Source organism: Plecotus auritus (assembly GCF_963455305.1).
Source record: "Plecotus auritus genome assembly, chromosome: 4".
Taxonomy (NCBI): domain Eukaryota; kingdom Metazoa; phylum Chordata; class Mammalia; order Chiroptera; family Vespertilionidae; genus Plecotus; species Plecotus auritus.
This window is the reverse complement of record NC_137775.1, coordinates 294820-434249: the sequence shown is the minus strand read 5'-3', so window position 1 is coordinate 434249 and position 139430 is coordinate 294820. Positions and strand designations below refer to the sequence as shown.

Genomic DNA, 139430 nt, shown 5'->3' with positions numbered 1-139430 from the left:
GGCCACGGGAGGGAGGGAGTGCTGGCCCGTGGAGAGAGCACACACGGAGGGCCTACCACGTGCTGCGTGGATTTTCTCAGGGACCACCATCACCCCGCCTTCCTCGGTGATGGCACTGACGCTCAGGGGGGCCCGTACCCAGATCCCCACATTGAACGGGGCCAGAGGGTGGCCCCAGCCTGAGCCAGCAGTGAGGTCGCTGAGCGTCACAGCTCAGTCTGCTGATGGTGTGAGGATGTGCTGGTCATGCAGGCGGCGGGTCTTCTCTCTGCCGTTAAAATGCCTCCGGGAGTGGCTGCGAGGCAGACTGCGGTCAAATCGGGCTGGCACACGGCTCGGGCTGGCACGGCTCCGGCTGGCCGCGGCTCCTGGGGCGGCCTCAGAACGGTGGCTGCTCTATTCCAGGCCACAGCGACCCGATGGCCTTCACCTCTCGTGTCCCGACTCAGGGATCCACCTTCACCTCAGTACTTGGCAGCCACGCCCCAGGCACCTGCCCCCGGCGCTGACGGACAGGGCTGCCTGAGCTGCTGCATCTGCCCCTCCCTGTCCCCCCAAACGCCGGTGAGATTGTGCCCACTCCCCACCAGCCTCTGGCAAGTAGAAACCCTAAGGGGTAAATAACATGCTATCGCAGGCCGATAAAAAGTGGAAAGTTTAAGCAAAAAGGAATCCGAAGTAGCAGCCCACACTGGGCAGGAAGCCCGCTTGGAACTGCTGCCTCTGCAGCCGGAGGCGCCGGCAGGACATGCGGGCGACGCTTGGCGGGCACTCCTGTGATCAGGGTGCGAGGCGGGGGGTGGGGGAGTTTAAGGATCTGTCAAAGGGAGAAAGGAAACGGGAAGCCAGTTTGTTTAACTCGTTCTGAAGCTGCTGAGCGTGGCCAGGCAAACACCGGCCCCGACCACGGGACGCCGGCGCGGTTCACTGGGGCTCTGCAGCGTGTGGCTGGATTTACCGGAACCGCTGTGATCCGGGCTCAAGCCGTGGAAGGCTGAGCAAGGCGTTTAAGTGAAAGGCAGTTCCCAGGCGTGGCCCACCCGAGCCGCGTCTGCGTTACATCCTCTGCCACGTCCCGGAGGACCTCTGCCGAGGGCACCGTCAGGCGCCGTCCTTGGAGACAGTGACAGCGAGCCCCCGGCCAGCCGCGCAGAGCACCTGCGGGCCCGCCCCGTGGCCCTGAGCAGGGAGCGTCCTGGGCCCACACCCAGGGAGGGAGGTGTGGGGGGGGGGTCAGGAGGCTCTTTTACCAAACGCCACTCACGTAGGCTTTCCTTTCCCGTGAGAAAAGCAACATGCAGAGTTTTATTTTGAAATTCAAAAGCTGCCTCTCTTCCAGCTTAGCTCGCCGCACACTCGGACGCTCCTGGCTCCGCACGGGAAGGCTGCGTCTGACCGCGAGTCGGCCCTCTGCTCCTGGAGACCCAGTGTGGACGCTGCTGCCCCGAAGGCACCTGCCGGGCCCCCTCTGGGGGCGGCCTCTGAAGGTTCAGAACACAGGGTCAGTGGAGGGTGGACCCCATACCTGAGGGAGCGCTCAGCGCAGCCACAGCAGGAGGCCTGTGCTGCTGTTCTCACCCCGCTTAGGCGGTGTCTTCTTCCTCGGGGTCCACGCGAGCATCTCCCGTTCTCTGCGGGGCCCCTGAGGGCTGCGCTCCAAGGCCCCTTCCTGGGCCTGAGGTGGGAATGGGGCAGGGAACGTGGCAGCCACCCAGGCCAGATGGAAAGAGATGTCGGTTTTATTCCAGAATGAGTTACGAAGAGGCAGGTGCCCAGCAATTTCTGTCCAAGTTATCCCTTTAGACTCAGCTGGGCTTTATACTCTAAAACAGGGGTGGGCAAACTTTTTGACTCGGGGGCCACAATGGGTTCTTAAACTGGACCAGAGGGCCGGAACAAAAGCATGGATGGAGTGTTTGTGTGAACTAATATAAATTCAAAGTAAAGGAGCGGAGGGGAGAGCAAGAGAACCCTCCGCTCTTTCGGCTCCACGGGCCAGATAGAACAGCCGAACGGGCCAGATCCGGCCCACGGGCCGTAGTTTGCCCACGGCTGCTCTAAAAGCTCAAATTAATTTATAACTTTCTGAAAATACATCACATTGCCATCTGCTTTCAATGCCATGTCTGTAACCTCTCGTACTGTGAGCGACGTTTCCCCCTTTGGATAAAAACACGTGAAGAAATAAACACTATTCCGTTAAGAACGATTATGGAGGACTTTCTTTATCTCCTTGGAAAACAGCTTTCCGTGGGATGAGGGTTCCGTGGCAGCGTGGCCGCGGGGAGAGCTGTGGCTGCTGCAGGCCTCACACCATGGACACTGTGTCCGCCGTCCCCCCCGGCCCCCCAGCATGGGAACTGGGCTTCGAGGACCCGCACAGCGAGTCCCCAGAGCGCCCCAGTCTCTCTCTTCTGGGGCCCTGCCCACAGCCGGGGTGACCACGGCTCTGAGGGGCAGCTCCGAGCACATCTGTGATCGGATGGGCAGTGAGCGTTCTCCAGCTGGAGCTGGGTGACCTGGCGGGAGCAGCCCCAGGAGGCACGCGTCCTGTGACCTGAGACCTCTGTGCTGCTCGATGCGGAGAAGCAGGGACTGGCCTGTGGCATCGGTCCCAGGCGGGGCCTGGGGTCGGGGTCCACGGTCAGTGCGTTCCCCTGGGTGCCTGGCCGGGCCCTGGGCTTTGATGAAGGACGGCGCTGCCCACACCCCTCCCTCTGCAAGCGCTGCCGGACGCTGTTGAGTGGGTCTCCTGATGCTGACCTGACGCTCTCTCCCCGTCAGGTACAAACGCCTGCGTAATCATCTCCTGAGCCGTCCCGTCCCTCCCACTCTTTCCAAAGATACAGAGCCCGGTCCGTTCCCCCACCTGACACCGCGGTCCCCCCACCCCCTACGGCCGCCCCTCTGCCCCTCCCCCCAGCCCTCGGCTCTTGCTTCTGCCCGGAATTTCCAGGGTCTCTCCCTGCACATCATCCCGCCTGAGGTCCCAGAGAAGGAAAGACAGCAGCAAAGATGGAAAGAGAACGAAGGCTCTGTGGGAGCAGATTTTTCTCAGATAAAGAATTCACATACAGAGAAAAAGAACAAACAGCGTCATCTCCCCCACACGGAGACACCCTGACGCCTCGTTGTCCCAGGGAAGAAGGACCCTCAGGCCTCCGAGGAGACGGGCAGGCAGCCTCGGCTGTGACGGCAGCTCCCACCTCCGGCAGAGAAACGGCAAGGCTTTGGAGAAGAAGCCGAGCCACTGTTGTCTCCGCCCCATCTCCTCACACGCAGGCTGCGCCGAGCCACGCTGTTTCCTCCTGTCGCTCGGCAGGTGCCAGCACCCCCTGTCTGAGCTGGGAGTCGGGGGCGCCCAGCAAAGCTCCCTCTCCCCTCCCCGCTCCCTGCGCTCCCCGCTGCAGGGACCCGCAGCCCGGTGCTCCCCCCCCTTGTCCGACTTCCCCACAACCACTGTGGGTAGGAACACGGAGGGGCCGAGTTTGCGAAGCTCCTAAGTCAGGACGGAGAGGAAGAGAATTTAAATCAACCGCCAGCTTCTTCAAAAGCACACGCACGTGTGGGACACGGCCCAACATGGGCGAGTGACGGAGGAAGGGATGGAGGCACGCCCGTGCACAGGAATGCTTGAAGGAATAAACACGTGGGAACCACGTGCAGGTGTCAGTAGCGGTGGGCCCCACGGGGCGTGCTCTGCAGCGCTGTCTCTCCTTGTTCTAACCCGCACACAGTTGCTGGGCCTGGTCTTCACGGGCGGCAGCAGGAAGCCTCAGCGTGTGCTGGACACGAAGCTCAGACCTCACCGCCCCTGCAGATCCTGTCCGGGCCGTCCCCGCAGCAGAGGCCTGAGCGCGTGGCGGAGCCTGAGGACCAGGTGCTCGTGTACCCGCATTCGCTTCCTCACCCGCGAGGAGGGCGACCGTAAACAGTTGACAGCGCAGAGCAGCCTGGCGAGTGAGGGTCGTGGGAGTTTCCGGAGACTGGCTCCACTGTTAATGCAATTAGCACAGAAATGACGACGTGAGCATTAGAGAATCTTCAAAAATCCTCTTTTGGCCAAGAGACTTGTCTCGCAGAAGATGCTCTCCGGCCGGCCAAGAGCAACAGACGCTTGCTTATTCTAGAAAGAATGCATCGTGTGGAGCTGGGATCCTCAGTGCGTCTTTAGTGCCCACTCGTCTGAGAACCGCTGGTCCGGCCGCTACAGGGCGTCCGTTCCGCCGGAGCAGCCGGTGTGGGGTGTCGGAAAGCAGGGCTCAGCCCGCAGGGCGGCGAGGCCTCGGGAGCACGGGACGCTCCTGGGGTGCCGTGCGGGATCTGTAAGCAGCTCTCTCACTGTCGTCTGTGATGGGGACACGCACACCGGTGGCATCACGTCCCCGATCCTGCTCCCTCGAGCAGCGACGCAGGCTCTCCCCAGGAGCGCGGGGACCCTCCGCGGAAGGAGCTCTGTCGCTGCGGGGGCCCCAGTGCCCAACAGGAAATGCTCCAGTCGCTGAGCCTCGCACAAGACTTCTCGCTGCGCGCTAGCCTGTGCGGCGACGCGATGGCAGGGCCCAATGAGACGCCAGTGCGGCCAGTCCTGCCACGTCCGGAGGCCGAACAGAACTTGCTCCTGTGAAAATGCCGCCGCTGTCTGCGAGCCTGTTCCCATCTCCGGCGGCCAAGGAGACGCACGTGGCTGAGTCGCTCTCCCGCATCCTCGGGGGCACACGCCTGGCGTGGGATCGCGGCGTCAGGCCGTCCCCACGTGTAGCTGTTAGAGGAAACATCAGACGGTTTCCCACAGCGGCCGCCCCACTCCACGTCCCGTGCGACCCGCTCCGGTCTCTCCAGCCACCGCCTGGCTAACGCGCAGTGTGACCGTCCAGGGGGTGTGAGGTGCTGCCTCGCATCTGTTTCCCTGGTGACTAAGGATGTCGAGATGCTTCCATGGGCTCATTGGTCGGTGGTGTCTCTTCCGTGGAAAAACGTTTGTTTAAATCCGTTGCCCATTTTTTAAAATGGAGTTTTCTGCGTTTTTGTTGGGTCGTCCGAGTTCTTTGTGTATTCTGGACACCAGACCCTTAGCAGGTACATGCTTTGTCGATACGTTTGTAGTTGGTAATTTGTCTTTTTGCTTCCTTCATAATGGATTGTTCTCTCCTTTTGAGAGGACCAGTTTATCTACTGTTCCTTCCGTGGCGCGCGCCTTTGTGTCATTTAAGAACCCGTGGTCCGGCCCAAGGTCATGACGGTTGGCCAGGGTTTTCACCTGCGTTCGGTGGTTTTGCTCTGACGTTCAGGTTGCTGACGCGTTTTAAGCTGCTTCGTGTGTAGTGCGAAGTGTGGGGGGGTGGGGGTCAGCGTTACTGCTTTGCACGTGGAAGGAGAACGAGTGTGTGAGTTTACTTCTGGATGCGCTCTGTCCGGGTCCGCAGGTCTGTCCTGCCGCCAGCTCCACAGTCTTGAACACTAGCGTTGTAGGAAGTTCTGAAATCAGGAAGTGTGAGTCGCCCAATGTGTTTTTACGTTCATTGTTTTGGCTTCTTAGCGCCCTTGTGACCCACGTGAACCTGAGGGCCCTCTCCGTTCCTGCGCGAGGCTGCTGAGATCTGTGGAAGCTGCACGGGAGCTGCGGGTGCCCCGGGGCTGCCGCCTCCCCCCACGGGACTCTCCCGTCCTTCACAGGAGCGCCTCCATCTCCGTTCCTTTCAGCAGAGTTTTACGTTTTTCTTTATAGGGTCTTCCCGCTTTGGTTGGGGTCCTTTCTCGGTATTGGAGTGTACTGGATGCCGCGGTAAATGGATTGTTCCCTTCCTTCCCTTCCCGTCACTCACGGAAGATGCGTGACCCACGGCTCACCTTCCCTGCCGACTCCGTTTTTCCGCTCTGTTGAGATGCAGTGGGCGTGCAGCGTTGTGTGAGTGTACGGGTCACACCATCTGTCAGTCCCAGGAGATACGGCGGAGGAAGGAGCTTGGGGTTAGAAAGAATCACCTGTAAGGGCCGCAGCGATGGACGTGGCATCGTCCGTGTGACATCCCTGTCCAGCAGCACTGATCCCCCCGGAGCGGGTCAGCCCGACGTTGCTGGGGCGCTGCCAGGGCAGAGCCCGGGTCCACACCCCCAGACGGAGCCCCAGAGTCAAACCTCCTTCGGTCACCGTTCACCCGCTTTAGCCTTTCCTACACCCTCCCCTCCGGTGACCCCACGCGGGGCTGGGGCTGCGTTCTCTTTGTTCTCTTGTCCTGTTGGCTCATGGGTGCTTTCAGGTTCAGGTTCCACCTGTGAGTGGCCCAGGCGGGTCTCAACCTCCCTGTGCGACGTATTCCAGTGACGATGCCCCCCAGCCCGCCCCTGCGTCTGCGACGGCAGCGCTCCGCCTCTGATGGCTGAGGGGGACCCCACTGTGCATATGCACCACATATTACAGTGCAGTGTGTTCCTGACACCACATAGAAGAACAAGGATTCCATCTTTTTAAACAGGAAAAAGGGTGTGTTCTGGTCCAACCAAGGACAACTAGACGATTTCACAGGCAGGAAACGAAACACGCTGAACGTCTGTATAATAAACAGCTCGTTGGCGTGTTCACGACACGGGGTGGGGCGGGGGGGAGGGGGCGACGGCAAACCTCCCGTTGGGGTATCCCCTTCCTCCCACCCCACCCCCCCCCGGGTGGAAACTCTTCTTTTTAAAAAAGGGAGAGAGATCCATTTCTGTAAAAACCTTTTCACAGTTTATTTTCTGCCGTTCATCTTTAAAGTATAAAATGAGGCTCTCGCTAAAGGCAGGGTTCCGTGGTGAAGCGTTGACCGTGTGAACGAACAAATAAATAAATATTTACAGTCTTTGGCAAACCAAGCGAAGTCTCATCCATCTGTACGAGAAGATGGTTTAAAAAAAAAAAACATAAATAATTTACAAAAAATATGGTACATTCTAATATTCACATCGCCATCCCACACCGCTGCGGCCTTCGGCAAACAGCGCCCCACGGAGGGCCACCCCCTCCCCCCTCAGTCACGTCCGCCACCCTGTTGTCGTGGGAACAGAAGTCCACAAAAAAGTAAGAAGTGCAGCGGAGTACAGAAAGCCAACCTCAGAGGGAGCAGCAAACCGACTTTATCAGTGAACTGTGTGGTGGGGGCAAACGCTTCGGGGGCTCGAGATCTGGCCTCGAAAGGAAATGGGAACAGAAAGGAAGGAGTCGCCCCGTCGGACAAGACCAGCTTCTCCGCTGAGACAGCCCCTGCGGAGAGCTCACACAGCTTCAGCACCAAGGAACCCGACCCGCGTGGCCGGGTGCCAGTCACGGCAGCTTTGGCCAGACCCGCTGCCAAGCAAGGCCAAGCCCTCACGCTCGGAGAGAGGACGGGAGGAAGGTCGCATCAGAGCCACCGGCAACGCTCAGCATCATTTATTTATTCTACCGCATTTTACAGCACGTTGTTCCGACAACATAAATTATCGAGCCTCGTGTTTCGACAGGAAGGTCCGCCGTAACCGCCTTTGTATCGTTATGTGCTGGTCAGGTGCTTATCCTAGAACTCGCACGCCCTCCGTGGCCCCGACAGAGGTCAGGGAAGTCCTGGGATGACCTGCCTGCTGTCTTCCTTCAGGAAATACGGGCACAGCATGTGTAACGGGAGCCTCAAGGAAACCCATCACCCGATTAGGAGCAGGTGCCTCTGCCATGGTCTCAAAGCCCGGCGGGCACTGCCCATCTCTGCCTGCCTGGCCTCGGGGCAGAGGTGGGAGAGAAGCCAGGAGAACACTCGATCAGACGTGGGCCAGGTGGCGACTGGTGAGCTCTCCCGAGTCCCTGACAGCTTGAGCAGCCATGTGAGGGCCCCCTGGGAGGGCACCGCCAGGCCCCACCTAGCCCGTGTGCCAGCCAGTGGGCAGGATGTCCCCTCCTGGGCAGACCCCCTCTCTGCCGAGGGGGGGCTGTCACTGCAGGAAAGATTAGGGGCGGGGTTTGCCTTGCCCGGCCACGCCCCACTTCAGCCATGCGGGAGCCTCTTCCTGGGGGAGCTAACGTGACGCGAGCGTGGGCAGCCCCACAGGAGCGGCAGCAGCGGGGTGTGAGCCGTGTGGGACGTGCTGCCGCCTGAGTGGCGATAACGTCTCGCGCACAGTATGCCCTTCAGCTCCGCGTGCACATAAACACAGTCGGCAGTCACCCTTTACACGCACACGTCGTCTCTTTAAGCAAACAAGAAGAAACAATGCCACGGCGGTGGCCACGCCACGTAAAGTCTCGTGTGCCATCACTGCTTCCTGGGCGGGCTGGGCGTCCATCTTCGGGGCCCACTGGCATCTGCCCTCTGGAGGCACTTGGGCTTGGGGTTGAAGGAGGTGAAGAGCCGCTCGAAGTTAAGGTCAAGGTCAGAAGACGCTGCCAGCGAGAGAAGCCGGGGGCCAGGACGAGGAGGGGTCTAGTAACAGCACCTACAGTGCGTGCGGGACACGCGTGCGGCCCGTTCACACATCTAGAAAAACAGTCCGCGGTTAGGACGGGCATTGGTCTCATTCTGTGTTCTTTGACCTACAACCTGAAATGCCATTATTTCAATCTCTAAAAAAGACATCCCTGCCCCACCAGGATGGCTCAGGGGTTGAGCATTGACCTATGAACCAGGAGGTCACGGTTCGATTCGGGGCACATGCCCGGGTTGCGGGCTTGATCCCCAGGGTGGGGCGTGCAGGAGGCAGCTGACCCATGATTCTCTCTCATCGTGGATGTTTCTCTCTCTCCCTCTCCCTTCCTCTCTGACATCAGTAACGGTATATTTTTAAAAAAGAATTCCACACGTGCTGGATGATGCGTGGATGCAGACCTGCAGGGAGGGGACGGATGTCCAGAAAGGCCACTGGCACAGGACCAGGACGCTGACCGGAGGCAGGAAGGTCCGTCAGCCCTGAGCCCTCCCTCGGCCTCAGCGTCTGTGTCACGTGTGGTCGGAGCAGCAGCTCTGAGCCTCACTTGCCTCGTGGCCCAAGCGGTGTTTTCTGGCCTCGTGGGAGCCAGGTTCCCTCCAGGTCGGTAATCATTTGAGTCAAATGCACTTGTAGAAAGAGCGCTGAGCCTCCTCCCTGCCTCCCCTCCTCCCTCCTCCTCCCTCTGGCAGTCTCTCCCTCCCTCTCTCTCTCTCTCGCTCTCGCTCTCGCTCTCGCTCTCTCTCTCTTCCTTTCACACGGGCAGTGCTGTCAAGTCCCACTAGGGGCCTGGAGGTTAGAGAGCGCCGGACGTGTGGTGGGCGCCATGGATGGGTGGGGCTGTGAGCATTTGCTAAGTGTGTGGCCTCCCACATTCAACTTAAACCATTACAACAGCTCAAGCTGAGCAAACCAGCATCTGCCAGGGCCGAGCCCTCGCTCACGCCACAGCCGCGTGACCGAGCGCACAGGTGCCCCCGCCTGCCTCCGGCCTGGCCGTCCCGCACCCACCTCTGCATTCGTACTTGAGGTCCGAGAAATAGACCATTTCTTGAGAGAAGACAAACAGGCCCAGCCGCCCGCCCGCGTAGGTTTGGTCGTAGATGGGCCCCGAGTCCGCCATGACCTGCTTCCCTTCGTGCACCAAGACCCTGCGGGCGGGCGGGGGAGAGGGAGGGCGTAAACTCTGGGGAGGGCTCCTGGGAGGAAACTGCTTGCTCCTGGCCATGCCCCAGCTGCGACTCAGGCCTCACCCCTGTCCCTCACCCCCATCCCCATCCCCCTCCCCCTCCCCATCCCCATCCCCATCCCCCTCCCCATCCCCCTCCCCATCCCTCATCCCCCTCCCCATCCCCATCCCCCTCCCCATCCCCATCCCTCATCCCCATCCCCATCCCCATCCCTCATCCCCATCCCCATCCCCCTCCCCCTCCCCCTCCCCATCCCCCTCCCCATCCCCATCCCTCATCCCCATCCCCATCCCCCTCCCCATCCCCATCCCCCTCCCCATCCCCATCCCCATCCCCCTCCCCATCCCCCTCCCCCTCCCCCTCCCCACACCACAATCCCTGACCCAGAGCAGGGGGTTGGCCATGTCTCTGCCTTTCAGAGCCAAAGGCAGTCCGTACAGCGAGCAGCATGTCCTTCCGTCCCTCAGGAGCGGCTCACCTTACGTAGCCCATCCAGGGCCTGGGGTCCGGGGGGCTCACCTTATGTAGCCCGTCTGGGGCCTGAGGTCGGGGGGTTGGGGGGCTCACCTTACGTAGCCCGTCTGGGGCCTGAGGTTGGGGGGGTTGGGGGGCTCACCTTACGTAGCCCATCCGGGGCCTGAGGTTGGGGGGGGTTGGGGGGCTCACCTTACGTAGCCCGTCTGGGGCCTGAGGTTGGGGGTGTTGGGGGGCTCACCTTATGTAGCCCGTCTGGGGCCTGAGGTTGGGGGGCTCACCTTACGTAGCCCGTCCGGGGCCTGAGGTTGGGGGTGTTGGGGGGCTCACCTTACGTAGCCCGTCCGGGGCCTGAGGTTGGGGGTGTTGGGGGGCTCACCTTACGTAGCCCGTCCGGGGCCTGAGGTTGGGGGTGTTGGGGGGCTCACCTTACGTAGCCCGTCCGGGGCCTGAGATTGGGGGGGGGTTGGGGGGCTCACCTTATGTAGCCCGTCCGGGGCCTGTGTGTCAGGTGCCACCGGTAGGCAGTGTAGTCCTTCCAGCCAATGTTTTTGGGGTCGTGCCACAGCGTCCGCACCTGAGAAAACATCGCCCCGAGTCCTGAGTGCAGTCACAACAGCAAATGGGAACGGGGGGTGTTGCTCTGCATACCAACCCCGCGACCCCGTTCATAGAATAAACTCCAGGGTGGGTGGAGAGTTACCGGCAGGGACCAGGACGTTCAGTGCTAAGAGCACAGCCCTGAGCCGGGTCACGGAACCAGGTTCTGGACCCTCCACGCCCTGAGCCGGGACCGTGGGAGAAACACCTACTTTTAAACCGTCTCCCTGTCTAATTGGCCAGAGAATCGCCCGTCATGTTTACAAAAGTTCCAGCTCGGTGCCTGTAATTGGGGGAGACTCAGGGAGGGGGTTAACGTAATTGTCCCCGAGTTAAGGACAGAAGAGAAGGTGGTGTCCTCAGGGTGGGCCGGCTCCCGCCCTCACCTGCCCCGCCGTGTTCCCCGTGTGCCACAGCGCGTTCCTCAGGTGCTCGCCGGTGCCGGTGGTGGAGTTGACCACCTTGAGGGACACGCCCGAGTAGCCGTAGGCGCGGGTGGGCTGGTCCTCCCAGTAGGTCTGGGTCACCTGCTTCCACATCACCACGTAGAAGCGGCTGCTGGACTGGTAGCCGAAGACGAAGCCGGCGTAGTCGTCGTCCCGGTCGGTGTTCACGTAGAAGGTGCCGCTGAAGTCCACGGACCCGAACTCGTCGAAGCCTGTGCGCGAGGGGCAGGGCCGAGGCGGTCAGGGCAGCCTCCCGGCGCCGTGCCCGCCCCACCCGGGCTCTGTCCCTGGGTGCGAGCACACGCACAGGGGTCGTCTCTGCAGACCAGACCCAGGGAGCCACACAGAGCCACACGCGCTGCGCTAGTGACGGCGGTGGCTCAGGGTCACACAACCAAAGGGCAAATGGCCTCCTAAAACCAGCCTTTCAGAGACGAGGGCGAGGCGAGTGCCAGCTCTAAGCAGAGGTGGCTACGGCTGCGGGGACGGGGCCACGGAGGACCCCCGAGCCCCCTGTGGCTGTAAGGAGCCGCGTGGGCACGGCGGCCCCGACCCGGGAGGGCGCGCCGAGGCTCACCCACGGCGATGCCAGGGTCCGAGTTGGCCGTCTGCACCAGCTCCTTGCCCTGGTGGCGGATGACCCAGTTGGGGTCGATCTGCGTGGTGCCCTTGGGGTCCAGGTGCACCATCTGGAAGTTCCTGAAGTCGGTCTCACTGATGGCGCTGTTCTCGGGACACACGTCGTCGATGTCGGGGACGCTGTCGTTGTCGAAGTCGTCCTTGCAGGCGTCGCCCCGCCCGTCACCTGCCACGAGGACGAGACGGCCGTCAGGAGGGGCCGCGCCGGCCTCAGGAGCAGCTCTCGTCCCCGGGAGCCCGTGGCGGGCGGGCACTGGCCGTGCACTGTCACACCCACCGTCCACGTCCTCCTGGCCGGGGTTGAAGACCAGCCGGCAGTTGTCACGGTCGTCGGGCACCCCGTCGTTGTCGTCGTCCGAGTCGCAGGCGTCGCCCCGGCCGTCGCCGTCGTGGTCGGCCTGGTTGGCATTGGCGATGTAGGGGCAGTTGTCCTGGTTGTTCTGGTGGCCGTCCTCATCGATGTCCTCGTTGTCGTCACACTGGTCCCCCACCAGGTCGTTGTCCACGTCGATCTGGGGCACAGAGCACCCGCCGTGAGCGGGGTCTCGGGGACCCTCACCCCCGGGAGCGGCCGGTCTGCGGGCAGGGGCGGCTCCCCGAGATCACTCTGCCGTCTACACACAGCCCGGCGGGACCCGGCTCGCCACCCCTGCTCTCTCCACGGGGCCTCTCCCTTAGGGAGACGGGAAGCTGTCCAGAATGAAGCCCTTTCCGACATCGTCCGCGGTCACACACGGGGCGGGCAGCGGCAGGTTTACAGTTGTTCGTGTGGAAAATAATACGACAATTAATAAATAATAATGCAAGAATAGCCCTGGCCGGTTGCTCAGTGGTTAGCGTGCCGGCCCATGGACCGAAGGGTCGCAGGTTCGATTCCTGATCGAGGGCACGTACCTCAGTTGTGGGTTTACTCCTTGCCCCCAGTCGGGGCCCATGGGGGAGGCAACCAGTAGATGTGTCTCTCTCACATCAATGTTTTTGTCTCTCTCTTCCTTCCACTCTCTCTAAAAATCAATGGAAGAATATCCTTGGGTGAGGATTAAAATAATAACAATAATATTGCAAGAATAACCTCTGTGCCCTAACCGGTGTGGCTCAGTGGATAGAGAGTCGGCCTGCGGACTGAAGGGTCCCGGGTTCGATTCCGGTCAAGGGCATGTACCTTGATTGTGGGCACATCCCCAGTGGGGGGTGTGCAGGAGGCAGCTGATCGATGTTTCTCTCTCATCGATGTTTCTAACTCTCTATCCCTCTCCCTTCCTCTCTGTAAAAAATCAATAAAATATATTTTTTTTTAAAAAAGAATAACCTCTGCTCCATGTGCTCACAGCTGTAAACCCACAGCTGCTGCCGCTCTGCCTCCTATGAACTACATACACATGTTCTCACGTGTCTCCCGAGGCAACTCTGGGAAAGCCAGAGCCGGCTGAGCCGGGAAATAAGTGCAGACAACGCGATGGAGACGCGAGGCCCTCAGACCACACGGCGAAGCCTCAGTCGGTCCAGCCGAGGCCACCGAGGCGCGAGGGCCGAGCTTGGAGGTCAGTTCGGCACATGTCCCCGTGTCGGGCCTTGGCCGGGTTCAGGGACGCTCACAGGGACGTACGTGCATTTATGTCTGAGACTGAAAGGCCCGGGCCCCAGCCCCGCTCCGACACCCCACGGCCACCCACCTGGTCGGGGTTGTGCACCAGGGGGCAGTTGTCGCAGTGGTCGCCCACGCCATCGCCGTCCGTGTCCCTCTGGTCCGTGTTGTAGACGTAGGGACAGTTGTCCCGCTCGTTGAAGACATCTGCGGGGAGAGGGCGTGGCCAGTGGAACAGAAGCACCGAGCTCCCGTCACCGAGTCCCTGACAGCCAGGCTCCCGCCGGACAGAGGGGGTGAGTGAGGAGATACGGCTGCGTGGACGCGCCTGGGTGCCGTTCCCGTTAACTTTCAGGTGGCACCCGGGTGGCCACTGGCTGTGCCCGGTCAGCCGGAGTCCGCGGTGCTATTCTCCGAATAGCCACTTAGGACACGCGCCCTGGGTGCCGGGGCGAGCGAGCAGCTGAGGCTCCGAGGCCCTGGCACCGTGCCCACATGAGCGGGAAAGGAACGGGCACCGATGTGGGCGAAGGTGGCTGAAACAGATTACGAAGAAACCTAAAACAGATTACGAAGTCCATCGAGACAGGAGCTGTGAAGAGACAGAGGCTCCCCGTGGACCACGGCGTCACCCTGTCAGTGACGAGGCAGCGAACACTCCAATCCATGAGCCCCAGGAAAAGCGTGAGACAGGCCTGGGGTGTGGGGGGAGGGTCACCCAGCTGCAGGGCAGCAGGAAAGGAGCAGAAGCTGCGACCCGTCCGTGGCCGCGGGAGCGACGGGCGGACGCGAACAGCTCCGAGAGGCGCCGCCTCGTCTCAGCCGTGGGGCAAGCTGAGCGGGTCCAGCAAACACAGAGCAGAACGCGGCCAGCTTCACTCAGGGTCTTAGACACGCCCGTGCGGGCGCGCGGCACTGACCGTCGCCATCGATGTCCACGGAGCAGGCGTCGCCCTCGCCGTTGTGGTCGGTGTCGATCTGGGCGGGGTTGTGCACGTGCGGGCAGTTGTCGCAGCGGTCCCCCACCTCGTCCTGGTCGTAGTCCAACTGGCGCGGGTTGAAGAGGAGCTGGCAGTTGTCCTGCAGGGAACGCGGGGGAGGAACTAGAGAGACAGCCCAGCAGACACACCGTCCAGCAGAGGTCAGAGGTCGGGGCCAGCGCGTCTGCACGGGCGCGGCCAACCCAGCACACGCCTGACCTCAGACCGCTTCCTACTTATATGTGCACCTGCCTCTCTTGAACATTTTGAGATTTTCTCGCGCAGAGATGACAGCATACACTCCCTGGTGAAGGCAGGTGCGTAACTACGAGTGAGTGAGTGACTGAGTAGATGAATGAATGAATGAATGAATGAATGAATGAATGAGTCAGTGGGTCAGCAGAAGGCAGATGCAGCAAAGCTGTGAGTGAAAGCTGGCACCGTCCACCCTGCAGGTCCCGGTTAGGTGTGGCTGTAACACTGCGCCACCAGTGAGCAGCGCGTTAAACTGTTCGCAACGCTTCCCGCCGGCGCCCGGCAGCTCCAGGCTCGGCCGGTCACTCCTGTGGTGAAGGACCAGCCTTCTCGTTGGTGACGGTGACACAGGCAGGAGCCCCGTCACGACAGTTCACGGCGACTGTTTAGCGTGAGGCTCTCATCCCTGACCCTCTGCTCCTGACCCAGCGCAGGCTCCAAGGACGCGGACCCTCCCACCTTCTCGTCGCTGACGCCATCGTTGTCATCGTCGTCATCGCAGGCGTCGCCGATGCCGTCCTTGTCGAAGTCTTCTTGCCCGGAGTTGGGCAGCAGGGGACAGTTGTCCTGGGACCAGAGGAAGCACACGTTAGGACGCCGGGCCTTCCTGCAGGAGGAGCAGCGACAGCTGGGGGCCGAGATGGGGCCTCACATCTGGGCTGCCCTGGAAACCACGTCACCACCCCTGCAGAGTCAAGACCACCGACGCCGTCCTGAGCCCAGGACCCCGTGACGCCGCTCAACGCCTGAGGAGGGACGGCTGCTCCGAGGAAATACGGCTGCGGACCGAGCCCCACCGTCCCTTCTCCTTCTCGTGAACATCAGCTCGTCCACCAGGAGGCCACAGCTCCAAGACATCACCTCCGGGCCGGGCCAGAGTCTGGGACGGTGCGGCGACTGCTGACGGCTCGCAACCCAGGCCTCAGGCTCCGGATCACTGCCCTGGGTCCGCCCTTCCCAGGGGCAGGGGCGTGCGTGACGCGCCACCGATCAGGCTTTAGAAACATCACAGGTCAGGGCCGAGCTGTGCAGACACCGACAGGACGGGACGAAGCACCCCGAGGGGGTCAGGGGACAGCCCACCCAACGGGTGGCCCGGCCTCCCCCCCTCCCCCCGTTGGAGACCTCGGCGCTGTGTCCCAGGCGCCCTCACCTTGATGCAGTGGTAGGTGGCGTTGGTGGCACAGACCAGGTTCTTGTTGGGCCAGCCGTCCAGGTCCGAGTCCTCCCCGCAGATGAGCCCGTCGCCCGCGTAGCCCGTCTGGCACTCGCACTTGTACATGGGGTCGCTGAAGTGGCCCAAGTAGATGCACTCGGCCTGCCGGTGGCAGCGGTGGGTCTTGTCCCGGCACGGGTTCTCGGGCTCACACACCTGGAGGAGGGCCACACTGGTGGGCACCCCAGGACCCCAGCCCCACTTTCACGGGGCCCAGGCCATGAGCTCGGGGCTGTGCGACCCTCCCAGGAGGGCCTCCCGAGGATGCCTCCGAGTGACAGGCGCTGGGACTCTGCTCCTTCGGGAGCCACCCGGAGGCACTCAGGGTCCCCACCGGGTGCTGCCGACACCTGTCAGAGCCCCGGTGATACGGGAGCTGCTGACTCAGGAAAAACCGAGAGCTGGTCCTCGTGGGTCCTGTGGCCGCAGCTGAGCTCTGCCCCCACGTGGTCGGCTCTCGAGGGCCGTCTCTCCAGAACGCTGCCCTTCCCCCGTCTCTACCCGCCGTCTCCCCAGTTCCTGGCTGGCTGTTGGGAAGGCTGAGTCACAAAAGGGCTGTGCCGCCCTGCCCACCTGCTTTCCCGTCTGCGCGGCCTCCAGGCCGACCCCGAAGGGCTGGGTGCCCTTGTAGCGAGGCGGGCAGGGCAGGCAGTGGAACCCGGGGTCCGTGTTGACGCAGCGCTGGGACTTGCTGCTCGTGGAGAAGCAGACATCGGTGACCAGGGCGCACTGCGGGGACAAGCAGGGGTGAGCCGCCCCGCCTCTGAGGCGCCCCTCCGCCCTGCCCAGGGTGGGCACCCACTTCGTCCAGGTCCTCGCAGTGGGTCCCGTTGCCCAGGAAGCCCACTGGGCAGGAGCCGCAGGACCAGGAGCCGTCGGGGAAGCTGTTGCACTGGGCGCCCGGGAAGCAGGGGTTGGACAGGCAGCCGTCTGCGTGGGGAGCAGAGCGGTCAGGGCCGCTGGTGGGGCAGCCACGGAACCGGCCCAGGAGCGACTCGGACACTCACGGAGCCCCTGGAGGCACCGGGCAGGTCAGCACTAACGTTTGGTTGTAGGGAAACTGAGGGACGTAAGGGGGGTGACGCGCAACCTCGGGGGCCGCACACGGTAGGCGCCGCTCATGGGGCGGGGGGCGGAGGGCGGAGGGCGGAGGGCGGGGCGCCGCGCACGCTGAGCCGTGGAGCTGGGGGATGCGCGTGCGCACCACAGGCTGCAGGACACGGTGTGCCGCCTGCGCGCACGGTTCCGCTCTTCCAGAAACCAGGTGCGGAGGCGCCTGTCGCGGTGTTGGGGGCGGGACCTGTGTGCCTGCGTCGGCTTTCCTGGTTCTCTGTGTCTCTCCTCCCCTTGGTCAGAAGGAAGCCCAGCGGTCACGTCGGAGCCCGTTGTGGCCGCGGGGACGGGCGGCGCCGGGCGCTCACCTGCGGGGCAGCCCCGCTTGTTGCACATCTGCTGCTCCGTGCGGTCGCCCACGCAGGCCTTCCCGCCGTGCTGGGGCTCCGGGCTGTTGCAGACGCGCGTGCGCTCGCGGATGCCGCCGGCGCAGGTGACGGAGCAGGCGGACCACGGGGACCAGGGGCTCCAGCGGCCGTCGACTGCGGGGAGAGCGGGGACGGGACGGCGTCAGCCGGGTGCCCTGCGGGCCGGGCGGGGGAAGCCGTGACGCGGGCCTCCAACGCGGCGGAATTTGGCGAGAAGCCCTTCGGTGACTGAGGTCAGGGCCACGGAGCTGAGGGTCTCGGAAGAGAAGTCACAGCCCCTTTGGGTGTGGAGGTGACGGGGCTGCGGGGACCTCGGTAACGTGCGGGGAGGTGTGACCTTGAGGTTCAGCGTTAACGCCCCTTCCCGTCACCCCACGCCTTCCTCTGCGTGACAGGACACCCAGGAGCTAGGCTCCCGAAGGAGGTCCTGGTGCCGGGACCCACATTCTCTGGCGTCCTGGAGTCACGCCCGGCAGCTGGCCGTGTCCGGCACCTCGTCTGGGCACCGGCTACACCCGTTCTGGTTCTGGTCCACTGTGCAGGTTGGTGGGACTTACCTGCACGGGCGCAGACGAGGGCAGCGCCCAGCCCGGGTGCTGGGCATCGATGCCCAGGGCTGCCTCCAGGCCAGCCAGCAAGGGGACTGGGCACCTTCCTTCCATCTCTCGGGCCTGCCAAGCCCTGGTCCCAGCTGCCCCCACGCGCCCGCCCCACCCGCCTCGTCCCACTCACTCGGGCACGGGGCGCCCTGGCAGCCTTTCGTCTCGCGGCCGCCGCCTTTGCAGCCCCTGCCCCCCATCTGGGGCACCGGCGAGTTGCAGAGACGGATCCTCGTGATGTTGCCGAGCCCACAGGTCGCGGAGCAAGAGGACCACGGGGACCAGTGGCTCCAGCCGCCGTCCTGCCGGACTAGCACACGAGAGGCGCGGGCGTCAGCGGCGGCCATCGGCCTGGAGAGGAGGGACCCGCCGGAGCCTGCGGACCAGCCGGCGCCTCCCAAACCCACCCCCCGGAGCGGCCCCGGGACTCACTGCGGTGGTCGCACTTGCCCAGGCTGCAGGCCCGCGTCTGGATGGAGGGCCCCAGGCAGGTGTTGCTGGTGACATCGCAGGACCTTCCTCTCTGCTGGGTGCCAGGCCCACAGGTGACTGAGCACTGGGTCCACTCCGCCCACGGCGACCAGCCCTCCTCGCCATCGGCCACTGGGAGGGAAACAAGCCGGTCAGGCCTCCCCGGTGATGGCGCAGGAGGGACGGCCGGGACAGAAGCCCTCGGACCTAATTCAAGGCCTTGGAGACGCTGATGGCTGGGCAGCGAGGGTGGACAGCCGGGTGATGTGTCCCTGGGCACGCCGGCCTGAGCCGCACCCCGAGAGGAAAGCGGGGTGCACCCGCACTCACAGGGGAAGCAGGATGGGCAGCAGTCCCCCTCCAGCAGCGACGGGTTGGCGCAGGTCACTGGCGGGCAGGAGATTTGGTGGCAAACGGTTTTAAATTTCTGCGAGGAAAGAACGGCGTTCATGTAGCCTCTCAGAGAAGTCAGCCGCGGGGCTGGCAGGGTGGAAAGGCCCCTCGGATGGGCACAGTGGTCTCCACCCCACAGACCCTCAGTCGCCCATCCCGGCATCCAGAGCTGGCCCCTGCGCCCCCTGCCTGCCTCCCCAGAGCCATGGCCACGGAGACCGTCCCGGTGCAGCCGGCGGGCGGACAGGGCTGCGGGGTGGGCTGGTGCTGCGTAATGTCCGAGGCACCATCTGCGGAGACGAGTGACGGGAAACTCGGAGGATGACCTGAGCGACCCACGGGCCGCCCCGGGTGTCTCGGCTGAGCCTCCTGGCCCTCGTGGAGCTGAGCGGACCTAACACAGCTGGAGGGCCTCCTGGCGGCTCTGTCCACCGCCTGTGGCCACTGGTGACATGGGCCGTCACCTCACCCCCCTGGACTTTGCTTTCTTTATGTGCAGAGCAGGGAGGCTGACGGGTGTCATGCTGTGGCCACCTCTGTTCCCCCACGCCCGCTCTCGCTGCCCCGCGCCCGACGGCCCGCCAAGGCCGGCTGCCCCGCCAGCGCCAGGGGCTGAGGAGCGCGGGCTGAGGGCCTCACCTTGCAGGTGCATCTGGTGCAGCTGTCCACCACCCAGGTCTCATTTTCCGCGAAGAACCGGCCGTCCTGCCAGCACGCGGACATGTTCCTCGTCTTCGGGGGCCCCCCCATGAGCTCCCAGAGGACCTGGTTGTCGTTGGACTGGAAGTCGGGGAGGTTTAAGGACAGACAGGAGCACTCGGTGGCCGTGCTCCCGTGAAAGCACGTCCCTCCCCACAGCTCTGCGGGCCCAGGGGGGCAGGTGTGCAGAGTGACTCGCTGCGACGTGCACCCATGGAGGGAGCAGGTGTGCAAACCGCGACACGCACAGACCGCTCACACCCGTGGCCTGGCCAAGCCGACACCTCGCGGGTGTCACTTCACCTGACACGTGCTCACCACCCCACCCCTCGCTCCTGGTGGAAAATTCCAGAAGGTGTCCTTGGTCTTGCTGTGCCCATTCCCTCGGCCCCCACCCACCCTGGGCAGTCGGGACGGGCTCGCCCTCGGCTGTGTGTGCGGGCGGGGCTGTGACTGGCCTCCCCGGCACCCACCACTTTCCGGAGGCTCTCGTGCAGCTGGTTGACGACGACGCGCAGCCCCGACAGCTCGCTGGCCATGCTGCCCAGCTCCTCGCAGGAGCGCTCGCACACGCCCGGCCTCTGCGCTGCGCTCGGGCCCACGTACGCCGTGGTGACCGCGGGGCTCAGGTGCAGCGTCTCCGTGTTCTCGCTGATGGCGTTGGCCTCCGCTGCGGGGATGTGAGGGAGGCCTGGTCGGAACCCCCTTCAGCGGGAGGCCTGTCCCACTCCTGACCCGCTCGGACTCGGCGCTGAGCCCGCCCAGCAGGGGGTCAGACAGCCCTGGGTACCCGTTCCCCCGGGACGTTCCTGACTCCGTCACACGTCCTGCCCGTGTTCTGACAGCTCCCCTCTTCCTCCACCGAGTTCCCTTCCTCTGTCGCCTGTCCTTGTCCTGCCTCAGGCTTCTCCTGCCTCGCCCACACACGGCGCGGTTCTGTCGAGGTGGCATCTATGCACGTACTGTAAATTCTCCCTAGCCCGCATTCTCACGCACACGCGCACGCGCGCACACACGCGAGCAGAAACCCACCCAGGACGGGGAGTGTTGCTCAGAACACACCTACCTCCCTGGCTTTGCGGACAGCCTTTCCTGCTGAGCACCTCTTCCACCGAGTTGTCAAACACTAAGTAGACGTTCTGCAGCAAACCCTGCGGGTGACAAGGAGGAACACGGGGATGGGCAAACCACAGCAGGGCGGCCACGCGACGTGGGTGAAGTGGAAACACGAGGCCCGTGGACATGGGGGTGTTTCTGAGCCTTCACACTCGGCCCTGGCACCTGGGGGCGGGGCATCCTGTGCAGGTCCCCGTTGGAGCGGCCGGGGCGTGACCCCGCAGTGGGCGTTAGAGAGGAAGGAGGTGGCCTGGGGAGCTGGGAACTCTCCTGAGCTCCACCTGTGGGGTGTCCTGGGCCGTCCTCCTGGCTCGGGCCTCCGATGAGCACAGCAGCCTTAATGCCCTGGAGACGTCTGCGGGTCCGACCACAGACACAGCGAGGAGCCGAGAGCAGTGTCCCCACAGCGTGAGCGTAAGAGCGCGCAGGGCCGGGGCCGCTTGTGCCACGGGAGCTTGCTCACCCCCGCCGTGACCCTGACACTAACCCTGACCCTTGGCCTGGCCACCAGAGATTAACCCGGTAACCTCTGTAGGCCCGTTACTCAAATGACCAAGTGAAGCCCACACTTATTTCCCAAGAGCACGGTGTCTGGGAGAGACGGGCCTGCTCGCCCTCCATCGTGGTCCTGACGCCGGTGGCGTAGAAAGACCCTCTTCCCGAAGGCGTTCAACGAGACGCGCACGGTGTCACCCCCTGCCTTTCTCAGGAAAACAGCTGTTCACCCGTCCACCCGTCATGTCAGTAACGAGGCGGGACTGGGAGGGAACATTCGGGTCAGGTCCCTCGATCTCATCAGCCTTCGTGCCGTTGGTGCAGGTAGGGAAGGGCTCCTGCGACAACTCGTCCTGCTTGTTCCTGGCATCGTGTGTGTGTGTGCATGGTGTCTGTATGAACACCCGTGCGTGTGTGTGTCGTGTTTGTGTACGTACAGGTGTGAACATGTGTGAACGGGTGTGGTGCTTGTGTGTGGTTGTGTGCACAGGTGTTCATGTGGGTGTACATGAGCAAGTGTGTTTGTTGAAGTGTTTGTACATGTCTGTGCATGCCCACACATGTGACTGTGTGACCTGTGTGTGCACATGTGTGTAAGTGTGTGCGTGTGCCTGACCCACTCTGACACAGGCCTTGTACCAGGAGACGCCCACCGTCAGCGCTCCCACAGCTCCGCGGCACCTCGCCGGCTCATACGCACCCTGAAGTGGCTGTCCCGGGCAGAGCCTTTGGCCACGTACATCTTGCTCCTGTCAGTCGCCAGCTGCTCGTAGAAGGGCTCGTCCAGCGCGAAGCTGTCGATCAGGGCGCAGCCCACGTGCAGGCTGAAGGTCTCACCCGCCACCTGCACCGTGACGTTCTTCCACTGGGAGTCGGCCAGGCCCACATCCTCCAGGGACAGCACGTGCTGGGTGCCGTCCACCCAGTAGGTGAGGTCCAGCGTGTCGGCCGGGCCGTTGGAGACCAGCTCGAACTGCCTGTGCGCGCCGGGGCCCTCGAGGGCCAGCAGCGTGCCCCGGGACTTGCGGTCCTGCCGCAGGCTGGCCGTCAGGAAGAAGCCCTCCCTCTGCCGCATGAGCCGGGCGATGCGGCTCAGCTGCTCCGCGCTCACCGGCGGGATGTAGTCAAACCGCACGAAGCGGTAGGCCGGCACGCCGGGGTCGGGCCCCCGGAACTGCTTGGCCCCGATGGTCTTGCGGTTGATGTTGCTGATGCTGAAAAGGTCGAAGGCCGTGTCCTCATCCTGGTCACCGGCTGCCCAAGGGAGCGAGCAGGGTTACGGACGGCGGGGCCGGGGCAGGGGCGTCCTCACTCGGTGCAGATGGGTTTAACGTGCCAGGAACTAACGAGGCCACCGACACCCAGGTCCCCGTGCCTTCTGTAGAGCCTCTCAAAGGGGGGTCCCCAAAACAGCTGGTCCCCTTGATGGGCCAGCATGTCACCAACCACCTCACTTTGTCCAGCCCCCCACCCCTCAGGTGACCCCCCCAGCCCCAGCGCAGGTTCCGGCCCCGCCACCGACTCACCCTGAGCTCCGCAGGAGGCCCAGAGGGCCGGCAGGACCAGCGCCCAGAGCATCCCGCCTCGCAGCTGCTGGCGCCTGCAAACATCAGAGCCGGTCAGTTCCAGGGCAAACCTGGGTGCGGGCTCGCTCCCTGCTCGGATGACCAGTGACGACAAGCCAGCGTGTGGCCAGCTGCTGATGGCACGGGAGGCTCCGTTATAAACCGTCATGACCCGGAGGCAAGCGCTCCTGCTCTGGTCCCGTGTGCGGGCGGCAGAGGAGGCAGGAGGGCGTCCTCACCCCTCGGCTGCTCGGGGGGGGGGGGGGGGGGGGCAGCCAGGACCTGGGGAGGCACGCGGGTCTAGAGAAACGTCAGCGTGTGGCCGTGACCCTGAGGCGTGTGGCAACCGCCAGGACGACCACGTTACGCGTAACCTCCTCGAACACAGTAAACATGAACTGTGCACGCGTGAGGAATGAGCTGAGTGCGGAGCGCCGTAATAACAGAAACCAATCACGCGCCCTGGACACGGCCTCCTCGCTGGCGCCGTTCCGCAGGCAGGCCTGTTTTTCCGTTCCTGGGATTGTCAGTTGGCCGCCTCAGCAGAGGCTGGGCCAGGAGTCAGGAGACCTGGCAGCGGCGGCGGCTGCAGTTAACCCCTGCTGGCCTCCCGGGTCCCGGGTCCGGCTCCCTCGTCCCAGGAGGGGCTGGGCACCCAGGCCCACCCTCCTGCGCTGCCCGGGCCCTGAGCCCAGACCCTGAGCCCGATTTCTCTCTAGGCAGGACTGCCAAGCGAGGTGGGGTCTCGGTGCCTCTCCAGAAATGTTCGCCAATGGGCCCTGTCCCTCCGGGGCGGGGGTGGGGAGGCCCCAGGGGACGGACGGGTCCCCAGAGCCCTGACGCCTGCTTTACACCATCAGCCCCCGAGGAGTCGGGAGCCTGGCCGTGGGCAGGCAGCACCGGGGAAGCCGAGAGCCCAGGGCAGCCGGACCTGAGCGCAGAGCTGCGCCGTGGGGGCGGGTTGGGGTGCCGGCGAGCCGCCCCGTGCGGGTCCCCCGTCTGCAGGATGGGAAGTCGCCCTTTAACGTGCCCGCCTGCCAGCGGGTGTGAGGAGCGTGTGCAGGGGGTCCCCGAGCACAGCACCCACACGTGTTGGGCACCTGGACGCGCGCCCGGTGACAGCCCGGCGCAGTGGCAGTGAGCTGTGTCGGCGGGCTCCTAGGAGGACTGGGGGACGTGAGCGAACGCCGTGTCCACGCCCGCTCAGCACGCTGCCGGTCAGCGGCCCAGGCGGCCGGCCGTGTGGCCTCTCACCCCGAGGTGCCTCCGCCCCACGGTCAGCGGTGAGGCTGGCCCATCCAGACGTGACCTACACTCCTGGTGCCAGCTCCGCGTCCAGGCTTCAACAGAGTGAATGACCTCTGTTCCGACACGGACCCTGTGCTCGCTGAAACAGAGGTGACTGTCTGTCCGTCTGTCTGCCTGCCACACGGGAGTGAGGGTCTCGTCTCACGGGATCGAGACAGCCACCACACCTGCGGGCACGGCCGCCCGCCGCCCGCATCCGAGGAGCTGCTCCGGAGGCCCTTTTAGGTTCTCCCTCTCCCCGCCCTCACAGCAGGAGCGGCGACGGCGATCGGAGCGGCGACATCCCTGCCGGTGCCGAGACCCAGGGCTGCGCTGGGGGCCCCCGTGAACCCCACACAGCTGCCGGCCGTGCCGTGGCTCCTCACCCGCCTCCCGGCCGCCCTGGCACTCGGCCTGACTCGCTCCTCACCTGGCATCCGTGGCGCTCTGGAAGCCGCTCCTCGGCGGCCGGAGTCTATTGCCTCCGATTGTTCTCTCCAGTTCTCAGAACTGTTCCCCTAATGCCTTCCTCGTGGTCCCCCAGAATAACAGACCTTCCCGTGCAGAGTTGTTACTCTGCAGCCGAAAACACTCTCGTGCGCCCAGGCCCCCAGGCAGGTACGTCCCTGAAACCACTCGGGAGGTGAGGCAGGTGCCCAGACCAGGGCTGGACCGGCCGCGCCTCCGTCCCTCCGTAATACGAACAGGCGAGACGGGGCCGGGCCACGTCGCCACCTCCAACTCTAAGCCCACGTTCTCTCCTCCTCCCTCTTACAAGTCAGAAGCGTCTTCTCGGAAAACTAAAGGAAACTGAAGGACAGTGAGACGGTTCGGTAAAGTGAAGAAGTCTTACCGGGGGAGAGAAGAGGCCGCAGGGAGGGCTGATCCGGCTGGGACGGTCGGGCTGGGGTGGGTGGGCGCTGGGCGGGGCGCGGACGGCCGGGCTGACGCGTGGGGGGCGCACTGGCCTCCGGGCAGCGGCTCTGCTTTATATGCTCCTGTCTCCGCTTAATTCATTCCCTCGAAAGAATGACATAATCCCTCCTCCTCCGAGGACCGCAGAGGAGGGGCCAGACGGGGAACGGCTATAAATAAACCGCGGGAGGAAGAATGTGCCTCGCGTGTGTCTCCCTGGCCCGACGCGGGACTGGCCCTTGTCCCTCAGAAGCCGTCGCTGGGAAGCAACGGGGCGCGGGGTGCAGGGTCCACGGCGGGTGACGCCCTCACACCGGTGAACCGATTAGTCACGGGAGCTGTTCAGTCCAGAGGCACTGGGCACTCTCCTGCCTGCCTCCGAGCGACTGAGAGGACGGTTGGGAGAACTTATCTGTGTCCGAATCCGGCCTCTCCGCTGTCCAGACCCGACAGGCCCACTCGCCCCACAAGGTCCCGGGGCGTGAGTGGCGTCACACGCTTCCCCAGGTGCAACAGGCAGCCTGCTGTGTGGTTGTGCAGAGTAAACATGCGAGCGTGGAAATGGTGGCAGCAGCCAGACGGCCTGCCGTTCGCCGGAGCTCATACCCCAGGCCTGGGTGGGCAGGAGAGGGCGTGGGGTCAGTTGCACGGGCTGGGTCTGCGAGGGGGGCTCCGGGTGCCTTGGGGGACACGCACAGCAGATAGGGCCTGGGTCTGTGGGGGGATAGAAGATAGAAGGGGGGGCTCCGGGTGCCTGGGGGGACACGCACAGCAGACAGGGCCTGGGTCTGTGGGGGGAGAGGAGGTAGGAGGGGGGGCTCCGGGTGCCTGGGGGGACACGCACAGCAGACAGGGCCTGGGTCTGTGGGGGGAGAGGAGGTAGGAGGGGGGGCTCCGGGTGCCTGGGGGGACACGCACAGCAGACAGGGCCTGGGTCTGTGGGGGGAGAGGAGGTAGGAGGGGGGGCTCCGGGTGCCTGGGGGGACACGCACAGCAGACAGGGCCTGGGTCTGTGGGGGGATAGAAGATAGAAGGGGGGGCTCCGGGTGCCTGGGGGACACGCACAGCAGGCCGAGTTGCCGGTCAAGGTCGTGTAGAGCCTGTGCGTGGAGTCGGCACTGCGCCAGCCTGGAACGGGGCCGCGGAGCGTCGCCGAGGGACCTGCTTCCCGCACCTGGTCCGTCAGGGCTTCTGCCTGGGGCCCCGGCCAGTGGGCGGGAGGGGGCAACATGGGAGGAGGAGGGTCCTGTTCCCGTTCACGTGCGGAAACCGCCTCCTTGTGGGAGCCCCCCTCCTACCTCCTCTCCCCCCACAGACCCAGGCCCTGCCATCTCGGAGACCACGTTGACCTCTGATCACAGAGAAAGGCACACGCGCTTCCCGTTGGTCGGAGCTGGCGATGAAGCCGCCGCGGGAGTAAGACAGGCGGGACCTCAGGTCACAGTGGACGCTGCTCGGCCCCAGGGGCACGCGTGCACCCAGCTTCCCACCGAGATGGTCGGGGGTGGTTACCAGTCGCCGCCCTTGCTCACGGGTCGGCTGTCCCGTGGCTGAAGGTGGGTTGGGCATCCCGGGCCGGCCAGAGGGGCCTGTGCACGTCCCGCCTGCATCCATGTCACCCGCACACGCCTGGGCCGAGCACGGCGGGAGACGTGGGCACCCCTCCCGCTGAACATTCCGGAGCCCTTGGCCGCGCGGCCGCCACGCTTAGTCCGCAGGAGAAGCGCCTGCCTGGCCTCTCCCAAGGCGGGCGATACAGGCGGACTCGAGGAGGCAGGACTTGGGCCCATTGGGTCATTCCACAGTGGGGGGCGTGGGGGAGGAGAGGCGCCAGGCGGCCGAGGCCGTGCCCGAGAAAAGGACGGGCACCCCGGAGCAGAACCAGACCTGCCTGGAGCCGGCCTGTGTGAGGGAGTCAGACGCGCGGCCGATGAGGCTGGTCCTGGGCCCTGTGCAGAGGGACGGCTGGGGAGACCGGGGGTCCCCCCAGCTTCCTCGGGACAGCAGGGTGTGTGTCCATGAAGCCACACGGCGGAGTCAGAGGCACGAGGGGACAGCCGGGACTCCCGCGAAGTCCACAGACTCATCAGGCATCGGTTTGCAGGGGGCACAGTGTGGGTGTCAGGAGCGGGAGGGGCCACAGGCAGGTCTGTGCTGGGGTGAATCACGCTCCCCCCAATTCTTGTCCACCTGGACCCTGTGGGCACAGCCAGCCCAGCGAGGCTGCAGCCGCCCGAGCGGGAGAGGCAGGGCCTGGCCCAGGCTGTTCTGTTCCCGTCATCGCATTGTGTGCCTCACCCGGCACCCCGGGAAGCTCAGCAGATGCACTGGAGGTTCCGGAAGCTTCCATCCTCATGGGCATCATGTCTGAAGTGGTGGGTGCAGCACCGTGACCCGTCCGGGGAGCCGCTACGCCCGCCCTGGCCCTGCCATCAAGATGAGCTCGGTGGCCCCGGCCGCCCCCACAGGCATCCTTGGCCATGGCCGGCCCTGGGCAGAGGTGTCGGACAATCGCCGTCCGGCCTGAGCGTCTGGCTAGGAGCCACGTGATGTGGGGACCACAGGAGAGGAGCCAGGACAGGAGGGGGCTGGGACAGGACTCAGCACCCAAGCCGGCCCACCAGCGTCAGGACGGCGTGGACAGGGCGGTCGGCCCGGAAACTTCTCCAAGGCCGCAGGTCGGGGTCATGCTCTTGTCTGGGGGGCCGGATGGGGCCCCAGCAGCTCATCGCATGAGGGTAAGGTGAGAAGTCTTCAGCTCAGGCACCACCTCCCGTGGGCGCGCAGCGTCCCACCAGGTGTAGGGGGTCCCACGAGGCACCTCGGGAGCTCCCGCAGCGACAGCAGCACCCGATGCCGGTCACGCTCAGCAGGAAGGAGGGACGCACGGCCCAGGGAGCTCGGGCCCCGGCCCCGCTGCCTCCGGACTGACTGACGGGAAAGGACTTTGTGGGTCCGGGCCCTTTTGGAATGGACACCGGAAGGAGGGGCGAGGGCCCTGCTCCCTCCTGGCGCCCCCAGTGGCAGGGAACGCACGAGTGGGACGCTGTTCGCGGTCGCTCCGACTGTGGGCACAGGGCAGTGCCCAGCAGGTGGACAGGCGCCGTAGTACGGCTGAGTTAGAGAACGAACGAGCTCATTCATAGGCGAATGGCGAAAGGACCACTGAGCCCTCCCCGCAGAGCTCCGAGGGGGCCAGGCGGACGGAATGGAAGGAGAGCGTGGCCGAGAGCCTGCCCCACTGGGAGGTCGGCCGGACGGCCTGGTTCCCTGTGGCAGCCGTGGGGCAGGGAGCCGAGCGGGAGGCGGGGAGCCCTGCGGGAGGCGGGGAGCCCTGTGGGAGGGCCGCTCGGTGTGACGGTGTGACGTCGGGGCGGCATCTGTTTCCTCTTCGTCTCCTGGGGCCGTGAGTAAGCGAAGGGCTTTCCTCCCTCCTCCGGGCGGGGCAGGGGTTCCGGGAACTGGCGTCCTAACTAAAAACAGAGCCAACAGCCGTGTGCGAGTCCTCGCAAGAGCGGGAGGGGAGAGGTCATGACAGCTCGTGAGGACCCGGGCCAGGCGATGAGGTCACGGTCACGGGCACGTCCATCCGTGTGAGCCCAGCTCTCCCAGGAGCTGGGGCGGGGCTGGGGGGTGGGCCAGCCCGTGGGGCGCACGGAGGCAGGCCGCCGGGGGACACCCCTTCCTGGGGGAGGCGGGAACGTGGTGGGTGTGCGAGAGCCTGGGTTCCAGCCCGAGAGGGCGCTGGCGCTGCCCGGTCCCCGCTCCGGCCTTGGTGTCTCTCCTGTGAAATGGCAGCACCACAGCCACCGCTTGGAGCCAGGCCCTCGGGTGCCCTAGACGTCAGGGAGCCCGGCACCCAAGCCCTGGCCCTTTGCCCCGCCCATGACTCCGTGAGCCCCACACAGCACCAGCCTCGCAGGCGTCCCGGAGCCCCGGTGCCCCTGCCGGTGAGGGCGAGGCAGCCCCACCCCAGGCCTAGCCCTCACCCACGCTGGCGGCGGCGGGACAGTCCTCCGAGCGGGCCCAGCCCTCCTGCCCCTCCTGCGTCCCAGACCTGGGGGCGAACGTGGGTGTCGTCCCTCAGGGCAGCTGCCAGCCCCTGCCAGGCAGGCGGAGCTCAGGGCCCGAGCCGGCAAACACCCGGCAGTGCCGGGCGCCCATCGCTGCGGCTCCCCCGCTCCCCCCCGGTGCCGGGAGGTCCCTGCGTGGACCCCACGTGGGTGGCCCTGCTGACAGCCCCCGGGACCCCAGCGCCCCGAGAATGACCCCTCCCTGTGCCCTTGGCCCTGCCTCCCCCCTCCTCCCCGGTCCTGCTCCCTTCACCCCTCAACCCTGAGCCTCCAACGTGACTCGGAGGGACCCTGAAGGTGCGAGTCCCACAGAAGCACTTCCTGTCGGCGCCCGGTGGCTGGTTCTCCGTGCAGTTCCTCAGGCCTCGGCCCCAAGCCCTCCGGGGTCAGCCAAGCGAGGCCCTCCCCAGGGTCCCCGCCCTCCCCAGGGTCCCCACCCTCCCCAGGGTCCCCGCCCTCCCCAGGGTCCCCGCCCTCCCGCCCCGCCCTTCCCAGGGTCCCCGCCCTCCCCAGGGTCCCCGCCCTCCCCAGGGTCCCCGCACTCACCTCGCCTCTGGCTGGACCTGGCCGCCTGGGGCACCGGGCGTGTCCCCCTCACAGGACGTGGAGGCCCAGCCCCGTCGCGGCTTTCCTGCGGGGCCAGGGTGGCCTCCGGCCCCAAGCGGGGAGGATTGGCTTTGGCAGCCCCAGTTCTAGAAGGTTCTTAGAGCGGGCATTAGATGTGAAGACAGGACGGGTCGGGGGGCATTTCCCGTGACGGCGGCAGGACAGCCGGCCAGCATTCCTCAGGGAGCCCACGTGAACAACGCCCGTTTCACACGGACAGCGGCAGGTCCGGGGAGGAAGGCCGGAAGGTGGACCCTGAACACGGGGGGTCCCCAAGCCGGCCTGCAGGTCTCCTGGGCTCCCGACACTCAGCAGGGCTGCGAGAACGGCGTTGCTTCCTGTCCTCCAATCGTTAGAGTCTAATGAGGATGTTATTACACACTTTTTAAAAATTAGTGTCACAGAAGGAGGGAGAGGGAGAAACATCCACGATGAGACAGAATCACTGATGGGCTGCCTCCTGCACGGCCCACATAGGATCGAGCCCCCAACGCGGGCCTGCGCCCTGATGGGGAAGCGAACTGAGACCTGCTGGTTCCTAGGCCGATGCTCAGCCACTGAGGCAGCCAGCCGGGCCGTCACACACTTTTATGTTGTTTACTGTCTGCAAGCTGGGGCCGGCCTGGGTCCAAGCCCTGAGGTCCCCCGCTGGGCTATGGACCGCACAGAAGCCCCACCCTCCCCCCCATAGCCAGCACCCCCTCCTACCCACCCCCAGAGACAGCGCCCCCTCCCCCCACCCCACCCCTATAGCCAGCGCCCCCTCCCCCCACCCCACCCCATAGCCAGCGCCCCCTCCCCCCACCCCACCCCTATAGCCAGCGCCCCCTCCCCCCACCCCACCCCATAGCCAGCGCCCCCTCCCCCCACCCCACCCCTATAGCCAGCGCCCCCTCCCCCCACCCCACCCCATAGCCAGCGCCCTCTCCCCCCACCCCACCCCTATAGCCAGCGCCCCCTCCCCCCACCCCACCCCTATAGCCAGCGCCCCCTCCCCCCACCCCACCCCATAGCCAGCGCCCTCTCCCCCCACCCCACCCCTATAGCCAGCGCCCCCTCCCCCCACCCCACCCCATAGCCAGCGCCCTCTCCCCCCACCCCACCCCTATAGCCAGCGCCCCCTCCCCCCACCCCACCCCCATAGCCAGCGCCCCCTCCCCCCACCCCACCCCATAGCCAGCGCCCCCTCCCCCCACCCCACACCTATAGCCAGCGCCCCCTCCCTCCCACACCACACCTATAGCCAGCACCCCCTCCCTGCCACCCCACCCCATAGCCAGCGCCCCCTCCCCCACCCCACCCCCAGAGACAGTGCCCCCTCCCCCCACCCCACCCCATAGCCAGCGCCCCCTCCCCCCCACCCCACCCCATAGCCAGCACCCCCTCCCCCATCCTCCTGGCTAGCCAGCGGGAGGCGAGGGGCAGGCCTGCGGGTCCGAAGGGGCTCAGTAGCCTCGCAGGGCGGTGCCCACCCAGGAGGGAGGCGGTGCTGAGTCACAGCGTGGAGTCGGGCGAAGGACACACGGCCACGGGGTTCACAGGCCGCCCCACGTGTCTGGCGTTCACACCATCTTGTTGTCATTAGGCAGGAATCTGGGCTCCCCACCCGACGGAGGCGCGGCCAGCCCGGAGGCCTCGCTGCTGTGGGCACGCATGGTCCTGCTCCTGCGAGGGGGTGCTGGCCGTGAGGGGAGTGCTGGCCGCGAGGGGGGTGCTGGCCGTGAGGGGGGTGCTGGCCGCGAGGGGAGTGCTGGCCGCGAGGGGGGTGCTGGCCGTGAGGGAGGGTGCTGGCCGTGAGGGAGGGTGCTGGCCGTGAGGGGGGTGCTGGCCGTGAGGGGGGTGCTGGCCGTGAGGGAGGGTGCTGGCCGTGAGGGGGGTGCTGGCCGTGAGGGGGGTGCTGGCCGTGAGGGGGTGCTGGCCGCGAGGGTGGTGCTGGCCGTGAGGGGGGTGCTGGCCGTGAGGGGGGTGCTGGCCGTGAGGGGGGTGCTGGCCGTGAGGGGGGGTGCTGGCCGTGAGGGGGGTGCTGGCCGTGAGGGGGGGTGCTGGCCGTGAGGGGGGTGCTGGCCGCGAGGGGAGTGCTGGCCGCGATGTGGGGTGCTAGCCGTGAGGGGGTGCTGCCGCGAGGGGCCCTCCAGAGGCCGTGCCCATCAGACAGGTGTGTGCCCTCCGTGGAGCCCGCCGGCCGTCCAGGGCAGCCGCTGTGGGTTGGCAGTCTCCTCCGGGGCCTGGCCGGTCACCAACACGCCACGTGGGCCCGACGCCCAGGCGGCTCCAGCCCGGCTCCTCCTCGCGGTGGTCGCTGTGAAAAGTCCCGGGCAAACCCGAGCTCGGGGGGCTCTGCGGGGAGGGAGACCCCCCGGGACACAGGCAGGCAGTTGGGGAGGCCCGGAGGGGGTGCGGACACTCAGGGTGCCGAGGCTGGGAGGCCCGGGCCACAGCCGGCAAGCAGGACCCCGAGGCTGAGCCGGGTCTCAGATGAGCCCGAAGCAGAGGAGAGCGGGGGTTTGGGGGTTCGGGGTAGGCACCTGTGGGGGGACTGTGGGGGGGGGGCGCCGACGAATGAGGAGCTGAGTGAACGCTGGCAGCTGGGAGGGGTGGGGCGAGGCCGCCGGCCTGATGGGATGGTGGGCGTATAAAAGGAAACGCGTTAACTTAAATAGCTGACCTGAGCGTGTTCCTTACCTTCATTTCATCTTTAGGTTTCTGAAGCCATTAGAAAATAAAACAAGGCTTTCTCCAGTTGAAAGTTTATAAAGTATTTTATTAACTCTGAAAAGCCGTGAGAAGACCAGGTGGGAGGTTCTCAGTCGTCGCCTGTAAAGGTCTCGTCCACGTGAGGAAGCACCAGAACAGGAGTAAGAACCCGGCGGCAACACGCATGTTTCCACCTGAAATTGTCAATTCACACGTGAAGCTGGCGATCTAATGCTCCAGGAACACGTGGTCAATACACTCGCAAATGAATGGGGTTCTGAGCGATCCGAGACCTCCCACCCGCCTGTGAGAGTGCTGTGACTTAACTCTGGCTTCAGGGTTTTCAGTTCTTCCAACATCTGGTGTGGATTTATGGCTATTTTTAGAAATGGCGGGAGGTTGGCCGGCCCGCCCTGATCAGGCTCCCATCAGGGCTGGGCCAGCTGGGGGGAGGGGCTGCTGGCAATTGGCCGGCGGGCCCTGCCCCCAATTAGGGTATGAGGGGCCGATTGGGGGCGGGGTCAGCCATGGGGAGGGGCTGTGGGTGGTGGGCCAGCTGGGAGCCAGCACCAGGGAGAGGGGCCATGGGTGGTTGGCCAGCCGGCCCTGCCCCTGATCAGAGTGGGGGGACCAATCTGGGGTGGGGCCAGATGGGGGGAGGGGCCACAGGAGGTTGGCCAGCTGGCCCTGCCCCTGATCAGGGTGGGGGGACCAATATGGGGTGGGGCCTGCCAGGGGGAGGGGATTCAGGCCGATCGTGGTGGGGGCCCATTGGGGGCAGGGCTGGCTGAGGGGAGGGGCTGCAGGAGGTTGGCTGGCCAGCCCCACCCCCTATTGGGGTAGGAGAGGCCGATCAGGGGTGGGGCTGGCCGGGGGGAGGGGCTGCGGGAGGTTGGCCCCCGGCCCCACGCCCAGTCGCGCTGGGTTCACTGGCCTCAGTGGGCGTCATAGCGACTGGTCATTCCGGTCATTATGGTGTTACAGTCGCTGGCTTTTTATATATATAGATTATTTTCCTTTTTTATTCTATAGGTGTGGACAAAAGTAGGTTTACAGTTGTTCATAAATTATTAATAAGTAAAAATAGGAGACTAACTGTGTTTTGTGTACTCACATCTGTACGTGCACTGTTGCCCACCCTGTATTATAGAGGGGATTTTATTCTTAGCTTCCTTTTCACGTAATCGGCTTCGTGTATAAAAACACCGCGGACTTTATGTTGGTTTATGTCCTGAAACGATGCTGAAGGTCGTAGCTCTGACAGTGACTGGTGGAGCCTTCAGGGTTTGCTGCATGTGAGACCATGGCATCTGCTGAGATGATTTCACTTCTTCCTTTCAGTTTGGACGACTCTCTTTTTCTCGCCAACGTGCTCTGGCTACGACCTCCAGGTACTCAGTGGAATAGCTGTGAGGACAGTGGGCATCCATGCTTTGTTCCAGATCTTAGAGGAAAGGCGTTTGGTTTTCCAGCGTTGTGTAAAATGTTGGCTGCTGGCTTTTTGCACGTAGCCTTGCTGTGCTGAGGGAAGTCTTTGTATTCCTACCTCACGGGGCGTCACAATGAAATGTGCTGAAGTTAGCACATGCTTTTCCTGCATATACATAGATGCTCATGCGGTCTTTATCCTGCATTCTGTTGACGCGCCGGATTGCCTGGGTTTGCACATGCTGAGCCATCCTTGCATGCCAGGGATCAATCCCACCTGGTCCTGGTGAATGACCCTTTTCCTGGCTTGTGAACTTCAGTTTGCTAATGTTTTACTGGGGGGTTTGCATCTGTGTTCGTCTGGGGTCTTGGTTGGTGGTTTTTCTCTCCTGTGGTGTCACTGCCTGGCTTAGGTCTTATGAAAACGCTGGCCTCAGAGTCTGGAAGTGCGTCCGCTTCTGTTTCTGGAAGAGCTTAAGAAGGATTGGCATTAATTCTTCATTAGATGCTTGGTAGCATTAAATGTGATGTCATATGGTCCTGGACTTCTGTGCTTGGTGGAAGGGTTAGATTATTCATTCAGTATCCTTATTAGTTATTTGTCAGTTCAGGAATCTTATGTTTTCACTGGAGACTCAGAGCATGAATTCATGCACAGGTGGGGTCCAGCCAGCCTGGCCCCCATCGGGGTGGTGGGGGCTGGTTGGGGGTGGGGCCGGCCATGGGGAGGGGCTGTGGGCAGTGGGCCGGCCAGCCCCGTCCCCAAATGGGGTCTGGGGCGCTGATTGGGGGCCATTGGCCTGGAGGAGGGGCCACAGGTGGTTGGTCGGCTGGCCCTGCCTCTGATCGGGGTGGGGGGGCCTATCTGAGGTGGGGCCAGCCAGGGGGAGGGGCTGCAGGAGATTGACTGGCCAGCCCCACCCCCTATTGGGGTAGTGGGGGCAATCAGGGGCAGGACTGGCTGGGGGTAGGGACTGTGGGCTGATCGGGATGGTGGGGCCAGCTGGGGGGAGGGGCTGCAGGCCAATTGGGGTGGGGTGGGCCAATCGGGGGCAGGGCCGGCCAGAGGGAAGGGCCGCAGCGGGGCCAGCTAGGAGAGGGGCTGTGGGAGGTTGGCCGGCCAGTTCACTGGCCACAGTGAGTGTCATAGCCATCAGTCGTTCCAGTCATGACGGCGCTCCAGTTGCTGGCTTTTTCTATATATAGTGTAGAGGCCTGGTGCATGGAATTCGTGCACTGGGGAGTGTCCCTCAGCCCAGCCTGCACCCTTTCCAATCTGGGACCCCTCGGGGGATGTCCGACTGCCGGTTTAACTGGCAGTCAGACGTCCCTCCCACAATCCGGGACTGCTGGCTTCTAACCGCTTGCCTGCCTCCCTGCCAGGTTGCCCCTAACCACTTCTGCCTGCTGGCCTGATCACCCCCTAACCACTCCTCTGCCAGCCTGACTAATACCTTAACTGCTCCCCTGCCAACCTGATCACCCCTAACTGCCCTCCCCTGCCAGCCTGATCTCACCCCCAATTGCCCTCCCCTGCCGGCCTAGTCACCCCCAACTGCCCTCTTCTGCCGGCCTGATGGCCCCCAACTGCCCTCCTCTGCTGGCCAATTTGGTTCTGATTGGTCAGTTTCTATGCTAGTCAGCATCAAAAGCTCTGCCTCCTAGGCAGCCATTGGCTCCTCACACATCACCCAGATTTGGTTCTGATTGGTCAGTTTCTATGCCAGTCAGCGTCTCTGGGCCTATCAACAGGGTCTGATCAGAAAGGCAGGGCTGATCAGCAGCCCCGGTGGAAGCCTGGAGAGAAGTGGAGGCACAGCTGCTGGCCCAGCCCGGAGAGAAAGAGAGAGGCAAATGCTGATCAACAGCTGCCACAGAGGCTACAGATCAGCCCCTGCTTCTCTCTTCAGGCCTCTCTCTGGGCCTGATTCGCAGCCCCCTCAGCAGTCAGTGCTGGGTCTCCGAGCCTGCAGCCACAGCAGTCAGTGCTGGGTCACCACGGCAACCCAGCGCTGACTGCAGGACTGACTTCCGGTTGGTCAAGCGTCCGGTCGTGATGGACCCAGGGTTTTTATATATTAGGGTTATTCATTCTGAGTAGGTTCTGTGTTTCAATGACTTATTCCATTTCTTCTAGATTGTCCAATTTGTTGGTGAATAATTGTTCATAATAGTCCCTTATGATCTTTTTATTAACTTTCTGTGCCATGAGTTGTAATATGTCTTCTTCTGTTTCTCCTCCTCCTCCTCCTTCTCCTCCTACTGCTCCTCCTCCTCCTCCTATTCTTTTCTTCTTCCTCCTCCTCCTTTTTTCCCTCCTACTATTATTATTATTATTATTATTATCCTTTGCCTTCACTTTCTTCGCCTTCTCTCTCATTCTCTCTCTCTCTCTCTCTCTCTCTCTCTGTCTTGCTCACTCAGTCTAGCTTAGAGTTTGTCAATTTTGTTTTGTTTTTTCAAAAAATTAACTCTTAGTTTCATTGATTTGTTTCTATTGCTTTTTTATTCTCTATTTTACTTATTTTTGTTCTGATATTATTATTTCCTTCCTTCTGGTAACTTTGAACTTGGTGTTTTTCTTCCTTTTCTAGTTCCTTGAAGTGTAAAGTTAGGTCTCCTTTTGAGATCTTTCTTCTTTCTTAATGTAAGCATTCACCTTCCATCTTAGTGATGTCTCACAGGTCTTGGTATGCTGTGTTTTTATTTTCATTTGTCTTAAGATATTTTCTAATTTTTAAAAATTTACTTCTTTGATCCAATGATTGTTCAAGACTGTGTTGGTTAAATTCCATGTATTTCTGAATTTTTCCATTTTCCTTTGGTTATTGCCTTCTAGTTTCATTCCACTGTGGTTGAAAAACATACTTGAAATGAGTTCAATAATCTTAAAATTGTTAAGCCCCGAATTATGACCGAGCATGTGATCTGTCCTGGAGAAAGTCCCTGGGCCCTGGGAGGAGGTGCCTTCTGCAGCCGTTGGGCGGGGTGGTCTGTCCATGTCCGTCTGGGCCACGTGGTCTGTAGTGAGCTTGGGTCTGCTTTTCCCTTAGGTTTTCTCTCTGGATGATCTGTCCATCACTGCAAATGGGGTACCGAAGTCTTTCTCCTACTATCATTGTACTGCTGTTTATTTCTTCCTTCAGGTCTGTCAACGCTTATATATTTGTACTCGTCATAAATGGTTGAATTGATCCGTTTTTGAATTATGCAGTGACTCCCTTTGTCCTGTGACACTGTTTGACCCAAAGTCCCCTTTGCTGTAAGTGTAGACAGCCTTCTTCTCTCTCGGGTACCGTTTGCATGGAGTATCGTTTTCATCACTTCATTTTAACCTTTATGTTTCCTGAAATCTAAAGCAGATTTCTGATGCATGACATGTAGCTGGATCTTACAGGGTTTTTTGGGGGGTTTTTTTGTTTTTTTTAAATATATTTTATTAATATTTTACAGAGAGGAAGGGAGAGGGATAGAGAGCTAGAAACATCGATGAGAGAGAGACATCGATCAGCTGCCTCCTGCACACCTCCCACTGGGGATGTGCCCACAACCAAGGTACATGCCCTTGACCGGAATCGAACCCAGGACCCTTCTATCCACTGAGCCAAACCGGTTTCGGCAATCTTACAGTTTTTTAAATCCATTCCACCAGTGTATGTCTTTTGATTGGTGAGTTTAATCCATTTATACTTAAATTAGTTATTGATAGACCAGAGGCCCAGTGCACAAAATCGTGCACGTGTAGGGTCCCTAGGCCTAGCCTGTGATCAGGGCCATGTCCACTGCCCCACAATGCTCCTCGCCGCTACCCCAGGACACTCCACGATGCTGCTGCCATCCCACAATGCTCCACAATGCTGCCGCCGCCCCGGGACACTCCGCGACGCCGCTCACCGCCGCCCCGGGACACTCCGCGACGCCGCTCACCGCCATGGGACACTCCGCGACGCCGCTCACCGCCGCCCCGGGACACTCCGCGACGCCGCTCACCGCCATCCCGCAAGTCCAGTCCCCAGTCCCGCTCCGCTGCCTCCCAGCCTGGTTCCCTGGTTCCCGTTGGCCACCCAGCGATGGGAGCCTGTGGGCTGGGGGGAGGGACCGAGAGGTGGTCCATGCACCTCATAGCGACTGGTCAATTGGTCGTTCTGGTCGTGACGCCTGGCCTTTTATTATTATAGATAAGAACTTACTGTTGACATTGTTTTCTTTATTTTATTTTTCCATCACCATTTACCCCCTTACATCTTCTTCCACCTCCACGTCCCATGCAACCACCACACTGTGGACCATGTCCCTGAGATCTTTCTCTCTTCCCAGTCCCTCTGCCCGCCCGATACCCGCCAGCCAGCGCTGTCTGCCTGCTCTCCATCTGCATCTGTGTCTGTTCTGTTTGTTCACTTCGTTCATTAGATTCCACAAATGAGGGCGGTCACGTGGTCCTTGTCTTTCTCTGCCGGGCTTGTTTCGCTTAGCACAACGCTCTCCAGACCCGTCCGTGCTGCCGCAAAGGGCACACTTTTCCGGATTGCTTGTCGTTTCCTGTAGTTCTTTCGTTCCCCTATTCCCCTCTTGTTTCCTCTGTGATTTGATATTTTCGTTAGGAATAGAGTAAACCTTCAGGCATGCAGTTTCTGTATCCGCAGAGTAGGTTTCTTGCTTTGTGGTCACCATGAAGAATGCGTAAAGCCTTGGTTATAAAAGTTATTCTGAGCTGATAATTACAGCGTAAAAACGTCTCCATGTTCAGTCCTCCTCCTCCCACACTGTCTGTCACCAACGTCAGAATTTACCTCTTTTTATAGTGTGTCTCCTTTCCCCAATCTTGTGGGTACCGTCATTTTAATGATTTTTTCTTTTGACGTTGTTCTGGGGTTAAACACGCCACGCTGTCACATTCTTCTTTGTGTCTAATTTTCCTTTACTAATGAGATTTATACTTAAGTTGCTATGGCTTCTGTTCTGTGTCCATTTGTTTCTAACTGAAGAAATCCCTTCAGACCTTTTTAAAGACGGTTCTAGTGCCGATGAGGTCTCTTGATGTTGGTCTGGGAAACTCTTTACGTTTCCTTTTCTTTCAAGTTTTTTGTTTTACTGAAATGCACGTAATAGAAAATGTGCCGTTAGAACCATTTTTAAGAGTACAGGTCAGTGCTTTTAAATACATTCGTAAGGTCGGCCATCATCGTCCTTATTCGTTTCTATAAGAGAAGGTTGTCCTTCTTATCTTATAAAACTGAAACTCTGCCCGTGACGTAATAGCTTCCCTTGCCTCCTCGCGTCTGCCCTGCAGCCCCATCCCACCCGCTGGCCTCGGCGGGCGACCACTCTGTCCCGCGGGCGTGGAGTCACTCAGCGTGTGTCTTCAGCGTCGGCTTGCTCCGAGCCACGGCCTGCGCCAGCGTCTCCTCCTCCCGCGGCAGGACCCCCTCCGAGGCCCTTGGCACGGCGCATCCGCACGGGTTCGACGCGGCTCTTTTCCCGGCGGCACTGCTCTGCGTGGGAGTCCACGCTGCCGTGTCTCTCCACTGTCGGAAACCTCAGTCCATGCTCACGCCTGTTTCAAGCTTAATTTTTTCCCTCTCGGTCCTGTTGGGGTACAGGTGCCATGCAGCCCATGCTCGTTTAAGCCGTAAAAGAATGACTTGACGATGTACACTGGGACACAGTTACCGCAAAGCCGACGTCATTTCACGTGGCTCTAAAAGAGGAAGTGTCTTTCCCTGTGAGGAGAGCCTTGAGGATCCACTCCCAGCAACTTTCAAACGCACCACAGAGCAAGGTGACCACAGTCACCACGGGCACTGTGCAGCCGGCCCAGGTTACCTCCCCCCCGGGCATTGGTCCCTCTGACCACCTCCATCCCGTTCCCCGCTCCCTCCCCCGCTCCACAGGGAAACCGAGCGGAGGTGCACCCTCGGGTTGGTCCTCACCTCAGCTACAGGTGAGCACGTTCACGTGTCACCGTGGGTCAGCCCGGCGCAGTGGCCACACGTGCACAGGCTAAGTCACCTTCCTTCTCTGTGTGCATTCGTCCACCATATTCCTCTCTGTGACTTGGGGGCCTCAAGCAGCACACACGTGCTCCCTCATAGTTCTGGAAGCCAGAGGCCTAAACCCAGCCTCGCTGGCCAACGCCAGACTCCGAGTGCGGCCGACGGACAACCTGCCTCCGTCCTCCCAGCGTCCCAGGCACCACCAGCCCTGCGTCCTCGTGAAGCAGCACCCAGCCTGCCTCAGGACACACCCCTTCCTCCGCCACCTCCTGTGATGCACTTAGGCCCCTGGGTGGTTCAGAGAGACCGCACCCCGAGACGTAGCGTCCACCTCCCTCACCTGGGCCCAAGGGCTCCAGGATGCCAGAGGTGAGGGCCTGTGGCGGGGGCAGGGCTTCAGCAATTCGGATTTGACCTCGGAACGACAGTGCTGGGGCACGAACATAAGAGGCAACTGACCACCACGGTCTCCGCTGAGGTGAGCAGCCCGCTGCATGGGAAAGAGTGACCCAGACGCAGCCGGAGCTTCGAGAGACACCCGTAACCCTAACCATGTCCTCTAACCTCTAACCCTAACCTCTAACCCTAACACTAACCTCTAACCCTAACCTCTAACCCTAACCTCTAACTCTAACCATAACCTCTAACCTCTAACCCTAACCTCTAACCCTAACCTCTAACCCTAACACTAACCTCTAACCCTAACCTCTAACCCTAACACTAACCTCTAACCCTAACCTCTAACCCTAACACTAACCTCTAACCCTAACCTCTAACCCTAACCTCAACACTAACCTCTAACCCTAACCTCTAACCCTAACACTAACCTCTAACCCTAACCTCTAACTCTAACCTAACCCTAACCTCTAACCCTAACCCTAACCTCTAACCCTAACCCTAACCTATAACCCTAACCCTAACCTATAACCCTAACCCTAACCTATAACATCTAACTTTAACCCCTAACCCTCTAACCCTAACCCCTAACCTCTAACCCTAACCCTTAACCCTAACCCTATCCCTAACCCTAACCCTATAACCCTAGCCCTAACCTTAACCCTAACCTATAACCCTGACCCTAGCCATAACCCTAACCTACAACCCTAACCCATAACCCTAACCCTAACCTAAAACCATAACCCTAGCCCTAACCCTAACCCTAACCTAGAACCCTAAACCTAACCCTAACCTAGAACCATAACCCTAACCATAACCCTAACCCTAGCCCTAACCCTAACCTATAACCCTAACCCTAACCCTAGCCCTAAATTAACCCTAACCTATAACCCTAACCCTAACCTAAACCCTAACCCTAGCCCTAACTATAACCCTAACCAAACCTCTATCCCTAACCCTAGCCCTAGTCATAACCCTAACCTCTAACCCTAACCCTAACGCTAACACTAGCTCTAACCCTAACCCAAACCCTAACCCTAGCCCTAACCCTAACCCTAACCCTAGCCCTAGCCCTAACCCTAACCCTAACCCTAACCCTAACCCTAACCCTAACCCTAACCCTAACCCTAACCCTAACCCTAGCCCTAACCCTAACCCTAACCCTAGCCCTAGCCCTAACCCTAACCCTAACCCTAACCCTAACCCTAACCGCTAATCCTATCCCTAGCTCTAACCCTAACCTTAGCCCTAGCCCTAACGCTAACGTAACCTCAAACCCAAACCCTAACTTCTAACCCTAACCCTAACCCTACCTTAACCTCTAACTCTAACCCTAACCCTCCTGCAATGGGAGGGACTTGTGGGAAGCCCTGGGGGTGGGGGAGGGTCGGAAGACCCCTGTGAAGTGCCTGGCTGTTTCCTGCATTTTCTCCAGGACGAGGCCCCTCCCCCCCCATTTTATTTCTAAACAGCCTCGGGGTCAAGTTCAGGGTCAGGAAGCCTGAGAAGCAGCTGAGGTTGGGAATGGGCTTCCCCACAAGCCCTTCCTTTACACCACGGGGACGGGGACGGGATGGGGACGGGGACGGGGATGAGCATGGGGATGAGCATGGGGATGAGATGGGGACGGGGACGGAAATGAGCACGGGGACGGGACGGGGACGAGACTGGGATGGGGACAGGGACAGGATGGGGAGGGGAGAGGGACGGGGATGGGGACAGGACAGTGACGGGGATGGGACGGGGACGGGACAGGGATGGGGACGGGGACGAGACTGGGATGGGGACTGGGACGGGGATGGGGACAGGGACAGGATGGGGAGGGGAGAGGGACGGGGACGGGATGGGGACGGGGACAGGACAGTGACGGGGATGGGACGGGACGGGGACAAGACTGGGATGGGGACTGGGATGAGCATGGGGACGAGACTGGGACGGGGACGAGACTGGGATGGGGACTGGGACTGGGATGGGGACTGGGACGGGGATGTGGATGGTGATGGGACTGGGATGGGGACAGGGATGGGGACGGGGACGAGATGGGGATGGGGACGGAAATGAGCACGGGGACGGGACGGGGACGAGACTGGGATGGGGATTGGGACGGGGATGGGGACAGGGACAGGATGGGGAGGGGAGAGGGACGGGATGGGGATGGGGATGGGACTGGGATGGGGATGGGGACGGGGATGGGGACAGGGACGAGACTGGGATGGGGACTGGGACGGGGATGGGGATGGTGATGGGACTGCGATGGGGACAGGGATGGGGACGGGGACAGGATGGGGAGGGGAGAGGGACGGGGACGGGACGGGGACGGGACGGGGACGGGACGGGGACGGGATGGGGACGGGGACAGGGATGAGCATGGGGACGAGATGGGGACGAGATGGGGACGAGACTGGGATGGGGACTGGGACGGGGATGAGGATGGTGATGGGACTGGGATGGGGACAGGGATGGGGACGGGGACGAGACTGGGATGGGGACGGGGACAGGATGGGGAGGGGAGAGGGACGGGGACGGGATGGGGACGGGGACAGGACAGTGACGGGGATGGGACGGGGATGGGACAGGGATGGGGACGCGATGGGGACGGGGACAGGGAAAGGGACAGGACAGGGACGGCATGGGGACAGGGACGGGGACGGGACAGGGACAGGGACGGGACGGGACAGCGACAGGGAAGGGACAGGGACAAGGATGCGGCACGCCCAGGAGAGGGGCCCCCGGGTCGCCTTCCCCTCATCCCTCTGGGACGAGGTCCCAGCCCCAGGACAGGCCCCTGCTGAGGACCCGTGACCCGTCCCCCTTCCTCATACGAGGCGGGTGCTGGGGCCGCAGGGAACTTGTCCCAAATCCAGACCCACGTTCAGCAAACCAATGTCTGGGCCGCTGGGGAGAGAGCCTTTAGAGCCCTTTCTTCTCGGGGCAGAAACCCAGCCTCGTCCGCCGCCCAGTGAGGGCGCATCTGCAGGTCACACCTGACCGCAGCCCCCGCGGCGAGGCCCCTGTCCTGGAGGAAGCAGAGGGCGCGTGGCCCTGCTCGGGGCGGGGCTGCGGCGGCCTGGCTCCCACGGAGAGGATGGGCCACCACCTGCTTCCCTGGCAGACACGGTGACCCGCTGCGCCGGGCGTCTCCGCCCCAGGACGGGCCTGGGGGTCTGCTCCCGGATGCTGTTGTCCGAGAGGACTCTGCGAATCCGAGGACCACAGAGAGGTGACTGCACCCCAGGCACCACCACGTGGGACTTAGAGGCGAGGGGGCCCCGGGGACCAGCCACGCTCACCCCGAGGGCGGCACCCGCCTGGCCGGGCCCTGGCACGCGGTCCTCCCCGGGGCACAGCGTCGCGGACGGTGGACAGGGCCGTTCCCAGCAGGACACCGGGTGGCGCCGCCGCGGCCTTGACCCCGCGCTCACCCCGGGGCGACGCGCTCGCCTGTTATCTGACAGCCGGGCCTTGTCTTTGCTGCATGGAATGTTCTTCCGTTCATCGGAGCTTCACGTTTTGAGCCGGCGCTCTGGGCGGTAATTCAAGCCAGCCCGGCTCTGGGCACGCGCCCCGAGGAAGCGCACACGTGTCGCACAACTATTGCACACACTGGTCCTTTACGTGACGCGCCGGCATCGCCGTCTGACATTGAAACTTTAAAGGGGAGTTTTATTACCAAGTGTCATAAAAAGCAAAACGTTCGAAGTACTTTCTCATGGGGCCGCTGAGCGGGTGGTTTTCATCGTTCCCGCGGGGACGTGGCTGGGGTCCGGGTGATCCGTGTTCCCCCATTTCTGGCAGTTCAGACCGCGCCCGCCCTCCCAGCCACACCATCTCCAAGGGGGTTTTCTTACGTGAAAAAAAGGGACTCCGCGTTTTCAGAAATCGCGTAAACACGGACCTGAGGCAGCTGCATTTCCGAGTCCCCGGGAACTGCCCCCGGACCAACCCTTCCCGGGAGGTACCACAACGGGACCCGGTACGCTCACTGCACGCTCATCTCCGCGGGATCCCCACAGAGTCCCTCTCGTGCCTCAGCCCTGGGCCGCCGTCCGGGACCCAACTCGCTGCTTCTCCTCAACTTGGGGCGGTGTCAGCGATGCTCGGCACGTGCTGACACCTCAGGGCCCACTGGACAGCTTCGGACCAACGGGTGCACCTCCGTCTCCACAACCGAGGTGGGAGCGCTCCCGGCCCCCGGCCCCGTGCCCGCGGCCCTCACCCGCCCGCCGCCTGGCCCGGCCGACACCGAGGCACCCGCCACCACAGGCCGGAGCCCGTGTTTGCTTTGGGGTCTGCCCGCCTCACGCACGGCCCACAGACGCGTGAACCGGAGCTGGCCGTCCAGGGAGAAAACAACGGTCACTCTCGAGGCGGCCGATACGGGGCGTGTGCTCTGAACACCGCGGCTCCCGGCGGCCAGTGCGCAGGTTACGGGCACCGGGTCTGGGGTCGGCTACCGTCTGCTGCTGCCTGGGCGGGTGCTGGTTATCCGGAGAAGGGCTAGGTCTCTGAGGGGCAGAGAGAGCGGATTTCTAGAGCTGGGGTTCAACCTAAATTCACTCCAAGTCCCAAGGACGCTGGGTCAGAGACTCTCCGTAAGCTGAACTGCACAACTTGTCATCTTTAGCTTGTTTCGCCGTGAAACCTGAATGGAGGTGTAACTGACGTAAATGATGAGCGACGAGCCCGGGGCCCCTATGTCAAGTGTCCATTTGATGCGTTTTGACAAGTTACCTGTAAAGCCCTCGCCACAATCAGGATAACGGCCATCGCACGGCGGTGTGGCTCAGTGGGTCGGGCACCCTCCGTCCACGAAAGGCCGGGATCCCCGTCGGGAGGGCTGGTGAGCGGCAGCGCCCGCCTGTCGAGCCAGGGGCTGCACTCACCGCCCGTCGGCTCCCGGCGGAGCTGTGGCCTCCAGCTCAGGGGTGACATGACAGGCTGGGTCTCCAGGGCACGCCCTCCTGGTCACGGCCCCGGGACGGGCGGGTGAAGAGGCTGCACCGGGCTCCCCAGCGTCCCCTTCCCCGCAGGCGGGCGGGGGGCCCACGGTGAGGCCTGCACCTTCCCCTCTCGCTCGGGCTTGTGATCTGAGACCATCGGGCTCTCCCCACACAACGCTGGCCGCGGCCGCTGGCCAGCCGATCTGCGTGTTAGCAGCTTTCATTACTTTAACCCAAGACGCTCCGTTTTTATCACGTAAAGCAATGAGTCCACGTGGCCAATTCCCAGAGAAATGAAGTGGGTGTCTCTGCCGGGGGTGAGGTCAGGAGCCGGGCCAGGCCGCCCGGGCCACTGACTGGGGCTCACGGTGTCACATTTGGAAATGAGATCTACAGACGATGGGGGAGTTTTGAAAGTATCGGCAAGACCATTCTGTCGGAACTCGGCCCATGGAGGCTCCCGAGCACGGGAGGCAACCGACGGGAGGAACTGAGCCGGCAAGGGCTGCCCGGCCGCGGGCACCAGCCCGGCACGTGGACGCTCTGCGAGGGAGGGGCAGGGGGAGGCCGAGCAGCTGAGAACTGGACCCACGCGTGCGGGGAGGGTGGTCGGCCAGAATGAGTGGCCGCTGGGTGGTCAGTTTAAGGCCGACTCTGCCGGCCGCACGCGCCACGTGCACGTCCAGGGTGAGGGGAACCGTGGTCCGTGCAGCCCTTTTCTACCCTTTTTTGCTTAATTTCACCCTTTGACCCCTGACCCTGTGGAAGGGCACAGGAGGAAGGTCGCTTCTCAAGGACAGAGGCCACTTCACGACCTTCGACATCATCAGGGCCGTGTGACTGGCCGTCAGTAAGAGATTCGCCGCCTGGAGGTGGAGCAGCCCCGTGGACAGGTAACCGCGGGGCCTGGCCACGTCAGCCTGTGGCAGCCACGCGCGTGTGGCTTCCTGTGGAGAGTCCAACTGTGCGAACCAGCCGTGTGGGGGTGGGGTGCGGGTGGGGGTGGGGGAGCTGGGCCGGGAGCCGTCCACACAGCCCCACAGGGCTGCACACAGCTGCACACAGATGCACCAAGCTGCACACGGCTGCACCAAGCTGCACACGGCTGCACAGTGCACAGGGTTGCACATGGCTGCACACGGCTGAACACGGCTGCACAGTGCACACCGGAGTCCCAGCCAACGCTCCCTTGGCCACACGCGGCCCCTGACAGTGAAAACGCATCTGCTGTAGGAAACCGTCTCTCCAAGGTCTCAGCTTTCCGTGGGGCTTGGACCCGGTTCCGACCTGGAAACAAGCAGAGGCAGGCGAGGCCCACGCGGCTTCCTGGCATCCGCCGCCCACCTTGGGGTCCATGTGTTACAGGCTTTTGTCTCGGGACCAGGACCCTAATGGTCAGCGGGGGGCGGGGAGTGAGGAGGAATGGGGCGCTGGCAGTGGCAGAGTCAGAATGGATTTTCCGTGGAGCAGATGTCTTTCCTGTGTACAGCCACAGCTCCCGCACTCACATGCGTGGTCAGGGCCGTGTGCAGGCACCTCCCCACGCGGCTCTGGACAGCAGTGTTCCTCGCACAGAAACCAGAGTGGACACCAAGGCCGGACCCTCCATCGAGGGGCCCCGCCCGCCCACATGGGAGACGGAGCGGAAGGCAGGGTAGGGCCGGACCACTCCTCTGGCTCAGCCCGAGCTGCCACCAAGGGCCCTTCTCTGACTCTCCCTCCGGGTGCCTCTCCCACCCTCAGCCCTTCCCGTCACCGTCCCCAGATGAACAAACGTCCTCGCAAAATCACCGGGACGCGAGCTGCGCATCTTCCCCACACACTGGGGCGGCCCGGGCGACGGCTCCCGGCCCAGCTCCCCCACCCCCACCCCCACCCCCACCCCGACGGCAGTGCCTTCGCATGGATGGCCTGCGGCGCAGTTTCACCGCCAGCACGACGGCGGGTCACGGGCGGCACGGAGCTCGCTGAGAACGGCTGGGAGCTGCCCCGCCGATTCCCTCCGTGACCAGGGAGCTCCGGCCGCACCTCCCGACGCTGGCTTCTCCCGGGTCCCTGTCCGCAGGTGGTGGAGGGCGGCGTCTCTCACCGTGGACGAACCAGGACGGGCCGTCCTCGCACCCCAGCAGCTCCGGGCGCCCGCGGGCCAAGTGCCTGCATTACAGCGCGTGGCCTTCCCGAGGGGCTCGACTCCGCCCTTCTCGGTGCTGCTGTTCGAGGGACAGGAGCTCTGAATGTCACGAACCCGCTTTACCCCTTTTGCTACTTTAACGTTGTCCGCGCCGCCCGGCATCTGCTTCCTGGAGATTGCGAGCGCGTTTCCATCGCTAGAAGGCGGTCGCGTCCCCCTGGACCCGGTGCGTGGAGACCACGGGCGGCCACGGAGGGGGGCCTTCTTCCCGTTATTTGCTCAGTCTCTCCCTTTCCCAGCTGGGAGTCACAGGGAGCTTCTGTCTGAGTGTGGACCACAGACTGGTTAAGAACCAGAGGGTCGCCCTGGCCGGGCTGCCCCATGGTCAGAGCACTGGCCCCGCGCCCAAGGGTCTCGGGTTCGAGTCCCAATCAAGAGCACGTACCTGGGTTGCAGGTTGATCCCTGGCCAGGTCAGGGTGCATGGGGGAGGCAACCAATTGATGTTCCTCTCCCACATCGATGTTTCTCTCCCCACGCCCTTTTCCACTCTCTCTAAAACTCAGTAGAAAAATGTCCTCTGGTGAGGATTAATGAAACACACACACACACACACACACACACACACACACACACAGTGCTGGAGACAGAGCTTGGCGGGGGTGGGAGGTCTGGGGGGCGGAGAAATGGGGGCCCCCTCCCTCATCTAAGCAGGAGAAGTGGGAGCTGGCTGCCTCCAGGCTGGGTGCCCCTTTAAAGGCATGACTGGTGCAGCCCTTAGGGAAACGCTCGAGCGGCCTCCCGGGTCCAGGTGGCCTCCCGGGTCCGAGCGGCCTCCCGGGTCCGAGGGCCTCCCGGGTCCGAGCAGCCTCCCGGGTCCGAGGGCTTCCCGGGTCCGAGCGGCCTCCCGGGTCCGAGGGCCTCCTGCCGGCATACACACCGCGCCTCCTGCCCCACAGCCGCCAGGCCTGTGAGGTTCCAGGGCGTCACTCATCACCCAGCTTCAGAATGTGCACCAAGCTTTGCCTCTGAACTTGACGCCTCTTTTCTCTCCGAAACCCCAGAGGCGGCTCCGTGGTCCGGTCACAGCAGGAGCGGCTGTGTTCGTGGTGAGGAGAACGTGGACAGACGGACGGTTTTGCTGAGAAGGCTCTGCTCTGAGCACACCCACCCCCGGGCGCTGCCAGGGGCGACCCTCCAATGAAGTCACCCAGCACGGCGTCTGCTCACCCCACTGGGGCCTGGAACATCGTCCTCCTGGGACCAGGGAGGCGTTTTAAATCAAAATGGCTTTCCCCCCATTTTCTTATGTTTCACTAATACCTTCTGTCCGAAAACTCCTCAGCCAGCAAGTCCCACAGCATCCAAGCGCCTCCTCGGAGATTACACACCCGCGGCCCATTCATCCCCACGTCTCACATTCCAGGCAGACTGTCTTCCCACACCACGTGGGATCACCACGCAGATACAATTGTGTTTTCCATCTGTCTCCTCCCCACGTGGCTTCCCGCTGATGTCACCACTCACTGATGTTCTCGTCCTTTTCCACCCAACAGCCTGGCGCTGATTCTGACGGTTCTGTCAGCATCGCCGGGCGGGTTCCAAAGCGCTTGCTCTCCGAGCGCTGACTTGAGATCCAAACATCTTCTTCCCGAGTCCCGGCTCGGGTAAGGCACAGGCCGCCCTGCCCTTCGCACGCCACTCGGCGCCACAGGCCTGAACGTCCTGTGCTCTCTCCCCAGAAGTCTCCTGTTCTCTCAAAACGCCCCTTTCCCCCCTTTTCTGTTCGCGCCCATGACCCTGTGGGACCGGGAGTCTCGGGGCGGGACGGGGTGCGTGCGAGCAGCCGCCTCGGAGGGGAGTCAGCACAGCCCCAGCCCCCCGGTCGGTGATCTCTGCTGGAGGCGTCAGTCCCACCGTCGGGCCGCTCCCCAAGGTCTCACAGGCTCCCCAACGTGTCCACCAACAGCAGAGGCCTCTCCCCTGCCCCCTCCCCCTCCTCCCTCTCTTCCCCCTGCCCTCTCCCCCTCCCCCTCCACCCTCTCTTCCCCCTGCCCTCTCCCCCTCCCCCTCCACTCTCTCTTCCCCCTCCCCTCTCCCCCTCCCCCCTCCCCCCTCTCTTCCCCCTGCCCTGCCTCCTCCTCAGAACTCCTCCCACTGCGGAAGCCCAGCCCTCAGGGACCTTCCCTCCTGGCCCCACCTGCCTCTGATTCCCACCTGGGCCTCCCTCGGCCCCAGGGCCACCTGCAGGGCACCCCTACCCCCCAGCTTCTCCCCCAACAGCCAGTGAGACAATAACTCTGCGCCCCCAGTGGAACCCCCTCCCCTCGGTCCGTGACACCCACCTGACCAGCAGAGGAGCGTTTCTCAGCCCCAGCAGAGCTTGCCATGCGAGGGAGGGCGGGCCGCGGGGCGGGGCACAGGTGAGCGTCCAGCCTGGGGCCACAGGACTCCCCGGAGGACGGAGGACGGTCCCCTGACCCCCTGACCGAGAGGAGCTGGGAGACAGCGGCTGAGACCTGAGCTCCCAGCCCCCGTGCGTCAGGCCCGCCAGCCCCAGCCCGTGGAGCAGGTGCAGGCCTCCAGGGTCTGCGCGCTCCGCCCGCCCCCCCCCCCCCCCACCGCAGGAGGCAGGTTCCCTCCAGGGCCTCCCGGGCGGCGGACACGGGCAATTTGTCTGCTGTCTTCACCTGGACGCGGCGGAAGCCAGCCGGTCGGAGCCGTTTTCTCTCATTATCTGATTGTCATTCTTTTATCTCCTAGAATTTATAGCTGCAGCGCAGCGGCCAGATTTCTGGAATCTGTTTTTAATCACTTGGTCTTCTGTCAGGATGTTAAAAAATCTTGGTTCTCTTTCACTTTTTTGTTCAGAATATGTTTTGCTGTAAGTATTCATTTTCGAGAATTTCTTCACTCACGCACACACACGGACATACATGCTCACACATGCACACACAGGGACACACATAAGTTCACACACGTGGGCACACACATGCATGTGCAAACACATGCACACACACACAAACATGCATGCTTACAGACTAACTGCGGCCTCTGGGGTTGGTACAGGCGGTGAGCACGCAGAACAGCCCCTGGGAGAAATCAGCCCGCTGGTCCACCTGGGAGCTGACCACCTCTCTCCTCCCCCTCCCTCCTCCTCCCTCCCCCCCTCCTCCCTCCCCTACCTCTTCCTCCTCCCTCCTCCTCCTCCCTCCCCCTCCTCCCCCCTCCTCCTTCCCTTCCTCCTCCCCCTCCCCCTCCCCCTCCTCCCCCTCCATCCTCCTCCATCCTCCCTCCTCCCCCCTCCTCCTTCCCCTCCTCCTCCCCCTCCCCCTCCCCCTCCTCCCCCCTCCTCCTTCCCCTCCTCCTCCCCCTCCCCCTCTCCCTCCTCCCCCTCCTCTCCTTCCTCCCTTCTCCCCCTCCCACCTCCTCCATCCTCCCTCCTCCCCCCTCCTCCTCCTCCCCCCTCCTCCTTCCCCTCCTCCTCCTCCTCCCCCTCCTCCCCCTCCCTCCCCCTCCTCCTCCCTCCCCCTCCTCCTCCCTCCCCTCTCCCCCTCCCCCTTCCCCCTCCTCCCCCTCCTCCCCTTCTCCCTCCTCACCCTCCTCCCCTTCCCCCTCTTCCCCCTCCTCCCCTTCCCCCTCCTCCCCCTCCTCCCCTTCCCCCTCCTCCCCCTTCCTGTCCTCTTCCTCCTCCTCCCCCTCCTCTTCATCTTCCCCCTCCCCGTCCTCCTCCACCTCCCCCTTTCCCTCCCCCTCCCTCCTCCTCCTCCTCCTCCATCCCCACGGCCCGTTGGCGTCATGCTGTCGGGCGGCTGGAATTCTTAACGTGGAGAATTTGTCTTCACTTGTGTTTGTTGTGACATTGGCCACACAGGCTGCGCGGGCCTACGGCTCACACCTCACGTATGATGCATGCATGCTCATTTTAACACAGGACCTGGCATGACAGGCGTAAACCGTGAGCGCGTTGAGTCTCGGAAGAACTCAAAGCGACGGCAGAAGCGCCCACGTGACTTTAAGGGTTTATTTCCGCTCATTCACGGCGATCACAGTGTAACAATCCCAGGGAGACTGGGACCTGAAGGGTCCGCGGATGGAACCGTGTGCTTGGCATTCTCCATTAAACCGACCACAGGCCCCGAGGACGGCTGCGACGCATACAAGCAGGTCCCGGGGCGAGAAACCCCAGGAGGTGGTGCACCTGCCCTGGCTGGGTCCCGGCCACTCAGGAGTTTCAGCAGCAGCAGCTGGGACAGACTCCCTTGTGTTTTCCACGGAACAGCACCAGCAACACGCCCTGACCCTCACCCTCACCCCAACCCTCACCCTCACCCTCACCCCTGACCCTCACCCTCACCCTCACCCTCACCCCTGACCCTCACCCCTCACCCTCACCCCTCACCCTCACCCTCATCCCCAACCCTCACCCCCGACCCTCAACCTCACCCCCGACCCTGCTTCTGACTTGGCTGCAAAGGAGGCCACCGACTTGGGTGTAAAATCGTCCCGGATGAGTTTCCCGTGCGGTTGGCTGAGCGCTCGCTCCCCGTCGGCGGCCAGTGCGTCTCCCCTGGCGCCGGGACAGCTTCTCTCAAGAGGAAACGATGCGCCCCCTTGGGCGTCGAACCGGAGAGAAGGGGACGCTGCCTGCCGTGGCGTGAGCTCCGCGGACGGGAAAGGTTTGCCACTTGACGGGGTGACACGTCTCCTCGTCTGACCACGCGGTTCCCGGGTGGTGGGTGCCGGCGCCGCTCGTTAAATGCGACATGAAACACCGCTCGGCGCCGACCACTCGCTTAGCTCACCTGCACCCGTGGCGGAGCGCGGCCCTCTGCGTCCTGGTGCACCGGGGCGGCTCTCCCCCGTGGGCGGCTCTCCCCCGTGGGCGGGTTCTCCTCCGTGGGCGGGTCTCCCCCGTGGGCGGGTCCTCCTCCGTGGGCGGGTCCTCCTCCGTGGGCGGCTCCTCCTCCCCCGTGGGCGGCTCTCCCCCGTGGGCGGGTCTCCTCCGTGGGCGGGTCTCCTCCGTGGGCGGGTCTCCCCCGTGGGCGGGTCTCCTCCGTGGGCGGGTCTCCCCCGTGGGCGGGTCCTCCTCCGTGGGCGGGTCCTCCTCCGTGGGCGGCTCCTCCTCCCCCGTGGGCGGGTCTCCCCCGTGGGCGGGTTCTCCTCCGTGGGCGGGTTCTCCCCCGTGGGCGGGTCCTCCTCCGTGGGCGGGTCCTCCTCCGTGGGCGGGTCCTCCTCTGTGGGCGGCTCTCCTCCGAGGGCGGGTCCTCCTCTGTGGGCGGGTTCTCCTCCGTGGGCGGGTCCTCCCCCGTGGGCGGGTCCTCCCCCGTGGGCGGGTTCTCCCCCGTGGGCGGGTTCTCCTCCGTGGGCGGGTCTCCCCCGTGGGCGGGTCCTCCTCCGTGGGCGGGTCCTCCTCCGTGGGCGGCTCCTCCTCCTCCGTGGGCGGGTCCTCCTCTGTGGGCGGGTCCTCCTCCGTGGGCGGGTTCTCCCCCGTGGGCGGGTTCTCCCCCGTGGGCGGGTCTCCCCCATGGGCGGCTCCTCCCCCGTGGGCGGGTCCTCCCCCGTGGGCGGGTTCTCCTCCGTGGGCGGGTCCTCCGTGGGCCCAGCGCGGACACAGCGCCGACCAGACAGACAGACACCAGAGCAGCCCCAGGGACGGCGCCTGCCGCAGGGGCACAACCTTCCCCGGACAGACCCTGCCCGGTCACGACGCGAGTCAGCAAATCTGCGGTCACGTCACCCCAAGGCCCCCGCCCGAGGCAGCGGGCCTCACAGAGACGAGCCTGACCTGCCATCTCCCCAGGGAGGAGCCCAAAGGAAAACGGTGAAATACCTGGAAACAAACAAAAATGGATGAAACACCCCAAAACGTACGCGGTTCTGCAAACGCCGGACAAGGGCTTCCTGCCCCTGCGGGTCCGACTCCATCTCCGTGGCGCTGCTCTGAGCTCCGCCTCCGGACCGGCTTCCCGCTCCCCGCGGACACGCGGAGGCGGGGACCGACCGACCGGGACACCGACCGGGACACCGACCGGGACACCGACCGGGACACCGACCGGGACACCGACCGGGACAGGCACGTTTCCTGGGTACTGTTCCGGGTCAGCAGGACTGAGGTCGTGTCTTAGACGAACGCTGGTTCAGGCCTGGGGCCCAGCCCAGGGTCCCCGTAAAGGTGCCTATAAATAGCTCAGCGGAGGGAACCCCACGTCTGCTCAGAGGCCAGTTTGGGGGTGAGCAAGCCGCTGAACCGCGCCCCCCACCCCTCCCCGGGGCCCCAGCAGGTGGCGGAGGACACGAGAAATCACGTGAAACCTTGCGCCCCACGGACTGACACTGGTGGAGACCCCCGATATCTCCCACAGCCCGGGCCACCCGGACTCTGCGCCCTCCCCACCCCATCCCCATCCCCATCCCCATCCCCGCCCAGAAGCAGCCCGTGGGGCCTCTCTCATCGAGGTCCCCATCACTCTGGTGCGGCCTGCCCATTCCCGCTCCACCCGGAGGCCCGATTCGCCCGCCCGTGAATTCTGTATGTGGAACGAATGCCTTCACATGGGTTTTCCAAGGGGAAATTTATAAGTGGGAAACAATGTTTACACGTGGAATATTAAAAAAGGTTAAAATGTTTATAAATGGAATATTGTAAGTGAATAAAAATGTTTGGGTAACTTTTAATCTTAGAAAAAAAAATGAGTTATTCTGAATTTTACTTCTCACAAACTTCACAGGAAAAGTGTGTGCACTACGGTGTGTGTGACGACCAGGAGCCGGGCGGGAGCTGTGGTGTCTCCTGGGCAGGGATGGCAGGCGCACCCAAGGGCGGGGTGGGGGGGAGGGGCCAGGGGGACAGGAGCCCCTGGGTCCCCAGATGGGTGGGTGACACTGGGCCTCCCGGGTGAGGCCAGGCCGCCGCAGAGGTGTCAGACACGGGTCGGGGTTGTTCTAGAAGCATCCTGGAGACGAGCACCTTCAGAGGCGGGCCGTGTGCGGTTCCCTGGAAACCACGGTGTCTGAGGAGGGGCCTCCGCACTGGCTCTGCCAGCACCGTGGGCGGAAGGCCCAGAGCAAACCTTGCAGACACGGGGGCCACGGAGAGGCCGGTGCCCCAGCAGAACGCGGGGTGGTCAGGGCTGGCACCTCGTCCTCACCACCGCGAAGGGAGACCCTCCCGTTCCACCTGTCTCTGTCTCGCTCTCACTCCCTCCTCTCTCTCTCTCTCTCTCTCTCTCATTCACTCTCTCACTCTCTTACTCTCTCATTCTCACTCTCTCTCTCACTCCCTCCTCACTCTCACTCTCTCTCTCTCTCTCTCTCTCTCTCACTCATTCTCACTCTCTTACTCTCTCATTCTCACTCTCTCTCTCTCTCTCTCTCTCATTCACTCTCATTCTCACTCTCTTACTCTCTTACTCTCTCATTCTCACTCTCTCACTCCCTCCTCACTCTCACTCTCTCTTACTCTCTCTCACTCCCTCTCTCTCACTCTCACTCCCTCACTCTCACAATCTCTCTCTCTCACTCTCACAATCCCTCTCTCTCATTCTCACTCTCCCTCTGCAGAGTCTCGGTTGTGAGCAAATACAAGGCTATTTATTGGGGAACATCAGCTGCGTGGAAGGGCAGCACCGGGGGTCCGTGGGTCCCGTGAGAAGCAGAACCGGGGCCGTGGGCACAGACGCAGCAGCACCAGCCGGGCCCTGAGCCCGCGGCCCCGCCCCATCCGCACGTCGGGGCCCGGCGGCACAGGGCAGCGTCACTCGGCTACAAACAGCTGGAGCTTGCCGTCCAGGGTGGCGGTGACGAGCTGTGGAGGAGGAGAGACCGTGAGCTCGGCCTCCGTCACTGGGAGGCCGTGAGGGGAGGGGGCTGCGGGCACGTCCCCCGTGTTAATGGTCTAGAACAGCGGTCGTCAGCCCTTCGGACCTCACGGACCACCGGTCGGCGACACAGACCAAGCTGCATCAAGCAGCCGGCACAGACCTGCCCGCCCCTCGGCCGTGCCCGCCTCCCACGCCCAGAGCGTCCCCAGGGCCAGTTCCACCCCAGGTCTCCGCGGTGAGCCACCGCGGGCTCAGGGCAGCACCGGGCCTTCCCAGGTCACGGGTGCCCGCCCTCCTGTGGGTTCAGTCCCCTCCCCAGCCAGTCCTGCCCACCCCGCTGCCCCCCCCACCTCCTTCCGGGGCAGCTGAGCAGGTCCTAGGCCCCCAGCCCTTCAGCTCAGGGGCAGGAGGACCTGGTGAGCATGCCCAGGCCGCAGGGAGCTCCGTCAGAGGTCGGGGAGGGGGGGGGGCCCACAGGAGGACCGAGTTGGGGGTTAGAGGGCTGGGTTTGGGGGGACAGGGCCGGGAGCAGCACTGTGAAGGAAGCAGCCCTCCCTTGTACCCCTTGGAGGCGCGGGTGTTCGACTAAGCAGCCTTGGACCTCGGCCAGGGGCCTGAGTGCGCTGTGGCACCAACCCACAGCCCCTGCATGCGGAGACGAGAGCCTCAGGGGCCTGGGACCAAGCTGTGCCCTGGCCAGGATGGCACCGCGTCAGCAACACTGTGGCCCGGGGAGCTGGCCCCGGGCACGGGGGTCAGTGCTTGTCCCTGACCAGGCTTCTGAGGACCCCGGGCTGGTGGCTGAGTCCCGCCCTGCGGGGTCCAGGAGGGCCCCCGGGCACAGCCGCCCTGCTGGAGGGGGGTGCAGGAGGGCCCCGGGCACAGCTGCCCTGCTGGGAGCAGAGGGGGTGCAGGGGGGAGTGGGGGTGCAGGAGAGCCCCAGGCACAGCCGCCCTACTGGGAGGAGTGGGGGGGGATGCAGGAGGGCCCCGGGCACAGCCGCCCTGCTGGGGGTGCAGGTGGGTCAGCATTAGCACGAGGCGGGCTGTGCACCTGCAGGTCCCCCGAGACCCTGACCCTCATGACGGGGCAAAGCTGCTTTAAGAATGTTCTTTACTTGGCCTGCGTCAGAGGCAACAATGCCCCCCCCCCCCCGCCCCGTGTCCAAGAGGGGGGCTTGTCTGTCCCACACCCTGAGCCACCCGGAGAAGGGGACCCACATAGCCCTCCGGACAAAGGCATTAGCTCTCCTTCCCCGTTTCCTTTGACCCGGTCTATGAATCTGACCTTTACCCTCAGGGCCTCACGCCCTGGGTGTATCTGTGACAGTGGAGAGGGGGGGCGCGTGGGGATGGAGCCCCATGGGCCACGGGGAGGCGGGGGGGGGAGCCCCGAGAGACACAGGGACACAAAACAGGTCCGCTTGGAGCCAGGAGACGCCGCGCGGCAGACGGGACGGGGCGCCGTTGGTTTCGCGGTGAACTGGGCACCAAGAGGTCCTGCCGGCTCCTGGTCAGGGCACAAGACGGGAGCGGAGGGCCGTGAGCTGGGCGGTGCCCAGGCGGTGCCCAGGTTGTCTATGCAGCGGACTTGTGAGTTCTAACCACACAGGTGCCACCCTCGTTAACGGCGCCCGTCACTGCTCCCTGGTAATCTCCCCCACAGCCACGCCAGCCCCCCACTTCTCAGCGCCCCCCGAGCTGAGGCCATCTCCTCATCCTCTGAGCGCTGCCTTCGGGCTGACAGGACTGAGTGGCTGGAGCAGCTGCCCTCTCTCGAGTGAAGGCTGCTCGGGACCCAAACTGTCCTCGCTCCTTGTGCAGAGCGCCCAGGGCCCCAGGGCGGGGGCACCTCCTGGCTCAGGCAGCCTCCCCGGCTTTGGCGTTTCTATCTACAAAATGGGCTGAAGCACCGGCACCTGCGCGGGGCCTGGGAGGACGGAGGGTCGCCTGCACCGGCTGTGGGGGCCTGGCGGGCAGTGCACCTCCTGCAGGGACTCACCCTCCACCCCACAACCGGAGCGGGGGACCCTGCTTTGACTGGAATGGGAGGAGATGCGCACTCAGAGGGTCAGGAAGGGGCGGGGAGCACAGGGCGGGGGACAGGGTGGGGCTCTGCGGGGGGCTGAGCCTGCCTGGACGCCTGGTGGACTTGGGTGGGGCTCTGGGTGCCCAGCGGAGGGTGAGGGCCGGGCCCGGGGAACGAGCCAGAAGAGCAAAGCCAGGCCACAGCCGTCCCTCCAGTAAAGCCGTGGCCGCGGGGCGTGGTGTGGGGTGTCCCCGGCCTCTGCCTCGTCCCCCTCTTGCAGGAGTTGCTCCCACATCGGGTCGGGTTGAAGCTAAAGGGAGATCCCTGTCCCGGCCCTTTAAGTGCCTGCCCCTGAGGCATTTCAACGCCCTTGTTATGTTTTTCATTTCCTTTCATCAAATCCTCCATCATTTCCCGGTATCTGCTCCTGTGGACACGTGATCTCGCTCAGGCCACCTGACCTCAAGGGGGACGGAGGTGATCCCCGGGACAAGCCCGGCTGCTTCACGTCCTGAGGCTCCCGCTGAGGCGAGACGGGGAGCCGGTGCCGGAGGTGCCGCCGGACAGGACCCGGGTCCCCACCTCTGCCTGGACAGGACCCCGCCTCTGCCCCCCCCTCCCCCCCACACACACACACACTCCTTGCTGCTGGGCCAGGCGGGACCCTCGTGCAGGGCCCTCCGGGAGCCACACCCACAGGGGAGGGGGGGCTACTTTGGACTGAGAGCCTGGAAGGTTCCACGTGAAGACGTCCGGGGGCAGAGGCGGGTGGGGAGGCGCCGCGGGCACCGCTGCCCGGCTCGCTGGCTCCCGGGGAGAAACGCTGAGGCCGTTCCCTCGGATCAGAGCGAGCGCCGGCTGCGCTCAGCCTGGGAGCTTCGGGCCGAGCAGCTCTGCTCCCCAGATGGCCCCGGAGCAGCCCCGCCGAGCGCCCCGACTTCCACGAATTCCGCTCCTCCCGCCGGATCCAGGGTAAACATTCCACTCGCCGCGCTGCCCGGTCCCACACGTGGAAACGCTTTGTGGTCGCCTCTGGCTTCCCGCCGTGGCGGTTCCAGTAACTCCGGCCCGGGTTCTGCCGGGTGGACTGACGGGCGGTGACTCAGCGCCCAGCGGGGACCCAGGCGGTGCTCCCTCCCCGGGACGTCCAGGTGCAGGAGCGCAGGACCGCCCAGGCCGCACACCCACACCCACACCCACACCCACACCCACAGAGGAACTCCGGGCCCGAGGCGACGTGGGCTGTGCTCGCCCAGTGGGAGGTGGGTGTGTGGGACTCGGGGCGGCGTCCACACCCACTCCGGCGCTGACTCCGCTGTCCCCGCTGTCCGGGGGTCCCCTCCTGCACCCCTGCCTCCATCCACCCACACCCCGGAGGACCAAGGTGCCGTTCACCCGAGTCCAGGGGTCCGACTCCGACGAGCAGCTTTCTCAGCCACCCCGATGGAGCCGCTCCCGACGCACAGCGGGCGGCCTGGCCGGGCTGCGCACCTCGGACAGCTAGGGCCGCGTGACCAGCGGTCACAGCAATGTGACGAAAGCACTGGCTCCATCGGGCCTGGGCAGCGCCGGTGCCGGGGAGGACTCTGGGAGCAGCCAGACGCTCCGCTGGGGGACGACCCTCCGGCCCAGGACAGACGGTGGCCTCCCGCGGTGAAGAGTTCCGGGACGCACCGGGCGCGGGTTCGGGGAACAGGGTTCTTTCTAGACTCCCGGGGCCTCCCCGTCGCCGCGGCTGCTGGCTTCCCGCTCCTTTGGGTGGAAGGTAGATGAGAGTTCACTTCGTGCCTCGGGGTCCTGTCGGCACGTGGCTGCTCACGCTGTTTATTTCTGCGGTAATTTCCTGGGCCTGTCCAGCATCCCCACAGCCGCGTGAGGGAAAGACCGATTCTCAATGACACGCTAGTCTTTGAACTTCCCTCCCATCATTTTAAACCCGTATCGATCCAGTGAACACAAGTTTTCAGCCAAAAGCCCTAAAATTAAAGGCCAAACAACCTATTCTTAAGGACGTCCCTGGTGTAGCAAGCGGAGCACCTAAGCCGTTACAGGGAAGGCCTCCTAGTAACTGAGACAAAATGCAGGTCTAAAATGTTAGCAACATGCCTCACGGCGGTCACAACGGCTGCCATCAATAAAGCAACAAGTGTTGGCGAGGACGCGGAGAAAAGGAGCCCTCGTGCACTGCTGGTGGGAATGCAGACCGGTGCAGCCACTGTGGAACACTGTGGAGTTTCCTCAAAAAACTAAATATGGAACTGCCATCCGACCCAGAGATCCCACTTTTAGGACTATATCCTAAGAAACCCAAAGCACCAATCAGAAGACTGTATGCACCCCTGTGCTCACAGCAGCACAATGTACAGTAGCTAAGATCTGGACACAGCCCAAGTGCCCATCATAGACGAGTGGATAAAAGGCCGTGGAACACTACGCAGCAGTAAAGAAGAAGGATCTCTCACCCTCTGAGACAGCTTGGAGGGGCCTGGAGAGTATTGTGCTAAGTGAAATAAGCCAGTCAGAGAAAGACAAGTGTCACATGATCTCACTCATGTGTGGGATCTAATGAACAAAATCAATGGACAAACAAAATAGATCCAGAGACATAAAAACATGCAACAGACTGAGGATCTCAGAGGGCAGGGCGGGGGGGCGGGGGAGATCAACCAAAGAACGTGTGTGCATCTACCCATCACCCACGGACACAGACAGCAGGGGGGTGAAGGCCTGGGGGGGGGCAGGCAGTGGGGAGGGGGTCAATGGGAAAAGGGAACATCTGTAATACTTTAAACAATAAAGATAAAATTTTAAAAAAGAAATATAAAAACAAATTAGCAATAAAACTGAGTCTAAAAATGTGAAGCCTTTTTCCTTCCTTAAAATTGTTTGATATAAAAATAAAATGTTCGTAGTGGGTTAAAGTAGGTTAGAGGGCGGGTATCAGGGTAGGATGTGAAAATGGCTGAGCGGCGAGGGGAAGACGCGGAGTCTGTGACGAAGCGCCTGACCCTCTGAAGGCCCTGCCCACCCTGCCATGTGGGGAGCGTTCGCACTGCTGGCGGGTTGCGGAGGGAGCCTCATGCTACCGTTTCCGTCCCCCAAGGCTTCTGTGGAAGCCGGTGACTCAGGCTCCTTTCCCTCCTGCTCCCCGTGAGACCGCCAGGAAGGGCGTGTGCCGGCTGCCGCGCTCCCTGTGGGTCAGCACGTGGCACGCGGCTTCCCGTGTGACAATGACCACGGGACAGCCAAGCATATCTCAAACCTCGTCAGCCTTGATCTCGCGTGTTACGTGATGCAGCGTATTCTCGGGGTCCCGGCAAGCACCCGTCGTTAAAGGTCACCTGCTCATCATCAGGGCGCTGCTGCTCGTGAGTCTCTCCAGAGAGAGAAAGACAGAGGGAGAGACAGACAGACAGACAGACAGAGGGAGAGAGAGAAAGACAGAGGGAGAGACAGACAGACAGACAGACAGGGGGAGAGAGAGAAAGACAGAGGGAGAGACAGACAGACAGAGAGACAGAGGGAGAGAGAGAAAGACAGAGGGAGAGACAGACAGACAGAGAGACAGAGGGAGAGACAGACAGACAGACAGAGGGAGAGACAGACAGACAGATAGACAGAGGGAGAGACAGACAGACAGAGGGACAGACAGACAGACAGACAGACAGAGGGAGAGGCTGTGGATGTGCCTCCTGAGACGTAAGAGACAGCGGCTGGGCCCACGTCTGATTCAGAGGAAGGTGCAGGAACCTGCCTGGCTGGCCGGCCCGACGGCGTCTCTACGTCCAAAAACAAAGCGGGTGAAGAGACGGGAGCGTGAACGTGGAAAGCTAAGTCACGGTGATGGCAGAGACGGCAAAGCCACCACCGATTCTCACGGCAAAGGAGCTTGACTAAGAAAGTACCTCTCCGTGAAGTCGAGAACGTGCGAGACAACAGAAAAGGTCTTTCAGCTTCTTACTGTTGCATCACAATAACCCTTTTCTTCATTTCATGATTCAGAGGGTGGGGTGGGGCTCCAGGTGGGGACTCGGCAGCTCCCGGCTGCACGGTGAGGGTCCCCAGGGGTGTAGCCGCCTGCTCGGGGGGCACCTGCTTGGGGGGAGAAGGGCGGGGGGGCCTGCACAGCCTCTCCGCAGGCCCTCGGCACGGGGGGCTTCTCACGGAGGCTCAGCGTCCACGAGGGAACATTCTAGCAGACGACGAAGGAGCTGCCGGGGCCCCTCTGGCTTGGCCTTGGAGACCCCACAGCACGCCTGTCGTCCGTGTCCAAGGGCAGGGGACACGGCTCGCACCTCTTGGTGAAAAAAGATCGTCTTTCATGACGAAAGACTGAAAGCTTTCGCTCAGAGCTGAAACACGACAAGGAAGTCTGCCATAGCCAAGCAACACCAAGACCGTCAGCCGCCGCCGCCGCCGCCGGGGGGAGGGACAGAACCCGCCTCCTCAGAGGAAGGTCACCTGCTCTCGGTCCCGTTGGTCTGGAAGTCCAGCCTCCAGAACTGAGGTGGCGTGTTCCCGTTACTTCGAGTCACTTAGCTTGGGGCCCTCTGCTCGGGAGCCTAGCAGACCAGCAGGCTTTTGTGACTCTTCCCCTCTGAGACGGACGTGGTTCTCATTCAGATATCCCTACCTTTGTTCATAAATACCTCGTTTCACTTCCTACATTTTCACTGATGTTTTGGAAGATGTCTATTTAACATATATGCCACAAACAATAATTCTAATGTCTTAATTTATTAAAGGTCTAATTCTTCTTTTTGCAAAAAGGAAAAACTAAGTAAGTAGGAAAACACCCCATTTCACAGACTAGAAAACAGTATCATCACTAATCATTCCTTTCCAAATTGAATTCGAGGTTCAGTGCAATCCCTATCAAAACCCCAACTTCCTTTGTAGACACAAAACCATAACCTGCTCCTCAAACTCAGATGGAGATGCCAGGGGCCCTGCAGAGCCAAGAACCGGTGGGGAGGTACCCCTCCAGCTTCAGCACTTCCTGCCCAGCTACGGTCACCACGACGGGGCGCGGCGTGGCCTACGGACGGACCCAGGAGCCTGGGATGGAACTGGGCACCCAGCAATTAACATCGAACGGTCACATCGAACGGTCAGGACCGTTCACTGGAGGAAAGAACCCCCTTCTACTAACGGGTGGGACACCCGCCTGTGTCTCCAAAGAACTGGAATAGGACAGGCTTTCTCCGAAGGAGCTATGGACCATCAAACGCATGACATGTGTTCAACGTCCTTCGTCGTGAGGGGACGCTCATCGAAGCCACGGGCTGCCGCTGTGCGCCCCCAGAACGGCTCCCGGGGAACCCAGGCAGGCACCAGTGCCGGCAGCTCCGTGGGGCTCTCGGGACCTCGTGCGGCATGCGGGGCGCAAAGTCGGGCGGTTCCTCGAGCGGTTAAAACAGAGCACCCAGGACCCAGCGGCCCACTCCTAGGGCATCCACCCGCGAGCGCGACGTGCGGACGACGGAAACGCGTGCGTGAAGCTTCACAGTGGCTTCCACCACTCAGCGTCGCCGACAGCGGAAGTCACCCAGAAGCCATCTACAGCGGGAGGAGCAGAGGGGCCCCCGTACCACGCGGTGTTCCAGCCATGGGGAAGGCGGCTGCCCCGTGGGTGGGTCTGAGTGACGGCGCCGGCACCAAGGGCACGTCCCGGACGGAAACGTCCAGAAAGGCGGGTCCCGGAGACCAGATCAGCGCTGGCCGGGGCGGGCGCGGGGCTGCCTGCCACCAGGTGTGGGTTCTGTGGGTCACGTGTCTGGCGTGGGCAGTGCTGACGGTCGCACAAAGTTAAACACGGTCAGAGCAGCCGCACCGCACCGTTAAAGGGCCGGGTTTCGTGCCATGTCAGCTACGTCTCACCAGCTCCGTAATAAATGCCTCGGAGACACTTACAGATGGAACGCCGCTCGACTGGCTGCAGTGACCGGGGGCGGTGGGGGCTGGACGCGGAGGCAAGGGCGAGGGGGCTGGCGGTGGGTTCAGGGGGCCTCTCCCTGAGGTGGGGGCTGGACGCGGAGGCGAGGGTGAGGGCGAGGGTGAGGGGCTGGTGGTGGGTTCAGGGGGCCTCTCCCTGAGGTGGGGGCTGGACGCGGAGGTGAGGGCGAGGGCGAGGGGGCTGGTGGTGGGTTCAGGGGGCCTCTCCCTGAGGTGGGGGCTGGACGCGGAGGTGAGGGCGAGGGCGAGGGGGCTGGTGGTGGGTTCAGGGGGCCTCTCCCTGAGGTGGGGGCTGGACGCGGAGGTGAGGGCGAGGGTGAGGGGCTGGTGGTGGGTTCAGGGGCCTCTCCCTGCTCCTAGAGAGACTTGAAATGCCGCACAATGTCATTCCCTCTGGGGGAAGAACTAAGTAAAACTGTATAAAAGGGGCTGTTGAGGAGAACCGTTGTGAAGCCGCACAATGAAAGCCGGCGGGCTCTGAGGGAGGGGACGGCCGTGTGAGGCAGCAGCCGAGACCCTCCCACGGCAGCCGGCACTGCGCACCCCGAGGAACGTGGAGTGACGGGGCGCTGCCACACGGTGACGTTCCAGGTAAAATTTAAAACATGTACGAACAGATTACGTCCACGCGGAACAGTAGGAAAATATAACGAACATACCCTCTTAGGGAAGTTCTCCTGAACCTGATAAAAAAAAAAACCCAGATCTTAGGTTTCTTTCAAAATATCATAAACACGAAGATTATCGCTAAGACATGGGAAGGAGTTGATCCGAATAAAGACAGGGCGGATCAGTAATTCACAGGAAGTGGACTACAAAGGCCGGGAGATGGAGCGGAGTCCGTGTGCTCGCGGCCTGAGACCCCAGCCCCCTGGAGGCCGCCGTGTGTGCGGGGGGGGGGGGGGGGGGGCGGGGGGAAGGAGGCGATTCGCCCGCATGAACTCAAAGGGGCGCTCCGTGCTGGCCCCTCCCGCCGGCCGGGCCTGCGCCTGCGCCTGCAACCAGTACTTTTAAATAGCAATTGTCACCGGTCGCTGCAGGCACTCCCTCCTTCTCCATCAGATGAACAAGGGGACCCAAGCCTGTGAGAGGAACTCAGCAACATTTGCTAAAAGCTCTTCAAGCGTGAGGGCACCGACTCGGCAGTCACACGTCGGAAAGCATCCTGGGAAACAGCCACAGGAGCACCAAGTGTGCGCGGGGGGCCCCACAGCCAGGCCCTCTCGAGTGTGAATTCGATAGACGACCGTGCCGAGTACCAAATCCCATTGGGTGGGAAATTAGGCTGAAACCAGTCGGTGCACGTGTCTGTGTCTGTACACGCCTGTGCGCGCACATGTTTGGGAAAAGCCCGCGAGTTTACACATGTGTTAGCGGCGACCTCTGTGCTCAGGAAGCGAGCGACCGAGAGCAGACGCTGTGCTCCCCGGTTGTGTGCTAGCTTTGTGTCTCTCGTGCATGTTTTCTACTGGCCCTTTAAGAAGGGGGAACCATCTAGAAATAACATCACTTCTGAAGCTAGAATGACCCCACGGCGTCCCCGGGGTGGGTGCCTCTGGACTCCCCACGATGCCCGCAGAGGCTGCGCACTGGATCCTGGCGGAACCGAACTCCTCGGTCGGACGGGACCGCCTTTCCTTCGGCTCCAGCTCTGGGTGAGTGGAGGAGAAGCGAGCGCCGGCCGGCCCCCCGGATGAGTCACCGCCGCTGAGCCCCGTCGGTCCCACAGGCAATGGCCGCGTCCGTGTGGCTTTGGGGACAACGCGTTGTGGTGCCTCCTCCTCGGTGTCACATAGCTGTCCGCTGACTAGTGACCCTGGAATAGAAGCCAGTGGCTGGTGTATAACCCGCCGCCCTCCCTGGCCTTGGGCAACAGCTACAACAAGGAAATATGTGTGAGAGGAACCCTGTGTGCTGAGAGCTAAAATGCTGCAACCTATTTCAACAAGCATTTTTCAAGTTGGGCCTATAAATCACTTACAGGGAAATGGGGCCGAGCTGGAATTCCCGCCAGCGGCCACATTCCTGCGCTGTGACCGCAGCCAGCTGGGGCCGGGCCACGCAGCCCGCCGGAGGCTGGGCCAGGGCATCAGAACAGACCGGCCAGACCTCAGTCCACGCCACTGAGGATAATGGGAACCATCTTCCGTGGCCTCGGCTCCAACGCTGCAGCACAAACGGTTGCAAATGTGTCACTGGCAGCCCAGGCGCCCTGCCCCACCCACGGGCCGGCGCGCTGCCATGGAAACCCCGTGGCCGCTCGGCCAGGAGGACGGCCATGGCCGAGGGGCCACAGCGAACACGGCCCCTCCCTCCTTCCCACCGGTCACCTGCCGTCCTGTGCGTCACAACACTGAGATGAGCGGGGAAGCTGACGCCCAGCAATGTCACGGCCCAGGCCCCAGGACAGGCCACGGAGAAACGCCAGCTGCTTGGGACGGAGGGACACCTGGGAGGGGAGCGACCCTGCCTGTCACCGGGGCCACCCAACTATGACGTCAATCCGACACCCAGGTCTGGGCCCAGGTGGCGTGCACGGGTGGCGTGTGTGAGCAGCGTGTGCAATTGGTATGTGCGATTGGCATGTGCGGATGGCGTGTGTGGACAGAGCGCTGGACTGCACCACTGACCTCACCGAGGTGACCGCGCAGAGCGGACTGGCTCCACGAACCAAGCAGCTCCGGAAGGGGCTTGGGTGGAGCAGAAGACGCCCTGAGAGGACGGGAGGGGGGGGCGGGGGGGGGAGCCCAGACGTGGGGCAGCGTCTGAAGGACGAGAGGAGCTGGGTGGGGAGGGAGGGGAGATGTTTCCCCAGAAGCAGAGGCAGCATCTGCACAGGCTCTCGTGTGCAGGGACACGGCACACGGACAGGCCAGCGCGTTAGGGTGACTGGGGTGTATGTGGGAGGAAACGGGAGGTGCGGTTAGAGGAGCAAGTCACGGATATATACGAGCCGCCTCCCTGCCCCAAGGTGATTGGGATCGACCGCGTCCTGCAGGGAGTGACACAGGGTCCGGCCAGGGGACGAGCCTGCCCATCGCCAAAAGGGTCCCTGACAAAGCGGGGCCTGACTGGCGACCTGGGGTCCCTAACACAGCAGGCCTGGCGAGGACCAGGTTTAGCAGGTCAGGCATTCCCGTCAGACGGCGAAATCAGAGGCAAAACCGCCTGCACTGGGACCCACATCTGCCCCATCACGACGGGGTCACTCGCAATGCTGAGGTCCCACGTCCGGCCCCATCACGACAGGGCCACACACAACACTGAGGTCCACATCCGGTCCCATCATGACAGGGCCACACGCAACGCTGAGGTCCACATCCGGTCCCATCACGACAGGGCCACCCGCAATGCTGAGGTCCACATCCGGCCCATCACGACGGGACCACACACAACACTGAGGTCCACATCCGGTCCATCACGACGGGACCACACACAACACTGAGGTCCACATCCGGTCCATCACGACGGGACCACACGCAATGCTGAGGTCCACATCCGGTCCCATCACGACAGGGCCACACGCAACGCTGAGGTCCACATCCGGTCCATCACAACGGGACCACACACAACGCTGAGGTCCACATCCGGCCCATCACGACGGGACCACACACAACACTGAGGTCCACATCCGGTCCATCACGACGGGGCCACACGCAATGCTGAGGTCCACATCCAGTCCATCACCACGGGGCCACACGCAATGCTGAGGTCCACATCCGGTCCATCACGATGGGGCCACACGCAATGCTGAGGTCCACATCCGGTCCATCACGACGGGGCCACACGCAATGCTGAGGTCCACATCCGGTCCATCACGATGGGGCCACACGCAATGCTGAGGTCCACATCTGGTCCATCACAACGGGACCACACGCAATGCTGAGGTCCACATCCGGTCCATCACGACAGGGCCACACGCAATGCTGAGGTCCACATCCGGTCCATCACGATGGGGCCACACGCAATGCTGAGGTCCACATCCGGTCCATCACGACGAGGTCACACGCAATGCTGAGGTCCACATCCGGCCCATCATGATGCGGCCACACGCAATGGCTACAGAAAGGAACTCTGCTCTCACGGGCGACCTGGGCGGAAGAGGCCCCGGGCCCCTCCACGGCAATGACCAGAGCTTGTTTTTACCCGACGCCTGAGGGAGCCGACAACCCCACACGCAACGGCGAGTCACCACTGGCCCTGGGCCTCTGGGGGAGCGTGTGCGCACGTGTGGATCTGGAGGAGAACTGCCGCACAGTCGCGAGAAGTGGTGGGTGTGGACGGCTGGCCTGTTTCCTCGTCTGGGGGAAAGTGTTGTCTCTCACGCTAAGAGCGCCAGCGTGAGTGTGTCAGAGATGGCGGCATCGGTTGAGGCAGTCCTATCGCTGCCGTTACTGAGTCTTTCCTAAATGGGTGCTCACATCTGTCAGATGATCTACTGATGTGACGCACGTTAATTTCTGTTCGTTACACCAGCCTTCTGTCCTGGGGTAAGTCTCATGCTGATGGCATGTAACCTTTACATGTGGCTGGATTGGCTTTGCTAATAATTTGCTGACGATTTTTGCAGCTATTTTTAGGAGACATTTGTCTAATTTTCTGCTGATTTTTTAATCCGAGTGATACTGACCTCAGGGACTGAGGAGGAGTTTGTGAAGCAAGATCAGTTCTCCTTTAAATGTCTAGTGGGGTCACCATGACGTCATCTCATCCTGGGATTTGCTTTGTGAACATTTGTTATTATTATTTATCACAATTTAATGTCTTTACTTTTATACAACTATTGAATCCTCTATTCACTCTTGATCTCTTCCCACAACCTGTGTCTTCCTAGGGCTCTTCCCCGTCATCCAAGCTCCTCGGTTTCCTGGTAGGGTTGGCAGCCACGTCCCCCTTCCGTCCGGAGTCTAGACATTTGGGTCTTCTCTTCTTCCCGGCTCAGCTTCAGCCCTGACTCCTCACTTCCCTACTTTGAAACTTCAGATGTTCTAACGCAGTGGTCGGCAAACTCATTAGTCAACGGAGCCAAATATCAACAGGACAACGATTGAAATTTCTTTGGAGAGCCGAAAACCGACGTCTGCGCACGGGCCACGAAGTTTCAATCGCACTGCAGTGCGCGCCCGCACGTGGTATTTTGTGGAAGAGCCACACTCAAGGGGCCAGAGAGCCGCATGTGGCTCGCGAGCCGCAGTTTGCCGACCAGGCGTACAAACTGCTCATCCCGGTAGAAGTTGGAGTTATTTGTATCTCCTACCCATCCATGAGAACATCTACGTATGCAATATGTCTATGAACGTCTTTGAGTTCTTCTGTGAGCCGCTCAAAGTCTCATTTCACGAGGTGACTTCTCTAGAAAACAAAACAGGTCACGGCTCACAGGTGGAACACTGAGTCACACGCGAGGCCAGCACGACCGTGGAAAAGCAGCCGGCGGGCTCAGGCGCCCCACGGGGGCTGCTCTGCGAGAACCGGGCTGCAGACGACGGAGCCCAGTGACCTGTGGCCCGTCCAGCACGACAGGCTCTCCGCTTGGCCTGGCGGGCAGCACAGTGAGCAGAGACGCCCGCGTCCGTGTGGGAGGAGGAGCAGGGCAGGCTGGCACCCCCTCCCCCTTCGGTAACTCCCTTCAGGATCAAACATCTATCGCTAGGTTTTATCGGGTCTGGCCATAAGAGGTGCGAGAGTGACACAAGAATTCCAGGAAGTACTCCCAATACTTAAATGCACAATGGGGGAAAGTGGACGCGTCTATTAGAAAGTCTTTCTCCTTCTCTCCCTTACGATCTGACATAAATCACGGAAGCCGACGGCAAAGTTAAAGGCAGCAAGACCTTTTCCAGGCGCCCACCGTACCCTGGGAAATGAGGCGCGTTAACTTCCCCAGATGTGCTCACGCAGCTTAAGCCAAGCGCGCTGGGGCTTGACATGCGGCGTGACGGCTGAGCCGTGTGCTGTCTGCCCGACCGAGGACCACCCAGACCTGAGCCCCTCCCCCGCCTGCCTTCTGGTGAGTGGGGAGCGGGCGACAGAGGAGCCGAGGGGAAGGTCGGGGTGCGGTTTGCAGGCAGGTTTGCGCTGCGTGTTCCCGACGAATGAGCGATGACCGCAGCTTCCTCGCTCGCCCCCAGGTCCAGCTCGCGTCTCCATGGAGCCCACAGCCTTCCCTCGGGCCCGCGTTCCTTCAAACGAATGAGGACCAGCCACCGCCCTCGCGGCCAACAGCTTCCCCGAGCGAGCCCCGCGCAGCCAGCGTCCTGGCCGCCTTCACAACGTCCTTGCCAGCAGCCAAGAGGCTCCGCGCAGACAGGAGCACTGAGCTCTGGTTCAGTGAGGGCGCCCTGGGCCCTGCAGGAGGCCGTCTCCCTCAGGATCCCTGGGCAGCTCCTAACCACAGAGCCGCCAGCCGGGGTCAGGGCGCACCTGCGTTTGGGCACGTGGCACCTTCCCGAGTCCGCAGGGCTCGCCGGCCCCGCTCAGCCGGTGAGTGCAGGCCCCAGCCCGGCACTGAGCACGCAGGTCACGGGTCTCGGGGTCAGATGGGGCCTGAGGAGCTGGCCTGGATTCCAAGTTCTGGGCAGGAGGGGCTGCAGGCCTCCCGGTGGGAACACCAGGACAGGTGCATCTGGGTCTGGAGGACAGACTGGAGCTTCTGGCAAAGGCTGAGGGACAGCAGTCTCGTGAGAACAGGGCCGGAAGCACAAGAGGCAGCAGAGGCGCGAGCAAAGACAAAGCTATGGCAGGAAGCCACCCGCGAGGCGAGGGTTCACCAGCCCCCACCCGGGACCTCGGACCAGGCCGCCCACGGCCAGGACAGACTTTGACTCAGGGGTCTCCAGAGCACAGGCACTGGCTCAGCAAGCTTCCCAGAGTGCAGCCAGCGCAGGAGCCACGGACTCCGACCCAGAGGACACACTCTGCTAAACGCAAGAGAAAGGGGCCCACAGTGCTGGCCACGCCCATGCAGGTGCTGGCCACGCCCCTGCGAGTGCTGGCCACGCCCCTGCGCGTGCTGGCCACGCCCCTGCGCGTGCTGGCCACGCCCCTGCGCGTGCTGGCCACGCCCCTTGCGGGCAGCCTTGGGTACACACAGGTCTGAGAGGAGCAAACACTTGGGGTGGAGAGGGACTGGTCCCTGCCTGCCTCGCGTGCTCAGCAGGACATCAGACACAACAGGCCTGTGTTCCCAGCTGGCGTCTGCCCACCGGTGCCTGCGAGCTCTCCCAGGCTGTTTCCACGGAGACCGTCAGGCAAATTCCAACAACGGGGGATTCAGGGGCCAAAGACCAGAGATAAAAAGGCAGGAAAAACTGGTCAAGTAGATGTGGCAGCAAAAATCGTTCCCATCAACATAATTTTTAAGGCTGAGTTTAGTCAAAATGAGGTTTTTGTTCCTTGTTTTAAGATGTAAAATCCAAACCAGGAGGAAAGAGCACCTGTTTTCCACGTCCACAGGTTGGCTTCATTGGAAGGAATTAAAGGACCCTCCCTGCCAGGTGGAGGGCAGACTGGCGGGAGGTTCAAAGCGGTGACTCCTGTCTCGCGAGCCCGCAGGAGAGCTGGGCAGGGGCGCCCTGCGGGGCAGGACTGGGCCCCACCTTCGCAGCCGGAGGGGAGGGGAGGGGAGGGGAGGGGAGGGCAGCACGCTGGGAGCTGCTGGGCCTCTGCTGCTCTTGGGCGCCCAGGGCCCACCCCTCCCCGTCCCTGCTCCTGACACCTCGGAGGTTGGCTCTTCCCCCCCGCCCCCGCCCCCGCCCCCACGGGAGCTCTGTGGTCACCGGCAGGACAGCTTGATGCATTTTCCAACATTTACTAGATGAGGCGGCAGAAGTGGCGCCAGACACTGCCCTTGGCCTGTGCGGACAGGACCCGCCTGCGCCAGCCAGCAGCCGCAGAGCAGCCCGCGGTCCCGCGTGCACACAGCACACGCACGAGAACGTTCTCCGAGTCACAGCTTCGAACTTGAAGAGGCAGAGTGAAACCCATATTCCCGACTCGCCATGATGCCCACGTTTCCACGCCTCCCACCGGAGCCCTCCCTCTGCACGTGAGCACAGGCCACGCGCTCGGTTCGGCTGGTCGGCAGCCGCTGTCGTCCTCTCTTCACCGTGCCAGTTCCCTGAGCCGGTCCCCCCCCCCTCCCGCCCTGGTCCTGCACGGGTATCCTTGCTCCCGCCCTCGACGCTGACCAGTGCCCACTGCAGAGCCACCGACCGGCTGGGCGCCCAGAGCTGCCCGGTCCAGCCGCACTCCGCCCAGCAGCGCCGCGTGCGGAGCCCTTCATGCCAAAGGAGGCACCGAGGCTTTTCTTCCTCCGGCTCGCCTCCCCGCGCGCAACCACAACGGGCACGTGGTCTCACGTGGCACAAAACTCACCAAAACCAAGTCTGACAGGCACGGAGGATGGGGTGACACCTGTGGGGAGGGGCCCCCTGGCCTGGGAGACTGTACCTGAGGGGCGGACGGGCTGAAGGCCACCCCGCTGACCGTGTCCGTGTGCCCCGGCAGCCTGTGGGAGAAGGTGCTGGAGCCCACTTCGTACAGGTACGCCTGGAAGACAAGGCCGAGGCGTTCTGGGGGAGAGCCAGCACGCAGCTAACTGAGGCAAAGGGGAGGGGAGTTTCTATCGCCTGCAGCAGCCGAGCCTAAGACCCCCGCTGCGAGCGTTTTGAAAACATGCTCTGTTTGAGGTCATTTGAAGGACAGTCAGGTTTTGTATCCCAGCCTCTCAACGGATGGTCCCTGGTGCCAATTCAGCGCCAACAGGAACCGCCAGCCAGGGGTGCAGTAGAGAAGGACGCTGCGTTCAGCAAGCAGCTCAGCGGTGGCCAGCAGGGGGTGCCGACAGCACGGTCGGGTGAGGCAGCCCAGGCCCCAGGCTCGGAGAGGTCGGGCCCCTCAGGTCCCCACCAAGCCCACAAGGGCTTCCAAACTGTCGTGGCTGCCAAGGTGGGTCACCTCTCGCTCCGACCCCATGTCAATGCCCTCATTCGTTCTGGAGGCTCCGAGGGCCCAGGCTCCCCTCTGGCCTGGGGTCCAGGTTAAACAGGTGCGGGAACTGTGACACCTCTTTTGCATCTGTTGTTTCTAACTGTAAAGTACAGAGGTTAGTGACAGCGGCAAACACGTACTGAGCACCAACTTCTACAGAATTGCCTCACCTAATCCTCTCTACAGCCAGATGAAGAAAATACAGGACTGTCCCGATCCCACAGGCCAGGAGGCCAGGGCTAGGGGCTGGCAGTCTGCTCGGGCCCACGGCTGTGCTGAGAGGCAGGTGCCGTGGGGACAGCTCCTGTGGCTCTGGGGTGTCCTCACAGGAGAGAGAAGGTGGGACTCGAGGCCCACAGGAGGGGGCAGTGGGAGGAGGGGGCGGAGCCTGGAGAGCAGCCCAGGCCAAGGGGCCGGACCCTCCTCAGAGCCTCTGGGAGGGGGAGGGGGAGGGGGGGGCCCGATCTCCCAGCACCTGAGTCAGACCTGGGGCCTCCAGGCGGCAGGGACCAGGGTCTGCTGCTGGAAGCTGCTGCGTTTGTGGTAATTTGTTACCACATTCCTAAGACACTACACAAGACCTTCCCAAATAGGTTAAAGACAAACGGATAAAATTAGCATTTGTTCCAAATCCATCCTAAGGTATGTGTCTCTTTATTTATTAACTAGAGGCCTGGTGCACAGATTTGTGCACTGGTGGGGTCTCTCGGCCTGGCCTGCGCCCTCTCACAATCCGGGACCCCTCGGGGGATGTTGGACTGCTGGTTTCGGCCTGATCCCTGCAGGCCAGGCTGAGGGACCCCACCGGTGCATGAATTTGTGCACCAGGCCTCTAGTATGCATGTAAGATCTTTGGTTAATCTCTTCCCGCCCTCCCCGCTTCCCTCTGAGATTCATCAGTCTGTTCCATGTTTCCATGCCTGTGCGTTGAGCGTCTGCCCCCTGGTGGTCAGTGCACATCATAGCTACCAGCAGGTCAGCCCATCGCTTAGGCTTTTATATAGATAGAGGTCACTATCTGGGAGGTCAGAGAAACACAGCATATCACGCACAGTAAGTCAGGGTGAGGAAGGAATGAACGATGTGCACCAACGTCACCCTCTCCACAGGGACATCCAGCCCCCGGGACTAAGACCAGCACGTACGTGTCTGTCCTCCGCGCCACACGCCACGAAGCGCCCGCAGGGGCTGAAGGCAATTCCACACGGGAAGCAGCGGGTCGGGTGTCCTTCGAAACGGCGCTCACACCTACGAGGAAAACAAAAGAAGCACCAGGAGAAAAATTATTTTTTTCATTTTTAACCCAAATTAGGATACTGACCTGTTGCTTTTCTTCACAAAAAGGAACAAACTAATAAGAACATTTTTGTATGTGAAGATTATTAGACACTGAGCAGGTTATTCTAGAGATCCTCAAAAGTAACTAAAAGACTTCAAAACCATAAATTCTCAAAGATGACCAAACTAACATTAATCAAACTTTTTATATATGAAGACTATTAAGTGATAAGTATATTCTGGAGATGTTTAAAAATATAAAAACCTCCTTTTAAAATCATAAATTATTTGAGTCAATACTTCAAAGGCTGTTGGAAGGTGGAACATTCTATCAAGGCTGGTTAAGTTTTACAACCAGCTGTTAGAGAGCTACTAAGACTTGTTTATTGCAAAAAAGAACAACACAAAAACAGCTCCACCAGCTGGCTCAGTGGTTGACCACTGACCTATGAACCAGGAGGTCACGGTTTGATTCCTGGTCAGGGCACATGCCCAGGTTGCAAGCTCGATCCCCTGTGTGGGGAGTGCAGGAGGCAGCACATCAGTGATCATTGATATTTCTCTCTCTCCCCCTCTCCCTTTCTCTCTGAAATCAATAAAAATATATTTTTAAAATTTAAAACAAAAGTAAGGGAGATGGAGCTGGGTTCATTGAAAAAATCGCCCACCTTTTGGGACAGCCAGAGCCAACACTCAAAGGAAAGACCAGAAGCTGTGGTTTTTCCACATTTATGTGACCTTTTCCGGGAATAAGTCACTTTTCTGAGAAGGTCAGTGTAAACAGACTCCCCCAACCTTGTCCAACCGAGTTCACAGCATGCGCTTCAATAGACACTCGCCCTGTTGTCCTGGCCTCCCCCGTGTCCCCCGGCACACCTGCCCCCCAACACCTGCCCCCGCACACCAGCCCCCCGCACACCTGCCCCCCACACACCTGCCCCCCCACACCTTCCCCCCGCACACCTGCCCCCCCCCACCTGCCCCCCACACCTGCCCTCCCACACCTGTCCCCCCACACCTGCCCCCGCACACCTGCCCCCCCACCTGCCCCCGCACACCTGCCCCCCCCACACCTGCCCCCCCACACCTGCCCCCCCACACCTGCCCCCGCACACCTGCCCCCCACACCTGCCCCCCACACACCTGCCCCCCACATACCTGCCCCCCACATACCTGCCCCCCACACATCTGCCCCCACACACACCTGCCCCCCACACCTGCCCTCCCACACCTGCCCCCCACACCTGCCCCCGCACAGAACGACGGCCTCACCTCAGGGTTCTCAGGTCCCACAGCCGGACCCCGTCACCCACGGCGGTGGTTGCGAAAAGATTGTAAGCCTGAGGTGGCTGGGTGGTGGATGGCGACCCCTGTGGGTGCAAGGGGATCAGGTGCGTGTTCTAGAGACTGAGCTAGTCACCATCACGCTGCCGACAGCCAGCAGGATCGCATCCAAGTAATCACAAGACATTCACAGGAGCTTTTTCCTTATTCATAACGACTTCATAATTGGACTCCGAAAGCTTCCATGTGAATAATTAATTACCCACGGTGCACTGTGGCCTCAAGCTTAGTGACGTACGTTTCCTCCATGGAAAGCCAGGGGAAAGGTCGCAGGACGGAGACGTCAGCTCTCCAGGAAGCATTGGAAAGGACAGGTCGCCACCCGTGTTCGATGACCTGCGATCCCAGGCCCTCGCGCCTGTGTGAGGACTCGGGGCGTCGGCATGCGTCCCCTGCGCGCTGCTCCCCGAGGACCTGCCTCTGCCCGTCACTGCACGGGGAAACTCTCCCCGTGGCCCGGGCCCTCGGGGCACGCCCCCTCAGATGGGCGGTGCAGGGAGCCCGGACGAGGCTCCGACACCTGGATGACAGCCTGTGACCGCAGAGACTTCACGCACACGCGGTCCCGGTCACGGCCTGACTTTGGGCTCTGCACTCGGCCTAACCTGCCACGTGCCAGACGCATCAAAGTCAGAACTGCGGCTGCCGTCCGGGCGGAGTTGGCGCCCAGGCTCCCGTGCTGCTTTGGGTAGCAATGTGCCCTTTGAAGGGACTGTGCCTCGAGCTGAACGCCCGTCTCCCCAGCCGAGCCGGAGCCCTGGGCTGTGGGCATTGAAGCCGTTCCTGCCAAAACGACCCGCCGGTCCTGATGGGAGCTGCTGGCTCGGTGGCTGCCCCGCGCTCCTGCGGAGCCTGCGCGGCCGTCACTCCGCCGTCAGGGCTGCCCGACCCTCGCCGGGCTTCCGTGAGAAGGTTTGACCGGGAGGCCCCAAGAGGCTCGTGCAACCATCACGGCCCAGCACACTAATATGCACCCCGATGACGTGAATACGCCTCCAGGGTCCCACATCCAGGCTCGGCCTGACTTCCTGACGGACAGGGACCACAGGAACTGGCCTTGGGTTTGGTGGGAAACATAACTGCGTCTCACAGTTGCACCGGTGACAGCCTTGGACATGGCGCTTCAGACGCTGCGCAGCCCAACCTCGCTCACCTGGTTCTGGCAGATCTGGTGGGCGGGCCGGGCATGGACTCCCTGGATCACGGCGGCGCTGCGGCCCGCGTTGAGGTCGAAGACTTCCACTGTCCTGCTCCGGCTGGCGGCCAGCACCAGGTCTGGGTTCTGTTAGGGAACGCTTCTCTAAGGTCTACAGAGGGGGGTCTCGGCCCGCTCCCCACGCTGGCCCTGCCACTCTAAGCCAGGGGCTGGGGGGTGGGGGGACTGAGGACAAAGGGGAAGCCCCGGCAGAGCAGATTTCGGGGTGAAAGACGATGAGATGAATGAGGGCCGAGGCGCCTGGGAAAGGCTCAGATCGGAGCTGCTCAGCAGCGCTGCGTGTGCAGAGGGGCTGGCGCTGAGCCGGTCTGAGGCTGGCAGGGGCCGCGTGGCCGCGTCCGGACATGTCACAGGTCTGTGGCATCTGAGGACTATTTATGGACTTAGGGGTCACGTGACCCTACGAACTACCCAACTGCCAGTGCTTAGCCCGACGGCAGGAAAATCTACCAAAACCCTGAAAAGCCATCGGGGAGGGGGCGCGAGGTGTGGTCACGGGCCCCACGCGGACAGCAGAGCAGAGCCTCCACGCAGGCGACCGCAGGCCCGACAGCCTCCTTCCGCAGGAGGCTGCTAGTTCTGTTTTCAGCAAAAGGTTCTGGAATAAAATTAACGCAGATCTAACAGAATATTCTAGAACCTCCTAACACCATAGGCCAGTCCTTATGAAATTTCAACTACAGAACTCTGCAAAAGAATTCAAATGAGGCCTCTGAATAAACTAAAAAGTTATAAAATAGATTCCTGAAGATTTTGATTTTTGCTTCTAAGTAATTTTAAATCGATGCTTTTTAATGAAAAGGGATGGTGTTAGCCCTAAAAACTGAAAAAGGTAAAGCTTTGGGCTCTGTGTTATGTCCCGCTGAATAGCAGCTGTTTCAAGGCACATGGGGGGGCCTGGCCCCGCGGGCAGCGGCGCCGCACTAAGTCACGCGGTCCCAGACGTGGAGCCAACACCGCGGGTACCGCTGCGGGTCAGAGGCGCCGCTGGTCCAGTCTCTCCCTCTGAGGCTCTCTCACTGCTGAGATGAACCGTCACCTTGTTCAGAATCAGTTCCTCAGGGTCTGGGCTCCGCAGTGCCACGCGGGGCGGAGCTCAGACGCTCAGCTGTGTGCGGAGGCCGGGCTGGGGCCGCAGCCGGGGAAGGAGGAGAAAGGATACGGGAGTAAAACTCGTTGGGGGCAGACAGGCCGGGGATGTCCGCGGCCCGGGGGAGGAGGAAGGATACGGGAGTAAAACCCGTTGGGGGCAGACAGGCCGGGGATCTCCGCGGCCCGGGGAAGGAGGAAGGATACGGGAATAAAACCCGTTGGGGGCAGACAGGCCGGGGATCTCCGCAGCCGGGGAAGGAGGAGGAAGGATAGGGGAGTAAAACCCGTTGGGGGCAGACAGGCCGGGGATGTCCGCGGCCCGGGGAAGGAGGAAGGATAGGGGAGTAAAACCCGTTGGGGGCAGACAGGCCGGTGATGTCCGCGGCCCAGGGGGAGGAGAAAGGATACGGGAGTAAAACTCGTTGGGGGCAGACAGGCCGGGGATGTCCGCGGCCCGGGGGGAGGAGGAAGGATAGGGGAGTAAAACTCGTTGGGGGCAGACAGGCCGGTGATGTCTGCGGCCCGGGGGGAAGAGAAAGGATACGGGAGTAAAACCCATTGGGGGCAGACAGGCTGGTGATGTCCGCGGCCCAGGGGGAGGAGAAAGGATACAGGAGTAAAACCCGTTGGGGGCAGACAGGCTGGGGATGTCCGCGGCCCAGGTCATGGGGAGCCGTGGCCCGGGGGAGGAGGAGAAAGGATACAGGAGTAAAACCCGTTGGGGGCAGACAGGCCGGGGATGTCTGCGGCCCAGGTCATGGGGAGCCGCGGCCCGGGGGGAGGAGAAAGGATATGGGAGTAAAACCCGTTGGGGGCAGACAGGCCGGGGATGTCCGCGGCCCAGGTCATGGGGAGCCACGGCCCGGGGGGAGGAGGAGAAAGGATACGGGAGTAAAACTCGTTGGGGGCAGACAGGCCGGTGATGTCCGCGGCCCCGGTCGTGGGGAGCCGGAACACGCGCCTGCACCTGCTCCCCTGCTTGTACCTGGAACAGACAAGATGGTCAGCCTGCTTCCCTCCACGGCCCATGTCCTGCTGTGAAACGCTGAGCTTGTGAAAAGTGTTCCCACCCCCAAGACAATCACGTTTCATGACGAGGGAATGCGAGCCAGCCACCTCACTGACTGACAGCTTCACGAAAAACACCGTCGTCTCCAGCCACAAACACGGCGCTGTGTCCGTGAGAAAGCACATGCCCTCCCCGTTCTAACCGCGGGCCTCGGAGGCATCCGCGGGAATCAGAGAGAACACTTCCATGTTTCCGAGAGGCTTCATAGCGGGTCTCGGCCTGGGTGCAGACTGCGCGGAGCACAGCCCCCGGGGGCACATGGCTGAGTCAGGGTGGCCAGCCTGGCCCAGGTGGGGGGGGCCTCGGGCACTGGAAGGTACAGCAGGTGACGGGGCAGAGCTGCTGGGGGCTCAGTGAGGACGAACCAGGCCATCAGCCCGCCTGCATCGGGCAGGGGAGTGCGGGGTGGAGTCTGGGCCAGGACACGCAGAGCCAGGCATGGAGGTGAGCGACACAGGTGACCCGGGGGCAGGAAGGACGCCAGTGTAAGGGGACCAGCAGGGGCAGCTCAGGCTCCAGGGCAAAGCGGGCAGAGTCCCGGGGTCGGGAGGGAAGCTCAGGATGGGTGTGGAAGCAGAAGGCAGCCCCCCGCACCGCGGTAACAGGAGGCCCCCCAGTTTAGATGAAAACTGTGTCAGTGTAGACACTGCTTCCCACGTCCTGTCGCTGACACGCTTCCTCCCATCGCGGAAGACGAGGCTCTGACGGGCCGCCCACCTTCTCAGCTCGTCTCTGCGGGTGTCCAGGTGGTACCTAAGCAGCTGGAACTCGGGGCCCGAGGACACGAGCATGAACGAATCGAGGTAGTAGAACTGCGCATGGTGCACCGGCTCCGGGAACACGTCTGTGCCCTGCAAAGCACGTCACGCTGTTACCCACACGCTACCCTCACGTCGCCCTCACGCTTATCCCTCTGGGATAAACACGGCCGCTCTAACCGGCGTTCTTCCATCTTCACACCTGGCATCCGCCTGTTCTAAACGCTAGGCAGTCTCTGCTCAACCAGTTTACGATGTTTGCTCCTTCTCCCTCCCTTCTTCTAAAAGATGCTGTGACTAGATTTTTCCGTCATGAGTGTTTTGAGGTCTGGCCATTGAAAACTTTAATAAAAGACACGTAAAACTTGGCAGCAAAGATACTAAGTATCAAGGGTTTTGTTAAAGCCAGAATTTTACACAGGTTTTAAAATGTAGTTGTGAGGGGCCCACGCTCACATTTCACAGCCCACACATGCGGCCGTAACACCCCCACAAGGAAGGGGCTCCTTGAAAGTGGGGCCACCGCCCGACCCCGGAGCTCTCGCCCGACCCCAGAGCCCTCGCCCGACCTGTGCCCACCCCACCCCCCCCAGGCCTCCTGGCGCCGCCCGTTCCTGCAATGATCCGGGCAGGCTGGCAGTGCGAGGCTCTCGGGCCCTGCTGTCACCCTCCCCTCTTGTCCTCTCCCGTCTCTCCTCCCGTTCCGCTTCCAAATGACCCGCAGGTTCACTGAAACCAGCTGTTTTCTCCCCAAAAGGCACTTCCTCCCCATTCCACGCCCTGGGCCGCTGTCACTGCCTCCACTGCCCAATCACCCTTGACGCACACGTAAAGGTTTCCCGCGTTTCAGTGTTAACAGCTTTGCCATCTCGAGACCTGAACAAACGAAAGGCATGTTTCACTGCATGTATGTGTGTGTTACACGTGTGTCCATCGTGTGTTAAGAACAGTTCAGTCACTAATTTCAGTGCCTGAAGCAAACTCCTGGTTTCCCCGTTTCCCACCTCCTGGCACGGAGAAGGGTCTGCCTGCCCCACTGGGCCTCCCTGACCTCGAGGTGGCAGGGCTGGCCACCAAAATCGCCAGGAATCACCCCTCACCAGGCACAGGGCGGGCTCCCGACTGCGGGCCGACCACACCCTCACGGTCCCGTCCAGGGAGGCCGACAGCAGCCACCGGGCGTCGTGGCTCCAACCCAGGGCGCTCACTGCCCCATCGTGACCTAAAGGAGACAGGTGTGGGGAGGGGCGGGGGACCAGGGGACGGGAGAGACAGGTCTGATTTGATTGGTTCTGATCAGCTCTGACAGGACCAAGAAAAGATGGCTCTGCTGCCCCCTGGTGGCCTTTCAGGGAGTTTCCGTCTCGCTGCTGCTGAGCTGACAATGGTCACTGGTATAGCAGTTGAGGCTCTGCACCACTGCCTAGGTGCCCAGGTGCCCTGAGGTCCAGGTGCCCGGGTGCCCAGGTGCCCGGAGGTCCAGATGCCCAGGTGCCCAGAGGTCCAGGTGCCTAGAGGTCTAGGTGCCCAGGTGCCCGGGTGCCCAGAGGTCCAGGTGCCCAGAGGTCCAGGTGCCCGGGTGCCTGGAGATCCAGGTGCTGCCCCCCGCACAGCCCAGGGGAGGGCAGCCCCACCCACCGTCCAGCTATGGGACCTCCACACGCACCCTCTTTCCAGCCAAGCGGCTTCCTCTCCTGGCTCAGGTCACCCTGACTCCCTCACCCCCACTCGGCAAAGAGCTGGCGAGGCCACACGTCAGAGGGACGCCCGCCCACGGGAAGTCACCACGTGTAACGGCTCCGGCCGCAGCTCCGGGCCCACAGGTGACCCCACTCTGGGTGGAGGGGCAGGCTCAGCGGAGGTCAGGGCTCAAACCTCACTGCTTCCTCCCCCGACTCAAGTCCGGTTCCACTCTGGTCTTGTCTCAAAGGAAACAAAAGTGGCCTCAGCGACCAACACCGGGCAGGAGAGACGCGCCGTAAACGCGGTGACGGGGCGCATGTCTTACCTGAGAAAACAGCAGGTGCTCCAGTCAGATGGGCATCGAAGACCAGTGACAGGTGGTTGGCCAGGCCACAGGCCAGCTGGCGTCCGTCTCCTGCTAGAGAAAAGCAGAGACGACGTTCAGGTGACTAGATCGTCCCGGCTCCCCTTCGGCTGAACCCCAGCCCTGAGGCCGCCGGGCTTCGTCCACAGGGAGCTGAGGACGTGAGGCTGAGGCGCCAGGGCGGGTCCGAGCCCGGAGCTCCCTGGACCATGGGCTCCGCCCTGGGCCTGTGCCGTCGGCCTCCCCCCACAGACTTGTAAGCGGCATATTTGCTAAGCCTGTGGTCGGCAAACTGCGAGCCACATGCGGCTCTTTGGCCCCTTGAGTGTGGCTCTTCCACAAAATACCACGGCCTGGGCGAGTCTATTTTGAAGAAGTGGCGTCAGAAGAAGTTCAAGTTTAAAAAACGTGGCTCTCAAAAGAAATGTCAATCGTTGTGCTGTTGGTATTGGGCTCTGTTTGGCTCTGTTGGCTAATGAGTTTGCCGACCACTGTGCTAAGCAGTTCCGTCTCACGTCTCCGTAAGAGGAGGTAGAAATCAACTACGACAGGGGTCCTCAAACTTTTTAAACAGGGGGCCAGTTCACTGTCCCTCAGACCGTGGGAGGGCCGGACTATAGTTTTAAAAAAAAACTATGAACAAATTCCTATGTGCACTGCGGGCCCGGGACGCGTCGGCTGCTAAGCAGGACAGGCAGCGGCACCCAGCGGGCCGGATACGTGTCCTCGGCGGGCCGCATGTGGCCCGCGGGCCGTAGTTTGAGGACGTCTGATCTACGACTTCCTCCCGGATGTTCAGACTGCGGGCCCTTCTCACAATCCCCGCTCAGTAACAAGCGCGTCCAGCGTCACGAAGATGTGTCGTTCCCTGATAACCCCCAGCTCTCACTCCCACGTTACCCTACAGCGTCCTTGGCTGGAATTCCATGAAAAGCAGAGGGGACGCAGCATGGCTGTGACCAGCCTCAGGAGTCCACCCGTGGCACTCGGGCAGCGGCTTGTCACACTGGAGGGGGTGGCCCGGGTGCAGCACCGGCCAGGCCTCCGTCCACCGCGGACCAAGGGCAGGGCCTGGGGACCAGCATTTACTCTGAAAGGAGCTGAGCTCAGTGAGATCAGGAGCTGCTACAGGAGAGCCGCCTCCTCTCTCCTCCCAAATCCATTAGAAAAACGCCGGCGGCCAGGAGAAAGGTCTGGGGAGGAGTCTCAATGCCCTTGAGACAGGACAGCTGCCACAGAGCCGAGCGGCCTGGCCGCGGAGGGCCAGCGCTGACGGACACACAGTCCTCGCCTGTGGGCCCCTCCGCCCACCAGGGGCTGCTTTTCCTCCCCACACAGACCCTCCGAGCCGCCTTCCCCCCGGCCCCCCACGTGAGGAGAAGGCGGACAGGGCGACTACACAGCCTGGAGTGCGGACGGAGGCCAGGCTGTGCGTCTGGGCTCTGCACCCGTTCCTCCCACACACGGACACGAGCGCTGGTCTCAGTCTAAGCCAGCACTGCCCTGCGGTTCCAGGCCACCGAGGTCTCGGGGTCGCAAGGTCGCTTAAACTCTGTGCACGAGGGAGCACCTCCCCACACCGTACCTGAGAACTGCACGCAGCGCACGGCCACCGGGCCCTGGGCCACAGCCAGCCGCCTGCGGAGCTGGGTCGGCGCAGGGCTGTCCGAAGGGCACTCCTGACTTAAGGAGGAGAAGACAAAGGTCAGGAGGGAGTCAAGGTGAGACGGGAAATAAAATGCACTGGTCTCCCCGTTTCTGTGTGTAATCCCACCCATCGGACATGGACGCAGACGCACATAAGCTCTTACATTCAAGACCATGAAATGACTCTTGAGACGGACTAGCATTCCTTCGTGCCAAGACACAGGTGTTTGAGCACAGAACACCAAGCACTGACCACATGTACGTGGCCCGGCGGGACTGTGTGGCGGCTCAGGGAAGGATAGGGTCAGTTCCACTCTGAGTTTAGACCCTGTGGGTGGTGTCCCCCCGACATAGACTGCTTCCATCGTGAGCAGATCAGCACCTTCCCAGCTTTTAAAAGAAACCAGGGACAGGCTGACGGACATACATCGATGGTGCACACGTCTATGTCCATATGTACATGCATCAGGGTTAACTTTGGCTGAAGGACATACATAGTGCATGCACATGCCTGTGTACATGTGTACATACACACAGACACATATAGGTCTACACCTGTGTGAAAAGTCAGTGAACTATTTAAAGGGTTTCTCCAAATCACCAAGTTTACTCAGAAGGTAAGCCAGCTGCCCACCAGGGGTGAGTGCTCCTGCGTCGTGAAGGTCTCTCACAGCCACTCTTGACATTGGTCTTGGGTGAGAACATGGTCACGCTGCAGGAAGGAAACGCTCACGTCAGCCTCCGAGGTCACGGACCGCAGCTTCTTAAGAGAACAGCGAAAAACACAGCAACGCATACGAGCCGCGTCCCAAGGCAGTAACACGCGGAGTGATTGAACTCTGGGACTCCCGTCAGCACTGGCCAGTCCACGCTGGGAAACGCACTGCACTGGGCAGCGGTGCACTTACACGGAAGGCGCTGGTCAGGCCGCGTGGTCAGGCCGCCGCGGAGCAGCCAGAGGCCTGGGCGGGGCCAGAGGCGGGACTTTGTACGGAGGGAGCGGGCCTGGCCACTCCGCAAGCACCACCCGGGGTCCTCGAGGCGGTGCCCCTGGGGAGGAATGACGGGGAGGCCAGGGTGGCTACAGGGGGCAGTCATGGGGAGCATGGCAGAGGGGAGGTTAGCGGGGACGAGTCAGCCAGGGCCCCCAGGCTTCCAGCTCACAGGCTGTTTCGTGACGGGGTTCAGAACAGACAAAGGGTCAAGATCTGAGGGGCAGTGTCTGCTTCTGCGACACACGGGCCCCGAAGCACCGGGACCCACGCCTGCTGCACCTGAAAGTCCTGGCGAGCCCAGCTCCCCGCCCGCCTCTCCCACTCGGCCCTCAGTCAGCCCTGCTGCACCCCAGCTCCCAGCCCGCCTCTCCCACTCGGCCCTCAGTCAGCCCTGCTGCACCCCAGCTCCCAGCTCCCAGCCCGCCTCTCCCGCTCGGCCCTCAGTCAGCCCTGCTGCGCCCCAGCTCCCAGCCCGCCTCTCCCGCTCGGCCCTCAGTCAGCCCTGCTGCGCCCCAGCTCCCAGCTCCCAGCCCGCTCGGCCCTCAGTCAGCCCAGCTGCACCCCAGCTCCCAGCTCCCAGCCCGCTCGGCCCTCAGTCAGCCCTGCTGCGCCCCAGCTCCCAGCCCCCCTCTCCCGCTCAGCCCTCAGTCAGCCCTGCTGCGCCCCAGCTCCCAGCCCGCCTCTCCCGCTCGGCCCTCAGACAGCCCTGCTGCGCCCCAGCTCCCAGCTCCCAGCCCGCTCGGCCCTCAGTCAGCCCTGCTGCGCCCCAGCTCCCAGCCCCCCTCTCCCACTCAGCCCTCAGTCAGCCCTGCTGCGCCCCAGCTCCCAGCTCCCAGCCCGCCTCTCCCACTCGGCCCTCAGTCAGCCCTGCTGCACCCCAGCTCCCAGTTCCCAGCCCGCCTCTCCCGCTCCAGTCAGCCCTGCTGCGCCCCAGCTCCCAGCCCGCCTCTCCCGCTCGGCCCTCAGTCAGCCCTGCTGCACCCCAGCTCCCAGCCCGCCTCTCCCGCTCGGCCCCCAGTCAGCCCTGCTGCACCCCAGCTCCCAGCCCGCCTCTCCCACTCGGCCCTGTCAGCCCTGCTGCGCCCCAGCTCTGGGTGCAGCAATTTCAACACCCTGCGGTCAGAGCGAGGCTGTGGTCTGGGGGGGGGGGGGGGGGGGGACAGTGCGGTCAGGCGTGAGGCCACGTCCCTCCTCACAGGTGGCCAGTCACCACCACTGCGGCCAGGCAAGGGCCCAGGGGCCAAGGGGCCGGTGCACAGTGAGCGCTCAGCGGGCCGGCCCCGCAGCTGCTGCACCGCTGGGACGGGCCGGCCCCACTCTAACTGCAGCGCCCGCCCGCCTCCCGCCTCCCGCCTCCCGCCCTGTGGGTGGCCCTCAGGACACACTGGGCCGCAGCTACCCTCACTGTCCTGCTCCCATGGGAGTGGCTAGGAGCCATCTACTCACTGGGGTGCGGCCGTGTACCCGGAGGACCGGACGCGGCTGTGGAAGACCAGGGGCTGGTCCCGCAGGGCGCTCTGAGCAGCTGACAAGGCAGTTAGAGAAACGAGAAAAAACATCTCAGGATCCATCGTCTCCCAGCGCCCACCACGGCCCGCTCCGCTGGCCCCTGGAGAAGCAGCGGTTCCTGAGTCCCGTGAGTTGTACGCGGTTCGGGAGAAGAAACACGTGAGGGGCAGGAACACAGGGCCTGCACAAACCCCCCCATACCCACCCCCGGCAGCTTACGACACTAACGACAACAACGTCAGTATTTTCATGTTCATGTTTCATGTCACACTGACCGGCTTGGCGGCGGCCGGCCGGCTTGATACGTGTCTCCTCAGCGGCTCTGAAGTACAGAGGGGAGGTCGGCGAGACCGCGGAGCTAAAAGCAGAGAACTGCACCGTGGGGGCTGTTTCCACAAAACATGGGCCTGAGGGCAGTCACAGAGCAGTCCCTGCAGGTGTGGGCATGCAGCTGAGAGGGGAGGCCACCTCGCAAGCTTATTCTTATTTTCCCAAGAAGTGAATTTGTATTTTAATGAAAACATTGTTTTAAAATCTGCACTCTATCCTGAAATACAACAGTGTTTCACATTAAAATAAACTTAAGGTTAGTATAGTTGGGAGTTTACTGAACTTTGCTCTAAATTCTACCAACTGATACACGGGCACATATAGCCCCTAACTGACAGACCCACCTGGCAGACACACCGGAGAAGACCCACCTGGCAGACCCACCTGAGAAGACCCACCTGAGAAGACCCACCTGGCAGACCCACCTGAGAAGACCCACCTGGCAGACCCACCTGAGAAGACCCACGTGGCAGACCCACCTGGCAGACCCACCTGGCAGACCCATGTGGCAGACCCACCTGAGAAGACCCATCTGCCAGACCCACATGGCAGACCCACCTGGCAGACCCACCTGGCAGACCCACCTGAGAAGACCCACCTGAGAAGACCCACCTGGCAGACCCACCTGGCAGACCCACCTGCCAGACCCACCTGAGAAGACCCACCTGGCAGACCCACCTGGCAGACCCACCTGAGAAGACCCACCTGGCAGACCCACCTGGCAGACCCACCTGAGAAGACCCACCTGGCAGACCCACCTGGCAGACCCACCTGGCAGACCCACCTGGCAGACCCACCTGAGAAGACCCACCTGGCAGACCCACCTGGCAGACCCACCTGGCAGACCCACCTGGCAGACCCACCTGAGAAGACCCACCTGGCAGACCCACCTGGCAGACCCACCTGGCAGACCTACCTGGGCAGCACTGAGAGCTGCGTTCCCAGGTGGGGGTGCTGCTGGGACCTCACCAGAGCGGCCGGGTCGACCTCCAAGCTGGCGATCTCGTTCCCAAACATGGATGCGAGTAAGCAGAAGGCCTGATGGGTGGTGACAGAATGAAAGACTGACCGTGATGCCATCATGGACGAGCAAGCCCCACGCAGAGCACACAGCTGTCGCCACCGGGAGCCGCATCCCTCGCAGCAGCCGCGCTGCCTGACCGGGGGGAGTCCACACAGCACCGAGGCTCCTCACAACTTCCCCACGAAGGCCTCACGGGACAGCGGGCATGTCACACGTGGAGGAAAGGGAGCACGAGCACGCGGACGGACAGATGGACGCCCCCAGACGCCAAGGTCGGGAGCGCCGAGGACTGACCTTGCCACGGCAGCTCATCACAGCACACGACCCGGCCACCTGAATGCTGAGGTTCCGAAAATCTGAATTTTCACAAAGAGAAATAAGCAACGTTTAAGGGCTTTCTGCCCTAAAATTTACTCCCAACAGCAGTCAAAGGTAATGTTAACGTGACGCGAAACGTCCGTCGAAGGCGGTTTGAATCCGCGCTTACCCTTGTAATGCAGGGCAGCCTCCAGCTCAAAGTTCGCCAGGTTCAGTATGAATAACCCAGTGGAGCTGCCGACCCACACACAGCTGGTCCTCTCCGGGGAAAGACTGCAAAGAGAGGCACGTGGACTGGCCTTATTTGTGAGCCTTCAGTTCCACGGTGTCGTCACCGAGCGTGACCCGTGCTCCTGTGAGCGCCGCGTAACCGTGGAGACTGCGCGGGGCCTCTCCGGCCGCTGCCTACAGCTCCAAGCCACGCGCACCCACAGGGGCTGGTGCCAGAGGGCTTTGGTGTCCCTGGAACCCAGTCTCCGGTGCTGATCTGCGACACCTGTACTTCTCCCGAGGTCACGAGAGGTCAGTGCCGCGTCCCCCGCAGGACAGCGCACGCACTGAGCGCAACCCAGCTCTGCTGTTTCCTCTTTGTTTTCGGTTTACCAGCCAGATGCAAGTCCTCTGTGCCGGTGCGCCCCCTGCAGGCTAGGCAGGCGGGGACACAGGGCCTCCGGGCCCCCTGACTCCCTCCAGCACCTCAGGACCCGTGAGCCAGGCACCAGCCTCGTCACCAGGCACCTCCAGCAGCCCAGCTTCCCGGGACGCATTCCCGGCGTCCTCACCCCCAACACCAGACCACAGAGCAGCGAGCCAGTTGTCCCGGAGGGAAACCGGACCGAGACGCAGTACAGACCCTTCCCGTCACGGCCCTGCCTGAGAGACGGGCCTCCACGGTCTCAGACTCCACAGTCAGCTCAACTGCCCGCCAGGCGGTCACTCCGCTCAGCCTCCAGCCACGGTGCCACCAGGCAGGGGCATCTGGGCAGACAGGGCACCCCAGCCAGGCCACAGGCAGGGCTGCAGCCTCCCCTCCCCGCCCCCGCCCCGCCTCCTGGGGGGCCGGAGTCCTTAATCTTGTTCAGAACCTCCCACGCTCCGTGCCACAGGTGAGCGCACTCACCACCTCCCTCTTAATCCCCGTTAAACAGCGGTTCCTTGTGCTGCCGAGTACCTATAACCTTTCTACCAAACACAGGTGAGTAAGCTCATCGAGGGCCACGATAACGCGTGACACACGGCACACAGTGCAGAGCGACATAGGATTTCGGCTCCCTTCACGCCACCACACAGGCCACGAGCTGCCTAGGTTTTATGAGCAACATTAAAACAACCCCATTTCTCATACCAAACACACTGCACACAACTGACCAAGTTCACCAACGTGAAGACTCGAAATACACACGCTAACAACACTGAGAGCTACACAAACACTGACTAACCGGGTCGTTCCCGCCACCGAGAAACGAACCTGACGTGAGAGGTTTCCTCCCGGCCCGGCCAAGCGATCACACTCACATCCACGCCCAGGACGGAGGCCCGGCCGAGCGATCACACTCACATCCATGCCCAGGACCGAGGCCCGGCCGAGCGATCACACTCACATCCATGCCCAGGACCGAGGCCCGGCAGAGCGATCACACTCACCGTCCACGCCCAGGACCGAGGCCCGGGAGAGCGATCACACTCACCGTCCACGCCCAGGACCGAGGCCCGGGAGAGCGATCACACTCACCGTCCACTCCCAGGACCGAGGCCCGGGAGAGCGATCACACTCACCGTCCACTCCCAGGACCGAGGCCCGGGAGAGCGATCACACTCACCATCCACGCCCAGGACCGAGGCCCGGCGGCAGGTCGCAGTGTGCCAGGCTCAGGACGGGAAGCGCCACGTCGACTCCGTCCCCTCTGTCCAGCCCCCTCTCTCCTGGAAGAGTCGGTGACAGCCCCACGTGGAGGGGAAGCATCGGGGGGGCGGGAGGGGGGGCAGACTCAGGTGCTGCCGGGTCAGCCGATCGGGGCCGAGGGACACGGGGCTGCTTCCTCAGAGAGGACCCAAGGCCGCAGGGCGCGGGCGTCCCGTACAGGCCGCAGAGGGCGGGAGGGCTCGGCGCCGTGGGTCACAGCGGTTTGGGCTCTCCTTCACGATAAACGAGCACTGACAGAAGGAACCACGAAAGCCAAGCCCGGAAGCGTCAGGGAAGGCCGACGCTGGATAAAGGCAGTTCCTGACGACTTTAAAGAGGAATGGCTGAAGTCACCGGGAAAAGCACCAAACGCAACTGAGCGGATGCTGCCCTGGGCAGTGCCGGCGGCGGTGGCCTGCCGCTCGGAGCCTCGGACAGCACTCCCACAGGAGGCCTGCTGACTACAGGTGGAACCAGGTTCCCCGAGAGGCAGCAGCACGTGGGGCGTGAGCCCTGGGCTGGGGGGGAAGGGGGAGCGGGGTGGGGGGAAGGCGGGGGGGGGACACAGGAGATAAGTAACAGGGCGGGCGGGGCCCATCCAGGTGGAACCCAGACCTGAGTGAGGGCGCAGTCTGCTCAGCGAGGAAAACCCACGGCGGCTGGAAGGCGTTCACCCTGGACCCTCATCGCCATGACCATCACCCACGGAAGGAGTGTTCACTATATCCTCCCCCTGACCGCCGCCCCCACCCCCCGACCTGCGGTGCCTGCAGAGGTCTGAGGTCAGGACCTGTCCCTGCTGCGACCCCTCCTGCCTCACATCAGGGGTCAGAGGAGAGAGGTCAGGGCATCACCTGGCCGGCTGGCGTAGAAACTCTCCGTCTCTTTCCTCAGGTCCACGCGCGTCACACGACGATAATGATGACCTTCCACCAAACTGAAGATGCACAGCTGGCAAACGAGACGGTGCCTCACCCGCGTCAGCGGGCGCGAGGAAAGGCAGGGAGAGCTGACGAGGGACGAGGGTGGGAGCAGCCGAGAGACAAGGCGCGTGGCCCTGGGGTCCCCGAGCCTCTGCCCTGGTCTGAGCCCCACCCCTCGGCCCCCAGTGACCGTGGCTGAGGGCACTGTCTCGGGTGCAGGCACCGCACAGGCCTCCGCAGACCCCCTGCGGCTCCCCCAGGCGCACGCCACCAGGGCCCCGGGACAGGCAGGGTGACAGCGGTTATCCGGTGTGCAAGGTGTGCCGCTCCAGGAGGCCCCGAACCCTGCCCTCACCTGGCCCTCGGCGCCCCCGGCCACCAGCTGCTGGCTCTCCCCATCGATGAAGAGGCTCAGGACGGGGGAGGCTGGTGAGAGGAAGAGATGGCCGTTACCCTCAAGGGCACTAGCACAGTTTCAAGGAAACTATCAGCTTGACTGATTCCTTCAGCCAATTCCGACTATTCTGATTTCTCCACAGGAAGAGGGACAGCGAGTGCAGCGTGAACTCTCCTGAGCGCCGGGCCGGCAGGGTGACCGTGCCTCTGCCCGCGGCATCGCCCCGAGTCGCTGGCTGGGGGGGGGGGGGGGGTGCGCGGGGGGGGCGGGGGGGCCCAGCAAGTGCCGGAGCACAGATGCCCCAGGACGGTCCTCGATGGCCGGGCTCGTGAAGCTAAGGGTTCGTGAGGAACAGCAGTTAAATGGCCCCTTTTGACACGTGTTGCCTAGGAGCCAGTTCACTTAGGACACACTGTGCATCCCAACTGCCACGACCTTGGGAGGAGAGTTACGATAAACGGATGTTAAACAACACCCCACGTTCAGAAACTACGAATGGCATCAAAATCGAGTTTGTGATTGCTTTCTGGAGAGCAATTCCAGCGTAGCCCCAGGCACGGGCTCTGGCCGTGCACTTGAGGGGCCCCAGAGCTGTGACAGCAGTGCGTCCCCGCAGACCGAGGCCCTCGGGGGACGGGGAGTCGGGGCTGCACCTGCTTCCCTCACGCGGCTGCCGTGCTCCCTTCCCAGGAGAGGAGGGCCGGGCCTGGCCCGGACGCGCACACAGGACCCCGAGAGACCAGGAAACCCTCCAAGGAGGTCCTGGGGCCCCCTCCAGGAGGTGCTGGGCCCGGCATGGAGGTCTCCCGGCCCCAGCACCTCACAGGCCCCACAGAGACCTGCTCCACCGCCAGGCCCGTGTGTGACCGGGGGCGGTGTCAGCTATGACCAAGGGGACCGACTGAGGAGAGTGTGTGGCGACCTGGCCGCATGCCTGGCCCCCCGGGCAGTCGTCCCGCCAACACGCAGCTCTGGGCCCTGCTCTGCGGGACAGCACAGTGGCCGCGCCTCCCCACACCTCCACCTTCCACAGCTCCCAGCCACGCTCAGACTTTAACGCTAAAATGAAGACCGTGTGGGAGTGAGACCGCTAGAGAGGGGTGACACTGCCCCCGACTGGCTCCCCGTGTGCTGACCACACCTGCCCCGGAGGGCGCAGACTCGTGGCCACGGCAGAACAAAGGTGAGGGCCAGTTACCTGTCAGCACCACCGAGCTGTGCAGCAAAAACCCCGTGCGGCAGTCCCACACCTGCGGGCAGACACGCACTCCTTCAGGGCAGGCTCTGCCGCGACTGCTCGCCCTTCGCCCTTCGGCCAGCACTCGAGGCAGCCACAGCTAAGCTGAGTGCTTTCCTAAATAAAAGAGCAGGTGGCGACAGGAGGAGAACCAGGGAACTGCACGCACAGGGAGACGCCGCACTCCTAGGAAACACGGCCCGCAGTGAGGTGCGAGTCCACCTGCTCTGCACGCTCACGGGGAGTGGCGCGTGCTCCCCAACACTCAGCTCCTTTCATTCCCATGAGGGCTGAGGCGCAGGCACCGCAGGGCCAGTCTCCACTATTCCCAGAGGGGAGTGGGGGCACAGCACGGCGGGCACCCCTGGGGGCAGCAGAGGGTACTGGGAGCTGGGGGACACCCTCCGCTGCACCTGGCACGGCCTCCGGGTGCCGAGGGAGGTGAGGCCGTCCCTCCGTCCCCCGTGCAGCGGGGGGTAAGTGCTCTCCTTTCTCTCCCTCTCACGGGCACTGGCCTCACTTTGTCGCCCAGGCCATCGTGACACCGGCTGACGTGGACTGCGATGGGGACTGAGCTTGCGTTTTAATTCATTTTCTTCTGGAGCCCAATTTTGTTCTGATGGAGTCCTGATACCGGACGACGGTTCTGCTGCTCCGGGGCCGTCGTTAACGCGGCGGAGAGAAATCAGTTTTCTCCCCGAGGCCCTGCAGTTTTCTCTCCTCGGAGGCACGCAGCAGACTCGACGCCTCGAGCCCACAGGGGAATTCGGGGACAGAAGAGGCGCTGTGAGCGTCATGGGCTCCCACACCTGGCCGTGGCCCCGCTGAAACGGTGGCGGGAGGTCAGGAGGGCAACCCTCGTGCAGACGCCACAGCCCTGCCTCCGCTAGTCTGTCTGGAGGCGGGGCCGCCCCTACCTTGAAGCTTCTGTCCTCAGAGCCCGAGACGACCACATGCGCTCGCCACGCACAGAACTCGGCTGCGGTCACGGGGCCCTGGTGCCCGTCCAGCTCGGCGCGCGCGGTCCGGCTCTGCAGGTTGCACAGCGAGACCAGTCACTGACGTCCCAACAGTGGCTGCTAAGAAGTCACCTGTGTCTCGCAGAAGAGAGTTCCGTTAAAATGCACCTGCTTGACTCCCTCTCCCAGGCCTGACGCTCCCCGTGCACGGAGCTGACACCGGACAGTGGAGCACGGCGTCCGGGGTCGCAGGAGCTGGTGGCCACACACCGCGGAGGCCAGCTGCACAGGCCCTCCCCACAGGACGTGCTCGCAGCTCCAGCCGAGGCCCCGAAGCCTTCCCAGCCCCGTCCCAGGACAAGCCCGCCTCCGTCTGTGACATCACCTCCGACACTGCCCTTGCCCAGGGCGAGCCTCCAGCGTACAGCCTGTGAGCCGAGATGCGTCCAAAGGCAGGTGTGCCCCCACCCACTGCCTGCACAGAGCAGGCCCCACCATAATCCCCAATAGGACACCCCGCCTCTGTCCTCCCTGACCTTCCGTTTTAACGTGGACGTGGCAAGGCATTCTCGGGGGGCCAACAGCGTGCTCAGTCACTGTGCTCGTGACACCACAGCCTGTCCCCACAGCGTGTCCCATGCGAGCACGGGAAAGGGAACAGAGCCCCGTCCGCTGTGCAACACGGGCCCAAAAGCCGCTCCGTGGTCCAACACAAGCCTGTGATCACAGAACCTGCAGGTGGCAGCACATTCACGTCAGCTGATCCCGATGAAGGATCAACGAGAAGGTCCGATTCTCAGTGGGAAGCAAGTGCTGATGAGAGAGTTACAGGTAAGGCCCACACTGTGAGGCTCTGACAGAGAAGACCAGAAATACACGTGTCCCGTGTTCTGGAGCATGGGTGTGCCCTGGTCCCCGGGCGTCATGGCGCGACCTCCATCCACATGAGAGAGCAGCATCTGGCTCCAGGGGCCTCCAATGCAAGACACAGACACGTGCTCACTCACTTCCCTGACGTGTTTACAGAAACTCGCCCAACTGGGGCCCTGCTGACAAGAGGCAGGCGGACCTTGCCTGCGAGGCCCCGCAGGCCCCAGCGCTGTGCCCGCCGCCCGCCCACAGCCGCCTCTCACCTGTACGTCCAGCACGAGGACCCTGTTGCCAGCGCACACCGCAGCCACCTGGTCATCCGGGCTGAACCTCACGCACCGCACCTCTCCCAGGTGGGTGCCCAGGACGAGCCCACGCGGGTCCGTCCCTGGGAGGGGCGGGGGCGGGGGGGGGAGGGGTGCCGCCGTTAGTTGGTCATCAGAGGCAGGACTGCGCGTCCCGGGGAGTCGGCTCCTGGGCAGGGACCCGCCCGCGGGGTGACCGGGCTGCCAGATGACTGGCTCTTTGAGAGAATTAGACACGCTGAATATAAAAATTCCTCTGGAAATACGTGGGATTGCCCAGAACTGCCAATAGCGTGTGAGGACCTGTCCATGCAGCCCCGTGAGGGGAGAATGAGCTTGTTCTGACCCACTGCGGGGTGGGACACCGGACGCCCCTGAGCCCGGCACCTGCATCCTGGGAGCAGATCTCCACATACCAGGTCCACGTGGGGCTCTGCTCACAGACAAACTTGGGGAGCTCTGCCCCCCAACAATGAGACTGCCTGTTTACCAAGACCCCAGGAGGAGGCAGATTCCTAACAGGTGGCTCACTGTACGCAGGCACATGTGCATACTGTACACGCACGTACCTGTGTAGGTGTGTACTACATGCATGTGTACCATGTGTGTAGTGTGTACATGTGCCTACATGTGCATATATACCTGCAATATGTACTAGATGTGCTTGTATACTGTGCATGTGCATACTAGATGTGTGTGTGCTATAAATGTATGCACATATATACCATATGTCAGTGGTCGGCAAACTGCGGTGGCTCGCGAGCCGCGGTTTGCTGCTCTGTTGACTAATGAGTTTGCCGACCACTGACATAGACTCTCGATTATAGCACACACACATCTAGTATGCACATGCACAGCAATACATGCACACAGGGACATGTGTGCACAGTACACGTGTTTAGTACATTCACACACATATACATATAGTATGTGCATGCATACAGTTATAGCACACACATAGTATACATGTGTGCATATACCGCGGGTAGGTATGTGCTATGTGTGTGCATGTGTATGTTTGCATACATGTGTGTGTATTTACATGTTATAGTTTGTACTGTGTTGTATGGTATTCATACATGTGCTAATATTGTACATGTGTGTGCATGTGCTGTGTTGGGTGCTGTGTGTGTATATGTGCTTGCATGTGTATGTGTGTGCTATATTGTGTAGTGTGTGTGCATGTGTGCATATTGTACATGTACGTTCATGTACTGTGGGGGGGCAGTGTGTTTGTATTTGCGTGCATGTATTTACATGAGTATGTATGTGCTACCATGCATGTGCATGTGGGTAGATGTCAGTGGTGACACCTGATATTGCAGTGACCATACTATGAAGAAGGTGGAGTATAAACTCTTATATAGGTTGCTGTCTAAAATTAGTTGATTTAGGAGAAATTCTGTAACTTCTGAGTGTAGCTCCATACCGTGGTCCTCACCAACGTCTCACCTCCATATGGTGAAACTCGGACACACCGCCCTCAGCCACACAGCTTGGTCTCGGCTCCTCAGAGAGGCCAAGCTCGTGGCGCCCAGGCCGGCCCCCAGGTCCCTCGGCCTCACAAGCGCTCCCAGCACTGCCCACCCCCCACCTGCCACCGCCCGGACGGCTCCACGTGAGCGTGTCGGCCATGACCTGCCTACGCCTCGCTCTCCACGGCCCCGCACGGCTGGTGACCGCTACGTGCCTGTGTTTCCCACTCCAAGCTGTGAACTTGCCCCAACTCCAGAAGGAAAGAATATTTCAAGTCCCTCCAGGTTTGAGAGCCACAAAAGTCACAGATTTCAATGCAAGAAAATGCGAAGAGTAAACCCACTGAGCCCGGGAAGCGGCTTCTCGCTCAGCCGTGTTCCGCCAGCTCCGCACCTGCCTCCCAGGTTACAGGGTCAAACAGGCCAGCCCCCATGCACCGGCTGAAGGTGAAGTCGGCCCGGGGACCGTGTTAAACGGCTTTAGGTCTGCACTCACCCTGACGCGCCTTCTCTCGGCACTCCTCCAGCCTCCACACTATCACGTGGTCTCGGGAGGCAGAGCAGACCACAAGCGGGTGCCCCGTGTTGCCAAACGCCACGGCAGTAATTGGCTGATGGTGTCCTCTTAAGATCAGAAGCTACAAATGTTTTCACAAAAACATCATTGATTAGAGGTAACAACCAAAATAACATACAATGTAATCTCAAACCTAAGAAATTAAATGGATTGAATTTTTCAAATATATTGACTTCGCGTATTCATTTATTAAAACCCTGTGTAGTACTAAACCAGTGGTCGGCAAACTCATTAGTCAACAGAGCGGCAAACCGCGGCTCGCGAGCCGCATGTGGCTCGCGAGCCGCAGTTTGCCGACCACTGTACTAAATGAATGTCTCAAGCTTGGCACAGCACTGTAGCTCAGTATCACTAATAACAGGCAGCAGGAAAGGGCAGCGCCCTCACCCCCACTTACCCACTGTGTGTGACTGAGCAGTGCACACTGCACCCACCGCATGCCAGGGAGGGGACAGCTGTGTGATGAGGGGAGGGGACAGCTGTGTGATGAGGGGAGGGGACAGCTGTGTGATGAGGGGAGGGGACAGCTGTGTGATGAGGGGAGGGCACAGCTGTGTGATGAGGGGAGGGGACAGCTGTGTGACCAGGGAGGGGACAGCTGTGTGATGAGGGCGAGGACAGCTGTGTGATGAGGGCGAGGACAGCTGTGTGATGAGGGGAGGGGACAGGTGTGTGACCAGGGAGGGGACAGCTGTGTGATGAGGGGAGGGGACAGCTGTGTGACCAGGGAGGGGACAGCTGTGTGATGAGGGCGGGGACAGGTGTATGATGAGGGGAGGAGACAGATGTATGATGAGGGGAGGGGACAGCTGTGTGACCAGGGAGGGGACAGCTGTGTGATAAGGGGAGGGGACAGCTGTGTGATGAGGGCGGGGACAGGTGTATGATGAGGGGAGGGGACAGCTGTGTGACCAGGGAGGGGACAGGTGTGTGATCAGGAAGGGGACAGCTGTGTGATAAGGGGAGGGGACAGCTGTGTGATCAGGGGAGGGGACAGCTGTGTCATGAGGGAGGGGTGTTGGGAGCGACCTCAGTTGACAGAGTCCTGAGAGGGCAGGTGTCACAAAGTGGCCTGTTCCCAAGGTTAGTCATGCACCCTGCCCCCCTTAGGCTTAGAGACCCTTAAGCACAATAGTTTAGTAATCACACATTCTGCCCCCTAGAGCTTAGTTAACCTTCAAGCACAGTTTACGTATAAGCGTAATTATCCTTTAGCAAGAAGCATGGCTAGATTATCTCATGGAAAGGAACTTAGGTGGCGCCGGAGGTGTATGTACAGGTTTAGCCATTGGAATCTTAGCCAAGATAAGGAACTTTGTGTAAAGGTCAGTAGGAAACCTAAAACAAAGGGGTATAATTATGTTTACCACATAATAGGAATGATGTATTGTATGGAATGTAACTGACCCTGTATAAAAGTGTGGTGAAAAATAAACTCGGGACTGTAAGCGGGAAGTGCTACAGTCCTCCCGATCCCATTCTGTTTTCTGTCTTTTCTCATCCTCTCCCCGCCTTGCAGGTACTGTTCGACTGATGCCGGCAGGCTCCGGCAGAGGGGACAGCTGTGTGATGAGGGAGGGGACAGCTGTGTGATGAGGGAGGGGACAGCTGTGTGATGAGGGAGGGGACAGCTGTGTGACGAGGGAGGGGACAGGTGTGTGACCAGGGGAGGGGACAGCTGTGTGACCAGGGAGGGGACAGCTGTGTGACCAGGGAGGGGACAGCTGTGTGACGAGGGGAGGGGACAGCTGTGTGACTAGGTTTGTGAACTGGGGAAGAACGGGCTTTAACACATTCAAAACGTTTTCATTTTGTTTTTCTTTAACCAGCGTGGTCACCAGATGCTTAGGTTAGACTGAGCCTGACCAGCGTGGTGACCAGTTGGTTAAGGTCTTTGAATCCACACCGACAGCAGCATGTTGACCAGAAGGTTAAGCCCTTTGCTTACCACTTATCAGTGAATGCCCTTGTCCTCCATCAGAAAAACAAACAGATATTCCACTTGTACAATGGACTATTATTACTCAGTGCTAAGAACAATGTACTATTGATACATGCAACAATATGGATACGTCTGAAAATAATTACTCAGAATGAAAGAAGCCAGACAAAAAGAGTAAATACTGTCTGGTTCCATTTACATAAAACTCTAAAAATGCTACCTAACCTAAAAGCTTAGGTTTAGAATAGATTAAAAACTCCTTCAAATAAAAAAAGACAGATACTCCAGCAGAAAAATGGCAAGAGACTGAACACACACAGCATGCAACCTTCACAAAGACTAAAACGAGAAAATGGCCAAATGGCGTTCAACGCCATTCCTCAGCGGACAGTCAGCAATTACAATTAAGCAGCTCTATGCCCACAAAGGGCTGAAGTTAAAAGGACCGAGCGCAGGGAAGGAGGCGGAATTCTTACACGCCAGTTGGAGTACAGCTTGGCACCCCCACTTGAGAAGTCTCCTTAACATCGCCTACTGAACTAAAGACACAAAGTCCCTATGACTCCGCACGTGTGCACACACATGACATAGTAGAGGTTGTCTGAAATGGTCAAATTGTGGAGTCAGAACAAATGTCCCCCACCAGGGGAATGGATGAGTGGTCTCTGCACGCAATGGAATACTATGCAGCAATGAAAATGAGCAATAAGGATGAACCTCACAAACATAATGGTGAACGAGGGAAAAGACTACCTAATGCGTGTCCCACGTGCCCAGAGTTCAAACGTGAGCCACACTAACCTACGGTGCCAGAGTGAAGACAGTGCTCCCTTCAGGGGGGCGAAGGGAGCACTGATTGACAGGTGGGGTCCCCCCGCTGTGACCAGTTTGTCAGGCCCACCACGGTGTGCACTTCGTCTCTGGGACACGGCTCTCCCAGTGTTTTACATTCCCTGCCAAAGGAAGAGAGCAAGCTGGAGATCTGAACGTAGATCTCGTAACTCAGGGGGGAAAAAATCACAACGCAGGTTCCCTTTATTCATGATCATGGCAGTAGGACTGAAAGCTAGAGGGAAATGTCCAAGTAAACATCGCGGTGCCACAACGTGTGGACAGGTGCTCTTGTGCCATGAAACCTGGTTTTGTTAAGAGTATTCAAAGACGGACACCGGTCATGAAATGGGCTTCAGAATGGAACTCAGTGTCTCTCAACCTCTATCAGCTTAATGTAGAAGACTCTGCAAGAAACGTAAAAAGCTCCCTTGAATGTGTTAATATTAGAACCTATACAATTTCAACTCGTCTTGATTGTGTTGAGATGAACCTATTCTTGCTCATGTGCTTCCTGAAGATTTTTTTTTTAATACAGTGATTCCTGGCAGTTTATAAAAAAAATCAAAGCTCATGTGATGCCTTTGTTGGGTTCGCATCGTCCCCGTGGCCGTTAGCTGGGTCCACAGGGGTCCCGTCCCCCAGGCGGCGGCACCCGAGACGAGGTGACCAAGGCTGTGTGTGTCCTGGGACTTAGTGAGAAGCCGCGGAAGGTGCGCACCTGCTGAGCGGGGTCCGCGGTGCTCCGCACGCAGAGCGCAGTCCCGTCCACGGGGAACGCGCAGTGCGGCGCGCGACACGCGAGCTGGACGTGGGAAGCGGACCGCTCCGACTCGACCCGGAATTTTTCTGTGACTATGTCGCCCCCACGGCCATCATTCGTGGGGAACGCCGGTGGCTCCTCCATCTCCTGTCTGAAAACACAGGAGCATACACGCCGGCTGCAGGCACCTATTTCATGCAGACAGACACCAGTCTGTCATTTGGAATGACCAATGTGCTCACACACGGGACACATCCCACTCCCTCCGCCCTCCCGCCCCCAAGGAAAAGGGAAAGTGGCTGCAAAGCCTGCGTCCTCATGGGTGACTGCTCCTCAGCCACCGGCTTCCAAAGCACCGGCCTGGCCAGGCCCCGCGGACCTGCCTGCTCGCAGCGGCCGCGCCACAGCCGGGGAGGTGACCACCCGGCAGGGCGCCGTGGAGATGGGGCGGCCACCTGGGCGGACCAGGGCCGCACCGGCTGCGCTCCACCCGCCGCGAACCTTCACACACGCGCTGTTATACCGGTGGCTCCCGGGGGACCCGCCCACTCAGCGCAGCGCCGTGGAGCAGACGCTCAGTCACGGGGAGAGAGGACGGGTTAACAAGGGTCCATACAGGCTGCCTCTGCGCACAGGCTCTCACCTACGACCCGACAGGACGCGCTCAGAGCCCAGGGTTTGCGCTCCGCCCCTCCCCGTCGCCGTGGTTACTACCCAAGCGCTGCACGGCGCCACGCCCCTTTCTCGCGAGAGCTCGGAGCCCACAACTTCCGGAGCGTCCGCCCTTCCAAGCCTACACCCCACTTCCGGGTGCCGCCGCCTGACTTCCGGCTCCTGCGGCGCAGCCGCCCGGCCCAGCCCCGGCCTCTGGGGAACGGTGGTGAGTCCCTCCGGCCGCCCCGCCCGCCCCGCCCCGCCCCCGCAGGTCCCCCAGCCGGCCCCTCCCTCCCTCCCGTCCTCCCAGCGCCGCGAGGTGGCCCCGATGTGGCCGCGCCGCCCCGGGCGTGCTCAGCGCGGGCCCCGTGGTGTCTTCGCAGGACGAGCTGGTCCCGCGCCGGGCGTCACCGGGCATGGCCGCTCCCGGGAAGGGCGCCCCCCGGGCCCTGCCGCTGCGCCTGCTGCTGCCCCTGTTCCTGCTGCTGCCGGCGGCGTCCCGAGCGGCCGCCTCGGAAGAGGAGGAGGAGGTCCCGGCCGAGTGGGTCCTGCTGCACGTGGTCCAGGGCCAGGTGGGCGCGGGCAACTACAGCTACTTGCGGCTGAACCATGAGGGCCGCATCGTGCTGGCCATGCGCAGCCTCCGCGGCGACGCCGACCTGTACGTGTCGGACAGCACCCTGCACCCCAGCTTCGACGACTACGAGCTGCAGGCCGTCACCTGCGGCCGCGACGTGGTGGCCATCCCCGCGCACTTCCAGCGCCCCGTGGGCATCGGGGTGTACGGGCACCCGTCGCACCGGGACAGCGAGTTCGAGATGAAGGTGTATTTCGACCGGACGGTCCAGCGACACCCGTTCGGGGACTCGGCGTACTCGGACAGCGCGGAGGCGAGCCACGCGCACGCCTACGACCCAGAAGGCGCGTCCCAAGAGGAGGAGTCCCTGCTGTGGACGATACTGATCAGCATCTTGAAGCTGCTCCTGGAAATCCTGTTCTGACTGCGGACACTCGGGCGGGCCCCGCCATTCGCTGTGAAAGTGACGGCGCCGGAAACTCTCCTTTTCTGGGTGGGGATGGAAAATAAAGCCATACAGTCTGTTACCTCAGTTACCCCAAAAGCAGGAGACGCGGCAAGCTCCGTACTTGTTTTCTTTTAAAGATCAAAACCCCTGTAACAGTAGTGTGCACAATAAAAGGCTTGAACTCCCTTTCACTAGCTTGTCAGGTGGCTGAAAAGGGAGGCTGCAGGGACGGAGGTGTCTGTAAAAGAAATCAAAACAGGGCAGCCCCACGCAGAGCAGAGTCAGAGCGTGATAACATGACGGTACTTGTTAGAGTCTAAGAAGTTCCGGTGTTTAAGCAAGTCGCCACCCTTGGCAGAAGGGACCGACGCCCACACCCGCCCCGGTGGGAGGGGGCGGCCCGCCCAGCAGGTGTTCTGGGCGTTAATGGAGCTCCTCACCCAGCCGCTCCCTGTCGCAGCGGTGACTGTCATCTCCGCCTGCCTGTCCTGACTCTCCCATTACCATATCCTGTCGTGGTCCCCAGGGTAGGCCAGAAACAACAAAGACTAGGAAAACTTCGTAAAGATGATAGGAACTTTCAGGCTAATGGAGGAATAATTATTTCAAATGAAATTGCCTAATACTTCCCTCTGAATTTCTGAAGGCAGCCAAGATACTACGAAATAAAAAACCTTTTGGAAGGTGAACTATTTCTCTACCTGAAACTTGTCCCCCGGGTAAGAGTCGCTTATAGCAGAAATGAGTCAACTTGCAGATTCTAAGCACATGGTTCGTTTCAAAAATCTTTTATTGGCATAAAAATGAGAATTGGAAATAAGTTGGCACCAAATAATTCACTTAAATGCATATTACAATATTGGGGTCAAGAAACTATTTTATCCCTCTTTGCTGTTTTTCCCCCTTCTGCCCACTTTCCTGGGTGTTGGGGGAGCTCGCTGACAACAGTCACAAATCCAGCGACCTAGGAGAAAAATTGTTAGTTAATAGAGAATGAAATTTTTTAGGACTGAATTGTAAACCCATTGAGCTCTCCTTCCTTGGCTATCACTAATGCTGCTCCTCTGGACTTGTGGGAAGAAGGGCACTACTAAGTTCCTTCACATAAGGAGAAAAATGTAAACTCTGAAGATAATCAGTGTAACCAGCCAAGTGACATTCGGGGGGGGGGGTAAGGGGCGTGGGCAGAGCAATGCTATGAAGTGCTAGGAACCTTTAGAAGATCCTCATTCTTTCTGAAACCCAGCACTGCAGGCTCAGAAGTTCAGCAACTGACACCATAATATACACCTGTTACATCTCGCCTATTTCCAGCCCTTTCTCTGCTGCTCGCTGGCAGCTGTGTCTTAGCATCCTCTAGTCCTGGTGTGCAAGGCGGACACGGCTTCAAACTGACCGGGTGTCTGACAGCATGGCGATCAGCTGCCCTGGGGACCTGTCTGAATTACTGCAGGACTTCAGGTAGTTGTTTAAGTTGCTTGCTCTTAGTGATCCCCGGGAAGTGTAGTTCTGGGCATTCTTTCTTACAGCATCATACACAGTGTCAACTATGCAAGTAAGGTCTGACATTGCACAATTATGTGTGTATTGTTTCAGTCCAGACACTGGGATGTATCCTTCAACGTTGTGTTCATTCTAAAGTTACCTGGATTGTTATGCTGCTTCAGTTGATAGAAATCTGGGCTAATATGTCCAAAGGCATAGGAATCATTTTGTTAACTTTCTGTGTCCATGACATGAAAATAAAATCAAGGCTTTGAAATAAAGGGAGGCTGTTGCTTCAGCTATTTTAGTAGAAAAACAGTGGCTCATTCTGTACATGGAGCTCTACACCAAACATGGACTAGTCACCCTGACACCACACGTGTCCTTGGCTGGGAGGGCCAGGCACGGACAGCAGGTGGACGTGCCTAATACTTCCCTCTGAATTTCTGAAGACAGCCAAGATACACGAAATAAAACACCTTTTGGAAGATGAACTATTTCTCTACCTGAAACTGGAGGGGGCGGGGGGGGGGGGGGGGCGGGGGATGTCACAGCACAGGCCCGCATGTCACTGGTGTGTGTGCCGCCTTTCAAGTCGGGGCTGGGAGAACCCCCTCGAAGGGGGCGGCCTTTTGTCCGGGATCTTTACCTGATGGGATAGCACTGAGGCCCACACAAAACGTGTGGTAGCCTCTGTCACACACATCACAGAACATCATTTCCTCTTCATGGTGGGGCTGTCCACATATAATGCAAGTTTTACATTCCATACACTGCCAGGGGTAGGTCTTAATCATAGAAACAAGCTCCGTGGTCATATCCAGGCAAGAAGGATGGCCTAAACCAAAATCAGTATTAGTAGAAGTCACCAGTTCACAAGGGAATGTTTAACTTAAAATGGCATAATAAAGTGCTAGTTGCTTTGTGATTTCTCAAGAATGGCTACGATGGTTAAGATCGTCAAAGAGAAATGAAAATGCAGAGCTGAAGAAAATGCATGGACTTAATCTACGCCTTACAAATTACCCTTTAACACCTGGTAATTCTCTGGTGCAAGTCTAGCTGACAACTAAACAAACGGGTGGTTCAAGCGCCAAGTAGACGGTGGTACTTACCACTGTTCTCACACTGGGAGCAGTGTATAAGAGGTTCAGCCTTCCCTTTCTTGTTGGACTCCTTACCCTTCAGACAAATTCCACATAGAGCATTGGGAATGACCTTTGGCTGGAAGGGTAGAAGAGGGCTATAAATTCATGCCAGAAGAACCTGCTATGGGTTCAAAAGGAATTCTGTCACTGTATTGCCTTAACTTTATTTTGGTGACTCGCTGCTGGGGACCTTTTTCCAAGACATAACTTGACTAAGCCTCAGATTTCATCCTAAACTGTCAGCGGGGATCCCGCGTCAGGACTCCTGGGGCCTTCTACGCCCTGGACAGCGAACCAGAGGGAAGACTAAAACCAGCCCAGAGGCACTATTCACTGAGGAGGAGACCCAAGTCCCCGTGGCCCTTCCCACTCCGCCGGCTCACTGTAGAGGAGACAAGTGTGAGCAGCTTACGCACTAGTTTTGTTTAAACACATTTGCCCAAGTTGTAAAACTGCATCTATAAAATCTAAGTTACAAAACCAAGGTTTTAAATTTTTTTTATTGAAAGACGGCTCATGCAGACCGTCATGTGCACAAATGTTTGTGGAAAACCAAGTTGTGAGATTATTTCCTTTGCACATCTAATAAATAATAAAAGAGCCCACATTGAGGGGCAAAGCATTCAGTATCTATAAAAATAAAAGGGTAATATGCTAATTAGACCGGATGTCATTCCAGATGTCCTTCCTGACGAAGCTGGGGCCCGAGGGAAGCCAGCCCGGGTCCTGGGTGCCAGAGGCGGCCCAAGGGAAGCCAGCCGGGTCCCGGGTGCCAGAGGGAAGCCGGAGCCGGCAGCTGGGGGAAGGAAGGCCTACTCTTGCATGAATTTTCGTGCACTGGGCCTCTAGTAAGATATAAAACAACGTTTTCAGACAAGGAAATAATTATCTCTTAAACACACAGGCACCCTTATATTTTGAGCCCATACACTTCTCATATCCGAAGCATGCTCAATCCAATGGAGGCATCTGGGCTTTTAAAGAATCGGCGCCCTGGGAGCGGCAGAGCAGGGCAGGGCACTGCACCCAACACCACCGGTGGGAGCCGCTGAACGCAGCCTGGGCGGGGCACGAGGCGCACTCGCACTCGATGCAGGTAAGCGACGGGAGAAAAGGAAGAGGCAATATGGCCGCGTGCCAATGGGGCGCATCCATGTACGTACATGGAGAGAAAAGTTATTTTAAGTGGATTCGTTAAATTTCTGTTTTACTCCAGCCTAGCCAGATGCGTCTTGCATCTCCCGAAGTGACTGAACCACAGAGAAGAGAAGCCCCACAGAACTCCGACTTTGCATGTAGTATTCCATCTCTGGCACGGCTCACCGCTACCCTCAAACCTGTTCACCTACGCAATTTGTTCTTAATTTACATTATTTAAGCATTTTCACTTTTCAAATTGTCTTTCTTTGCAAAAGATGACAGAGGCATTCAAAAATAATTTTTGTCTTATTTATTTTAAAAAGTCAACCTTATACATAAATATAATAAAAACAGTGACTCTACACAATCACAAAAAGCTCTACAAGATAATAAATATGGAAGTAAAACACACATATAAAACTTGACCGTTAACTGACCTACACCTCCTGTGTGTCTTTATACCCTGCTCCCCAGCGAGGGTCCTGTCACAGGCCCGCACCTCGGCCTCGCGTGTGGTGCCCTCTGCGGTCACGGCTACATTCTAAGCCTCCGGCTCTCAGTCTCCCCTGCTTCAGTGAAAACAGCCAGGAAGTGCACCCAGGACAAGTGCAGGTTCGGTTACGGTCAGACCTGTCACTGCCATAACACACAGCGGCCAGCAACCCTCAATCTACCAAGATAAGAACCATCCGTCGGCTCCGTCACCGGCACGAATGTGAAAGTGACGCTTATTTAACACTCGCAGTTCAGGTCGGACACGGCACTGGACGGGCCCTGACGGCGCCAGTCCAGGAAGGAGCTGCACGACACTGAATTCTAAAAGGAGAGCTCCTCACGGGAGACCCTTTGCGACGTCGAAAGGCTAGTCATTCACATTCTAGATCAATTCAAGTTCCACAATCACTGAAATACACATGAAGCACCTATGATAAAAGGGACACCCAGAAAACCCTAGGTTTAACTTCTAAGCTCAAACTCATGTATGTTAAACCCTTACAGTTTTCCTTACCCGACAGTCTTCATCTCGAAAACAGAGAGACGGGGTGGAGGGAGAGGAAGGGGAGGAGACGGTGGGGGGGGGGGGGGGGAGCACACGAGAGGGCGCTTCCAGCACTTTCCGAGATGCCGCCAGGCTCAGCATAGAAACGCGTGGTTCCCTCGGCCTCGCAGGCCGTAAGAAGCCCGTGTCTCCGCCAGGACTTGGCCGGCGACGGCAGTCGCTAGCTGGGAGGCGTCTCAGTGACTGTGGATTCAGGGGGCAGGGCGGGCAGTGGGCAGAGCCCCCCGAAGAGCAATGAACAGAACACCCCTGGCATGTCTGACGGTAAGTCGGTTCCACAGTAACTGCCGCAACCTGAGCGTCACCACGGGTAAGAAAATTAACACGCATCCCAACAGTTCTTAGCACGCCCACTAAGGGCTCACGGTGCACCTGCTCTCCTGCTTCAACAGGGACCGAAGGCAAGCGAGACTCACGGGAGCACTCAGTTTAATCTGCACGTGTAACACGGGCTGAGTCCTAGCACGCATGCCTTCATCTCGGTTACTGTGACCTGAACAGCACTGTCCTGCACGTGAAGGGCAAGCACGAGTGACTGTGATCAGGCAAGACATCGGGTGCATTTAAACGTTTGTATCCATGACCTTCGGCGTGAAGCACCCTAATACGTAGGCACATCTTGGCTTATTAATACTTTTCATAGAGGTTAACTTTTCATAAGCGTGTTCACATCAGGGTATTGAGTCCAAACACCGGCTGTCCCAGACTGTGAAACGCTGACGCGGTTCGGTCCGGAGATCCCGTGCGTGTTCCGCAGCCAGGCTCCCACGAGTACCCGACGGAGGCGCCTGTGCCCTCCCACGGTCAGCCACGACAGCACGGTCTCCAGTCCAGCTCCACCAACACCCCGGCCACGACCCCCACACACTGACCGTCTCCGTCCACGGCCAGCGCGCTCACGGCCCTTCCCCAGCCCGCCGCCCACGTGTGGCCCCGGCACGCTAACTTCCCAAACCTAATCTTTGGAGTTCATTTGCTTTTAATGATTTAAGCGCTAACTTACACCTTTAGTTTAAAAATGATATAAGCTATCTATGTGCACACAAGTATAAAAATCACACAGCCACTGCCTGTCCACGGCCTGGAAGCCGGCCCTGCGGGGTGACGCCGAACTCTCTGCCCCCGGCTGAGAAACACGAGTGTGTGAATTGATCACATAAAGGCATTTTCTAACTAAGTGTGGGACACACTGCTCCGAGCTGCCTCTCACTTCAGGGCAAGGCCGTGTGCGGAGCGTCCGGCCGCCGCGGGCCGAGGCTGGGGCTCCTGGGACCTGCTCTTCTCCCTCCAGTCCCAGCTCTGACGCAGGACAGCGCTACAATTCTACTCGGCAAAACTTCCGACCACCGCACTCCCAACAGCCCTTCAAACACCTTCCTAACCACAGCAAAAAGCCTATCCTGACTCATTCCAGGCCCAAACAACTGTGTATCTTACTCTCACCACCCAAAACGTGAAACTGCAGCTACTCCCGTTGGTGGTTTCCTGAATCCCCACCCACAAACCGCCTGACCCTCCGAAGGGGGAGGGAGGAGGCATCGCGGAAATGACACAAACAGGATCGCCGACAGCCTGCTGCCTCACTCTGAGGGCAGCCAGACCAAGAACTCCACAGGCACCCCGAGCCGGCTGCCGCAGGAAACACCGCTCTACAGGCTCTTGCGAAGCTAACACCACGGCTGCAGTCAGTCTTACTACCTTCCGTCAGAGCCAGCGGAACCTGGCGAGTGGCTGAGCCATCCAGGGCACAGCAGGCCTTCCTCGACGGAGGCCTGCGCAGGTGCCCCTTCTCCTACACACGAGGGGTCGCACGATGTCCGATAGTTACGGCCTTTACTCCGAGGAGACAGTGTAAAGTTCTGCCTAGAAAATAATTTTTAAAAAACCCATACTTGCCTGCTTATTATTTAAAAGCAAATTAAAAGGTTCTCTTATAAGCTGTACACATACAGAAAACAGAAGCTAAACCACAGCCAGAGTGACAGGAAGCCACCAGGAGAGAGCCGACAGGAGGAGCGACAGCACAGGCCAGAGGGGCGAGCGCGGCGGCAGGCAGCGGCTCCACCACGCGGAGGTTCAAAGGCAAACATTTCGGGGAGAGGCTGGTCGGGAAGGAAGCTGGTCAGGGGCTTTTCTCTTCTACCTTGTACCCAGGGGCGGACTTGGACAGCACCGAGCGCTTGGCAGCGTCCTTCCTCGGGGTGGCCGCTTTGTCCTTGGGCCGCGGTCTCCCCGGGAGAGGCTCCTCCTGGCTGTCGGGAAGGCCTTCGCCCTCGGACACGTTGCCGGAGGAGCTGTCCTGCGGGGCAAAGGCACAGTCCTTGGAATTCACGCAGGTTTGAGGGCATTGTGAAAACCACAGAACACATTCCAAGAATCGTTAACGTTCCATCGACTTAAAAATCAAGGTAATTCTAAACGTAAGCAGCGCTGTCTGGCGGAGACTCACGGTGAGCCAAGGCAAGCGTCACGCACCTGTCTCATCAGCACGTCTCCACGGGGACAGCGCCGCGCCAGGCCACGGGAGCATGCTCGTTCCATGCAAAAGTATCGCTTAGAAAAGAAACTTCCAGACATGCATGGGCATTCTCTGAGGGGCAGGGGTCACGGAGCGAGCTCAGCCCGCACACACGTGGCTTCCTGGCAGAGGTGCGGGGCCAGGTCACTGACAGAGTTTCGATACTGAGTTTAGGAGTTCAGTATCTGACCACTTAATTCACTTTTTAACTTAATACTTTCTGCTTAAAGTGGCAATGCCATGTCCATACGACGAAGCCTGGAAATTAAAACACCATGTCTGCACACGCAGACACCCAGTCACTCACAACACACGAGCCTTTACAAAACTATTGGACTGCCCTGTGTGGACGTGTGTGGACGTGTGCCTTACTTTTTAAGTGTTACGTGCATTTCGTCACATAGTTACGTGTTCTCTGGACTGCGTTTCTATCACGTAAGTGTACACGTTCCCCCACTGGGAACATGAGATGCATCTCTAATTTCCACAGTAAAAAATACTATTCACACGCCAATGGACATCTGTTTTCTAATTAAATTTTGTCAGCATCTGACCGGGTCCTCTGGATACAGTTTAGTGCAGTGGTCGGCAAACTGCGGCTCGCGGGCCGCGGTTTGCCGCTGTGTTGACCAATGAGTTTGCCGACCACTGGTTTAGTGTATTTGCGATGGATCGCATGCTGCGGAAGTTGTTGATCTTGGCATCACGGGTCGCCGTGCCCTCCGAAATGCTGGATTACTTACACCCCGACTAGCAGCGCGGTCTAGAGTCAACGAGGCGTGCCCTCGCCAGACGGCGCGACAGGAGGAGGGGAGTCCCTGCGCTAACTGGGCAGCCTCCTCTTTGTAAACACGCTGGTCACTAACCGTGTTTCAGCAGCCACTGCCCGCCGAACGGCAGCGCCTGTCGGGCCCCGGGGCCGCGGAGAAGCAGGGAGGAGTGAAGTCGGAACCTGTCCTTCGCTCCACAGCACACCCACTGCCCCACGGACCTGCCAACGCCCTTCGCTGGGAAAAACTCACCCAGGAAAACCTACCCGCGTAACACGTGACCCGGAATCGTAGCGCTTCCCTAAAGGAGCCTGAAATGACCACTTAAGCAATAGGCTCACCGGGAAGGGCCCCACCAGACAGCGCGGTGCGGCGGTAACCGGTGCGGCACCCCGCCTGCGCGGCTGTGGCAACGACAAGGCCACGGTAAACATGAAGCTTCCAGAGGCCACGCGGCTCGGCCACATGCAACTGCCATTTTCAGAAAGACGACGGCGACACCCGTGGGACTTCACGTCCCAGGCAAGCAACTAGCACACCTGGTTCCAAGGGAGGGGACCCGCCTCCCAAGGACAGGGGTTCTCACCGAAGTGCCCTTGTTCCTCCTCTTCTCGTCACCTCGCCCGTCCTCGGCGTCGTCCGAGTCGCCGTCGCTGTCGAGCGCGGGGAGCTCCGGGTCCAGCGGCGGCTCGTAAAGGGCCGTGTTCAAGGGCAAGTAGCGCAGCTCGTCCGGCGAGTACCTGGAGGCAAGATGTTCAGTTCCCTTCCCTGCGAACGGGAGCGGCTCCCCTTCGAGCTGTGAAGAGAGCCTGAACCTTCTTGACGAGCCCCAATGCTTGTGAAGAACGATTAGGACATAAATAAGACTTCCCTTTGATGACCAAGGAGGGACAATAAATAAAAAACATGAACAGGTGTCCCCAGCCTCAGTGTAAAACACGCGCTAATTCTTAATTCCCAAACGATGCCTCCTTCACCCTCAGCCCCAAATACAGCAAAACGAAAATGCCAGCAGGCAGGGGAAGCGGCAGCAACACGGATCCTACAGACACTGCAACCCCCGCAACCCCCCGCCCAGGCCCCGGCCCGTGAGCTCTCCATTTCACATGCAGAGCGGGACACGGAGGGTCGAGTGACCAGCCCGTGTGAGTCGTGGCAGTGCCTGGTCCACGATACCCATTAAGAAAGCACGCAGGCCCAGTGTGCTCAGGGGCTGAGCATCCACCTAGGAACCAGGAGGTCAGGGTGTGAGTCCCGGTCAGGGCACAGGCCCGGGTTGTGGGCTCGATCCCCAGTGGGGGGCGTGCAGGAGGCAGCCGATGGATGCTTCTCTCTCTTACTGATGTTTCTCTCTCCCTCTCCCGCTCCCTCCCTGAAATCAATGAAATAAAATAAAAAGGGGAAAAAAAGAACAACTTTCAGCAGCAAGTTATGTGAAGCGATCTGGGAAGCATGTTCCAGGAGATGGAGTCTCCATTTCACCGGCACGGGGTGGACGGCACAGCCGGCTGACCACACCCGGTGGGCCCTCCCTTCGCTCAGCAGCGGGCACCGCACCAGCCTCCCCCTCAACGAAGACATCACCCAAAGCACACGGCTCGGTTCCCAGAAGTCTGTAAAGGTTTTGCTGACCCGTGACTTCAATGTGACAGCACGATCACATCGTCCGCCGTCTATTTAAACACCGCTCTCCCATGCACCTTCTCTGTCCTAACGCATCGGGCCTAACGCCGAAGGAGAGGCCGCGGGGCTGACACACGTCCCTGTCAGTGCTGGTCCTGGTCGCACCCGGGCAGGGCGGGAGATGCAGTGGAGAGGGGCCAGGCCAGGGCAGGGCAGGGGTGTGGCTGCAGCCGGGGCGTGCCCACCCCGCGTGCCCTGGGCAGGCCAAGCCCTGGCTTCTCCAACTTTATCTGCACGAGGCCCGGAGGCTGCTGAGAGAGGAGCCCCGGACGGGGCTGTGCCCGCGCCGGCCTTCCCCTCCCTTGCTCGTGACTGCAGCGCTGCGGGGCAGTCACACGCTCCGCTCCGGGGAGCCTGCCCACGGGACAGGAAGCGCGCCAGGAGCACATGCTCCGCCTGAAAGCAAATCCTGGCTGAAGGGCGTTCCCACCAGACCCCGGAGGCAGAGCCCGGACACGGACCTGGGGGGTGAGAGCGAGCCCTGCAGGGCGTCCGGGGTCTGAGGTCCCCCAGCACCTCCTGCGCACGGTCAAGAGCCACTGCCCACCTTTTGTAATACTCCTGGAACTGTCCGGGGATGAGGGCCACCGGGTAGGAGCTGACCCTGGTCCGCTCTGTTGGTAACACCTTGTACTTCCCTTGAGGCACCTGGATGACCTGGGGGACGGGGAGAGCAACACCAAACTGAGCCCCGGCCAGGGCCCAGGCCGAGGAGAAGGCCCTCGCCGCCGCCTCCCCGAAGCTCCACCAGACGGCGCATGAGGAGCTCCGCCGGGGACCGTGGCGTCTCCCGTTCTGCGGGGGCTCGTCCCTCTCCCGCGGCCGCTCCCTCCCCTCAGCCCCGCTCCCGAGGAAAGGCACACCACCCCCTTCACAGCCCTATGGCCCGCTCCCTCCCCTCAGCCCCGCTCCCGAGGAAAGGCACACCACCCCTTTCACAGCCCTATGGCCCGCTCCCTCCCCTCAGCCCCGCTCCCGAGGAAAGGCACACCACCCCCTTCACAGCCCTATGGCCCGCTCCCTCCCCTCAGCCCCGCTCCCGAGGAAAGGCACACCACCCCCTTCACAGCCCTATGGCCCGCTCCCTCCCCTCAGCCCCGCTCCCGAGGAAAGGCACACCACCCCCTTCACAGCCCTATGGCCCGCTCCCTCCCCCTCAGCCCCGCTCCCGAGGAAAGGCACACCACCCCCTTCACAGCCCTATTGCCCGGCTGCTCCCAACCTCTGCAGCTCAACATCCTGGTCTGTGAAATGGAAGTAACACCACGTCCAACCTCACAGACAGTGCGAGGTCAGTGAACTGATATGGAAATCTGACAGCCACCCTCGGAGCACACAGGAGGCATCAGTCCCCTCAGTAGAATGTACTCCACAAAGCAGACACTGCACACGGCACACACGCATGCACATGCGCGCACAAGCACACACACACACTGTCAAATATCCATATATGCACATGCATGCACACACATCCATGCACATACATGCATGTGCACATGCACACAAGCATGCACGCACTACAGAAACGTACGTACACACATGCACACACGTAGTCACACCCATACGCACGTGTGTACACGTGCATACATGTACACATACGCACATGTGCACAGCTGCACAGGCATGCGCATGTGCACACAAACACACGCGTAACCTTAGCATCATCAGGCCATCCTTAACAATGATAGCCTGAGTTCTGGGGAGAAGGACCGGCTGCTGGCACCGAACGGGACAGGGACAAGCAGGCACAGGGGCCCGGCAGCAGCCACGGGAAGCGAGGTGCAGGGCTGAGGGGGGCTCCTACGTGCGTCTGTAAGTCAAAGTACGCTCTCCTCTCCTCCATGCGCTCCCGGTTCAGGTTGCTGTTGAACTCGGCGGCTTTCTTGGCGGCTTTCTTAATATACTCGGGCACTTTGCTGGCTTCGACCTTCTGCGTATTCTGTTGCTGCATTTGCTGAAATGGAAACATTGCAGCTGGAAGTCACATGTACCTTTACCAAGCATCATTCTCCCCAGACACGCAAACGATGCCCGTCACCTCGGTACTCACAGAATACTCTTTGTAGTGGTCCGTGATGCGCTGGCGTTCTTTCTCTTGCAGAATAACTGAATACTCGGCATGTTTTGCTGGATATTCTTTAATCATTAAGTCAATCACTTCGTCACTGCGTAATGCTGTCAAACCTGTTTTAGACCAAAAACAGGTTAAGAAAACCAATTAAGACTAAGTGAGCAAAAACACTTTTTAAAACGTGCTTCTCATTCAAACTACTCTGCACATACACGGCTTCCATCAACCAAGCAAAACATTTCAACACATTTGAGAATAATAAAAGTAAATTCATAATATGAAGTCAAACAATTAAAGAGAAATAAATTACCAACGTTGCCAAGGCAAAAAAAAACACCCATTTCTCTGCCAGATGTTTCTTTTGTAAGATCTTATGTTCTATAAACACATATCCCTTTACCAGAACAATGGCTAAATGACCATGTATACTAACGAGTGGCAACAGCATAGGATGTCAGATGAAAAAAACTAAGAATTTTCAATATATTACAGTTCTTAGTCTCCAAATTTGATCAACTAAATTTCACCAAACGCACTGGCACACATCACAAGTCCTACAGGCAATTTCCACAACGCACAGCACCAGATTACAACTGCTGCTGAGATAAAGGCCCCCGTTTGCATTACAGGTGCCGCGCTGCATTGAAACGTCTGCAAAAGGAAGTTACAAGCACAGCACGGAGGGAGCTCTTCAGAACTAAAAATGGAACAAAATGTGCCTTTCAAGAGAGATGGATCAATACTTCTAAAACGTACTGAACAAATCTTGCACATGAAACACACACGCTTCAACACGTATGTGACTGCTATTAGAAAATGGTACTGTTACCAAGTACACCCTTCTCCTTTTTATTTTATCAGTAACCAAAAATAAAGCACATAATTAGGCATTAAAATAACTCAATGTGTTTTATTAATGTTGTGAGACATTTTAGGAAGAAAGATAAACACTCAGCCAGTGTCACCCCATAGATACGCCACTTCAGAACCTCACGGGCGTGCTCCTCACCTAGGGTGCACTGTGTCTCCGTGATGACGTTCAGCTCCCGCAGGTAGAGCTTCTCCTTGTGAGACAGGTCTCTGCGCTCTAAATCTCCAGAGGAAAGGGAGACAAAGGGCCGTTAAAAGCGGTTGTTTGCATGTGTAACACTTTTAAAAGCTAAAAACTTTTCAAAATTATTAAAAAGTTAAAATAGTCAAAGACTTTAAAAAGCACCTCATGTTATATATTCCAAGTGTTATTAAAGAGAATACACAGAAACAATCTTTAAATTCAAGAAATAAAATTTAAAATGAAACTCAAAATAGAGTAACTCAAAGCAAAAAGGTGCATCACCACCACTCCCGTTAACACAGCTGAAGGGTAGCCCTTCCCGAATTCAGACCCTGTGCGTGTCCGCAGCCGCCTCCTTTCCTCGGGATGAGAAGCAATGGGCAAGAACAAAAGCCCTTGCTCCTGTTGCTATAAAATTATTGTTCTAGCCCTGACCGGTTTGGCTCAGTGGATAGAGCGTCGGCCTGCGGACTGAAAGGTCCCAGGTTCGATTCTGGTCAAGGGCATGTACCTTGGTGGTGGGCACATCCCCAGTAGGGGGTGTGCAAGAGGCAGCTGATCGATGTCTCTCTCTCATCGATGTTTCTAACTCTCTATCCCTCTCCCTTCCTCTCTGTAAAAAATCAATAAAATGTATCTTTTTTAAAAAAAATTATTTTTCTAAAAGTTTCCCCAGGAAATTTATCGCCCTCATTTTGCTCTTAAATCATTTAGAAGGCCAAGGAACAAGCTGCTGGACAGAGAGGTGCTGGGAGGCCGGAAGGGAACGGAGATGGGCCAGCAGAGGAACACAGCACGTGGATAATCCACACTCAGCCTAACAAAGATACCACATTCGCTACACGTCAGACGCGCCCCGTTACGGGAATGAGACTCGGTACCTGGGTACTTCCGTTTGAAGGAGGTCACCCCCAGGTACTCGCTGACCTGCTCCTGGAGCATGCAGTACTCCCCCGTCTCATCGGGCGGCCACTTGTACTCGATCAAGTTTTCTGCGGGGTAGTAGCTAAAGCTAGACACAGACACACGTTATGCCTGACATGTGGCTTCTGTTCCACGTTATTTTTAAGGTTATCTATGTTTCCGCCTGGCCAGCGTGGCTCAGTGGTTGAGCACTGACCTATGAACCAGGAGGTCAGGGTTCGATTGATTCCTGCTCAGGGCACGTGCCCGGGTTGCGGGCTCGAGCCCCAGTAGGGGGCGTGCAGGAGGCAGCCGGTCAGTGATTCTCTCTCATCACTGATGTTTCTTTTCTATCTCTCTCTCCCTCTCCCTTTCCCTCTGAAATCAATAAAAATACATTTACAACAAAAAAGAAAGAAACATCCATCGACTGCCTCCTGCACGCCCCCCACTGGAAATGGAGCCCTAAATCCTGGGCATGTGCCCTGAACCGGAATCAAACCCGCAAGCTTGCGGTGCACAGGATGCTGCCCAACCAACGGAGCCACACCAGCCAGGACTGAAAAACTATTTTCATTATCTAATTCTCAGTCTCCTATAACATTGCAATACAAAGACATTCCCAGGGTTTCGTATGTTATCACAGGAAATCACGCAGCGGGTGGAGGGAGAGGAAACAGCCAAAACGAATGGACGACGGGAACGCTCCTCTCTGCACCCCACCAAGAGCCAAGCCCGAGAGGGCGTTAAGGCCAAGCAGAGTGGGGGCACCCGTTCCGAATTCCTTCTCGTGAGCTCGACGCCCTTGGCTGCTGTTTCACCCACTCAGGATATGAGGTGAGTCTCAAGAAGCTGAGAAAGCAGGACCCGAAAAGCCTATTTCTCAATAAACTGAAATAAACCATAATTATCTGCTCTCATTTGACACCACAAATCCAGAGGCGAAGACTGGACCTTGTCTGACGGGCAGTGCCCTGAGGCTCAGCCCCCATCCTCAACGGCAGGCAACAGCTTCCTGGACTCAGGCCGACCCGACTTCTGAATCTCATCAGCGGGTACCAGAGGCATGAGGGGACAGGACGTCAGGCATCAATCCAATAAAAAGAAATGAACAGAAAGAACATTTCTCCAAGGTGGTGCTGGGAAACGGGATATTGGGATGAAAAAATAGAAAATTGGACCCTTACCACATATTACATACAAAAATTACTTCAACAAATGGATCCACAACCTGAACATAAGAACCAAAACTAGGACACTCTTAGAAGTAAACAGAGGGGGTAAATGTTCACGGTCACAGACTTAGCAATAGATTCTAGATGGGATCCCAACAACACAAGCAAAAAAAAAAGGTAACGAGGAATTTGGCAAAATTTAAAAACTTGTGCATGAAAGGACGTAATCGACAGAATAAAAAGACAGCCCACAAAATGAGAGAAATTATTTGCAAATCGGGTACCTGATAAGGGATTAACATCCAGAATATATAAAAAACTGCAACTCAACAACAAAAAAAACAGCAATCCAATTTAAAAATGGGCAAAAAACTTGAACAGACATTTCTCCAAGGAAGATATACAATAGAGAATAAGCACATGAAATGATGCTCAACATCATTCGCCATTATGGAAGTTCAAATCATAATCGCAATGAGATTCCACTTCATGACTTTAAGATAGCTATTCTGAAAAAAAATGCCAGAAAGTAACTGCGGACCCTGAGGAAGATACCTACGAAGAAGGGCTTCTGGTGGCTTAACTGGCCTTAAATTAAAAAACATAAACCCAATTTAAAAAGAGCCTAGCAAACATTTCTGCACGGGGCCTCTCCTGCAAACCCCACATCGGGAGGAGCCTGCACGGAGCTGCCTGCCTGGTTCCTGCGCCTGAGCCAGCCCTTCGGAAGGTTTCCTGGAGCCCCATCTCAACCAACAGGACTGAGGCTTTCCCCGTCCTTCCTAGCGGGCCAGCTATATCCCTCACCTTCTTCACCGACCAGTCAGAGCATCTCTTGTTCTGCCCCATCAGGACAGTGACTTCTGGCCTAATCAATCTGTAAGGATTTGGAGCCCTCGTTTACATGAGGACAGAGCAACCAGGGACCAGGGGTGGGAATTCTGTCTCCATAAGCCAGCTTCCCTCTGCCTCAGGCTGCCACCAAAGACCGAGAACTGTGTTTCCCCCACCGAATGGTTTCCTGGAGGGGAGCCTGTTTGCACTGAATGAAGTTTCCTTCGCTGCACCCCAAACTGGGAATTCCTATTGGCATGGAATTGACACCAATGACCTTCGGCTGACATAAATGGCTAAGGATAGGAAATTGGAAACTGTGAACGCTCTTGATAGGAATATGAAATGGTGCATCTCCCGTGGCAAACGTAAGTTACCGTGTAATCTACCGGACTAGAGAACAGGACTCTGAACAGGTACCTATGTACCAGTGTTCACAGCAACATGATTACAACAAAAGGTGGGACGAGCCCCATGTCCGTCGGTGGATGGATGGATAAGCAAGCATGGTACCTCCACACAACACAGCGTAATTTAATTCAGCCTTAAAGAGAAGAGACGTCTAATACATGCTACCACACGGATGAGCTTTGAAGACATAAGCCAGACACAAAATGAATATTGTCTAATTCCACTTCCACCAGGTGCCTCAGATAAGCACATGCATAACGACAGTGCTGGTTGCCAGGGGCTGAGGAAGCAGGGAATGAGAATTCTTAGTGCTTGATGGTCATGGAGTTTCCGCTTTTGGTAGTGAAAGCGTTTTGGAAATGGGTGGTGGTGATGGCTAGAGAACACTACGAATGTAATGAATGCCACTGAACTAGACACTTTAAAACAGTTTAAATGGTGAATTTTATGTGCATTTTACCAAATTAAAAAAAACTGCACGGAGGACAAAAGCCACTGTGGGGTCACACCGTCACCGTGACAGACACACTCTACGATCTCTGGGAATGCCCTTTGCCAGGGCTGGGGGAGGAGGAGAGCGAGCTCAGGCCGAGAAGAGAAACACGTCACAGAACTGTTACCAAGCCATAAAGGGACAGTACCCGAGGTCCTGGCTGGAGGTCTCACAGCTCCTGGAGCTGTCTCCGGAGCCCATCCGCCTCCTTTTGGATGGCTGGGTCCCATCATTTGAATTATCTTCATTGTCATCCTAAACATTTTAAAGATTAAACACATAGTCAGAGAACAAATAATAAGGAAGGAAGGTTCTTCCCAGACTTGTTAAAAGACCCAAAGACTTTCGAAGGACAACGGGTTATACAAGTATTAACTTTCTATTATAATTAAAAAGAGGCCTAGAACGTGGCCTGGGCAAGACCTGGAAAAAGCTAAAAAGCTGATCTTCAATACAATTAAAAAACACACACACACAACCTTTCAATTTACCTCTAAATCTAAATCTACTTTTGCTTTCTTACCACCTGAGTTACAACCAAGGTTAAAATGCCTTCTAGTTTAAATGAACACATGAAATTGCTAAGATACTCAAAATTCAAGCAAGCCTCCTATCCCAGCTAAAAGTAAAGTATATGGGCCATTTAGTGTTTAATTCAAATTGCAGCTGGTGTACAGGACCATACTGACTGGCTGTTAGGTACTTACATCTCAGAGGACACACGACGGCTAAAAAGAGGTTACCCACCCTGTTACTTTTCTTCTTACGTTGCAAAAATTTAGCAAAAACCTCTATATATATAATAAAAGGGTACCCAGACCCAGACCCAGACCCAGAGCGGAGGGAGCCTGGTTCCACCTTCGGCCGTGGGTTATGTTGAGAAAGGGCGAGTAGCGACATTAAAATCTTTCTTCTAATTAATTTCCTTTCAATGTGCACAAATCCGTGCACCGGGCCACCAGTTACCTGATAAGAGTCATCACTCTCTATAGCAACTCCCTCCCCACACAAAAAAAGAGAGGCTTAAACAAATTTAAGTGACATCACCCGTTATGTGACAACTAGAGGCCCGGTGCACGAAATTCATGTGGGGGGGGAGGTCCCTCAGCCTGGCCTGTGCCCTCAAGCCGTCCGTCAGGGAGGCGGGAGAAGCTCCTGCCACACCACCACCGCTGCTGCGCTCGCCAGCCGTGAGCCCGGCTTCTGTCTGAGTGGCGCTCCATAGGAGCACACTGACCACCAGGGGGCAGCGCCTGCATTGAGCGTCTGCCCCCTGGTGGTCAGTGCACGTCATAGCGACCAGTCGTTGCGCCATTCCGTCAATTTGCATATTAGCCTTTTATTATATAGGATAATATCAAGGATGTAAGTTGGACCATTACATTAAGAAAATGAATGAGGTATCAAATGTCAGGAAATTCATTTACTCACATATTAGCTAAAGCTTAATGAAGACTTAAAAGGTATTTCTTTAAAAACCTTGGCAACGTAGCTGTCTACGACTAATACTGTTTGGTGAAATACCGTGCTCCTCTCGCTACATATTAAAGGAGAGGAACCCTGCAGAAGGCTGTGAGGAGGTAGTGAGGGCTCTGGTCAGGCAGCCAAGGCTGGGATGCTGGGAGCTGTCTGGACACGGCCCTGCACACGCTGAGTGGTTCTCCTCTGAGCCCCTCCTTCCGTGTGAAACTGAGACAACAGCGCCTGTGTCACTTGGCCGATGCAAGGACTAAATCAGTTCACACATGGGAAGCATTTAAGAGCAAGCTCTGGACAGGGGTCCTCAAACTTTTTAAACAGGGGGCCAGTTCCCTGTCCCTCAGACCGTCGGAGGGCCGGACTATAGTTTAAAAAAAAACAACTATGAACAAATTCCTATGCGCACTGCGGGGCCCGGGACGCGTCGGCTGCTAAGCAGGACAGGCAGCGGCACCCGGCGGGCCGGATACATGTCCTTGGCGGGCCGCATGTGGCCCACGGGCCGTAGTTTGAGGACGTCTGATCTAGCAAATAACCAAGTGCCCATTAAAGTGAGTTAATATAATTATGACGATAATTAGAAAGTCTCAAATGGCCCCCGCTGTTAGGAATTTGCTCAGATCCTTTCCCAAACGGTAAATATACAGAATATTCTCCTTTCAGTTCTTATAAAATAAGCATTCCATTAAAGAGCTCCATATAGACTATGAAGACAAGCAACCCAGTAGGCGATGGAGGACAGTCTAAATTTGTTCTCCAAAAATGGACAGTTAACTGTATCCTAATGGAAACAGGTCCTATTCAATACTTCAGGCAGAACGTCCTTTAAGCATTCAAACATCACTTTTTCTATTTTACTTCTGTCTGAGGTTTTAAAGGTTTTTGTGTCAATTTGTTTACATTTTCATTGGCTAAAAAAAATGGAAGCACTCAGAAGAGACCACAAGTTAAAAATGCGATGGCCTCGGCCCTGACCGGTTTGGCTCAGTGGATAGAGCGCCGGCCTGCGGACTGAAAGGTCCCAGGTTCGATTCCGGTCAAGGGCATGTACCTTGGTTGCGGGCACATCCCCAGTGGGGGGCGTTCAGGAGGCAGCTGATGGATGTTTCTAACTCTCTATCCCTCTCCCTTCCTCTCTGCAAAAAATCAATAAAATATATTTAAAAAAAGAGTTTAAAAAAAAGTGCGATGTCCTCAGAAAAGCTGAAACCCCAATTTCCCTTGTAGCGTTTTGAATTCGCTGCCGCCAACACGGGGCAAACGCGTTATGACATTAAAGGGAACGTGGGCAGCTGGCGTTTCCGAGGGAAGGGACATCGTCCCCAGCATCGTCCCCGCACCGGGTGGATGCACCTGGAGCGACGGGCGCGAGCCCTGACCCATCCAGAGGTCCGCGTGCCAAGGCGCCACGTCCACCCCATCGGACCCGGTGCCCCACCTGCAGGGAAGTGAGTGGGCCGAGCCCCGGCCTCAGGTGGGGTCCCGCGGCCGGACCAGCCCGCGGCCGGCGCTGCGCACGCGCGGGCCAGCCTCCCACGCGGGGCGCGGCTGCGCCGAGGGGCCCACAGCGCGGCCACTCTCGGCCCAGGAGACCCTCGGGAACGGCCTCGCCCGCAGCCCGGGGCCGAGGGGCGACCTGGCTCCCGGGCCGGGAACCCGCCCCCTGCCCGGCCCACGCGGGCTTCCGGGGCGCCGGGCGGAGCGTCACCGTCTCCCCCCGCCTCCCCACCACCTCAGCCTCACTTCGGGGGTCGCGCGCGGCAGCTCCGCGTCACTTCCTCCGCTCACCTCGGACTTTAAAACTCGGCGCTTTGCCTCCGGGCTCACGCGAACCACCGCTTACGGAAAGGGCGCCCCGGAAACACCGGGCGGTGGGTTAGTTTGGGGTCCTTTCGCGGCCGTGGCGGTTTGCAGGAGGAGCGCGGGGTTCAGGCCCGGAGGCGCCCGGCACCCAGGCTCGTCCCGCGGTCCGCCCGCCCGCGGCCTCCGGAAACGAGCTCCCACCGCCCCGGGCGCGCGAACCGCCCTAGAGGGCGGCCGGCGTGGGTCCCGCCTGTGGTTCGCTTGGCCGCGACGGGTGGCGGGTGGGGGACCCGGGCCCCTCGGTCGCCCCCGCCCGTCCCTCGCCTCCCGAGCGGCCCGCCCGATGCCCGGCCCCGCCTCCTCACCTTTGGGGACTGCGCTCCAGGGGTGGCCGGGTCGCTGTCGCACGGCCGCGGGGACAGTGCCGTCCCGGGTCCGGCCGCCGCCGCCATCAGCCCTAGCGCCCCGCGCCGCCGCCGCCTCCGCCGCCGCCGCCTCGGCCCAGCCGCCGCCGCCACCACCACAGCCGCGCGGGCCGCCCGCCGCCCCGGCCCCGCCCCCTCCGCCCGCCCGCCGCCCGGGGGCCGGCCCCTCCCGCCGCGCGCCCCGCGGGCCAGCGCCGCCACCACCGCCATGGCCGCCGCCAGCGCCGCGCGCCCGGCTCCGCACCCGCCCAGCCCCCGCTGCCGCCGGCTCCCGCCCGGCCCTGTTCCCGCTCCCGCCCGACTCCCGCTCTCCGCGCCGCCGCCCCGGCCGCCCGCTGCCCCCTCCGCCGCTGGGCCTGCAGCTACCGCCGCCCCGCCGCTCTGCAGCCCGAGCTCCTACGCCGCGCACACCCCGCCGCCCGCCGCCGCTCCCCGCGATGCGCCGCCCCACCTCCCGCCGCGCCCCCGGCCCCGGCTCCGCCCCCACCCCGCGCCCCCGGCCCGGCCCCGCCACACGTCAGCCCCGGGGTCCCCTCCCCTCGCTCCCCTCCCCCTGGCCCGCGTTCCCACGGCCGCCCCAGCCTGCCTTTGTTCTCTGCGGGCAGCCTGGCTCTGCTGCTCCTGAACCACCTGACAGCAACGTGTGCGCTCAATGCATCCGCAGCCTTCCTGTTTGGAAAGTGGATCCACGTCCACCTCCACGGGGACGCAAGTCATAAAAAGTCGCTGAAATTCACCTTGCACCCCACGACTGTGTGCTGGAGCGGAACTTGGGCAGCAGCCGTCAGGACAGAAGACACGATGGCCAGCGGGACTGGACAGACCGCAGCTCCAAGGGGCTGGCGGCTGCTTCCTAAGGCGAATCAGACTAGGGTCGCTGCAGAGGGCACAGGACGTTTGGCTTCTGGCTGGGTGCTTCCTCCAGCCCTGACAAACCATTTACCCTCCTCATCCGTAAAGTGGGGAGAAGTCCTTATCCTCAGGATCATTGGAGATTGTAGTACTACTGAGGCCTGGTGCACGATATCCCTGCACTTGGGGGGCAGGGGAGTCCTCAGCCCAGCCTGGGCCCTTTTGCAGTCCAGGTGCCCTTGGGGGATGTCCAACTGATGGCTTAAGCTGGCAGTCAGACATCCTTAGTGCTGCTGTGGAGGCGGGAGCGGTGCTCACCAGCTGCAGCCCGGCTTCTGGCTGAGCGGCGCTCCCCCTGTGGGAGCTCACTGACCACCAGGAGGCAGCTCCTGCGTTGAGCATCTGCTCCCTGGCGGTCAGTGCGCGTCATAGTGACCGGTCGTTCTGCCGTTCAGTCAATTTGCATATTACCCTTTTATTATGTAGGACTAGAGGCCCGGTGCATGACATTCGTGCACAGGGAGGGGGGTCCCCTCAGCCCAGCCTGCACCCTCTCCAATTCGGGACCTCTCGGGGGATGTCCGATTGCTGATTTAGGCGCGATACCGGGGATCAGGCTTAAACCGTCAGTCGGACATCCCTCTCACAATCCGGAACCACTGGCTCCTAACCGCTCACCTGCCTGCCTGATCGCCCCTAACTGCCCCCCCACCAGCCTGATCACCCCTAACTGCCACTGCCTGCCAGTCTGATCACCTCCAACTGTTCCCCCCCGGGCCTGCCTGGTCGTCCCACGCAGCCTGCTGGTCAGTCCTTTGGTCGTCCCTCACTAACCCCCAGCCAGCCTGGTTGCCCCACACAGCTGCTGTGTGGTTGTTACTGTTACTGTTTGGTCATCCCGTCTGGTTGACTGGTCGTGAGGGCCCTGCCTTTTTATATATATTAGGATGCTTCAGACCACAGTACATGGTAGGCCCATGAAAGGCATCAAGAAAATGGGAGCTTTTTTATTGGAATTGAATTAATCCAACTTCTTAGGCTTCACTTGGTCACTTCTGGGACTTCAATTTAAAAAAAAACAAACCTCAAGAACTTTAACAGTGCATACAGCTGTGATAAAATGACAAGGGTGTCAGAAACGCGTTTAAAGTTGACCTTCAGCACACACTTCATGGAATGTGTGTGACTTGTTTTGGGACAACAGAGAATGTTCCTGGATTTAGGGTTCAATATGGCTTCCCTTTCATTCATTATTTTGGCTTACACTCAGCAAAAAAAAGTTTGGAAACAAAACAAAGGTGTTACTTCTAGACGATTAATAAAAACCGTCTACTTCCACTTCCCAGTTGCATCATCAGATACGGCATCACCAGCAACTTTAGGCTCGCAAATTGCAACTAGTGTAGACTTTGCTTTCTCAGTCAGACCAGCTCATTTCCCTATCAAGGTCCTGACAGTCGGTGTCAATGCAACACCAACAGGAATCCCCAATTTGGGGTGCAGTGAAGAAGGAAACTTAATTCAGTGCAAATAGCTCAGTTAGGATGCTGCAGGGCTGTGGTACAGCTCAATGGTGTTTCAGCTCAGTTAGGAGACAGCACAGTTGTGAAGCGGCGCTGCTGCTAGGAGGCTCCTGGCACCGGCTCTGCAATGGTAAGGGGTCTTCGGTGTTTCATCTCCAATAGGAAGACAGTCTTCCCTGGAAAGGGAACGTGCCCACCAGCCAGAGGGGAGCTGCCTCATAGAAACTAGTCTCTGCCCCTGGTCCCTCATTGGTCTGTTCTCATGCAAATGAGTGCTCCAAGTCCGAAGTTTGATTGGGCCAAAAGGCATTGTCCTGATTGGTCAGAATGAAGTTGCTTTGTGAAGATACTGATGGGGGCGGGCAGAGATATAGATGGGAGGTTCCGATTGGATGAGGAAAGCCTCAGTCCTATTGGTTGGAATGAGATTCCAGGAACTTCCTAAGGGCTAGCTCAGGCACAGGAACACGGTGCGGGCAGGCAGTTTGGTGCAGGTTTCTCTCTGATGCATGGTTTGCATGAGAAGTGCCTGTGCAGAAAATGCTGCCAAACTCTTGTTTTTTAATTTGAGCCCAGTTAGCCACCAGGAGTCCTTCACGGGTGTCTTCTCAGCATCCACAAACCCACGGAAGAAAATAGACCTGTCTAGATCCGCCAAGAAGCAACAAAATCTTTTCCCCAAATTCTCTTACATGATAAAAGCCCTCAGCCAGATCCTCTGGATAGATTTAATATATATACTAGTATGGAGAGAGGGAGGGAGAGTGTTTAATCTGATGTCTATAAATATTTTGGTATATCCAGGTTTTAGTTCTACTCTTCTCCTTTGGGAAATGCCTCTAGTCAAATACACACTTAAAACTCTTCATTCCAAGATAACAAACACTGATTCAGCCTTTCAAGGCAGAATACTAAGGAGTCACTATGTAGATTACAATCCCAGCCCATAGGTATTTTCAATGCTGAAAGAATATAAATATACAATTATATGCAAAGGCAGTTTAGGTGGGAGAAAATTTACTGACTAGAATAAAGATGTTTAAGGTTGATGTGGAATTTGAAAAGTAAAGGAGTAGTAGGACAACTACAGATAAATGTGCTACTGGATGTGGAAGTAAGGTTTCAAGCCCAAAAAGACTTAGAAGTGGGAAAACAGGAGGCATATTCAGGTACATCCATCATTCCAGTTTGGCTTGAGAATAGGATAAATGAAGGCAGCTTCTAACAGCCTTGGGCAAACTACGGCCCGCGGGCCGGATCCGGCTGTTCTATCCGGCTGTTCTATCCGGTTCTCTTGCTCTCCCCTCCGCTCATTTTCTTTGAATTTATATTAGTTCACAAACACTCCATCCATGCTTTTGTTCCGGCCCTCCGGTCCAGTTTAAGAACCCATTGTGGCCCTCGAGTCAAAAAGTTTGCCCACCCCTGTTCTAGGAGTTGGGGATAAGCTACACCGAGAGGCAGTAGGGTGTGAAGTTACGATTTTAGTTTGAATACCAGCGTGCCACTCACTAGTTGTAAGTTATCTATCTCAGGCCCTCCATTGCCTCGCTTGTAGGGTTGGAATAATAACGCCCGTTCAATCACTTCACAAATATTTTATGGAAATCAACTATGAGCTAAGGACTACGTTAGATGGCAGGAATATACTGCCTTACTATTTATGAAGTTAGGCCCGAGCTGGGCACTAACAACACAGTGTTGACGTGAAAAGGCCACACAACTGCATGAGCCCACGTAGAACATGGAGACACAGGTGAGAAGGCCCGGGACCCGATGGAGAAGGAAGGAAACTGAGTGTCAAGCACCGTAGTGTTTCAGAAAGAGCGCCTGGCCAGCCTGTCCGCTGAGCAGTTGAGTTAGAAGAGGACAGATAAATAAATGTCCATTTCACTCAGCATTGGAGGGCAATTAGCCATCTTGATGGTTTCGGGATGTTTCAGTGCAGAGGCCGTTCTAGAAGCTAGGTTGGAGTCAATTGAGAAGAAACACACTGCCAGGAATTGGATCCAAGGAGGGGGAGAAGCTTGATTGGGAAGAGCAATAGAGAGGGCGGCGGGTGGCTGTCTGGAAGACAGGAGAACCGAGAGCGTTTGCATGCTGCCAAGAGTGACTCAGCAGGAGGGTGAGAAATCGTGATGCTGGAAAAAGAGGTGATGGCTGCTGGAAGGCGGCCCTTGAGAAGACCAGAAGGCAAGAAGCCTCTGGTGGGGAAGCACAACCCATCCTTGTAACAGGCAGAAAGCAAGTGGCTGCAGGTGAAGAGCTGAGCAAAGATGTGCAGGGACCGTGACTGACAGACTGAAAACAGGACCCTACACAGTGGCTGTGGACCGAGGAGCTGGCGGTGGAGTTTCTTCTTTCTGAAGTTACAGCCAGTATACGGCGGTAGCTGAAATTCGAAACCAGTGTTAGGGGACTGCTGCTATCGGACTAGTACTGTGGTAACTGGAATTTGTACACATCAGAACCGTGCACAGCAGGGACTGCCGGGATGATTACCTGCCTGGATACTGACGTCACAAAGCGGGGCAGGAGCTGAGTGGAGAGGAAGCTTGTGATCGAAGGAACTAGCAGGGACTGCAGGCTGCCGTGACCCAGACGTAAAGCTCTGTGCATCCAGACAGCACGCGTTTCCAGGAGCTGAGGGGCGGCCTATCCTACCTCTTGGCTCTGAGGCATCAGGATCTGAGAGAAAAAAACAGCTTTCACTTGAGACGCTGCAGTGGGACTCTCCTCAGGGAAAAGTCCAGAAAGCAACTCAAAATACATCTGGAGGAGTGGGGAACAGGGAGGCGTTCTGTAAGGTGCCTTGAGACGCAGTGCGTCAGGTTAGGGATGTTCAGATTTTCAGTGACCAATTTTCAGTCACTCCAAAAATACAGCATCTATACAATTTAACAAGTAAATATATATGGGCGTGGGAAGAGCATAGCTAACGTGACTCTGACATGTTAAACTGGGTGAGAACAGGTAACAGGACTCAGTATGCCCAGGGCTATGCCAAGTCCTGGCACAAGTTCTTGATGATATATTACCTACAATTCACAGACAGTACTAACCTTAGGAACAAGGTGCAATTCTCATTTTACATACAATTATAGCTACAAGGCGGTCAACTCAAATACCAGGCAGTATATCTTACAACTAATTTATCCTGGAAGTTCATCAGGAAGGTACATTGCTTAACACGTACTATGTCGTAGGTTTGTTATTGGCAAGCTAGCAGCGGAGAGCTCCTGTTTTGAAGATTCTTTGGGCGACAGCTATCATGTCTAAGCTGTGTGGTATGGAACGTGACTCCTGGATTATCCAAGTCACTGTAATACGTAAGTAAGAAAGAAAACCCCTCTGCTGTCTTGTCTTCCTATTTATAGATTACTCAGCTAATGGGTCTTTTTACTGTCCTGTAAGTCTGACATGGTGTTTCAAGTTCCGATTACAGGCACACTTCCTCTTAGTGCACTTTGCTTTACTGTGCTTTGTAGAGAACTATGGTTTCATCCACATCGAAGCAAGACCTTCTACCAGCAAATGATCACAACTTGCTGAAGGCTCAGATCATGGTCAGCATCTTTTTAGCAATTAAGTATTATTTAAGTAAGTACGTACATTGGTGTTTTTTAAATGTTATTGCACACTTAATAGACTACAGTATAGTGTAAATATAACATTTATATACACTGGGAAATAAAAATTCACGACTCGCTTTATTGCGGTATCTGCTTTATTGCGGTGGTCAGGAACCAAAGCAGCAGCATCTCCAAGGTCGGCCCGTACAGTCATGTGGCGCTTAAGGACCGGGACATGTTCGGAGAAATGGGTCACTAGGCGATCTTATTGTTGTACACACCCCAATGTGCAGACGGCATGGCCTACTGCACACCTGGGCTATGTGCCACAGCCTGCTGCTCCTGGCTACACACCTGTGCAGCGTGTCACGGCACTGGGTGACAGGAAGTGTTGGCTCCATTACCATCTTACTAGAGGCCGGTGCACAAATTCATGCATGGGTGGGGTCCAGCTGGCCCGCCCCCATAGGGGCTGAACGGGCCGGGGGAGAGGGGCTGTGGGCAGTTGGTGGGCCGGCCCCGTCTCCTGGTCGAACTCGCGGTCGAGGGGACAATTTGCATATTAGCCTTTATCATAAGGATTACATAGGCTAGGACACCATCACAGCATCGTGACTCTGTAACTATGAAATTGCATGAACTGTCTTAGACATGATCAGTTGCCTCCCCCAAGCCCACCCCTTGTTTCCTTGCTCCAAGAGCTCCAATGTTCAGCGATAGCCACTCTTTTCACATGGCCATGTGCGTCAGGGAAGATGGTTCCAGCCGCAGCCCCAGCAGGGAATTGTGTCGTCTAGTTATGGGAACCCGATGAAATTCTATCAGCTTAAACAAATGCACATAGAAGTCCGTGGGGAGAGTACAAAGACAGAAAGAACATGGATCCTGATCAAATGCCTGAGATGTATAAGTTTCCTCTTTAAAAAAAAACCACACACACACAATTATATGAACCCAGTCAGTGTGGCTCAGTGGTTGAGCATTGACCCAGGAACCAGGAGGTCACTGGTTTGAATCCCAGTCAGGGCACATGCCCAGGGTTGCGGGCTCCATCCCCAGTAGGGGGCATGCAGGAGGCAGGGCAACCAATCGATGTTTCTGTCTCATCGATGTTTTTATCTCTCTATCCCTCTCCCCTCCTCTCTCTCTAAAAAAAAAAATCAATAAAAACATATTTTTTAAAAACACACACTTCTATTAGGTTTTCGGTTCTGGCATCTAAAAAGGGCCTAACCCAATTACATACAATTGTAGCTACAAGGCAGTCAACTCAAATCCCCTCTGCCTGGTCAGCTCCGCCTCTCCTGACTAACAGATAGAAAGACCACACACTGGTAAGCATCCTGATTGGGGAAGGAGTCATTCGTAAGGGAAGTATGAAATATAGCAACATTTTTCTTTAAAACTTGGTAATTCCCTTCAAAAGAATGCATACAGTGCAATAAAATACCATTTAAAATACATCTGCCTTTAGAAGTTTTCCAAAATTTACCTTACCATTTACTTAATTTGGTACTTTACACAGTTGTGTCCTAATTTCCTGTAGTCAATTATAATTTTCTTAAATCTAAGAATAATATTCCCATATTATCCTATATAATAAAACCCTAATATGCAAATCAACGGAACGGTGGAACAACTGGTTGCTATGACGTACACTGACCACCAGGGGGCAGATGCTCAACGCAGGAGCTGCCCCTGGTGGTCAGTGTGCTCCCACAGGGGGAGTGCCACTCAGCCAGAAACTGGGCTCACGGCTGGCGAGCGCAGCGGTGGTGGCGGGAGCCTCTCCCGCCTCTGCTGCAGGCGGGCGGTAAGGAGCGAAGGGTCCTGGACTGCAAGAGCCCCGGACTGTGAGAGGGATGTCTGACTGCTGGCTTAAGCCTGATCCCCCTCACCCCCGAAGGTGGTCATCCCCCAGGGGGTCCCGGACTGTGAGAGGGCGTAGGCCGGGCTGAGGGACCCCCCGCCCCACCAAGTGCACAAATTTTGTGCACTGGGCCTCTAGTCTACTATAAGCATTCATATGTTCCCATATTTTATATTTTGAGGTAATAGTGTTAATAAATATGGTAAGTACAAGTATGAAGTTAAGAAAAATCCAGCTTTTACTTGTTTGTTGTTAATGCAATTAAAGGCTCCAATTGGAGATAAAAATATGGCTAATCAATACTACTGAGGTTTACAAATCTATAAACTTCATGTATTTGAGGAGCTGAGAAGTAAACACTGTTCAGGACATGTCACAAGTTATTCACAGTAAAGAGCGAACACCAAGGCCAAGGCCACGTAAGTTTCTGTTTCATGTTTAGCTGCAACCCAGCTGTCCCACGCAACATCCCAGATCCACCGGCTGGCAACCTAGAGACATGATTAAAAAATTAACTTTAGTTGAACATGTTAAGTAATTTTGAAACCTACACAAGGTCGATTTCTTTAAAGACACATGGGTATGTTAGCGAGTTACTCATTTAACACATACTCTGTCCAACGGCCCCTTTCCTGAGGAGACTGGACAGTGAAGCTTCCCGGGCCCAGCTTCTCGCACCACACCTGGTCGTTGTCTAAAGCAGACGCCCGCCCTAGCAGGATGTCCGGGAAGGAGCAGGGGGCCCTCTGTGGTTTGGGTCTAGTAGCTCAGTGTACAGTGCTACTCTGCTGTATTATAATCCATCTTAAGGAATTAACCTTCCCACCCTTAAGAGATTTTCCACTGAGAATCTGTTAGGACCTTGTCTCAAAATGAAGAAATGGCACCGATTATACAAGTGGCTGTGAGAGAAATGCTAACTCCTGTGCTTTGCTTACAAAGCCACGTGTCATCTGACTACAGCCTAATTTTCTGCAGTGCATCTAAAATGGCCACAGACCCTTTTGGCTTCTCCCATCAAGAGGTTGAGCCTATTTCCCTCCTTGTATATTAGTTGTCATGGGGACTTGCTTTGAGCAAAAGAATGTGACATTGTGCAACTGCCAAGCCAGGCCTTAGGAGGTCTTCTGCTCTTGCCTTCTAGGAACGTTGTGAGGAGACCCCCACGAACAGGAGCCCATCAGCCCACTGGAGGAGGGTGGCTCACGTGCAGGAGAACCGGATGCCCCAGCCAACACCGACCATCAGACACATGGCTGAGGTCGACTTGGACCTCCAGGTCCAGCGGAGTGACCAGGTGGCTGCAGGCACCTCAGCGAGTCAGCAGAAAAAACAAATGGCCCATGCAGGCTGAGCTGACCTACAGAACGCTAAGCACATACATAGCTGTTGTTTGAAGCTGCTGAGTTCTGGGGTGGTGTGTTGTGCCGTCTAAGTATCTCACAGCCACAGGATTACTCAAGCACACCGAGTTCGGCCTGCCTTAGCATCTCTGCTCGCCACGTTTCCTCTGCTTGCCGTCTCCCTGACCTTTGGCACAGCTGATTTCTTCCTGTCACTGAGACATCAGGGAGGGGCCTTCCCTGTCTCTAGACAATCCCGTTTAGTCACTGTCACTCTAGCTCACCTCCCGCCGTAATTTTCTCCACTGAGCACTTATGACCATCTAGAAGTTGCCCATTGCTTAGGTGTATAATAGCACGGGGCGGTAATTCTCTTCTCCCTGGAGCCACCTGTCTCGCTGCCTGTCGTGTGGTCAGCATCCCTCAGCCTGGCCAGGTCCTCCTCTCCAGGATTCCTAGGGCAGCTCTCTCCTCGAGGAAGCCTTGCAAACTGTACCCAACTTTACATATTTACACGGCCTAGTGGGATTGCATTTTTATTTGTAAATAATGATAATCTTGCTGTTTATTGAGGACTCTGTGCTGGAGAAAATGTTAAGGATTTGAATACAGTTAATCTCAGTCCTCACAATTACTCCAGCAAGTAGACTTTATGATCTTGATTTTATAGACAAAAAAGCTATGCCCAGGCCACAGCAGTGAGTGTTTCGGCCAGGATTCATATCCAACCCAATACGACTCCCAAACCGAGGCTGTTACACTATCTGCATTATTTTTTTTCTCACACTCTAGGCTGTGTTGTTTTATTTCCTTGACTAGAGTAAGAACTCTTTGAAAAATCAGTCATTCCTTATAATTCTCTGTAATTTCTTCAGTATCTAACACCCATTAATGCCTAAGAAACAGAGTATCTATACAATTTAATAGGTTATCAATAGAAAATTGTCATTTCTAAGTACTTTTCAAATAATTACAGTGAAAGAACTTAAATTTAACACATTATTCTTTCATTCCCAGGCACCCCAGGGCCTGTCATGCCCTGGAGCCATCACAGGGCTGAGTGAGACACCCGGTCACTAAAGGACAGACCTCATAGTTATAACTGATAATGGGGTACTTACATTTATTGCCTGACCAGTCTTTTGAATAAATAATACCTTTATAATCAATTTATAACGCTGGTACCCAAAGTCTTTGACTGCTGACAATATGAGGTCTGCTAATTCAAGCGACAAGTGAGAGAAGAGTTTATCATCATATTTGACATCTTTAAGATTTTCCTTTAAAAAATTAAAAAATATACCTTAATTTTCAAACTAAATATTTTCTAAATAAAAATTCAAGTAAAAAACATGTCTAAATAATACATATAACTTTGAAACCAAATATTAAATGCATGTCATGCTTACCAATTTATTTCAATCCCAATTTTGAAGAAAACTTATTTTGGTTTTTTAATTGTTCAATTACTCTTCGTTAAGCTGAAAGTTTCCCTGTGTTATCAGACAATTGGGGAGACACCAGGGGGCGTTTTAAAGGAAAGCTTCTGGGAATTCTTCGGTAGAGGAAACCAACTTTTTAAAGTGCACACACTTGCTAAAGCTCAGATGTGGGTTTCCCTGAAGCAGGGTTACCTGGTCCAGAGCTGCAATGGGCCTTTCCTGTCTCCCTCTCCCTCATCTCCTCTGGTTAAAGCCCTCTTCTTCCCAGCCTCTTCCTATGCTTCCCCACTCGGTGGAGTTTTTCCTGCGGCCAAGGAAATCAGGTTTCTCCTCATGCTTGTTAATGAATTAACGTACAGCGGTGGGGGTGGGGTGACAGGTGTGGGCCCTGAAGCAATGCACTTCCCTCCAAACCATAAGCAGGCCTGGACCACCTAGACCAGTGGTCGGCAAACTCATTAGTCAACAGAGCCAAACATCAACAGTACGACGACTGACATTTCTTTTGAGAGCCAAATTTTTTAAACTTAAACTTCTTCTAACGCCACTTCTTCAAAATAGACTCACCCAGGCCGTGGTATTTTGTGGAAGAGCCACACTCAAGGGGCCAAAGAGCCGCATGTGGCTCGCGAGCCGCGGTTTGCCGACCACTGACCTAGGGAGCAGACAGCATATGCCTCTGACTGGCTGCTGGGACCAAAGATACATTAACCAATGTTCTGGGTTCTGAGTGATAACAAATGGACTCCTAGCTGATACATAGGCATGTAAAACCAAAGAACTAGCTCTTTTCTGTGGTTTCGGTTCCCTTCGAGAATGCTCTGGTCTAAAATGGGGTTGAGAAGCATGGATTTCCCTCAGGTACTTGGCTGTGGCTCTATCTTTTGGACACTTAGCGACAACCACTCTCTTTTCTGAATCTGCCTAACAAATCCCAGGTTTTCTCTACCTAAGGGCTCTTTTTTAAATAAATAAGCACTCCCTATATAAAAATACCCACAAGCTCCATCAATATATGCTATTTCTGTGTCTAGAACTACATTCAGTGTTCCCTGAACTCCAGGGAAATCCCTGACCTCTTCATGACCCCGGTCATCCACCTACATCCCCAATAAGCTGTTCTAGGCCCCATCAAGCCCAATGAAACTCTATAAATTATCAAATTAAATATGACTTGAAATCCTACTACCTATATTAATAAAAGCCTAGGTGGTCCTCGTGCGCGACGTTGCCACAAGATGGCCACCACAAGATGGCCGCCACAAGATGGCCACGCACAGGCTGGCAGGGGAGGGCAGTTGGGGGCCATCGGGCCAACAGGGGAGGGCAGTTGGGGGCAATCGGGCGGCAGGGGAGCGATTAGGGGGCAATCAGGCTGGCAGGCAGGCGAGCGGTTAGGAGCCAGCTGTCCTGGATTGTGAGAGGGATGTCCCAGATTGGAGAGGGTGCAGGCTGGGCTGAGGGACACCCCACCCTGTGCACGAATTTCATGCACCGGGCCTCTAGTATTCAATAAATTTGAACTCAGTCTATGTGGTAGAACTGAGTGACACACCAGAATGTATACTCACATCACAAATGCTTGCTATTAGTGTTTAGATCAGTAAAGAAGGTAATCAATAGTTATTTTATTGTATTAAAATTGAGTTGAATTTCTTTATTTCCTGAAGCCATGAGCCATAATATCTTCATCAAGTATCATCTGACAATTATTAGTTCCGTTTAGAAATGTATTTATACAATGTAGAGAAATTGGAGAGTCATCTAACTATTCTTCTGTATTAATAAAAGCTAATTCATTTAAAAATTAAAGTTATTAATAATTTACACAAACCAAATTAAACCTATGCTTTGTTCCAAATAGGTAGCTCAGATCAGTTGTCACTGAAGAAATGCATCTTGTAAACTTGAGGGGGAGGTAATTTTAAAACAAGGAGTGGGATGAGGTTGGGCGGAATGCCACCAAGGGCATCTGCTTATCAGGAAACTCCTGGTGCCTGGTGCCCAGAACTAGAGGCCACAGATGAAAAGGGGATTCAGAAAAGGTGGTGCCTCAAGTGAGTTTCCTGTAATAAAAAATGTTGTCATTTAGTCCTTTATCAAGAAAAGATGGTGATGGGAATTCCTCCCATCTGAACAATGTAGCCTTCAGACACCAAAACTAGTAAAATTAATACTGGTAGTGATATTGGTATTTCAGGGTTAGTTTTGTAAGATTGAGAAGCTTTTTTGAATGAGCCTGGAATCACATGTCTGAGTTTCAAACAACTGTTTTTAATGAACTTTATATTCCAGTCAGTTAAAGGAAGAAAATAACGGATGCCTAAGCTGAAGATGGTCTATACTTAAAAGATGTCTTAGCATAGTCAGGAACCAATTTTTCACACAAATACATCCAATGTGCTCTTTTTCACTCATGCCTCCAATTATGGGCAAAACATGGAACCAGAGGGACAGTTTATGGATAATTAAGAGCTAAATGAAATAAAAGCATGTTCCCTTTAATCTAACTCATAGCATCAATGTAAAGATTATTGACTACAAACTCAAAGTACTTTTCATATTTTCAGAGTTAAGTGCTATAAAAAAAAAACAACCAACCAGGGTAATTATACTGCCATAAATCTGAATATAGTTTACCAAATCCCCAAAGCTAAGTTATTATATCACACACATTTATCGACCTACCGTTAATATCTGCTGGACTTTAGTTTCTACTGAATTAGCTTGGAATTTTTTCAGTGGCTCCATTCTATATGTATTAGCAAACCTAAATTTTGCCATAGAACTCTTCCATTCTTTACTTATCTCAGCAATGGAATCATCAAATGGAGGCTCTACATACAGAACATCATGAGACGATTCTCTCAGCCTTTCTTTTAAAATCTGTGTATACTGAAAGAAAGTGGTGGGGAGAGGTAGTTATTTATTTACTAGAGGCCCGGTGCACGAATTTGTGCAAGGGTGGGGTCCCTGGGGTGGCCTGCAGAGATCGGGCCCCAGCTCACGCCCCCAGCCTCACAGCCCCAGTTCATGCCCCCAACCTCGCAGCCCCGCAACCCTGCCTGGCACCCCACCTTGGCCTGGTGCCACCCCCTCACCTGCTCCACCATCCCACCTGCAGGGTGATTGATCGGGGCTGGCCCCCCCACCCACCGCCACCATTGGTCGCCATCTGCCAGGCAATCAGTGGGGTGATCGGCCCCCGCTCACGCCTGCCTTGGCTTGGCGCTGCCCGCTCACCTGCTCCACCATCCCGCCACAGTCCCACTCTCGTCAGGGCCCACTGGGGCCAGCAGCCCCTCCACTGCCGCCCACTGCCAGCACTGTATCACCGATGCCTGCCATGTTCCATACCGCCCCCTGGTGGTCGACGCATGTCATAGTGAGCAGTCAAACTCTTGGTTGAATGACCGCCCGAAGGGACAATTTACATATTATGCTTTTATTATATAGGAGGATAGGATTTATTTATTTTATAATTCTTTGTTGTTGAAAGTATTACATATGTCCCCTTTTTTCCCCCATTGACCCCCCTCCAGCCCCCTCCCCTTGTATATGCATACAAGGTCTTTGGTTGGTTACGTCCTACCCAACCACCCTCCCCCACCTTCCCTCTGAGATTCCGCACTCTGTTCCATGCTTCCATGTCCCTGGATCCACTCTGTTCATCAGTTTATGCATCTATTAATATGATCATGTGATTTTTGTCTTTCAATTTGTTTATGTGATGTATCACGTTTATTGATTTGTATTATACCAGCCTTGCATCCCTGGAATAAATCCCACTTGGTCATGATGTGTGATCTTTTTAATATATTGCTGGATGCCATTTGCTAATATTTTACTGAGGATTTTAGATCTATGTTCATCAGGGATATTGGCCTGTAATTCTCTTTATTTGTAGTGTCTTTATCTGGTGTTAGAATTAGGATTATGCTGGCCTCAAAAAAGAAAGACTTTGGAAGCGTTCCTTCCTCTTGGATTTTTTGAAATAGTTTGAAAAGTATAGGTGTTAGTTCTTTGAATGTTTGCTAAAACTCCCCTGTGAAGCCCTCTGGAACTGAGCTTTTGTTTGCTAGTTTTTTTGTGTGTTTTTTTTATTTTTTTTTATTAGTTGTTATTAAAACCTTTACAGGTTTTTTGATTCCTCCTGATTCAGTTTTGGGAGATTCTATTTTTCTAGGAATTTTTCCATTTCATCCACATTGTCTAGCTTGTTGGCATATAGTTGTTCATACTATTTTTCTACAATCCTTTGTATTTCTGTAGTGTCAGTGGTTACTTCTCCACTTTTGCTTCTGATTTTATTATTTGGTTCCTCTCTCTGTTTCTTTTTTTTTTTAATATATTTTATTGATTTTTTACAGAGAGGAAGAGAGAGGGATAGAAAGTTAGAAACATCGATGAGAGAGAGACATCGATCAGCTGCCTCCTGCATGCCCCCCACTGGGGATGTGCCCGCAACCCAGGTACATGCCCTTGACCGGAATCGAACCTGGGACCCTTTAGTCCGCAGGCCGACGCTCTATCCACTGAGCCAAACCAGTTAGGGCCTCTCTGTTTCTTGATGAGTCTAGCTAACAGTTTATCAATTTTGTTTATCCTTTCAAAGAACCAGCTCTTGGTTTCATTGATTTTTTAAATTGTTTTTTGTATGTTATTTATTTCTGCTCTAATCTTTATTATTTTTTTCCTTCTACTTACTCTGGGCTTTTCTTGTTTCTAGTTAAGTTGTACGGTTAAATAGTTTATTGCTGGTTCTTTGTGTGTTTTTTTTTTAATTTTTTTGAGGTATTCCTGTAGTGCTATGAACTTCCCTCTCAGAACTGCTTTTGCTGTGTCCCAGAGATTTTTGGTTGTTGTGTGTTCATTTTCATTTGTTTCCATGAAATTTTTTATTTCTTTCTTGATCTCGTTGGTAACCCATTCATCCTATATAATAAAAGGCTAATATGCAAATCGACCGAACGGTGGAACAACCAAGTCACTATGATGCACATTGACCACCAGGGGGCAGGTGCTCAACTCAGGAGCTGCCCCCTGGTGGTCAGTGCGCTCCCACAGGAGGAGTGCTGCTCAGCCAGAAGCCCTGAGCTGGACTCATGGCTGGCAAATGCAGTGGTGGTGCAGTAACCTCTCCCACCTCTGTGGCAGTGCTAAGGACCCCTTGGGGGATGTCTGACTGCCGGCTTAGGCCCGCTCCCCATCAGTTAGACATCCCTTGAGGGCTCCCGGACTGCAAGAGGGTGCAGGCCAGGCTGAGGGACCCCCCAAGTGCACAAATTTCGTGTACCAGGCCTCTAGTCCTATCCAAAAAAAGAGTAATATGCAAATTGACCATCAATCCAACACACAAGATGGCTGCCCCTATGTGGTCAAAGATCCTGCCCCCATGTGGACACAAGATGGCCAGCAGGGGAGGGCAGTTGGGAGGGACCAGGCCTGCAAGGGAGGGCAGTTAGGGGCGATCAAGCCTGCAGGGGAGGGCAGTTAGGGGTGACCAGGCCGGCAGAGGAGGGAAGTTGGGGGCAATCAGGCCTGCAGGGAAGGGCAGTTGGGGGGGACCCAAGCCTGCAGGGGAGAGCAGTTGGGGGGGACCAGGCCTGCAGGGGAGGGCAGTTAGGGGCAATTAGGCTGGCAGGGGAGCAGTTAGGCATCAACCAGGCTGTCAGGGGAGTGGTTAGGGGGTGATCAGGTTGGCAGGCAGAAGTGGTTAGGGGCAATCAGGAAGGCAGGCAGGCAAGCAGTTGGGAGCCAGCAGTCCTGGATTGTGAGAGGGATATCCGACTGCCCATTTAGGCCCGATCCTACCAGGATCGGGCCTAAACGGGCAGTCAGACATCCCTTGAGGGGTCCCATATTGGAGAGGGTGCTAGCTGGGCTGAGGGACACCCCCCGCCCCATGCACGAATTTCTTGCACTGGGCCTCTAGTTGTTTAATAACATGCTATTTAGCCTCCATGTGTTATAATGTTTTGGGGTGTTTTTACTGTAGTTGATTTCTAATTTCATTCCACTGTGATCTGAAAAGATGCTTGATATGATTTCAATCTTCTTGAACTTGTAGAGACCTGTTTTGTGTCCTAACATGAGGTCTATCTTTGTGAATGATCCATATGCACTTGAGAAGAATGTATATTCTCCTGCATTGGGATGAAATGTTCTATAAATGTCAATTAAATCCATCTGATCCAGTGTGTCCTTTAGAGTCACTGTTTCCTTGTTAAGTTTTTGTCTGGAAAATCTATCCAGTGAAGTCAGTGGGGTGTTAAAGTCTCCTACTATGACTGTATTGTTGTCAATCTCTCTATTAAAGTCCTCTTGAAGTTTTTTTTTATATATTTAGGTGCTCCTATATTGGGTACATATATGTTTACCAGGGTTATATCCTCTTGTTAGATTGATCCCTTTAGTATTATGTAGTGACCTTTGTTGTCTCTTGTGGTGGCCTTCATTTTGAAGTCTATTTTGTTGGATATGAGTATTGCTACTCCAGCTTTTCTTTCTTTTCCATTTGCACAGAAAATTTTTCTCCATCCCTTTACTCTCTCATCCTGTGTGTGTATCTTTTGTTCTGAAGTGGGTCTCTTGCAGACAGAATATAGTTGGGTCATGTTTTTGTTTTCATTCAGCTACCCTATGCCTTTTGATTCGAGCATTTAATCCATTTACATTTTTTGTTATTATTGACTAGAGGCCCGGTGCACAGATTCGTGCACGGGGGGTGGGGGGAGTCCCTCAGCCTGGCCTGTGACCTCTCGCAATCCGGGACCCCTCAGGGGATGTAGTAGTGCGCCAAGCGGCAGGCAGCCAGGGAGGAGCCTGAGGCGGAGGCAGGCACCACACCACTCGCACTCATCCCTGCCCGCTGCACCTGCTGCCACCGCTTGGTAGCACTGCTGCGGAGTTGGGAGAGGCTCCCGCCACCGCAGCTGCACTCACCAGCCATGAGCCCGGCTTCTGGCTGAATGGAGCTCCTCCTGTGAGAGTGCACTGATCACCAGAGGGCAGCTCCTGCAGTGAGTGTCTGCCCCCTGGTGGTCAGTGAATGCCATAGCAACTGGTCGACCAGTCATTCAGTCATAACGGTCGCTTAGGCTTTTATATGTATAGATAGGTACTTATTGTCATTTTAATTCCGTATGGCTAGGTTTCTGTTTCTTCTTCTCATTACAGCAGTCCCTTTAGCATTTCTTGTAATGCTGACTTGGTGGTGATGTACTCCTTTTGCTTTTTTTTGGGGGGGGGGGTTAGGGGGTCTGGGAACCTCTATTTTTTTAAAATACATTTTATTGATTTTTTTACAGAGAGGAAGGGACAGGGATAGAGAGTTAGAAACATCAATGAGAGAGAAACATCGATCAGCTGCCTCCTGCACACCCCCTACTGGGGATGTGCCCACAACCAAGGTACATGCCCTTGACCAGAATCAAACCTGGGACCCTTCAGTCCGCAGGCCAATGCTCTATCCACTGAGCCAAACCAGTTAGGGCTATTTGACTATTTTGAACGATAGCCTTGCTGGATATAGTAATCTTGGTTTCAGATCCTTGCTTTCCATTACCTTGAGTACTTCATGCCATTCCCTTCTAGCCTGTAGAGCAGATGTCCTCAAACTACAGCCCGCGGGCCACATGCAGCCCACCGAGGACATTTATCTGGCCTGCCGGGTGCCGCTGCCTGTCCTGCTTAGCATCCGACTCGTCCTGGGCCCGCAGTGCACATAGGAATTTGTTCATAGTGTTTTTTTTTTTAACTATAGTCCGGCCCTCCAATGGTCTGAGCGACAGTGAACTGGCCCCCTGTTTAAAAAGTTTGAGGATTGCCCTGACCGGTTTGGCTCAGCGGACTGAGGGTCCTAGGTTCGACTCTGGTCAAGGGCATGTACCTTGGTTGCGGGCACATCCCCAGTTGGGGGTGTGCAAGAGGCAGCTGATCGATGTTTCTAACTGTCCCTCTCCTTTCCTCTCTGTAAAAAATCAATAAAATATA

At 58.7% G+C, this 139430-nt stretch overlaps 5 protein-coding genes across 7 annotated transcripts in view; 1 reads left to right on the top strand and 4 right to left on the bottom strand.

Annotated features, from left to right (window-relative positions):
• Positions 1-6707: 6707 nt before the first annotated feature.
• THBS2 (thrombospondin 2) lies at positions 6708-22656 on the bottom strand. The gene is made up of 21 exons (XM_080664652.1): positions 22596-22656; positions 21770-22323; positions 20525-20609; positions 19932-20128; positions 19399-19539; positions 18697-18793; positions 18328-18498; positions 18029-18205; positions 17237-17410; positions 16618-16745; positions 16389-16544; positions 15753-15971; positions 15059-15166; positions 14285-14444; positions 13453-13571; positions 12057-12291; positions 11718-11945; positions 11081-11352; positions 10574-10671; positions 9442-9581; positions 6708-8483 (listed from the first exon to the last, which is right to left on the bottom strand). Exons 1-21 carry the CDS (start codon positions 22645-22647, stop codon positions 8476-8478), a joined length of 3519 nt encoding a protein of 1172 aa, XP_080520778.1. The 5' UTR covers positions 22648-22656; the 3' UTR covers positions 6708-8475.
• A 32023-nt stretch (positions 22657-54679) lies between these two features.
• Positions 54680-99403, bottom strand: WDR27 (WD repeat domain 27). The gene is made up of 25 exons (XM_080665425.1): positions 99346-99403; positions 98661-98890; positions 95086-95227; positions 93073-93197; positions 91898-92011; positions 90942-90993; positions 89702-89772; positions 89278-89374; positions 88341-88443; positions 86690-86793; positions 86497-86558; positions 86095-86216; positions 85124-85206; positions 84786-84864; positions 82979-83056; positions 82283-82380; positions 80659-80748; positions 79751-79872; positions 78610-78743; positions 77711-77808; positions 75669-75790; positions 74444-74541; positions 73039-73141; positions 71354-71452; positions 54680-54903 (listed from the first exon to the last, which is right to left on the bottom strand). The coding sequence occupies exons 2-25, from the start codon at positions 98844-98846 to the stop codon at positions 54853-54855; spliced, it is 2433 nt and encodes an 810-aa protein (XP_080521551.1). The 5' UTR covers positions 98847-98890; positions 99346-99403; the 3' UTR covers positions 54680-54852.
• A 107-nt stretch (positions 99404-99510) lies between these two features.
• LOC308246957 (UPF0669 protein C6orf120 homolog) lies at positions 99511-100567 on the top strand. The gene is made up of 2 exons (XM_080665424.1): positions 99511-99582; positions 99740-100567. Exon 2 carries the CDS (start codon positions 99773-99775, stop codon positions 100355-100357), a length of 585 nt encoding a protein of 194 aa, XP_080521550.1. The 5' UTR covers positions 99511-99582; positions 99740-99772; the 3' UTR covers positions 100358-100567.
• A 495-nt stretch (positions 100568-101062) lies between these two features.
• On the bottom strand, positions 101063-120961 carry PHF10 (PHD finger protein 10). 2 transcript variants are annotated; one of them, XM_080665422.1, is made up of 12 exons: positions 120774-120961; positions 117275-117381; positions 114192-114322; positions 113266-113349; positions 112236-112369; positions 111990-112139; positions 110733-110842; positions 109089-109242; positions 107358-107513; positions 102982-103090; positions 102516-102704; positions 101063-101345 (listed from the first exon to the last, which is right to left on the bottom strand). In XM_080665422.1, the coding sequence occupies exons 1-12, from the start codon at positions 120858-120860 to the stop codon at positions 101260-101262; spliced, it is 1497 nt and encodes a 498-aa protein (XP_080521548.1). In that variant the 5' UTR covers positions 120861-120961; the 3' UTR covers positions 101063-101259. The 2 variants fall into 2 exon arrangements, with proteins under 2 accessions (XP_080521548.1, XP_080521549.1); XM_080665423.1 differs by having other exon boundaries at positions 113266-113343; positions 120774-120943.
• A 7904-nt stretch (positions 120962-128865) lies between these two features.
• Positions 128866-139430, bottom strand: part of DYNLT2 (dynein light chain Tctex-type 2) — a 14981-nt gene continuing 4416 nt past the window's right edge. Inside the window, exons 2-4 of one of the 2 annotated variants that reach the window (XM_080664118.1) lie at positions 134124-134330; positions 131115-131273; positions 128873-129141 (exon numbers count right to left, since the gene is read on the bottom strand). In XM_080664118.1, the coding sequence (XP_080520244.1) occupies positions 129031-129141; positions 131115-131273; positions 134124-134330 (477 nt within the window). In that variant the 3' untranslated portion in view covers positions 128873-129030. Of the gene's footprint in view, positions 129142-131114; positions 131274-134123; positions 134331-139430 lie in introns of both variants that reach the window. The other variant, XM_080664119.1, reaches the window with a different exon arrangement.

Bases quoted from the DNA above. Each gene is read 5' to 3' on its own strand.
- THBS2 (XM_080664652.1), bottom strand. From the start codon at position 22,647: ATGCTCTGGGCGCTGGTCCTGCCGGCCCTCTGGGCCTCCTGCGGAGCT. The intron at 11,946-12,056 runs GTGGGTGTGACA...TCCTCGTGGCAG, and splicing joins CGGCCAGGAGGACGTGGACG to GTGACGGGCGGGGCGACGCC. The intron at 10,672-11,080 runs GTGAGGGCGGGA...ATGTTTTCTCAG, and splicing joins CGGGGAACACGGCGGGGCAG to GTGCGGACGCTGTGGCACGA.
- WDR27 (XM_080665425.1), bottom strand. From the start codon at position 98,846: ATGGAGGAGCCACCGGCGTTCCCCACGAATGATGGCCGTGGGGGCGAC. The intron at 86,794-88,340 runs GTGAGTGTGATC...CTCTCTTTGCAG, and splicing joins CTCGGTCCTGGGCGTGGATG to TCTTTCCCCGGAGAGGACCA. The intron at 73,142-74,443 runs GTGAGGCCGTCG...TTTTCCTCGTAG, and splicing joins TGGGACCTGAGAACCCTGAG to GTGTGAGCGCCGTTTCGAAG.
- LOC308246957 (XM_080665424.1), top strand. From the start codon at position 99,773: ATGGCCGCTCCCGGGAAGGGCGCCCCCCGGGCCCTGCCGCTGCGCCTG.
- PHF10 (XM_080665422.1), bottom strand. From the start codon at position 120,860: ATGGCGGCGGCGGCCGGACCCGGGACGGCACTGTCCCCGCGGCCGTGC. The intron at 103,091-107,357 runs GTAGAAGAGAAA...CTACCCTTCCAG, and splicing joins AGTCCGCCCCTGGGTACAAG to CCAAAGGTCATTCCCAATGC. The intron at 101,346-102,515 runs GTAAAGATCCCG...TTTTTCTCCTAG, and splicing joins CCTCAGTGCTATCCCATCAG to GTCGCTGGATTTGTGACTGT.